This window comes from Ahaetulla prasina, chromosome 2 (genome assembly GCF_028640845.1).
Source record: "Ahaetulla prasina isolate Xishuangbanna chromosome 2, ASM2864084v1, whole genome shotgun sequence".
NCBI lineage: Eukaryota > Metazoa > Chordata > Lepidosauria > Squamata > Colubridae > Ahaetulla > Ahaetulla prasina.
The window spans coordinates 272,136,085-272,280,263 of NC_080540.1; the positions used below are offsets into that span (position 1 = coordinate 272,136,085).

Here is a 144,179-nt window from a genome sequence, read left to right on the forward strand (position 1 = left end):
CTCTTCTGAATGGTGTGTAAATGTAGTGTATCTCTACGTGTCTATTGAAGGCTGGTTTGGCTGATGATCTGAAATGAAATGTGAACAAAACTGAAACAAAATAAATTTTCTTGCTACAATCTCTTTTTTAGATTTGTGTCCTCTAGATGTGGGTGTGCCCTTGGCTTAGAAACAGTTGTGCAGAATTCCATTGTTGCACTTCGAATTTGTGTAAAAAAAGCCACATTTCAGTAATACAAAAACTACTTAGTTTTGTGAAAACATAAAAATGAAAAGTGGGGTTTATTTATTTTTATTTATTTATTATTTAAATTTTTATACCGCCCTTCTCCCGAAGGACTCAGGGCGGTTCACAGCCTGATAAAAAATACAAAATAATACAATATAAATACGATTAAAATATAATTAAAAAACTTATTAAATTGGCCACGATTAAAATTTAGAATAAAAACCCATTAAAAACCCATAAGTTTAAAAACTAACCCAGTCCAGCGCAGATGAATAGGTGAGTTTTAAGCTCGCGACGAAAGGTTCGGAGGTCCGGAAGTTGACGGGTTGAAGTTAATTCTGTCTCAGCACCCCAAAATGATCCAAAGTTATACCAATATTTTTAGAGATGAAAAGTTAAAGCCTCCTGGTGGCTTCCTCTTTCCATTCTTAAAATAGAACAAAAGGACCAAAAACCAAGATGTTCCTTCTTGCCCCTTCCTGGGATTTTGCTACATCATTGGATAATCTTCTGTGTCTAAGCTAAGTTTTAGCCTCTGGTTCCTTAGTCCTCTCCATTTTTGACATGGAAGCTGTAAAAAGGCTATGACTGCAGCAGAGTAAGCAGAGCTGAGCTGAACAGAAGAAATAGCCAAGCTGGCCAACATCTCTGCAACTGGAGCCACAAAACAGGTTCAAGATGGCTCCTTTTGGTCTTAGTTGGCATCATGGTGCCTCTGCATTTGTGCACTGCTCCAGAATGAGGATACCATCTCTGAACACATCTCCAATAGGAGCCACAAGGTAGAATTGCAGACATCAAAGTTGCAGAGCAGATCAAGGAACAGTCTCAGTGTCCATCTGGCAATGAGCCAAAACCCATCAGTACAAGATGACCTACAATAACTCTGTTATTCCGTATTCCTGTGTAGGTTGAGGAGCTGAAGCATTTTAAAGTCCAGAATAGCAAGATAACATTTGGATATGCTTCAGGCTGACTCCTCCTTAATTCATCGAACTTCAAGGAGGAGGAAGTATAGCAAAATCAGATTTGCAAGTTCCCATTATTATAGTCTTTCTGTGGAGTTTATGTTTCGGTCTCATCTGCCTAATGGGATTGACGCACCTAAATGCATCTGAAATATTGTTCCAACATTCTATTTATTAAAAAAGAAACTTAAACTTTGAGAGGGAACATTAGACAGAGTTCTTAACATATTTTCTTGGGATAATAACCTCTGGGCAACTCTGCCCAGAGTCTTTCTCAATCTTTGCCAATACTGGCTGGAAAATTCTGGCAATTGAAGTTCACACATCTTAAAATGGCTAAAATTGAGAAACACTGCTCTACAGCAATTCAGACTCACACTGACCTTGCAAATGTATCACTAACTTCATTCCTACGGTACTATCACTTCTCTTCTCTAAAGCTCTTCCTGCCAGAATAACCACTTGTATATATAATGTGAGCTTAATTCACATTTGGTAATAAGCCAGAGATTCTTTAAATGTAGTTTGCTGAAATAAGCACAACAGGTCATACTCATGGGAGGCGCCTTAATTGTGTTGTGCTCTCACATTTATTGGAGAAAACAGAAATCAGAAACTAGCACTCTTTCAACAGATTATACAGACCTATTTTCATTTATTAAGCTGTGTGGCATAGATTGAATTAATTAATTAGCTCCCAGTATGAGAGAAAAATATACCAAGGCAAAAAATGTAGCAGCTTTTAATGCACACATTTAGGAGATGCACATAGGCGGCTTTCCCATACAAACATGTAGCAAATAATGAGCATGTCACCAACTGTTCGGCAGCTGTGCATACGAAACAGATGTTGTGCCCACCATTGGCCACACAGACCTAAGAGCCGGGGGTTGTAACACTGTTAAAGGACGCTGGAATTGTAGCAACTAGCTATCTGAATGGATGAGGAAGATTTTATTGCCTCTGCTTTAAAAGGGGGGGTCTGAAGGCAAGAATTAGGTGCCCCTGCAGTTTTTACCTACTGTTCTTCAGTTAAACATTTAGCTTGCAAGTGATCTACTGTTCACTGGGCTATCCTGGGGCTGAAACATCAGTGTTCCTGCTTCTCCCACATCCCTTTATCTTTTCTCCAGTCCCTGCTTCCATGCTGAGCTTCTTCTGGTCCCCGCTGGTTTCAAAGATGTGAAAAGTAGCCAAGGCTTCCTTTCACATGAAGTCAGCCAACTTGCTGAGTGCTGAAATAGCTGCTAAGCAGAGGCATTCATTCAGTGGCCTAAGAATGGCCTCCTCGCCCCCCCCCCCCCGCCCTGCACAGCACATGGTGAGACACACAAGGGTGTCTGTTTGGAGTGTTTATATATGTGTGCGTGTGTTGGAGAGTGTTTATATATATTTCAATAGACACCTGTGTGTATGTGTTTATGAATACACACATGCCACACACACTCCTTTCTGGATTATTACAAGCTTTGCATTAACAGCTGGAAAAGATATTAAACAATAGCTTTTGCATGTTAATCTCAATGAAGCAGGGAAACGTGGGCTGTTATTTGTGTATCATATTATCCCCCTGATTTCACAGCTCCAATTGTCTGCATTTGAATCTCCCATCCACTTATGCAAGAACAGGATTACAAAGGAACATCGCTGTTGCATTCATAGTGGATGAAGTTTATTGTTTTAAATAGGATGACCTAGCTGCTGAGATTCCTACAGTGTAGGGGAAAAAAATATTTTTCAACATTAAAAGAAGCCTAAGCCAGGTAAGAAGAGGCAGAAAATATTACAGGTAAGTCCTCAATTTACAACAGTTCATTTAGTAACATTCAAATTTACAACTGCACTGAAAAAAGTGACTTATGTCCCTTTTTCAGTTACCTTTGCAGCATCCCCATGATCATGTGATCAAAATTCAGATGTTGGTCAACTGGTTCATATTTATGACCGTTGCTGTGTCCCAAGGTGGTGTGGTCCCCTTTTATGACCTTCTGACAAGCAAAGTCAATGGGGAAGCCAGAGTCGCTTTACAGTCGGGTTACTAACTTTTCAGCTGCAGCGATTCTCTTAAATACTGTGGCAAGAAAGTTCATAAAATGGGCCAAAACTCAACAAACGTCTCACATAACAGAATTTTTGAGCTCAGTTATGGTCATAAATTGAGGACTACCTGTGCTCAGTTCCTCATGGTATAAAAGATCTTGAGTCTATATCATATTATAGAATTGCTCACGAGAATGTCCACTCTCATTAATTTCAATGTCCTTGGGGATATTATTTAATATATTCCATATAATAATAAATTGTTCAAGAACATGACAGTCTAAAGCAGGGGTCTCCAACCTTGGCAACTTTAAGCCTGGAGGACTTCAACTCCCAGAATGGGAGTTGAAGTCTGCCAGGCTTAAAGTTGCCAAGGTTGGAGACCCCTGGTCTAAAGAACTTTCTTCACTGTTTAAAAGCCAGATTATCTAGATTCCACAAGTCTGTTGTGGTCACACAACAGCATGGCTGTACATGTGACCTCAGAATGCTGCAACCATCGTAAAGATATTCCAATTGGTAGGCACCCAAATCTTGATCAAGGGACTGTAGGGGTACTGCAACAATTGTTCCCTAATCTGACACTCTGGATGTGTTGGTTCAGCTTTTAGATTCTGATCTGAGTAGCCATTCCAACATTTCTAATAGGCACCAGCTAGAAGAGAGAGAGCTACCTCTTTGTAGATTTGATTGGTAAGAGATCATTTTTTTTTACCTGTGGAAGAACTAGATTTTAAATCAGTAAAAACAAAGCTATTCCTGTGCTGCTGTTGAGCAGAAGAAAAGACTCAAAATACAAAAACACAACTTGGTTTGATTAGAACTCATTTTTGAATTCAACATACTGCTGCGAAGATCTCCCATCAAATTTTTCACGTGAGATAGATATTTACTTTCTTATTTATTTTCAGGGTTCCGATATTGTCATGTATGAAAAATTTATCATGAACAGCAATTTGCTTGGGAAGCAGTTGAAAGAACTTGGTTGGGTTTCTTAAAAGATCACAAAATAGGGAAGAAAACTCAAGTATAACCCAAGGCCTGTTGAATTTACTAAGTATTTAATAAATAAAAGAAGGCCACACACTGAAGGAAAAACCCAATAAAAACCATGAATCTCAAACACTGAAATGATGTAGCATTCACGTCATTTCATCATGTTGCAAATTATTTGCACAAGGAAGAATATGGTATTTGGCTTTTTCTTATGTTCCCCCCCCATCACTAAAATTGTTACTATTTTCATGGGAAACATTCTAGCCTTTGAGCTTCCATTTATCTCTGAGGTCATGGTGAATTTGCACAATATGCTACCTTCTGATAAAGTTTAGCAAATTAATTGTCTAGGTCAGGGGTCCCCAACCTTGGCAACTTTAAGACTTGCTGACTTCAACTTGTGGAATTATTTAGCCAGTTGAAGTCCATAAGTCTTAAAGTTGCCAAGGTTGGGGACCCCTGGTCTAGATTCATTCAGTAACATACCAGTCAACAGTCTTTTAGCTCAGTGGGTATATGAGTACAGCCAGGTGGGGCAGAAGTGATTAACCCTTTAACCTGGGTTTTTAAAAAAAAACAACTTATAAAAATTGTAAAATGTAATGTAATATAATCTATCTTTTTTTCTTCAACTCTATAAAGAGAGTAATTCATGTAGTTTAACTTCCCACTAGGTGGCAACAATTAGCTTAGGCTTTCCAATTTACATTAAATTGAGTCCAGATTTACATCAGGATACAAAATACAAAATACAAAATGTTGCACTTTTTATCAATTTTGGTTAAATTCTTTACCTTACTGATAGACCCATGGATCATATAATGTAGACTTTCTCTTGGATGAAAGATATAAAGGTAAATTTCCACTTTATCTATCTTTAGGAAACTCAATTTTTTTTTGGTCCATAGAGTTAAGTCTGTGATAAATATCCTAAACTTGTTATATAATCTGATTCACATTATACTTCTAAGTTAATGGGTGGTTTCTTAGTTTTTCTCCCTTTAATTGACCGTAATGGCTTAGACCATGGGTATCAAACTCGCATCATCACAACGGCATCACGTGACTTTTGGGACTTCTTCCCCCTTCGCTAAACTGGGCGTGGGCGTGGCCAGCATGTAATGCATCCGGTCTGTGGGCCGCGAGTTTGACAGCCCTGGCTTAGACAGTAAGTAACTTAGGTCACCTATAGTAGCAGATGTCTTTGTTCATCTCTCTTCTAGTTCTGAAATGTTAGTAATTTGAAGAAACAATTGACCCACCTATTTAGCTGCTGCAAGAAGATTGCATAGACTACAAACAATGGCAAAGTAGTAACAATGTTGCATTGGAATATCTGCAAGTTGTACCATTTGCCTGCAAGCAAGAGTTGGTGGCACTATAAAATAGACAAAGTAATAAAAAAATGAAAAAGCTAAATAGCCTCTGCGATTCAATTTAGAAACTGAACAGATAAGCACCTAACAACCCAAACTCATCAACCGTTGATCAGAAAGATGTTGCTGTTTCTGTAGGCAGCAGAGAAAGAATTGGGAGAAAAATCCCAAAACCCAAAGACTTGCAAATAAAAGAATGACTGTAGCAAAAGAAACAAAGTTAATACCAATATTAATAGGTGTCTTAGGTACAATCCCAAAACAATTGGAGCACGACTTGAACATCATCGACATTGACAAAATCACCCATAAGTCAATTACAAAAGGCAGCTTTATGTGGAACCGCTTGTATCCTGCAACAATACTTTTAATACCATCAAACAACATCTGCCTAGCCCACATCCTGTGGAAGAACTTGAAAGGTGGATTAAAATGCTACTTCCATTATAAAAAACGGGCTGGCTGTGCAGCCAACCATAAAAAATAATTTAAAAAACTATACTGGGTTAATGAGCGACCCAGAATAATCTATGAACCATTAGCTGAATTTGTCATCTTGCTTCCAAAACAAGTACAATAGTTCCAAAATATGCATAACTTTGCATAACATTCACACACCTGATGGTCATCTTTATTCTCCAAATGCTTCTGGATACTCCCTTGAAAGAGTTACTGGACACTCTGAGAAAATGAAAGGCTAATTGCCAGTGTCCAACCACAGGAAAGGCTCTGGGAGAGTAGTCTGGGAAGAGCTGAGATTAAATAAAATAATAATAAAATAATTAAAGATAAAATAATTCTAACGCATTGACAGTTCTAGAGTTTATTTGCATAGCTCTATCACTCTATACACCATACTGGTTTTAGCAGAGATTCTGATGAGTAGTTTGAAAACACAATGTTTCAGATCATTTTTAACCATTCAAAGTTTTTCATGATCAAAAGAAGTAAAGAGAGGTTTCCTCTACTATCTAGACACGATGTCCTATTTAGATGTAGAGGTTTAGCATGAACCACTGTAACAATGAAGTGCTTCTATTTTTAGAAACTTCTAATTTATTGCATACTGAAGAAACTCCCCTATATTTTTCTTAATGCTATAGTTCTGTGATTCAGTTTAAATATAACCAGGAAAGCCTTCTACTTAGCAACTACGAAACAAGCTGTTGAAGAGTTCTCTCCAGAGCAAATTGTATCATACAATTAAGCACTCAGCAGGGAAAGCCTACATTAGATGACTTAAAACTTTTTTAAGAAAAAAGACTGTGTTGTAAAACGCAAACTCAATAGTTTGCCTGCTATTGTTCATATTTTAAGGTTTTAGCTTTTTGTTTTTTTAATTTTCTATAGTTTGATGGTTTGCTTCACTGTGTTCTGTCACTTATAACCTGGTCATCTCATATTTGGAGTATTGCAATGCACTCTACATGGGGCTACCCTTGAAGAGTATTCAGAAGCTACAGTTAGGGGGTCCTTGGGTGGCCGTGTAACACGGCTGTTGCAGGAGCCGCATTGCAGAATCCTTGATCTTTGTCAGTTATTAGCTCTGCTTTCTCAGAGACATCTTTAGTTTGCCATACCTCTTCTGGAAGCCTCACAACTGTGGCAGCACTTATGATCCTACTTCAGCTTTCCTTTGCTTTACAGATCTGTGAGAGTCGTAAATACAAGGACTAGTTGCAAAGTCATTTTATTACTGTCATAACTGAACAGTCACTAAGTGAGGCAGTTGCTAAACGAGGTCTACCTATATTCAATAGAAATGAATTAGTGCAGATTAACGAAGATATAGCACCTTTGTTATATCAATCACCCTCATATGAATAAAAATCTGGCTGATACTTTATTTAGATATGCATATATTATTCATTACTTATGATTAAAGATATCAAAGGTTGAAAAAGATTCAAAAGTCTAAATATACAATGGAAAAGGTATGCTGCAAAATGATGAGAATACATATCCCTTTTGCAGTGAAATACTTGCTCCCATACTGGAAACTGTTTTTGATTAAAATTATCCAATTTTTTTCTAAAAAAGCTACCAAGAGATAATTGGACTAAAAGATATAAATAAATGGTCACGACCATGAATATATGACATACCAGTAATTGAAATTTTTAACAAACTCAAGTTTATTGATCAAGGAATTACATCTATAATACTTTTTGAATATGAAGTTATTCTTGAAAACTCCAACAAAACACTTTAAAAACATCAGTTGCTTGACTTGTACTATGGATTCATCTCAAAGTTTCAACCATTAACTTCCCCCAATATAGACTTACATTTCATGCAAGTAAAAACTAATGTATACAGAATAAAGTCCCTGGATATTTACAAAAGTTCAATACTGTATCAAAAGCTTAAAAAAAGAATTAAAAAAGAATTGCATATGAAGAACTATCCCAAGATGAAAATACAGTAAATAAAAATAGTAAAGCAAATTATTAGTTTCTGAAGTTAAAATATTGCAGCTTTATCAATCTGCTTAGCTTTGAAAACAGGCACTTTTTTTATCATTGTGGCTGGTTTCCACTTACCAGAAACATTAAATGGAAGCAGCTGTTGTAATTAATGTAACTCACAAAAAAATAAAGCATGACAGCACCAGCCTACTAATTCTACTCTAATTTTCTAGCACATGGGAATTGAGCTTCCACAGATAAATCAAAAGAAACAGTAATGCCCGTTTCCTAGTAAACTAATTCTTAAATTTACAATTGCAATGTAATCCTAAACATGTTTAATCTGAATGTATTCTGGTGTATTTCATGGTTCTTACTTCCTAATGTTTGGACTGGAATCTCCAAATGATAGGCATGGAAAAAAAACTTTTGTCAAATTAGAAATTGGAAATGAAAAATGTTTACTACCACTGAAGATACAGTTCAAACTATGATAATAAAATTACTTTGAATTAAATTGTTTTTTTCCTAATTTATCTACTATTGAATTTAAATATGAGTGCATCGAAATATATTTAAGGATGAAACTGAAGAGATGCAGGAAAGATAAAGAAAAAAATTCAGAGACCTAAAAATACTCTTTGATATGATAGAATTCTTATTTTGTGGTCCACTATTCCTTTAGTCCCACAGTGGCTCATAATAATTAATTGCACCATTTACAGTGTTGCACATCCCAGTCAAATTTTCAGGTTCCATGTTTTGTCACCCAATTAATTCATAAAAGGTGCTTTTCATTAATATAAATAAATATTTTTATACCCACAAATCTTTCTCATTCACAATCCAGATTTGCAATAATTTACTATGAGATCTATTACAAAATAAAAACCTTCTTGACCTCATATTCTTCCCACCAAATATGACATCTCATCTAGTGAAGTGTTAAACTCTTTTTCATATATCTAAATAAAAGGGTTCAGGTATATTACTTATTATGGAATACCAAAAACATATGCACATATACTCAAGTCCAGCTGACTTGCCACATTGAACTAAGATATGTTTTTTCAGTGTCCTTTGAATTCAGATAATAATAAAAAAAATATTAAAAAAAAACCTGTTTCAAAATGTAAAGTGTTCCATGAGAGAAGCACTGTCCTAACCATCAATGTTAGGAAAATGATTATACAGATAACTTTGTGATTTATTAAATCAATGAAGTTATAACAGAAGCAGTTTCAAACGTAGAATCCTCTGGTTGGGCAGCAGAAAGGCGCTAGAAGAGTCCATAGGTAGAGAAGGACACACACCCAGCAAGAAGCCATTTTAATCCAGAAAATGGACCAGGTTCCAACGAAGAATTTTTCAATTGCGGCATTTTCGTAACTACGATGAAAGGGAGTGGAGGTTACCGAACGTGCTGTCACACAAATCAATTCTAGAAGGATGATGCACTGATCCAATTCTTGGAGGACTTATTTCAAAGAAACTGTACTGATCTTCCCTGGAACCTGTTTCCTCACTCTTAACTACCATGTTTCCCCCAAAATAAGACCCTGTCTTATTTTTTTTTGAAACCCTAAATAAGCGCTTGGCCTTATTTTCGGGGAGGTATTATTTTGGGGCACATCGAGCAAGACGGGGTTTCTCTTGCCATCTTACCTGATTTCCAGCTCTGTCTCCCTAACCCTAACCAAAAGAAATGGCAGGGATCGGCTGCGCATGCACTTAAATATTTTTGGGGAGGGCTTATTTTTGGGGAAACGGCAAGAAATGAGTGTATATTAAAACACATTCAGTACTACTTTCTCCAAGATAACACCTGCATAGGATTCTGCTTTCAACTAATTTGTGCAGGCCAGACACCATGAATTTAATTTTTATTACATGTCTTGTAAATCTGTGATAAGAAATGTGATTTTAATAAACCATTTCAGATTACAGTTCTGTAAATGCCAGCTATCATTCATTACTGTTAATTTGCAGTGCAACAATTAAATCTAAAACATTTACTTTTGAAACGTCTATTGGTTTTATCCTCTTTCCAGAAACAGAAAGATGGATTTGTGCATTTAAAGTATCTAATTACATCATCTCAGTAATCTTTATATAACTGGTCAGAATTATTTGCCTGATTTTACAAGGAATGAGGTTTATGCTGCAGGAATAATGCTGCAGGAATTTTCTAAAACCACCAAATAGTTTGTGTGAAAGGTGAGATTTAATTCAGAAGCTTCTGTTACCCTAAGCATCACCTGGCAGAAGACTACCGTGTTTCCCCAAAAATAAGACCTGGTCTTATTTTCTTTTGACTGCTAGGGCTTGTTTTGGGGGGATGTCTTAATTCTCCCTTCCATTATCTTCAGGGCAGCTCCGTGTCCTAGAGAAGCCGAAAATGGCATTTTGGCTCCAGTCTCTGCTACCACAAAATGCATTGCTGGCGCTCACTGGGCATGCTCGAAGCCATTGAGCAGACGTGATTGGAGCCATAGCTGCAGCTTCTTCCTGCTTTACCTTTGCCCTCAGTTGGGAGTGGAGTGGTTCATGGCAAAATAGTGGGTTAATTCGCTTTTGAGGTATTCCTAAAGCCTCAGCAGGAGGGGTCGCTTGGGTAGTAGGCTGTAGGTCTTTGTGAGGTTCGTTGCACCAGTTGCGGCAGGATGCCATGAGGCTTGTTGTGCCGTTGCATGCACAAGCAGCTGCACCTGCGCCACTAACGTAATGGCACTGCTGCTGCTTGCACGCACAACGCCACAAAAAGTCTTTGGTGTCCTGCTGCAAGTGCTGCACTGGTGCAACAAGCCTAGCAAAGACCCATTTTTGGCAGAGTTTGGAGAGAGAAACAAGCCAGGGTCTCTGCTGGGTCTCTGCTTTCCTTGAGTGCAGCCGATAGTTCACAAAAGGTGAAATGCCAAGCTTGACCTGTATCAACACCTCATGTATTAACCTAACTTTCTCAGCCTACTACCCAAACGACCCTCACCTCCCACCATTTCGCCACGAACCACCCCGCTCCGACTGAGGGAAAAGCTAAAGCAGGAAGAAGTGGCTGTTCGTGTGTCCTGTCATGAGTCACAGCTGGACAGTGGCGTGACAGGTGTCGGGGCATGGAACGCCTGGCTGTGGCAGTCCTAAGGTAAATGGGTGTGGGGCGCGTGGGGCAGCTCCACCTGACACCCCTGCCCTGGTTTGATTTTTACACCTGGGCCTCACCCCACCTCGTACAACCAGATGGTGGACAGGCCTTAACTAGGGCTTGTTTTCAGGATAAATTGTATTTTTGGGGAAACATGGTAGGTTTCATGAGGGACAACCTTCTTCCAAGAACATCTGCCTACTCACGGGATCCCAGAACATGCTTCTTTCACATTTTGTCATCTTGTGGGACCTACAGTGATCTCCCTCCCCCCAACTTTTCTCACCTTTCGGAAACTGTCATGGCCTGAGACTTATCTCAGGCATTAAGGGCCCAGTGGAGTGGAAATCCCCTTGTGGTTTTGTTATGTGCACAGTTGCCATTTTATATTTGGTGTTTTGTATATTAATCCAGTCAGGAGAGTAATTTCATTTCTACCCCATTGGGTTCCATACAGTCCTCCCAAATTCTTCTCCAGGGGGCTAGACTGCCTTGGAGCCAGTATGAAGGAGCTGACTGGAGAAAGAGGACCAGAGGGGTTCCCACAACATAACATCAAACTGTACATTTTTTTCGAGGGACTTACTGGAACCAATGGGTAACAGTCATCATCACGTAAAGGGACGCCAGGAAGAATACAAAGTGGAAATAAGCATAGCTGTATACTGTTCCTTTCTTTTCATCATAAATTACTCTCTGACCGCTTTTTTTCCCAATTTGCTCTTCAACTTCAGCTGGGTAAAACAAACATAAAGAGAAATATAATATACTTAGATCTAAATCAGTAACATATACTCAGAATAAAGTTAACAATGCAAAATGACCCAGTGCTGAGTTTGAAACAGCTATTTTAAGCCTGGAATGGCCCTGCGACAGCGGTTTTAACCTCAAAACACTTCTGAAAAAATTTTTGATACAGCCATTTTGCATTTGAACAGAATTGTTTCAATTCTGAAACATTTTGCACACCCATACTATACACACTTACCTGAGAAAAATCCCTGGGATTACTTTTCAGTTAACCTAGCTAGGATTGCTTTGACTGAAACTCAACTAAAAAGATTGGTGGTGGTAGTGGTGGGAACCTGTTCTTAAAATGGTATGCTAAAACTAAACATATTTAATTAGTCCCCTCATCAAGAGCTTAAGACTCCTGACCTTGAGCAACTGATAGTAGGGTCAAGAATTCTGACTGGAAGAGAACAAAGGAAGCTCTCTGAAGTGGCTCTTCTTCTGTTTGATATGTGCTTTCACATTCATTTCTCCCTGGCCTTGATATCCTTCTCACTTGTGGAAGGACAAAAGAACACAAACTTTATTACTGAACTACAATCCTTCTCATTGTTGAGAATTTTCTTCTTGATTTAATGGAAATCTGTTATAATTAATTTCAGAAGAAAATATATTCCACTGACACATGGGATGAAAATGCTATTTTCCATCCACAGATATGTTCTTTTTAAAGTTGTGTCTGTAATCAACATGCTTGTGGTTATAACATATATTTCAAGTTTTATGCTTCTTGTGTGGTTATATGGTTTTTCTCTGCACACAGAAGCAAATCTAAAAAAGAAAAACTGTAGTGCTTTAAGATGACAAAAATAACTTTTCAAAGGAATCTTTTTAATGCACATGTAGCTCAAGTTTTAAGAGATTCTATATGCATCTGAAGATTCTGAAAATGCTGCCATATCTCCAACAGGCTCTCTCCCACTTCAAATATGTGATAAAACTAACATCCCATGTAGCCTTTAAATCCCAATTCCTTCTGGTGGAGGCAAATAACTGGTAGCTGAAAACTCCAAACTAATTAAAAAAATAAATCAGAGTACTTCTGTTAGTAATCATAATTTATTAACTGCAGCTTTAAAAAGAATCTATGTCTGTGTCTGTGGGAGCAGTTTAGAACATGATGCAACATTTTAATGAAGTTGATAGCACTTATAAAATCTACAAACCAATCAAATTCAAAGGTAATCAGAATTAGAAATGTAGCATGACAGTTTTCATGTTTATTTATTTATATCTTGAGCGGATGTGGTGGCGCAGAAGCTTAATGACACTGGAACTGCCAGCCAGAAATGGCCTGCACTCCAGCAGTTCAAGACCAGCTCCATGAGATGGGTTGAGTTCCTGCCGCTTGCTCCCTGGTTCTTGCCCACCAAGCAGTTCAAAAGCATGAAATCTTGCAAGTACATAAATGGATATAACTTCAGTGGGAAAAACCTAGCTGTGTTCATGTGTGCAAAGAGAGCGAGCTGGTGCTGGACCTGGCTGGATGTGAGACAATAGTACACGATGAAGGGGAGCCCGGCAGAGCCAGCAACCCAAGCACGACTAGTCAGCTGGTGTAAGCTAGTTTGCCCCCTGTGGTGCAACCAGGATAAGCACACAAATGTTGAACAGAATGAACTAGCAATTTAGGCTGTCAGGACTGCATTGTGCTTAGTGTTTGTAGATTGCTGTATGCCATACGTTAAATAAATAAATAAATAAATATTTCTTTTCCACCTTTATTATTTTTACAAATAACTCAAGACAGCCAACATATCCAACACACTTTCTGAGGTGAGTTGAGCTGAGAGTGAGTGAATGGCCCAAAGTCACCCGCTAAGGCGGGACTTTAACACATGGTCTTCCGCTTTCTCTGTTTTAAACAATACAAATCTGCACAAAAGAAAAAAATGGCAATTCTTACCATCTCCATCAGGAGTACAGCAGAAACAGCAGCGAGCTATCTATAACAGAGACACAAAACCAAAAGGTTTTTTCCAGTAATTCAGAAACAAATAAGTCAAAACTGATACTCCTCAAAATATTTCAATGAAACATTAGTAAAAGGACAACACTGGATTAAATTCACTGTACAGTGAACTTAAAACCAATCAAATTATTTTGTAGTCTTTCTGAAGTACTTTCATTTTTGTTCAAAGGACCATGGTGCCATGATTTTTATACTGGCAACTTTTTTCTTTCGTCAATAGCTTACATTAAAAAGAAAAAGCTTGAAATATATGCTTGCAAAGAATGGATTTTGCTCTTTTAGTTTTTTTCTTTGAAATCAGAGATTGTTTTTTATAATAGCAACATATAGGTACTCCTTGCTCAATGACGGTAATTGAGATTGGAATTTCCATTGCTAATCAATGTGGTCATAAAGCGAGACACCACATGATTGCACCAGTCTCTGTTGCTATCTCACAGGAATGGAACTTGTGACTTCCTACTGGCTTTCAACAAAGTCAGTGGTGAAGCCAGCAAGAAGTTGTAAGTCCCTGTCACAAGCTTTTCCTGTGGTGGCTAGCAAGGAGGCTGGTAGGCAGTGGAGTGCTATGGAGTGTGGCCGAGGAAGTGCTGTGATGCATGACTGCAGCGTGAATGCAGCATTCCTTCCCCGATTCAGGCTGTAGAGCAGGAGTGAAATGCTGCCGATTCAGACCAGATCACCCGATCCGGTAGTGATGGCGGCGGATGGTTCGGAGAACCTGTAGAAAAAATCCCTGCCCCCCCGCCCCAGCTGAGCTGCGTGATCATCAGGGTTTTTTTTACTTTTAAAAGCATTTTTTTCTTCCGCTGAAAAAATGCTTTTAAAAGTAAAACAAAACAAAACACCTCTGATGATCACATGGCTCAGCTGGGATCGTCAGAACCCTTTAAAAGCTTTTTTCCCTCTGGCGATCCCAGCTGAGTTGCCTGATCATCACAGGCTTTTTAAAAGCATTTTTTTACAACCTCTTTGGCCAAAGAGGTTGTAGAAAAAATGCTTTTAAAAGTAAAAAAAAAAGCTGGCCACGCCCACCCAGTCACATTACTCCACCATCACCAAGCCATGCCCACAGAACCTGTAGTAACAAATTTTATTTTATTTCAGCCCTGCTGTAGAGCATGTGTGTGGCAAGGCTGAGGGGTGCACAGCCCCGTGGTGTGCGACTGCAGTGGAGCTGTGTGCATATGGTGCAAGTGTGGCAGGGCTAGGGGTGCACGGTTTGAGTGTAGGTGGGCTGGGTGTGTGTGTGCATGTCATGTGTGAGGGCAGCTAGTCCAGTTGCCTAGCTCATCCAGTTGCCCAGGGACTCCTTGGGAGAGAAAGTGGCGGGAGCAGGAGCAACTTACAATCTTTCCTGCCAGTTTCCCCACTGACTTTGTGGGAAGCCAGCAGGCAAATAATGATGTATCCACGGGATACTGCAACTGTTGTAAGTGCAAGCCAGTTGCCAAGTGCCTGAATCATGATCACTTGACTACAGGGACACTGTGACTGGCGCAGTCCTTGAAATTGTTAAGTCTCACTCACTTAGTGCTGTTATAACTTTGAATGGTTGTTGAACAAGTGATCGCTCAGCAAGGACTATCGGAAGTTAGCTATGTAATTTTGTAATATATATATATATATATATATATATATATATATATATATATATATATATATATATATATATATATATATATATATATATATATATATCTTATAAAGAAAAATTTAAAGATTTTAAAGAAAAGTTTATTTTTTTAAAAAAAATCTGTATAAAATATTTATTAAAGCCAAGGAAAATGCCTCAGTTTTGACAAATGATTATTACAGCACGAAAGTACATTCTGTAAATGCACATGTTTAATTTTGGCAGTCTCTAATTATGTTCTTCCAAATAAGTATGAAAACCAAAATAGCAATGTAAAAAGTTATGTTCTATTCTGCTCTCGGAAATCCTTGCAAGATGCAGTTAGCAACGTTGCCATGCATATAAAGAGTCCTTCACAATGTGACTAACAGTCAAGTTCAGATACAAGAAAGGTTCTCTATTTAAAAGAAGCAGCTGGAGAATTATGTTTACATTTCTAATCAGGAGACAAAAGAGCTTCTGTCACAGGGAAGAATGAGACCTACAATTAGTTGCCTGCTGCTAGTCTTCTCTTTATGTTTCCCTACAATAGTTCTTGTAGTGCTCTTTAAGAGCAAATGATCTAAAAATAATGCTATTATGGTACACTTTAGTACTACATTTCTGAGCTCTCCCGTGCAGCTCAAACTACTGTCCCAGACAGCATCCATCTGGGCTGGCTCTTGCTTAGTACAAGAACACTGCTTTCTGGTAGCACTGTCTGAAGTGGCAAACATTGTGATACCACATGTCGCAACTTTGACATTGCTGCTCGTCCAAACGAGATGGAAAGGATAACAATGACAGCAATATTATGGAAAGCATTAAAATAGGTTAATACCCAATGTCCCAGACAAGATATTGAGACTTTTTTTGAAATATGTCTTCAAATGCTAACAGTTCAGTAGCACCTGCAAAAAGTACCAACTGGTGGGATACTAACATAAAAACAGGTTTAAGATTTTCTGTTAACTCAAACAAGTTGGCAGCAACAGATACTGAAAACTGAATTGTGTTTGCATTTGATTATGTTTATACAAGCCAGACCAAGATACAGATAGTTGGTACGATAGTTGACTTGCCCAGAAAATATAAAGCAGGACAGGTTATGATATCAAGACTTTGAATATTGTGGCTTAACCTCCTTGAAATTATTTATTTCTTCATTTATTTCTTCTTTCTCTATATGTAATTCCATATAACACAGAACGGACTATGAACCACTAATACAATCAGTATCTAAATACACCCGAATATAAAATATATTTTCCATCTCTCTGTATTCTGTTGTTTTTTTCTTCTACGCAAATAGCCTTCATCTACGATATTTAGAAACCTCCTCAGCAAAAACTCTCTGGTTTTCGTAATATGTGAAACTATGTTAAATTTCAAGGTGAACTTCAATAGACAGTAAGATAGTAAATGAACAAAACATTTAAAAAGTATGATGATAAAACCTGAAAATATGCAACTCTGTGTGATAATTGGTTACATTGTTCTAATCTCTGAATCCAAATATTTCCCCTGAAGGAAAACTACACAATAACCTTATCTAACAGTTATTTGCTACCGTACATCAAAGTAGGGATCACTTTTAGAATAACTAACCATGAAATGTAGCCAAACTATATGTTTACATTTGTAGACTTGCTCTAATATGGAAGCTTCACTATGCAGATTTTTGTTTCACCAGGGGAGAGGAAGAAGGCATCATGCCAATAAGGCAACAAGACTTAAGAAAAAGGACCATCTTATCAGAAAAGGCCTTTTACAGTTACCGTACTTTTGGAGTATAAGACGCACCCCCCCTAAAAGTGGGTGAAAATTGCGGTGTGTCTTATACACCGAATGTTGCTGAAGCCCCACCCACCCACCGGCTCCCACCCTTTGGCAATTTGGCCTTTGTGTGTCATGTTTTCGGCTGCCGCACGCCCTGTTTTACACCCGTTCCAGGCTGCGGGGATCGCCACAGGACATTGCCGCCGATCACCGCCTCCGCACATCACATTTTTGGCCTCTGTGTGTAGCGTTTTCTGCCTCCCCATGCCCCGTTTTTGGCCTCCGTATGTTGCATTTTCGGCCAGTTCCAGGTGGTGGGGATCGGCGGCAGCAGCAATCCCCGCCGCCTGGAACCAGCCAAAAATGCAATGCACGGAGGCCAAAAACAGGACAAGTGGAGGCAGAAAACATGATGTGCAGAGGCGGCAATCAGCGGCAATGTCCTGTGGTGATCCCCGCAGCCTGGAACTAAAATGGAGCATGCAAAGGTCAAAAATGCGATGCACAGAGGCCAAAAACGCGATGCGTGGAGGTGGCAATGGGCTCTGGTGATCCCTGTAGCCTAGAACAGCTGATTGGCAGTATTCCGGGAGGCCAATCCGCCAATCAGCTGTTCGTGCTAAATCAGGCTACAATAACCTGCTGAAACTTACCAGGCTGTTTGCTGTTTGCTGCAAGGACACTAGCTAGATGAATACTGATGGATGCTGGTAGGCAGAGGCAGAATTTTTTTTCTTGTTTTCCTCCCCAAAAACTAATACACTTCTTATACTCTGAAAAATATGGTAATCTCTCAGCCTACCTTGTTTGTTGAAGCTTCTATATTAAAGTGCCAATTCAATAGCCTTCAATTTTGGAATGAAATAAGAATCTGTTCTGATTTGACCTGGTTACCTTTTAAAAGCTAATCAGAAAATAGAGAAAAGGTTAAAGGGAAAGGGAGGAATGACTACTGTAGGTGTAGATGTCTCACCAAGAAGCCATCTGTTTTTAGCTAAAAGCAGGGGTGTCCAATCTTGGCATCTTTAAGACTTGCGGACTTCAAATTTCAGAATTCCCCAATCAGCCATACTTTCTTCTGGCTGGGGAATTCTGGGAGCTTAAGTCCACAAGTCTTAAAGTTGCCAAGGTTGGACACCCCTGGGCTTGAGCAACAGGTTGTATGACAATAAAGACTCACTTCAGTTTCAGGAGTTACATATATCCCTCTGAGTGCTTCAGAGCTTGCTCGTGTTGTTGAGGTCAAACTAGAGAAAAAAAACAGAAAGGAAAGATGGGTCTGTAGTAATACTGTATACTGATGTACAAGGGATATTTTCTTTTCACAACAACATATAAAAGTTTCAACAAGATGCCAATTCCTTTGGGATTAAATTTAACATAGAAACCTTGAAATTCAAAGAGTTTTGATTTATGTAAGCTGCCTCTTTCGTGGAAAGCAATAGAAATCTGATAAAAATGGTCTATTCTAGCATTTTTCTCCCTTCTGTTCAATAACATTTGGTTCTTGGAAGACTGCATAAGGCATGCATTTATGCTGTGGTGTCCTGGGCTCATGTGATTACCATTTGTGACCATCCTAGCAGATTTCCAACACAAAAAGTCAATAGGGGAAGCTAGATTCACTTAAGAACCACACAATACACTTAACAACTAGAGAGATTTGCTTAACAACCATGGCAAGAAAGGCAGTAGCAATGGGCACCATTCACTTAACAATTGCCTTGCTTAGCAATGAAATTTTGAGTCCAATTTTGCTTGTAAGTTGAAGTGTACCTGTACTTTGTATGCTAAACGTATTCCTTGACCTATGACCATTTAATGATGGTTCGAACTTACAACAGTCTAAGAAAAAGTTACAACCCATCCTTGAAATTATAACAGTCGTATTACCCTGTGGTCACGTGACCACAATTCAGGCTCTTGGCAATCAGCTCATATTTACAAAAATTGCTGTGAATTTCCGGCAGCTTCCAGCAAGAAAAGACAATTGGAGAAACTGGATTTGCTTAATAACTGAGTGATTCATTTAACAGCCTCAATAAAAATGGTCATAAAATCAGATCTGGTCATATGAAGATTTTTAAAGACTGCATTGCTTAGCGACTTTTGGTTCCAATTGTGGTCCCAAGTCAATGACTACCTGTAGTTTTTCAATTAAGCCATTTCTCAATTCCTTAAATCAGGGGTCTGCAAGCTTGGCTCTTTTAAGACTTGTGGACTTCAACTGCCAGAGTTTCTCAGCCAGCTTTGCTCTGGGAGTTGAAGTCCACAAGTCTTAGAAGAGCCAAGTTTGCAGACCCCTGCCTTAAATAAAAGTGTTATATATTTTTTAATTTGATAGGTAAGAAGCTATTGCAGAAAGCTGTCAAATAGTTGCTCCCCTCTGAGAAGTAAACAGGTACCTGTCTTATTTGCATAAAACTATTACAGCTGACTTACCAGGAATATAAAATGCAACAGAATAAAATTGTAGTTCCCAGCCCAGTCACCAAATTTTCATCTGTTTGCAGCCCTTGGCCAAAGTCAGGCACACATATTGTTTTATTATTTTGATTCTCATCTAGGACTTGAAAGAGAGCCTACAATTAGCACAATTAATATTATATTTCCTGTATCCAATTATCTACATATGCTTTAGCTTGGACCATGGCATGTTCCCTTCTTTCAAATTTTCTCAAATTTCCTGCATCTCTTAATTTGTGGAAAATCTTCTAAGTCCGTGCAGCCGACTTCTGAACTGTATGAGGGCTGCTGGAGGAAGCAGAATTGATTCCCTCCTTTGATTCTAAAAATAGAAACTATTCCATTTAAAAACAAACAAATTACTTTTAAGCGTGGAAAATATTGTGATTTAAACATCTTAAGAGATAAACTTACAAGATAAAGTTGCTGCAATTCCTTTCTCTTTAACCAGATGTATTAATTGATACACAGTAGTACCTCTTACGCAATACATTTTTGGTGGTGTTATTAGGAGTTTCCAGTCTGGTGATTTCAAGGTAGGTTGGATTTTCAGAATTGCCAATTAGCACAGGCAACGTAATTTGGAAAGTACAACGTTGAGAGAAGGGTAATTTTACATAGATGATCGGTGCACATGTATATGTTGATTTTTAATTCAAGGTAACTTACTGATTTCTGGAGGTTTGCTTGAAAGAGATGAGAAAGTGAGGTACATGACATAGCAGCTGATAATGCCTGACTGCAACAAACCAGAATGAGGCTGACCTGAAATTTTAAAACAGGGATACATCTGTAGACTTTTCTTTGGTAAAAAGGTTCACATTGTAAATAATGTTTTGTTGAGCTCCTGGACCTTTAATCTTAAATTCAGGGCTCCCCTTCATGGGCAGAAGGAGGAGAAACAGGAACCATAGATCCAACCCTAGTCACAGAACAAAATGTACGAGGATTAGATCTCTGTGAAAGTGATGACAAACCCTTCAAATTACTTCTCCCTGCTATTCTGCCAGTCCATCAAAAGAGGTACAAATAATTCAGTTCAATTCTATTTTTTCCCAGATTATGATTTCTGATCAACTAAAGCAGGGGTCTCCAACCTTGGCAACTTTAAGACTTGTGGACTTGAACTCCCAGAATTCCTCAGCCAATTCTGGGAGTTGAAGTCCACAAGTCTTAAAGTTGCCAAGGTTGGAGACCCCTGAACTAAAGGATTGAATATGGCTAGGAAATGGCCTCCAATTCCAAGCAACCAAGTCCACAGTGACAGTAAAAGAAAGCTTGCTTACGGTTTTGGACACAAGGTGAAATGGCTACCACTGAAATAAGCAAGCACAAGCCGCCATTGATGCCAAGCAGGATCTTGTTAAATGTACAGCCATCAGCACGGGTATAAAAGACAGCCATCACAACTAGAGCTCCAACAGCCACGGAATACAATACGAGAGTCACAAGAGCTAAGGAGCCGTACCAAAGTTGATTGTGCTTTGTGCCAGATGTCCTGTTTTGGAAAGAAAAGCATTTACGCGTTAAACTTGAAGAAAAGCAAACAATTTAGAAGCCCCCAAAGGAAATTAGTTCATTAGGCCTTTGTGAAGTGGATTAAGAATTAACTCTTTATGCAGAAAGATATTGTTCTTTAGACGCGGGTGTTAAATTTACAGGGTATTTACTGCAGATAACTACATTCTATTAGTTTATACTGTGTCAATATTATTGAATAATATTTAACTTATTTCACTGTCCAAGAGCATGGTCCCATGCATCTTACTGATCATCCTAAAGTTAGGTTTCTCTTAAACTTTGCTGGAGAGATAGGAAGTAAACTTGGAGACAGACAGGTAACTTCCCAGCTCAGCTTAAAAGATGTGTATTTATAAAAAGGTGTTATTTATTTATTTATTTATTTATTTTATTAAATTTTTATACCGCCCTTCTCCCGAAGGACTCAGGGCGGTGTACAGCCAAAGTAAAAACAAAGATATATACAGTTTAAAACAACAATTAAAAAGAGCAAATTTTAAAGGCCGATTATTAAAATTTAAATTAAAAAGTTAAAAATATTAAAACCCCAATTAAAATACATCACTAATTATGCCAGTCCGCTTTAATGAATAAATATGTTTTGAGCTCACGACGGAAGGTCCAAGATCGGGCACTTGACGCAGACCGGGGAAGTTCATTCCAGGCGTCACTGCCCCACAGAGAAGGCCCTACTCCTGGGGCCGCCAGCCGACACTGTTTGGCGGACGGCACCTGAGGAGACCCTCTCTGTGCGAGCGCACGGGTCGGTGGGAGGCAAAAGGTAACAGCAGGCGGTCTCGTAAGTACCGGGTCCTAAGCCATGGAGCGCTTTAAAGATAGTTACCAAAATCTTGAAGCGCACCGAAGACCACAGGAAGCCAGTGCAAGCTACGGAGCAGCGATGTCACGTGGGAGCCACGAGCAGCTCCGTTACTACTCGCAGCCGCATTCTGGACTAACTGCAGCCTCCGGGTGCACCTCAAGGGCAGCCCCATGTAGAGAGCATTGCAATAATCCAGCCTAGACGTAACCAGAGCGTGAGTGACCGTGCATAAGGCATCCCGATCAAGGAAGGGCGCAACTGGCGAACCAGGCGAACCTGGTAAAGGCCCTCCTGGCGACGGCCGCCAGGTGTTCATCAAAGACAGCCGTCCGTCCAGGAGGACACCCAAGTTGCGAACCGCCTCCTTTGGGGCCACTAACTGCTTCAACAGTCAGCTGCGGATGCAGCTGACTGTACCGGGATGCCGGCATCCACAGCCACTCCGTCTTGGAGGATTGAGCTTGAGTCTGTTTCTCCCCATCCAGACCCGTACAGCTTCCAGGCACCGGGACAGCACTTGACCGCTTCGTTGGGGTGGTCCGGGTGGAAAAGTACAGCTGAGTATCATCAGCGTACAGATGGTAACTCACCCGAAACCACTGATGACCTCACCCAGCGGCTTCATATAGATGTTGAACAGGGTGGGCGAGAGAATCGACCCTGAGGCACCCACAAGTGAGGCGCCTCGGGGCGACCTCTGCCCCTGTCAACACCGTCTGCGACCGGTCAGAGAGATAGGAGGAGAACCACCGATAAGCGGTGCCCCCACTCCCAATCCCTCCAACCGGCGCAGCAGGATACCATGGTCGATGGTATCGAAAGCCGCTGAGAGATCTAATAGGACCAAGGCAGAGGAGCAACCTCTGTCCCTGGCCCTCCAGAGGTCATCCACCAACGCGACCAAAGCCGTCTCCGTGCTATAACCGGGTCGGAAGCCGGACTGGAACGGGTCCAGATAGACAGTTTCCTCCAGGTGCCGGGGGGGCTGCCATGCAACCACACTCTCAACAACCTTCGCCACAAAGCGAAGGTTGGAGACTGGACGATAATTACTCAAAATAGCTGGGTCCAGGGAAGGCTTCTTGAGGAGAGGTCTCACCACCGCCTCCTTCAAGGCGGCGGGGAAAACCCCTTCCATCAAAGAAGCATTTATAATCCCCTGGAGCCAGCCTCGTGTCACTTCCTGAGCAGCCAGCACTAACCAGGAAGGCACGGGTCCAGTAAACATGTAGTTGCATGTAACCTCCCAGCAACCTGTCCATGTCCTCGGGAGCCACAGAATCAAACTCATCCCAGATAACCTCAACAAGGCGCGTCTCTGTCGTCCCGGCTGTATCATCGCAATCTTGGTCCAAACTATCCCGAAGCTGAACGATTTTATCGTATAGATAACCGTTAAACTCCTCAGCTCGTCCCTGCAAGGGGTCATCCCGTCCCTCTTGATGGAGGAGGGAACGGGTCACCCAAACAGGGCGGCCGGGCGGTTATCTGCCGATGCAATGAGGGTGGAAGCGTGAGGCGCGCCTCCCTCATTGCCACTAGGTAGGTCCTAGTAAAGGACCTCACTAGTGTCCGATCAGCCTCGGAACAGCTAGACCTCCAAACACTCTCTAGGCGTCTTCTCCGGCGTGTCATCTCTCTCAGCTCCCCCGGAAACCCAGGAGGCAATTGAGATCTCGCCGGGTCAGAGGCCGCAAAGGCGCGACACGGTCCAAAGCCCCAGCCGCAGCCCGTTCCCAGGCCGCAACCAGTTCTTCAGTCGTGCCGTGGGTAAGATCCTCAGGAAGCGGCCCAAGCTCCGTCAGGAACCTCTCCGGGTCCATCAGGCGCCTGGGACGGAACCAACGCATTGGCTCCGTCTCCCTGCGGTGGTGAGCGGCGGTCTGAAAGTCTAGGCGAAGAAGAAAATGATCTGACCATGACACCGGTTCTTTCACTAAATCTCCTAAATCCAGATCATTTACCCACTGACCAGAGATAAAAATCAAGTCTAGCGCGCCTCCCCCAATGTGTGTAGGGCCATCAGTTACTTGAATCAGGTCCAAGGCCGTCATGGAGGCCTGGAACTCCTGAACCACCGTCGACGACAAGCCGGCAGATGGCAGGTTGAAATCCCCCAAGACCAGTAGTCTGGGGATCTCCACCGCCACGCCAGCAAGCACCTCTAGCAGTTCAGGTAGGGCTGTAGTCACGCAGCAAGGAGCCAGGTACGTGATCAACAGCCCCATCTGATTCCGGTGGCCCCACTTCACAAGGAGGGATTCACAGCCAGCTATCTGAGGAACAGTGGACTCCCTCGGCTCCAGACTTTCTTTAATCACAACCGCCACCCCCCCACCCCTACCTTGGGTCCTCGGCTGATGGAATGCACGGAAACCCGGAGGGCACAGTTCGACCAGGGGTACACCCCCTTCTGTGCCCAACCAGGTCTCCGTAATGCCCATAAGGTCCGCGGACTCCCTCTGAATAAGATCACAAATCAGGGGAGCCTTGTTAACCACGGACCGGGCATTGCAAAGCATCAGCCTAAGACCCAAGCTCTGAGGGTCTTGACCATCCGGGGAACGAGTGAGGACTGGGGGGCCGGAGCACGTGATCGCTTTTAAACATCGAACACGTGCTCCCAAAGAGCGATACGGCCCCCTGCCTCCGCCATATCTGCCCCTCCCACTCACCGTACAGATGGAATAATGTTCTCCGCTCTGTACAATCCCCTCCCGCCCCGTCTTCGGACCAAGTGAAATAGTGTCGTGAGCCCGCGTTGGGACTGGACATACCCTCCCCGACGGGTCACTCCCCCTACCCGTCAATCCCCTCCCCCCCTTTAAAAGCCCCTTATTAAAAAACCTATTAAAAAACCCCCAGAGATTCTTCTTCGAGGCATGCCACCTCTCTGGGTCCCAAGACCCTTCATTAAGGTAGGCCCTCGATAGAACAGAGGGCCACTCCTGCGAGGCGGGGGAACCTCGCAGCCGTAAGAGCTCAAGCGCCGAGTAACTCATAATAGGATCAAGTAACAACGGAAAAAAAGGGTATCCCGAGCCAGCAGTTCCCTACAAGTGTAGTAAAACCGACCCCCTGTCCATATAAGATGTAAAACGGGGATCAAACTATCCAAGTCCGCTGATGGAATTAGCGGACGGTACACCACTGTCAGGCGAACACCATGAGGAACGACCATGTTTAAAGTTAACTACGTCAGACAGTTGACAGTCATGTCTGCAATGCCGCTGATGACAGAAATAGCGGCCATTATCGTTAACTTAAAATCAGCCATAAAACTAGGCCTTTAAAGCCTAGGATGGTAAAAGGCCGTCAAAGTCGTTCACAGTCAGATGATAGTCCCGCTGATGTCCTTCGCGGTGAGGTGAACGCCGAGCTAAAAACCGTCAAGCCGCCAAGCCCTGCCGATGTCAGGGCCAATGTCTAAGGCGGTGTCCAGGTTCAAGACAGAGCCGATGTCCAGGCTCATGACCAGGTCGATGGTATTAGGACTTAAATCTAGCGGAAAAATTCCAGCCGCCGATGGTACTTGCGGCAGAATGACAATCTGGCAATCCGGCAATCCGGGAGGCCGACAGGCCGGAGACCAACAGGCCGGCAGGCCCAAGACAGCAGGGCCGGCAAGGCCGGCTGTCCATCTCCGGGGAGCGCCAAACCGCACCCCCCGAAAGTGAGCGCCACCGTCCCTTTCCCGCAAGCCAGCAAGCCCACAGGCCCGCAAGTCAGCAGTCCGGCCAGCCAGCAGATCGAAAAGCCAGCTGGCCGCCAAATCTTCAGGGGGCGCCATTCCGCACCCCCCAAGATGGCTACCGCCGTCCGCTGCCCAGTCATACCTCCCGAATCGTCCACGCCGAAAACCGACAGGCCGGCAGGCCGGCAGGCCAGCGGGGCCGGCAAGGCTGGCCGTCCACCACCGGGGGGCGCCGGACCGCACCCCCCCGAAGCGAGCGCCGCCGTCCATCCCCCCGCGAGCCGGCAAGCCCACGGGCCCGCAGATCGACAGACCGGCCAGCCAGCAGATTGAAAAGCCAGCTGGCCGCCGGAGCTTCAGATCTTCAGGGAGCGCCGTTCCGCACCCCCCAAGATGGCCGCCGCCGTCCGTCCGCTGCTCAGTCATGCCTCCTTATATCTTCAAATATTTAAAGTGAGGTACGTGGGATACGTACACAAGATTAACTTGTGATCAATAGGCTAAAAAAAGACACAGTTTTGTTTTATGCAAATTAAAATGATTGATTTAAGACAATCTAAAGTTTACTTTAGGATATATTTGGAAAGACTAAAGATATTACTTCTAAATTTAGATTGCAATAACAAGATCTAAGAACCCTGAAAAAAACTGGATAAGAAAGGTAGAACAATTCAGTAATTGTTAAACCCCATGAAGATTTAGATTTTATCTTTAAATTTAGATTTAAACTCTCTTATGAATGTCACACATTTTTAATAACTGAAACTAAGAGAACCAGCTGAGGGAATGTTGTAGCAGGCTTGTTTAGCCAAGTGAAAAGTACGACAGACAATAAATAGGAAGTAAGGTATATAAAAAGCTACAAACAGAGGAAGCTGGATGGTTAAAAACAAAGAAACAATTGAAGAGGAAAAACTGAATGAGAATGCCTGCTGTAAAACTTTAACACAGATCAACTGTGATTCTGATTTTTTAAAAAATTTAAAAATAGTATTCAGCTAAACAGACACTTCCTTTTAGATGCAGGCATGAAAGAAACCTACCAGTTTTTATTCCATTTGTGTGCAAATTCTACAAGGAGGATGAGCTGAATGATGATGAAGAGGAAGCCTCCTGTAGCACCAACATAACGCCATGCTGCAGAAAACATAAAAATTGCTCAAAAAATGTTTCATAAAATCATGCTCCTTTCTAGCAATTACTTCCATATATTATGGACCTCAATTATTACTTGATATTGAGAAAACATAGGCTATGAATACTAATTATTGTATTTTTAACACAGGTTCCTATTATATAATGCATGAATATTAAAAACAAAAACTGCCTAGTAACATTATATATATATATATATATATATATATATATATATATATATATATATATATATATATATATATATATATATATGCATATGCATATGCATACACACACACACACTTGCACAAACATACATGCACGCGCATGCATGCACACACACACACACATATGAATAGCAAGTTAAATTATTTTGCAAAACTGCAGGAAAATTTAAAAAATCTACTTCAGGCATTTTATACTCAAAACAAAGGGTTAAAAATGCATGAATCCTAAAAAGTCCTTATATAAATACATTACAAATTACAGGATGGGATTAAAATTTAAAGTTTTCCAACATATACACACATAGGCATTGCCATCCAAACAATAGAAATAAAGGATCTATTGTTTTATGAAACTGTCAAATAATCCTGAATATATTTCCATCTTCATAATGAAGTTCATTGTCAACTCTCACAGTTTATTCACAGTGGAAAACACAGAAATGGACAATCTGTAATAGCCTTCTTTTGGCCTCTAAAGTATGTTGTGTTTTGGCCACATTGGCAGAGAATTATTGGAGGTTGCCTTCAATACATTTGGTCAGACCCAAGTAATAGAAAGCTGCTGTACAATTAAAGCAGCTCCTGTTTACAGATAAAATTTGCATGAGCTTTTGGCAATGCACATTATGTCACACTTGAAAAGAATTCAAGATGTGCCAGTACGATTACTGAAGCAACTGAATGCAGGGAGTGGTTGGACTGATGGCTGCATTTAGATAGAGGACATTATGACCTATAATTTTAGATAAGAGAAAGAAAGCTTTCTGTAGTGAGTATTCATAATGAAGGCTGATATTTTTTGCTATGCTAGTATCAGGGGCTTGCTCCTCATACGCTGGGCAATGAATTGAATAGGTAAAGAAATGAACTGAAAGTTAATTCAGTGTTCAAAGAGCTACAAGTCTCAGATTTGAAAAAAGCTGCTCTTTTTGAATTAAATGTCGTAGTACCAGGATAATATCTTGCAACTTCTGTCAGTTATTCAACTTAAAAGTAGAAATGGTTTGAAAAAAGGTTTCTGATCATAAATATCACGTTAAATGGATTAATTAAAAACACTGTTAAAGGTACTATTTGTGAACTGGGTGGCTGTACAAACTTGATAAATAAATACAATTCAAAAATCAAGATTGTGCTGCACATGTCCTAAAGCAGGGGTCTCCAACTTTGGTCCCTTTAACTCTGGGAGTTGAAGTCCACAAGTCTTAAAGGGACCAAGGCTGGAGACCCCTGTCCTAGAGCGCTCTTCTTTTTCTCCTCCAGAGTTTGGACTGCCATCTACAACCATTTGTGACTAGCAAATTGCCTTGATTAATTCGAACTGCTATCTGATATTAGTACAGAGAAAGATTCTTTTAAGTAACAAAATGGAAGCTCTGCAAGAAATCTCATTTTGCATGGTAAATGTCATCAAACTGAAGACTAATTAAACTGCAGGAAAGTTTAAGTGCAGTGGCTGCTGGCCTACCCCATTAGAAAAGCAAATGCAGTTTGCTTCAACCGTTAACACCAGGAACTACGGTAATTGAAAGTTTAATTTCCACAAGCTATATAGTTCAGCTGCACAATGAGGATATTTTATTTGAGGAACATCTAAACTTTAAAATACTCTTTCCCAGACTGAGAAGCTATTGTGACTGCAGCTTCCTTGCTAAGGTAGGGCTTCCACTTCTGGAAAGGGGTAGGAATTTAAGCTAAGGAAGATCAACTTCCCCTTCAACAGATTCTTAACCTTATCTTCCTTCTGCACTGCAGTGTCTTCCTTTCAGCCTCTCCCCCACTTCCCATGTCCTTCCCAATGCAAACAAGAAGCTGTCTTTTAATTCCTTGTACAGTTGGTCTTTTATGGTACGGCCCCATTTGAATTGTGCAAGATTTGTTACTGAAAAACAACTTGAAAAAAGCGATGTCCTATTGTAGAAAAGTTATTTTAAACTAAGAATGGCTTAAATAGGTAAGACAAAATTATGAAATTAAAAAAAAAGTTTTACATTGGCTTTGTTTTTTAAATGTGTATACTGCATTGTTAATTGTAGCACCTAGCATTTTCTGCTATTTTCTTGGGTGTTTGGCCCAATATATAAGTATGAGGCTATATTTTTGTAGCTGGAATTATCTATGTTCGCCAGATTTATATTTTCCTATTTAACGAAGAAGCATTATCATCTGAACCATTATCTAAAGGAAGAAGAGGATTAACTTACTATGTGCTCTAAGATGTTAACAATGTTTCTACATAGCTATTTTTCATAGTCTAAACTAGGGGTCTGCAAACTTGGCTCTTTTAAGACTTGTGGACTTCAACTCGCAGAGTTCCTCAGCCAGAAAAGCCTATGCGGTGCTTGGGAATGGAGCGATTTGCTCCGTTTCAAAACTTCCCCTCTGCAAGCAAAAAAAGTTTCGTCTCTCTCTGCATGAAAAATGCGCAGCAGAGCCAGGCGGAGGCAGAGGTGATCCCAATGCGCCGCCCACTCCATCCCACCGTCTCTCAACTTGCCTGTTGCTGGACCGAACAGGCACCTGCATGGGGCATTGGGATCACCTGCCTCCCAATCTCCCTGCCGCCGCTACCACCACACAAGCCTCCCATGAGCCTCCTGTGAGTCAGGCAGCAGTGCAGCACGTCCGGATTGCCTGTCTTATTTTCAGGGAAACATGGTACAATCCTATTGCCCCTTTGCTATGTCTTTGTCTCAAGTACAGATGCCCACTTCTATTCATTTTTCCAGAAAGAAACTGGACTGGTGTAAAAATGCACCATATGGCTATTTCTCTCAACAGCTACAATGGTTGTGAAAGACAGAATTTTTAACGAATGTAGCATACCTGTATATCCTGTTAAAAATTTATTAGAAAGCATACCCTTTGGGTAAGCTGTAGCTCACTTTTATCAGCTGCATATAGCAGCTAGACTGACATAGAATTTCAGTTAGGATAAAGTGGAAGGGGAGGAGAAAAAGGGGAAAGCAGGATGGCTATGACTAAACAAATTATTTGTGAGTTAGATTACAAGTACCTTATCAATTAACAATTGTAATGGGTTAATTTTATGATGGTTGAAGTCTGTGAATGAAGTAATCTCTTGCTCCATGGTGCTATTAAAGATTCTGTTTTTCCAAAACTGTCACTTTTACAAGTGCCAAATAACCCTTCCCGCTCTTTTCCTACAATGTTATCACCTATAAAATGATACCTGTATCATTTGTCGATTGTGGAGAAAAACATAAAACAGTTCTTTTTTAAAACATGTACCTTTAAGAAAGGTATCTTGATCTGGAATGAAAAAAGCTCCTGAGCACATTGCTGCCAATATGAGAAGTTTAATAAACCAAAATCTGGAAAAGAAAAGAAAAAATAGACAGGAAAAAGAAAAGAAATAGAATTACTTGCTGTACTTTAAAATCTGACCAAAGAAAAAAATGTGGAAAATATATATCAGTAGAACAAATAAAGAAGCATTAAACTAGGACATTACATTGGTGAGGAAATACAACTGTTTAGCATTGAGTACCCTGCCAAAACTTCAATGAAAAAATTCATTTAGCTTACCCATTGTGAATGTAGGCACGACAGCTTTTGCTATTGTTGATTTTAATTGTGAGTAAAAAGAAGATGAAAAAGAAACACGCCGTTCCAAAACATACTCGATAAACCGCAGAATAGCCCACCAGCTTCTCACAGGAGTCACCTGCTTGAATATGTTGACATACTGTTTCATAAAAATAAATCTGAAATGAACAATAAAGTACTGTAGATAAGATGCATTTAACTGTGTATGATGACAACTATACTAAGCAGTTTGGAGATAACTGTGTTACTTTCAAATCTACCAAGCCATCATTTATTTTACTTATATACAAAATTTGGAAACCATGCTGTTTCTTCATTTGCATTTCCTAGCAATTTATTTCTGATTCATACAACATGCTTTTTATCAACAATTGTGTAGTTAGTACAACAACGTTGGAAACTATGAAGGTAAAACATGTCTTTTGGGTATAAGTTGCCAACCTCTGCTATGCAGGTGGATCCTTGTTTAACAGCCACTCCTTCAGTGACTGTTTGGATTTACAACGGTGCTGAAAGGGTGCTACTTATAACTGGTTCTCAAAGTTCTGGCTGTTGCAGTGCCACCTCCCACAGTCATGTGATAATGATCTGGGTGCTTGGCAACTGTCCCAGACTTCTGAGCATAGCAGCAAATCATTGGTCATGTGATTGCAATTTGCCATCTTCTCCACCATTTTTCCCACAAGCAAAGTCAATGAGGAATCCATCAGGTCACAATCACATGATGTTATCATTTAACAATCCACATTTAATCCACATTTAATGACAGTAAAGCAGGGACTGGCAGGAATGCCTTTGCTAAGTGGCATAGTTATATGATGGTGCGTTTTGCAACTGCATTGCTTAGCAACAGAAATTCCAGTCCTAATTACCATTGTTAAATAAGGAGTACTTGCAAAGTATTATTTCTTGATGTTCTTTGAATGATTAGAAGGCCTTTAAAAGATTGTGGAAGTAAAATAGAAGAAAAGTGGGACAATTCTAGTCCTCTCCTCACTTGCTTAAATATTTGCATTTGAGGCCACACTTTATTCCGCAGAAAAAGATCAACAAGTCACCCATTTTGGCCTCAAGCTCACCACACTAATTTGAAACTACACTCAGAAAACACCTTAAAAGCACATTTCCACGTTCTTGGTTATATCCTAGGGCTGTGCATGTGAAAATTTGTACCCACCCTTTCACAAATGGAAGAGTTTATAAATAGAGGCACTGATATAGAAATATGCAGACATACATTCACACACACCCATTTACAGTTGAATAAAAACGTCTCTATATCCTCATAGGCAGGGAGTTCTGAAAGTAGCAACTGAGCTGAACATTAACATAGCTGGGTATTTTTCCTTCCCTTTCTTTTTTTGGCAATAAACAGAGAGAACCCTTCCAAGCTCAAAACATTTTTCCATGTTTAAATTCTGTTTGCAGAAAAACCTGAGAGGGTTTAGAGAAAAATAACCCAGAACATAAATTTAACTTAAACTAAGTGTAAAGTAAGAAAATGTAGAAGGTGTTATAGCCAGTTAACGATAGAATGAAATGTAATGTTGTAAATTAGAAATACTTTAAGTACTTTTTTTTATATAGGACAGCGGATCCAAACTTTGACTACACCTCCTCCCTCAATGTACAAGTTCTGGGAGCAGAGAGCCAGCACAGTAAATTGTAATGGTTAATGTGTCAGACAAGGGTAAGAGAACACACTCAGTCATGAGGCTCAGTGAGTGAGTTTAGACCACTGTTTCTGAAATTTAACAATCTGAAAATGCGTTGACTTCAACTCCCAGGATTCCTCAGTCGGCAAGCTTTATTAAAAAGAAAAACAAAATCATGGGTACTTTCATTCACAATTTTCAAAATTACGTGTGTCTGCTAACAGCCCAAATGATTTCATGGTAAAGTATTAATTAAGGTAATTACGACATTAAAGAACACATGAAAAAAAAATTAGGGGATGAAATGAACATTTAAAAAAGACTGGATGGAAAGGCAAAATCTAAGATGCGTTTCCACTTATCTGAGCCAACGTTAGCAATTTATGGATTTGAGAAAGTACACGGATCCAAGCTGTTTTAATGATGTCTGGAAACATTTTTTCAGCATGAAAAATCAGGAACATAACTAACGCTTTATTAATCTTTTTCAGACAGGAATACCAAGTTTAATTGATCAAGAATAAAATTCTCAGTTCTCTCATGAGAAGATCTGTCCAGGACAAGGGTGAAGACTGAAACCTATTTTCGCTTATTCTATGCTCCCCTCCCTCTCTCCCTCACACACGTTCACCTTTCTTTGCTTAATCTCTCTGCCCTATGAGCTGCCAGGAAGCCTTGCCAGAGATCTTTTCAAAATCCTGGCTACATACAGCCTCTAATGCTGCAAAACTGTACTTCTCAGCACTAAACTGAGAAAATATACTAACTATAAAAATATATTATTATCAAATGTCCTCCCCTCCCAATGCTTGATATGCAGCATGGGAAGACACCAGAAAACCAAACATTCAAAATCAATACAGTAATTTTTTTTTTAAAAAAAGGGCAAGCACTAGTAAACTATGCTATTCATCATGAGAAATCATAGTACACTGCTTCACCAGCAACATTTATGGACTGTTTGCACAATCTGGTCAACTTGGCTCATAATTCTTTACAGAAAAAATACTGCAGCAATTTGAGTAGATACTGGCTGTAGGAAAACTTATCCATTGGTTCTAGAATAGATGCATCATATTTAGTGACAAAGTCCATAGAAACGATTGAATATTCAGTTTCAGTAGCTAAAGAGGAATCCTCCTGCAGGAACCTGGTGGAGGATTGAGGGAGATTGGGAGGTGGGTGCTGCAGCATTTGTGGTCAGTTGTAAAGGTGAAGGGGGGGGAGGGAAGGGAGGAATTATAGTGGCTATAAACTTTGGAACTAGGACATAAATAGCTTGGGGGTTATCTGCCATAATGTTGAACCAATTGCTAAAGAACTATTTGTAAAGTTGTTTGTTTTTTTTTACATTTATATCCCGCCCTTCTCCGAAGACTCAGGGTGGCTTACATTGTGTAAGGCAATAGTCTCATCCTATTTGTATATTTATATACAAAGTCAACTTATTGCCCCCCACAACAATCTGGGTCCTCATTTTACCTACCTTATAAAGGATGGAAGGCTGAGTCAACCTTGGGCCTGGTGGGACTCGAGCCTGCAGTAATTGCAAGCAGCTGTGTTTAATAACAGGCTGTCTAAAGTAAGGACTACCTGTATTGATTTTATTTTAATTGTTGATTGGGAGCTGATTGGGAATTTGATACAAGATGAACAGCTATACAAATGCTTTAAATAAATAAATCAATAACGCTTGACTCAAAGGAGACTACTTCAAAAAATAATCAGGGAGCAGAAACTAAATTACCGTATTTTTCAGAGTATAAGACACACCTTTTTCCCCCCTAAAAGGGGATGAAAATTTGGGTGCATCTTATACATAGAATGTAGCCCCACCCACCCTCTGGCCCCCATCCTTTGGCCTCTGCCTCCCAGCAATTTACCTCCTTGCAGCAAGCAGCAAGAAGAAACAGCCCGTTTCAGCTTCAGCACAGCCTAATTAGCACAAGTTGATTGTCGGTTGGATCGGCCTCCTGACGCTCAGCTGTTTCAGGGTGCAGGGCTTCCCATTGCCTATTGCTGCGTGGGCCTCTGCTACTTGCTGCAAAGAGGTAAATTGCTGGGAGCAGATTTGTTTTTCTTGTGCTAATCAAGCTATGCTGCAAATGAAAATGAAAGTAAAGCAGGCTATTTGCTGCAATGAAGCAAAATGCTGGGAGGCAGAGACAGATTTCTTTTTCTTGTTTTCCTATAAAAAAAAAAAGAGGTAGGTGCTTCTTATAGTCCAGAGCGTCTTATACTCCGAAAAGTACGGTACTACAATTTTAGAGGAATGGAAAACAGACAAGAATTCCAAGAAAGGATTCATTTGCATCCTCTCATTCAAAGCAGTCAAGCACTCAAATTTCAGAGAGCAATAATTTTTTTGTCTTTGAGAAAACAGTTATCCATTGTATGGATCTTCCTACTTCTCAACTTTCAAAGTGAAACGCAGGATGAAACATTTGGCACTGTTGAACCACGCACAGTTTGGGGTCTTTCAAAATGTCTGAAACAGTTTATTATAATTGCATATGAATATATGTTCTCTCTCTCTCACACACACATATGTAAAATTGTTGTAATGCTAAAGTATGACATAAATCATGAGAACAGTTCAGTGTTCATCATTATGCCTTCCAAAATTTTACAAAACTCAAGTCTAATATGAAATGGTTCATTCTGTAAGTTCCCTTCAAATTTCAAAAAATATCTTCTTTTCATTCAAAAACTTATTCCAGCACCTCCCTTTTTCCTCCTTGGATCCCCAGGAATTAAATGCTTTTACTTACATGTTCTTTCATTTGTTTTGCTACAGTTTCTGACATCATGATGCAAGAGATGAGAGCCACCAAGATGAAGTACAAGGCATACATAAAGCGGGTGCTAGTCGATTGTTTTATCTTTGGGCAACAACTGCAGCAAAGGGAACATGCAGCAGTACCACAGCAACAGGCCAACTACAGGAATGAAAAAAAGGAAAAACATCAATTTGACATGGCAAAATAACAAGCAAAATCTGTTCCACCTCCCATTCCATGCATTTGTAACTTTCCTTTTCTCTTTTCTCAAAAATCTTTAATAAAAATATCCTTAGAATTAAAAAATGTCATGTTTGGATATCTCTTTTGATAAAAGAAAATCCTAAATTAACGTTTTTTTTAAGAAAAGCAATAGAATGTCTTCAGAAGGGCAAACAGTGATATTTGCCTCATTTGCCAAGGACAACTAGAAAGAGCAAACTGTGATATTTATATATGGGCTCATAATACCATCCAAACGGTTACATTTTATTAAAATATAGTATGGTTCTATATCAGGCTGAGATAGAATTACAAACTTGAATTCTTTTTTTTTTTGTTGACCAATCTTGGGCTACATAAAGTTTGTTTCTGGAATTACAGACCATATTCTTGAGACACTGAAAAGAGAGCAGAGAAGAGCAACAAAGATGATTAGGCAGCTAGAGGCTAAAACAGGATTCTCCAACCTTGGCAACTTTAAGCCTAGAGGACTTCAATTCCCAGAATTCCCCATTTGCTTTGCTGGCTGGGGAATTCTGGGAGTTAAAGTCCACAAGTCTTAAAGTTGGCAAGGTTGGAGACCCCTGGGCTAAAACATATGAAGAACGGTTGCAGGAATTGGGTATGTCTAGTCTAATGAAAAGAAAGACTAGAGGTGATATAATAGCAGTGTTCCAATATCTGAAGGGCTGACACAAAGAAGAGAGGATCAACCTATTCTCCAACGCACCTGAAGGCAAGGCAAGAAACAATGGATGGAAATCTAAGCAAGGAGAGAAGCAACCTAGAACTAAGGAGAAATTTTCAAATGGTGATAACAATTAACCAGTGGAATGGCTTGCCTTCAGAAGTTGTGGGTGCTCCATCACTGAAGGCTTATAATAAGAAATTGGATAGCCATTTGTCTGGAATGGTAGGGTCTCCTGCTTGGGCAGAGGGTTTGACTACAAGGCCTTCCAACTCTGTTATTCTCTGTTCTATTTTGGATGGTAAGTCAGATCTGGCCCATAGGCTACAAATTGCCAACTCCTGCTTTAATAAATTCTCACTTCCAGCACACTGCTAGTCAACACAGTAATGTAAATTACAGCCTTAGTAAGGGTCCCTCTTTTGAGACTCTTGCCCTTCCCACTACGCAGCTATAGACTGTGCTATCCCTTATTTAATCTAAGCACTATTTCTAAGGACCAAATGGATTACATCCCAAGGTTCTGAACGACCTGGCAGACGTGATCTCAGAACTACTGAACAAAATCTTTCGAAGCCCCTGAGGGACCAAAGGACTGTAAGAGCTGATGTTGTTCCACTCTACAAAAAGGAGAAAAAGTAGATCTGGGCAACTACAGATCAATCACCCTGAAATCAATATCTAGGAAAATTCTGGAAAATATAATCAAGCACACATTTGTGAATACCTAGAAATGAACAACACAATTACTAGAAGTCAGATCATGCCAGACAAACCTTATTGCCTTCTTTGACAAAGTGACTAAATAACTGGAAACGGGACATAGTTTATTTAGACTTCAGCAAAGTATCTGACAAAGTAGATTACAGCCTACTTCTTGGTATGATAGTACAATGTGGGATAGACAATGCCACCAACAGATAGATTTGCAACTGGCTGACCAAGTGCACTCAGCATGTAGTCCTCAATGGAAATACATCTACATAGACTGAAGCATGAAGTGGGGTACTTCAAGGTCTGCCTTAGGTCCAGTACTCTTTTGGGGGTGCAGGAGGCGGCAAGTGTGGGACTGGATGTCCCGTCGCTGCCCCACCCTGTTCTTCACGTTGGCCAAGCAGCCCAACACGTCCCAACCCACCCCAATGGCAACAGCTGCTTTCCTTCCCCGCTGTTGTGACCCAGGTTCCTGGACCCGGACTCCTGGACTCGGATGATTCAGAAAGTGAGGGAGAAGACCTGGCCAGCCCTGCTTCTCTTGAGCCCTTTCCCTCCCTGGCACCCACTCAAAGGGAGGAGGAGGGGCCGGCAAAGCCTGATTCCCTGGAGCCTTCTTCTGATTTGGCAATGCCCCAAGAAGAGTTTTGGAGTGATGCAAGACTGCGCAGGCGTGACCGGCGTGCGCAGCAGCGGAAGAGTTGGGACAAAGCCAAATCATAATTGTCATGCAGTGACATCTGCAGAGACTATAAATAGGAGGCGGGACTTCCTGGTTTTTTGTCTTGGACAAAGCAATGAATTGGCGCGGGCTAACTGTCTCAATGGAGGGAAGAATATATTCGTGAGTAATTCTGGCCTTATCTATAATTTCCTCGTTATCTCCAGAAACTTGGCAGGCCCGTGGGTAGACGTGGCCAGGACATGTATCTATGTAAATAAAAGGAGAAAAGAAGGCCTCTGACTGACTCTTTGCTGGGAGTATTGGGGGGAGGGAAACAGAACACCCGCCGTCTCTTTATCGAGAGGGATGGCAGGTGGGGCAGGGAGAAGCGAGATGTGTGGAGCGATATGTGGCTCCCCTTGCCATCTCTTCTCCCCCCTTCACCGGGCATGACAGGGCTCCTGCCCCTCCCTTAGCCATCCGTCCCCTTTAGGGATGCAATTTGGGGGTGGCAGGTAGGGCGGGTGAGAAGCGGGATGCAGGTCTAACTTTTCAAGCTCTGTCGCTTTCCTCGCCATTGTGTCCAGGGAAACACGCTGTAAAACAAAACCTTCTCGCAAATTCAATCAAACTTCTCAAACTTGTGAAAAGGTTTTCTTTTACAGTGTGTTCCCATGGACACAGTGGCAAGGAAAGTGACGGAGCTTAAAAGGTAAGATGCATGTCTCACGTCCCACCCCACCCCAATGGCAATAGCTGCTTCCCTTCCCTGCCATCTCTTTATTGAGAGGGGTGGCAGGTGGGGCAGGGAAGAAGCAAGACGTGTGGAGCGAGATGTGGCTCCCCTTGCCATCTCTTCTCCCCCCCACACTTGCCGGGCATGGCAGGACTCCTGCTTCTTGCTTAGCCATCCGCCCCCTATAGGGATGCAATTTGGAGGTGGCAGGTGGGGCGGGTGAGAAGCAGGACACAGGTCTAACCTTTCAAGCTCCGGCGCTTTCCTCGCCATTGTGTCCAGGGAAACACGTTGTAAAAGAAAACCTTCTCGCGAGTTCAAACTTCTTGAACTTGTGAAAAAGTTTTCTTTTACAGTTGTGGTACCTAGCTCACAATAGCAACTGTGAGAGGGATCTAGTAGACCATAGTTTAGGTATGAGCCAGCAGTGTGCTGCATCTGCCAAAAAAGCTAATGCAGTCCTAGGTTGGATCAACAGAGGAATAGCATCCAGATACAAGAAATGATAATACCACTTTATACTGCACTAGTGAGGCCACACCTAGAATATTGCATAGTTTATTTGCGGTGATATAAGAAAGATGCTGAGACCCTGGAAAGCATTTAGAGAAGAGTAACAATGATAATAAGAGGTCTGGAGGCTAAATCATATGATCAATGATTGAGACTATTAGGTATGCCTAATTTAATGGAGAGAAGGACTAGGGGTGATAGGATACCAATCTTCCAGTATTTAGGGGCTGCCACAAAGAGGGGTGGCTCAAGGGGAATGCGGTGGCTCAGGGGCTAGGACGTTGAGCTTGTCGATCGAAAGGTCGGCAGCTCGGTGGTTTGAATCCCTAGTGCTGCTGTGTAACGGGGTGAGCTCCCGTTACTTGTCCCAGCTTCCCCCAACCTAGCAGTTTCGAAAGCACGTAAAAATGCAAGTAGAAAAAATAGGGACTACCTTTGGTGGGAAGGTAACAGTGTTCCGTGCGCCTTTGGCGTTGAGTCATGCCGGCAACATGACCACGGAGACATCTTCAGACAGCGCTGGTTCTTCGGCTTTGAAACTGAGATGAGCACCGCCCCCTAGAGTCGGCAACGACTAGCACTTATGTGCGAGGGTAATCTTTACCTTTACCTTTACCTTTACAAAAAGGGGGTCAGGTCGACCTATTTTACAAAGAGGGCAGGACAAGAAGTAACAGATAGAAGATCATTAAAGAGAGATCCAACCTAGAACTAAGGAGAAATTTCCTGACAATGAAAACAATTAATCAGTGGAATGGCTTGCCTCTAAAAGTTGTGGGCGCTCTATCACTGGAGGTTTTCAAGAAGAGATTTGACAGCCATTTGTCTAGAATGGAATAGAATATCCTGCTTGAACATGGAGTTGGACTAAAAGACCTCCAAGGTCCCTTCCAACCCTATTAATCTATGTTCTATCTTTTTCACCCTGTCCCCCAAGGTCTTTCCCACATATCTCCTGGACTAAGTTATGCTTTGCTTATCCCCTTACCAACTTTTGCAGCTTCTCAGCCTTTCTGTACAAGAGGACAGAAATCCACCTAGTGTGCTATTCATAGGAAAAACTGGCAGTAGTCAAGAAAGAAAAAGAAAATACATTCCTGAGCTGGGATAGTAGTAATTTTCACCTGCCTACGAACAAATAGGAAGTGAAGGATGATTGTTTTAATAACTTCTAGAAAAATCATAATTTGTTATGGTGCAAAAGTTCTTCTAATGTAAATAAAATTATTTCCTCAGTGCTCCTTGCATGAAACTCTCTGCCCTTTATACACTTCTGCCACCTCCCACCACATCATAGAAAAGCAAAACAGTTGAATAGTTTAAGCCTATTAATTCCATCCCCCATCTGATAATGCTATAGGCTAAGGCCTTGTTTGTGTAAATGCTGTTTTGTATTTATGACTCAGATAACTCCACCAAGGTTTTGACTGATCAAACAAAAATCAGGAAGTTTGTGTCCTTTGTGCTAAATGTCTAAAACCAAGCAACAATTGACTAATTACTTTCTTGAATATTTTTTATTCACTGCAGTATACAGTATTATGTTTTTGATAGGTAAACATGAAAAATATTACTCTTGAATTGTTCATGCAAATGATTTCATCTCTCACTTGGCACCCCGTAGTGATAAAATCCTAGGCAAGATGAACTGCAGTGATCATACTAAGTGGAGAAACACTACATAATCTATACTAGGGGTCTCCAATCTTGGTCCCTTTAAGACTTGTGGATTTCAACTGCTTTTCTGGCTGAGTGACTCTGGGAGTTGAAGTCCACAAGTCTTAAAGGGACCAAGGTTGGAGACCCCTAATCTATACAATGGCATAGGAGAGGCAAATTGGATATTAAAATACAGCTTAAGAAGAAAGTCACACCCTACAATCTCTTTTTTTTTTTCTTGAATGCCTACAGAAACTGGGATTCTGCTCCAGGGTTACTTAACCAGTTTTTCAAGAGCAGGCTATTGCCAAGTTTTGATGAAACTGAATAAATTCCTGTCTGCTGAAGGATTTGAACCTTGATTTGCTAAACCAAGTTTGCTGCTAGTAATCTGTAGTGATTCGACCTCTTTTTTTCCCCCTTAATAAAGTTGAATCTTTCAGGCTGCTGCAATATCTAAATATTAAATAGACATTTCTTTTACGAAACGTCATTTTCAGAAAACAAAACTCACAAACGGGAGCCACGCCTGCTAAAGTAAGCATGACTTAATCTACATGCAAACTTGCCTTTGATAGGTACAAAGGCCTCCCACATGTAAGGCTCTCACACTCATACAGATGCGTGTACACACTAATATATATCAATGTTGACTAGGAGAAGCAGAAATTTTTTTAAAATATTTTCTCTCAAGAAAAAGAAACTAAATGATAACAGCAAGCATGCAACGATTTAAGTCTTTTTTCTTTGTAGTAGAATGAACAGATATGGTTTGTTTTCTGTTTCCCCATCTCACATTTTCTGTGAAGAATAAAAACAGTTTTTCACACCATTGTTAACCAAAACAATACAGTACCTTGTAGCCTTTCTGTATCCCAAATGCATCTGCTAATTTAGTGTTCAGTGAAAGCGTATGGAATCTTGCCTATACAGAACAGGTAGTCCTCAATTTATAACACTTTATTTAGTGACCGTTCAAAGTTACAATGGCACTGAAAAAAGTGACTTATGACCATTTTTCACAGCATCCCCGTGGTCATGTGATTTACATTCAGATGATTCACAACTGCCTCATATTTATGACAATGCAATGTTCCAGGGTCATGTGATTACCTTTTGCAACCTACTCACATGCAAAGTCAATTGGAAAGCTAGATTCACTTAACCACCGTGTTACTAGTTTAACAACTGCAGTGATCATACTAAGTGGAGAAACACTACATAATCTATACTAGGGGTCTCCAATCTTGGTCCCTTTAAGACTTGTGGACTTCAACTGCTTTTCTGGCTGAGTGACTCTGGGAGTTGAAGTCCACAAGTCTTAAAGGGACCAAGGTTAGAGACCCCTAATCTATACAATGGCATAGGAGAGGCAAATTGGATATTAAAATACAGCTTAAGAAGAAAGTCACACCCTACAATCTCTTTTTTTTTCTTGAATGCCTACAGAAACTGGGATTCTGCTCCAGGGTTACTTAACCAGTTTTTCAAGAGCAGGCTATTGCCAAGTTTTGATGAAACTGAATAAATTCCTGTCTGCTGAAGGATCTGAACCTTGATTTGCTAAACCAAGTTTGCTGCTAGTAATCTGTAGTGATTCGACCTCTTTTTTTTTTTCCTTAATAAAGTTGAATCTTTCAGGCTGCTGCAATATCTAAATATTAAATAGACATTTCTTTTACAAAACGTCATTTTCAGAAAACAAAACTCACAAACGGGAGCCACGCCTGCTAAAGTAAGCATGACTTAATCTACATGCAAACTTGCCTTTGATAGGTACAAAGGCCTCCCACATGTAAGGCTCTCACACTCATACAGATGTGTGTACACACTAATATATATATCAATGTTGACTAGGAGAAGCAGAAAAAATTTAAAATATTTTCTCTCAAGAAAAAGAAACTAAATGATAACAGCAAGCATGCAACGATTTAAGTCTTTTTTCTTTGTAGTAGAATGAACAGATATGGTTTGTTTTCTGTTTCCCCATCTCACATTTTCTGTGAAGAATAAAAACAGTTTTTCACACCATTGTTAACCAAAACAATACAGTACCTTGTAGCCTTTCTGTATCCCAAATGCATCTGCTAATTTAGTGTTCAGTGAAAGCGTATGGAATCTTGCCTATACAGAACAGGTAGTCCTCAATTTATAACACTTTATTTAGTGACCGTTCAAAGTTACAATGGCACTGAAAAAAGTGACTTATGACCATTTTTCACAGCATCCCCGTGGTCATGTGATTTACATTCAGATGATTCACAACTGCCTCATATTTATGACAATGCAATGTTCCAGGGTCATGTGATTACCTTTTTGCAACCTACTCACATGCAAAGTCAATTGGAAAGCTAGATTCACTTAACCACCGTGTTACTAGTTTAACAACTGCAGTGACTCTCTTAACAATTGCGGAAAGAACAGTCGTAAAATGGGGCAAAACTCACTTAACAAATTTGTCGTTTAGCAACAAATTTTCAGCTCAACTGTGGTCATAAGTCGAGGACTACCTGTATTGTATTGTATCTGCTCATGAAGAAAGAAAGGAAGGACACTCTGCTCAAGGTTGGCCAGAGGATTTCAAAAAGAAAAACCTGCAAAATAAAGCAATATTTCTCACCGCTACAATATCAGAAGAAGGGGAGAACAGACTGCTCTCTTCTCTCATAATAGAAACTCGGTTTACTGCTTTCAAATATTCTATTTATTCACCAGTTGAGCCAGGATATTTATCCACATTTTAATTAAGGTAAATTTAAGCAAGACCCTTATGCAGCAAAAGACACTCCTTTCTGGGCTCCATTTCTAACTGCATACATTATTTTCTAATGAATACTAACTTGTCCAGTTGTTTTTCAAAGAAACACTAAGGCGAAGGCAAGGTAAGGTATGCGCTGCTCTAGAAGCATTTGCTTATGCTGTTGTTTTAGCAGAACCCACCCTTTCGGACTGTGACTTTCAATATATAAAAATTACAAAAATAAATGAGACATCAAAAAATGGAAATACTATAGTACAGTGATGGCTAACCTTTTCCGGACTGAGTGCCCAAAGCTCATGCACGAATGCGCGCCTGAACCCCTCAAATGCAATGCGCCCCCCCGTGCATGCATGTGTCCCCTTCCCCCCATGCACACGCCCCCTGCATGCGCGGCAGAGATCCAAAAACCAGGTGGCTGTCAGGAGGCGTACACCCATGCGCGATGGAGCTGAACTAGGGCGAGGGCTCAAGTGCCCACAGAGAGGGCGCAATGTGCCACACATGCCATAGGTTCGCTATCACGACTATAGTAGATAGGAAAAAATTAATAGAGTAATAAAATAAACAACTGAAGATATCTGTCATTCTTTAAGAGGGCATTATGGTTGTATTCCTTTATAAAAACAGAGTTAAAAATCACACTTTTTGTTAATATCAGAAATAAAAAAAAACACTGAACTCCATGGAGAGGAATGTACGTATAAGTGTCTAACAATATCAGGTTTCAGATTAAAATAAAACAAAATCAAAAGCTAGTTTAGGTTTACATATGAAGCATAACTATTTAAAAATGATCCAATAATGAATTCAGAAACATTTAAATTGTTTTCCTTGCTAGGTTTCTTCTTTAAACATAAGCATGTATGTTAACTCAAAATTAAATCCCACTAATTCAGTTATGTAAGATTGGTATACTATTATGAAAATCCACTAAATGAGCCCACACACAGTGCTAAACTATGATATGCCCAACAGCCTAAGAATTAAGCAAATCAATAAAACATGCTTCAGTTACTAAACAAATTAAGTATGTGGTGAATGCTTATTGCACAGATCACAATTGAATGACTGTGACAACAGAATAATTAACAAACCATGCTTTATAAAATCTGGTAATCATGTAATATGCTAAAGAAAAAAATATGGTGCAATGTATTGTACATAGCTAAACAGAATAGTGAATGTTGGTATGCTACCTTCTGAAAAGTACACTTAATTGAATTGAAATGTGTCATATTTGTTACTTCACATTTAAGGTAATTTTGTCAGAATTTCATGTTGTAAATGAGACATTGATGTATTTTTTCCATGAGGTTTGTACTGGAGTGAAACATGACTTGTTGGGATGAGTCATATCTAATGTAGTCCAATCACTGTGGAGCATAACATAGTGGTTTTTATTTCTGAACAATCCTGTATTAAAAATAAAACTTCAATATATTTTGGCCATTGATATCAGGAGCAACTGATAGGATGTGTAATTATTATTCAATATGTCAAATTTCTGTTCCTATTTAATATGGTTGTTCTACATTATTTTTGTTGGCAGTCTATTTGAGTACTATGCATCTCACTCCACAAACATTTTGCTTAGAATGTTATATATTTCAGAGACGTAAACTAATTTCTGAAGGGGCCAATATATGAAAAGGTATCCTTAATACAAGTAGCAGAAATAAATTAGTTATCCAACGGACATTAAGTTACACCCTATACCAGTGATGGCTAACCTTTTTGCCATCGTGTGCCAAAAGCGGGGAAGCATGGGGGAAGCATGGGGGCAGCATGGGGGCTGTCATGCGCGCGCGTGCCCACACCCATAATTCAATGCTCCCTATGCCCCCAAGCATGCACACGTGACCTTCCCGTGCCCCCCCCGCTTTTGGCACGTGTCGGCAAAAAGGTTACCGGTGGGCCCAGTAGGCCCATTTCTTGCCCTCCCCAGGCTCCAGAGGCTTTCGTGGAGCCTGGGGAGGGTAAAAACGGCCTCCCCCACCCACCCAGAGGCCCTCCAGAGGCTGCAAACAGCCCATTTCCCAACTTCCGGTGGGCCCGGAAGGCCCGTTTTTTGCTTTCCCCAGGCTCCAAAGGCCTTCTTGGAGCCTGGGGAGGGCGAAAACGGCTGGAGGTCGGGAATGGTCCATTTCCTGACTTCCGTGGGCCCAGAAGACCTGAAAATCAGCTGGCAGGCATGTGCATGTGTGCTGGAGCTGAGCTAGGGCAACGCTCGTGTGCCCACAGATATGGCTCCGCATGCCACCTGTGGCACGTGTGCCATAGGTTCGCATCACGGCCCTATACAATCTCCACAGTCAAATTTTTGAACCAAACTAATAAAATGCTTTCACTGGATTTCCTGTCACAGTCACTATCAGTAAAATATAGGTATCTTGGTAAAATTGATTACTTTTTCCTATTTTAGAAAGGAAACAATCAATTTGTTTTGCCTACTTTCAGATTGCATGTGCAACAAAGTCTTTTCTTTTTTTTGTAAATGAAATTCTCTAAAAATATTTGCAGGATTGTTGCAGGGGAAAAAACTGGAGGAGGGTGCTATATATAACACCTATAACTCCCTGGGGGGAAAGGTGGAATTAGAGTCAGTACTTTTATCAATCAAATAAATGAGTTGTGGTCCAGAAAGTTCAAGGACTCTTTTTGTCATCCATTAAAATGTAATTATCTTCTGGGAATGTCTATGTTAACTGCTTTTATGGCAGAGGTAGGAAAAAGTTTCAGGCTGCATGTTGACCCAAATTCCTTTTCTGTGAACTTCCTGATTGTAATTCCTAATAAACAGAATCACTATTCTGAGACTAACTATACAACAAATATAAAGTAAATCCTAATACAGATGTATGAAAAGAAAATCAGCATGCTATAATGGTTAAGGCACCAGGCTAGAAACAGGGAGACCATGATCACATTCTAGTCCCACCATAGGTACAAAGCCAGCTGGGTGACTTTGAATACGTTTGCCCTCTCTTAGCCCTAGAAAGGTAAAGGTAAACCATTTACAAAACTCTTGCCAAGGAAACTGCAGGGATTAGGCTGAGCTGTTGCCACGAGTCAACTCTGAATTGAAGGTGCGAGTTAGAAGTAAAAACATACACAAAGGTTCATATACAAACGTGGACATGCACATACACCAATTCAGTAGGGTGTGAAAATTAAAAATGTGAATTATGTATCTTTGCATGTTTATGTATCAATCTATGTGTATGCTTCTATCTAACTCACATCCATGAAAGAATGGAGAATTCTGCCCTTAGTCTTTAGCTTGAAACCTGTTTAGTGTAGTCTAAAAAATGCAGTAAGTACAATAAAAATATGGAAATTGAGTTAGATATTTAGAACTGGTATATATTTTATTCAGTATTATAAATTGTTTCCCACCCCCCTACAGATGCCTTATTATTCTTAGATTCAAGATGTTAAGAGGCATAATTTTTTTGGATACTGTTGGGTACTTTTAAGTGTGATAGAACTAGGACAAGTAGACACCAATCTATTAGTTTTTCATAGTGACTTCCTGGAGTCCAAGGCAGGCCTGGGGAGCTCTAGAGTCTGTAAAACCACAATTTCCAGCCTTCATCACCCTTGGCTAAGTAATTGAGGCTGCTGAAAGGCCAAAGATTCCCTACTCCTAGCCCACATAGTTGCACATTATAAATTAGTTAATCTGTCAAAACCTGCCAAACCAAAATTAATTTATGATTGAGAATTAGCTTAAATTTACAAGCTTTTGACTAAAGGGCTACTTGGAGGAGATTCTCATTCACAACAGGTGATCAGGCAATAGGTATATTTCTGCCTAAATACAGGACTCTGCTTTTCTCATTGGCAATTCCCCCAGATTTGGTATCATTTGCAAATTTGTTGAGTTCCCATTCCATCTAGTTCCCATTCCATCCCATTCCATCGAATAGGCAGTACCTGGTTCAACAGTAGATCTCTAGGATCTAGATGTCCTAGTGGAAAACCACTAAGTATGAGTCCGCAGTGTGCTATAGCTGCGTAAAAAGCCAATGCAGCCCTGAATTAACAGAGGGATAGCCTCAAGATCACAAGAAGAGATAATACATCACAGCTATCTTCCAATACTTGTGGGACTGTCACTGGGAGCAGGATTCAACTTATTCTCCAAAGCACCTGGTGGCAGGGCAAGAAGTAATGGATGAAAGCTTATCAAAGAGTGATCCAATCTAGAATTAAAGAGAAAATTCCTGACAGTAAGAACAATTAATCAATGGAACAGCTTGCCTCAAGTTCTAGGTGTCCATTGCTGGAGGTCTAAAAAAAAGATTGGACAGCCATTTGTCTGGGATGCAATAAGGTCTTGGGTAGGGTAGGGAATTGGACTAAAAGACCTCCAAGGTGCCTTCCAGGCTTAAGATTCTCATATAAGAATGCTGTTATGGTTATGATTACAAGGACCAGTTGTAAGTCACTTTTTTCTTTTTTCTAGATCACCCAAAATTGGCTAGGTATTGCCACCAAGATAGGCAATTTATTCATTTGTAGGATCAATTTAAAAAAAGAAGAAAGAAAAACAATATACTGTATACAAACTTTTAAACAACAGTTTATACTATCCAGAATCCACTTTTTTTGTCAAACAGCAGCAAACGCTAAAATATTTAACTACAATTTACTCAGATAGGAGGACTACATATTTTGAGTACTAACATCTGTCTAAACTTTTAGTTGGCTTACTTCTTAATACTACAGATTGGCATTCTGCCTTTAAACCATCCTTCTTCGATCTAGTATTTCTCCAATGTAGCCAATTCTCATGATGTCCTGAAATTCTAAAACTTGAGTGCCAGTACATTTGGAATGCTTAACTTGGGGGAAATTTTTTGTTTTGGTCAAGATTGAAGAAAAGTATGCAATAGTTAATTTAAGGGTCTAAGCAATGCTAAGAACTACAGAACATCATAGAAAACCACAAAAAAATTGGAGAGGAGAATAAATTTTGTTTGCTGTTGCTAAGAATATTTCTTAAAAATTATATGGCATGTACACATGCTCAGAACTAAAAAAAAAACCCTGAACTATTTCTCTTCATGAAATATAAACGTATAATAAAATTTCCTTACTAAAACTCACCACAGAAATTTTCCTCTGTTAAGTTCCCACTAAAAAATACAAGTCCTTAATTTTATCAGAAAGTGTTAATTTGAATTTCATACTAATTAAATAGGACCTCAAAGCTAACAAACGTATAGTTTACTTTTTTAAAAATATGTAAATCAAGATGTAATATAAATAAAAGTATAGTCACACAGACAATCTTGTACATACATTAAATTTATATGCAATGAATCCTGAAAAAAATGAGAAGTTTTCCACTGCAGCTGCTTTATTTAAGACAGAGGTCAACTTCTAGTCTCTTGAGACGCTCTATAGAAAAGCCACATGTAAATTCCTGTTTCCTGTGAAATGTAAGCAAAAACAAATCACTGCTGTTCAAGTAAGAGGGAAGTTATTTCTCTTTCCAAGGAGAAAAAAATATTTCTTTCTTAATCTAGGATTTCAGTTCACTCCAACTGAAGGGCAGATAGGTAATCTCTGTCACTGAAAATAACACCTAAAACCACATTATGGTTTGTCTGGTCTAGCACAATGGCTGAATCCAATACTGGCTTATTCATGAATGTTTGGTAAACAAATCAAGCTTAGTTCAGTGTGTTAGCCAAAAAGATGAGCTAGCTTTAAATTGTTCTCTGTCATCATATGGTAGAAAAATAACGTATTTGTTATTTTTGTCAGCAAGTGGCAGTATGAGAGTCACAAAACAGTTGTCAGCTTCACTAAATACAGCTCACAATCCAATTAGTATGAAATAACTGACTGAAAATGAAAAGAAAGAGTTGAACCTGGGTAGTGCCTGAATGGGAGACCACTAGGAAATTGTGGCTCTATAGCAAGGATGTCAAACTGGCGGCCCACGGGCTGGATGCATCACGTGCAGGCTATACCCACCCCAGCTCCATGAAGGGAAAAAAGTGACAAAATAATACGTGACGGCAATGTGACGTCGTGAGTTTGACATCTGTGCTCTATAGGCTAGACTGGCAACCATTTTATACTACCGCCATAAAACCTATATGTGTGTTTTTATGTGCCATTTCTCCATGAAGTCACCAAGAGGGATGCTTGCTTTACCAGTCTATCTATCCTGAGTACTAACAAAAAATGGCTGTCATGACAGAGAAGTTTGATCAAAAGCTTTATCTTACAAAACATGCAGTCACTCTAATTTTACACAGTTTCTGCTTTTTGTTAGCTTTTCATTCTGATGTAAATGGTTTCAAAGATGTCCAAAAAGTATTTCTATAGAATGTAAGAAAATGTGTTGATTGGGGGACTTCCAGGGGAAGAAATGACAGATAAAGATGGATCTGAAATACAGAACTGACAACCATAGCAGAATGGACTGGCTCTTCCTGTTCAGACAAGGACAGATTTGAGATCACCCACAAGTGCACCAAATAGTTGCTCCTCATAAGATTGCAAAACAGTAGACTCGGGCGACTTAGAACTTTGGGAGACGTGGGAATAGCTTTGAAAGGGTGCTAAATTTGCATGCTTTCTTTTCTAATTACTTTATAAAATCACTATCACTTTTAGTAACCATTAATTGCTTGTTAGATGCTTTTCAGCCATTAGGATAAGTTTGACAGCACCAGGTGAGTTCCTTTAATATTCAATGAAATAAAGTTTTAACTATAAGAAGTTTTTTAAAATATTTTTTTCTGAAAAAACAGCAATATCAAAATGTCTATGGGGATTCTCAATCATCCAGGTCACGGTTGACCCAAAGGTGTTTTTCCAAAAGACAATTGAACTTTCTTGTTTTGTTTTTTTAATTTGAAAACCTTTCGCTTCTCATTAAAAAAACCAACCAACCAACCAATCCCCAAAAGTCCAGTTGCTTTTTAGAAAAGCATCTTTGGAAGAAATATCAAAAGGATTAAAACTTCAATTTTAGGAAGCTACAAACAGACTATGAATCCAGATAAATTTGAAATAAGATTTTGGAATTAATTACAAAGAATACTTCCCATGGGAAAATTCTTTTGTCCTCAGTTTTTTAAAGAAACATAATATTTTAAAAACTGGACACTAGGGGGAACTAAATATTACAATTAAAGGAGAACACAAACTGCAAAAAATTGTAATGACTTACAATTACAGAATCAACCAAAATTGGAGAAATTTGATATTTTTCAGTAATGGACTCAAACATTAATTTTAATACCGTAGTATCAACAGAGACATCTACTCCTATGTGGAAACTGTCCAAATATATTACAGAAGAGGAACAAGTTTTACTTGACAAGATTGAGACTGAATTGAAACTGGATTTACAAATTACAGGCTACAAGAATGCAGTGGAAAAAGATGTTAACTGATAAAAAGAAACTGGCTGACTTAATAATTAAAAGGGATATATAAACAGTAAACCAAGAGAGTGAGATGGATAATTTTGGATTTATGAAAAAGCCTTGTTAAAGCTTAGAAGAATCTCATGAGAAGGGACAAAGAAAAAATGAAAAGATCTTAAATTTTACAACATCATTTGAATGGATTAAAGATTAAGATTATTAGAAGTAAAAGGAAGGAATATAAAATTGGGTTATTTGACCAAGTTTAAAATATTATTTCTGATTACTCTTAAGGACTTTTGCCGACACCAGGACTGAAAAGACAATATTTATGGACTGGAATATAGATAAAAGACGGGAGAGGAAGAAGAGATCATTTGTGGTATTTTAAGAGGAGGTGATAAGTTAATAAAATTGTTTATAGTTGTGATGAAAATGAGAAACAACTTCTTTATATATCCCTTTTTCTTCACTATATTCTTATTTTTTTCTATTTTTCCTTTATATTTTCTGCACCTTTTATTTCTATTTTTAAAGTTCGTATTAGTTTTTACTGATGTAATCATAATCTTTAATAAAATTACTGTACTACCAAAAAAAATGTGTTCATTAGATTTAAGACTTCAGTAGACACTTGCTGGATATGAAATAATGCATATGGCAAGATTGCCAACTGGACACCAAATTATATATAAGCTGTTACCATATGTGGTCACCAGTTGAAAGTTAAGATGCTATCAAATTTCAACCATTCTTTCATATATTAACATATTTCACATGCACAGTTAGAGAACACAAACACTTCTTTATGGTATGGAAATAGGAAGAATTGGATCTAGAATTTAGAATCCTGACTGCAGGCAGAATGGAAAATTATATAGGGGGAAGGGGTCAACTTCCTCCATCTTACGTACTTATGGGACCGCCTGCTGTTACCTTTTGCCTCCCACCGACCTGTACGCTCTCACAGAGAGGGCCTTCTCAGGGTGCCATCCGCCAAACAATGTCGGCTGGCGGCCCCCAGAGGTAGGGCCTTCTCTGTGGGAGCTCCTACGCTCTGGAACGAGCTTCCCCCTGGGTTACGTCAAGTGCCTGATCTTCGGACCTTTCGCCGTGAGCTGAAAACACACCTATTTATTCAAGCGGGACTGGCTTAAAATTTTAGTGTGTTTATTTATATTTTAAAGTTTTAAATGTTTTAAATTCGGCCACCTTATAATATGCTTGTTTTAATTTCTTTTAATGTTTATATTGTGACTTTTACATGGCTGTACACCGCCCTGAGTCCTTCGGGAGAAGGGCGGTATAAAAATTGAATAAAACAAAATAAAATAAATAATCTCCAGGACAAGTCCATGTTAATTACAGCATAGGAAACACAAAACATAAATAATACAAACACAAAGAAGTAGGTGCATCCTTTTTTCCTAGAGATTTGCTGTTCCTGATTGAAAATTGTCAGTTTTCTTGTTCAATTCTTATTCGGAAGAGGGTGTAAATTTTTAACAGTACATAGGGAAGTTTGGAGGCAGCACATTTATACATAATTTCCTTCATCAAGCTATTATAGTAACCTAGTTCACATGTTGCACTAATACTGTTAGTCATGCTTTATTTAAAGCAACTATGCCTTTATTCAATAAATCACAGTCCAGCCGAACATTGTAAACTCCACCCCACAGAAAAAAGTTACTTTTCTTAGGATAAGCAAATATAATACAGACATAAAAGTTACAAAAAACGCATACTACTGAATTGAGACAAATTCCAAGCAACTTAAATTGGGATTGGGTTGCATGATGACAACTGTGGACATGACTATAACTAAATAATACAATAACTATTGTTTTATCAAAACACAGATACTAGCAGGTCTTCTTTAGTGAGTCTTCTTCATTGTTTTGCTAAATTCCTTTGACAGCCCCGCCGAAAGCAGGTCATATATACTTTACAAACGATATATAGCAAATTGACCCAGAGAAAAACAAAGCAATATCTCAATCCGAGTCTGCAATCACCAGCTTGGCCCTGATTTCCGGTTTAACAACCAAGAGCAAGGCTGTGAAAACTGCAAGCGATCCCCGACGCCCATTCAACCGACAGGGAAAGCAATTTGCAGCTGGGAAATCAGAGGAAGCGGTCAATTGGATCCTTAGTTCGAGCCCAGAGAGCTCCTAAATGGCTGGAGAATCTGGTGAGGAGCCAGGCTTCCGCCGGAGAAGCGCACCCGCCAGCGCATCTCCTGCCCATCGCGAAGGCGCGGGGCGAACGGCATTGTCCGGCGAAAAGAAGCGCTGGCGCAGCCCCCAAGGACACCGCCTGCCACGAAGCCAGGGTGGAGCTGTTGAGGAAGGCTCCCTGACCCGGGACAGAAACCCGGCGGGCTGCGTTAGCGCGCGCCTTACCTGGCCGGCGCAGCAGCGCGCAGACATGGTCGTCGCCGCGCAACGCTCTCCCCGCACCTGCCCGCGCTCTTCAGGCGCCTGGTGGCCTCTCCCGGCGAGTCGGCGGCGGCGGGTAGCTGCTGGGGTCCCCTCCGGCTCAGAGAACGCCGAGCGCAGCCTGCTGCGGCGTGGCCCCGGCGCCCAGCTGTCCAGAGACTGACCCACCTCTCGGGTGCAACCCTCAGGGCGGAGAGACAAGCTAGCTCCAGCCCAGCCCAAACAGTGCGATTAGGCTTCCGCTGTCGTCAGTTTGCCTCTAAGGAGCTGGATGGCTTTCCGGTGCGGGGGCCGCGTTAGAAGAGTAGGAGAGGGGAGAGGATCGGGTAAACCCAGCGGCAGGCCACCTGTCCGCGTTCACACGCCCAGGGACTCTGGTGGGGCTCGGAGGTGAAGCGCAGGCGCGATGCCAGGCGGCTTGGGCTTTCCCGAGAGAGAAGGGGGGAGAGGGAGGAGTTGGAGACGGACGGCCGCGCTTGTTTACGAGGAGGCAGGGAAGCGTCTGCCGCGGGTAGCGCTCTGCGGAGGGGCTACCCGCGGGGTGGTCAGGGCAGCCGACGTTTTCAGGGAGAAAAATGCCTAGTGGGCTCCGCTAGTAAGGCGACTCGCTTCACCCCTTGCGTTTTATTTTGCGTCTGAAAGCGCCTTTCTGCTGGATGAGGCTGGAGCTTGCTTCTCGCGCTCCATTTTTTTATTATTATTGTTTTGGCAAGGACAAGAATCAAGCTGCTCAGTCGTTTGAGTATTGTAGGTGCTGCTACCCCATCTTTTTATTGAGCCTGTTTCTTTGCAGTTGCTTTGTACATACGTTTTATAATTGTTTATTTTTTCATGTGTTGTGTATTCTACTCAAGACCTGTTTTTACGATGTAATAAGCATGTCACTATTTTTTTCAACCCGTTAACCAAGAGGTAAGCTCCTCGAAATGCATTGAGACTCGGATACAATGCAGTCTTGCTTTTATCAATTTCTTTTCCCTGACCAGTATTTGTTGGTGCAAATCTGTTGGTTCTCATCTTAATGAATCAATTAAAAAAAATGACATCATATCAAGGTGGATGTGAAAATGTCAGTCTAGTTTTATAAAAATGTCACAGGGCCTCTGTGGCTCAGACTGCTAATGCAGTCTGTTATTAACAGCAGCTGCTTGCAATTACTGCAGGTTCTAGTCCCACCAGGCCCAAGGTTGACTCAGCCTTCCATCCTTTATAAGGTAGGTAAAATGAGGACCCAGATTGTCGGGGGCAATAAGTTGACTTTGTATATAGAATAGAATTTTTATTGGCCAAGTGTGATTGGACACACAAGGAATTTGTCTTGGTGCATATGCTCTCAGTGTACATAAAAGAAAAAATACGTTCATCAAGGTACAACATTTACAACACAATTGATGGTCAATATATCAATATAAATCATAAGTCATAAATATAAATATATAAATATACAAATAGGATGAAGACTATTGCTAACATAGTGTAAGCTGCCCTGAGTCTTCGGAGAAAGGCGGGATATAAATGCAAATAAAAAAATGTGAAGTATAAAGATACAAAGGGAATTCTGAGCATTATGAGGCACTGAGTTGAAGAACTGACATTCTTATATTCCTGGATCTCAGCATCTTTCAGAATCTTTTGACTAGAGCAGTGATGGCTAAGCTTTTTCCCATCGTGTGCCAAAAGCGGGGTGGTGGTGGTCACGTGCGCATGTGCCCATATCCATAATGCAATCCCCCTGCGCCCCACGCCCTCACACATGCGGGAGTGACCACCCCGCACTCTCCCTGCTTTTGGCAAGTGATGGCAAAAAGGTTACCAGTAAGACCAGAGGCCCAATTTTTTGCCTTCCCCAGGCTCCAGTGGCTTTCTTGGAGCCTGGGGAGGACAAAAATGGCCTTCCCCATCACCTGGAGGCCAAAAATGGTCCATTTCCCGACTTCTGGTGGGCCTGGAAGGCCTGAAAATGAGCTGGCTGGTGCATGCATGTGCACTGGAGCTGAGCTAGGGCAACACTCGGGTGCCCACAGATATGGCTCCGCGTGCCACCTGTGGCACGCGTGCCGTAGGTTCGCCATCAAGGGACCAGAGTCTAGAGCAGGAGTGTTAAACTCTATTTCATTGAGGGCCGCATCAGGGTCGTGTTTGGCCAGGGGAAGTGTAGCCAGCTTGATGTCACTCATGTTGGGGGCGTCTGTGGAGGCCTAAAGGTTCTGCCAACGAAAACTGGCTCCTGAGCTCCATTTTCAGCCGCAACAGCCTCCTGCAACCCTCTGCCAACAAAAACTGAGCTCCGGAGGGCCAACTGCAGCCCTCACAAGCTCTGTTTTTGCTTGCAGAGGACTGGTCCTTCGCTGTTTCCAGGGTGGCCCCGCGAGCCAGATCCGACCCAGAGGCCTTGAGTTTGACACCTCTGTTCTAGAGCAATGTTTTTCAACTTTTGCAATTCTGGGAGTTGAAGTCCACAAAGTTCTGGGAATTTGGAGTTTACAGATGTTAAGATTGAGAAACACTGCATAGAACATCCTCCTGGTGAGATTAGGCTTTAGGTGCAATAAGTACTTTTCAGTGTTACTGGTTCTTCCTGTTGGGATTCAGAATATGGACTCATCCTATTTGACACCTCAGTTGTTGGCCATTGTTGCTCTGTTTTCCTATATGCTGTTTAAAAATTACATGAAATTGGGGAATATAATCATTCAGAACTTTGGAGAGGGGGCCAGGGGCACACTGAAGACAGGGTAACTCTATGGTTTGTTACTCTAAAGCAGTGTTTTTCAAACTTGGCAACTTTGAAGAATTCTCCGAGAATTCCCCAACGAACCCTGTTGCCAAATTTGAAAAACACTGCTCTAAAGAGTTAACTATAAAAGCATATTACAGACCTAAGAAATGTAGCAGAAACAGTGGTGGGCTGCTGCTGGTTCGGGCGAACCAGTAGTTCTGACCAGCTGGCCCCACCCACCTGCCCCCACCCTATCCTGTCCTATATTTCCTTTTTTCTGAGACGGCTGATTTCTGTCCCTCCGCTGGTCTATTACCGGGGCTGCCTTAGAAGGTAAGCAGCTGAGCTTCAAATTGCTGTATTTTGAAAGCTACGTGCAAGTGCGTTAGGCAAGTGCGAAGCGTGCACTCACAGAACCAGTTGTTAAACCGGTTGCAGCCGGCACCACTGAGCAGAAGCATTTGAAAGCCCCACTTAGAGGAAAAACTAATGTTCAGCTCAGACTAGACAGCAGGTAAGAAAATAGATGAATGCAGTGGGAAATATTAGAATTTTATATTATTAGAATGGGTTAAAAGTAAATGCAGGGATGTTAAGGAGTAATACAGATAGTCCTCCACTTAAAATCACAATTAAGCCCCAGATTTCTGTTGCTAAGCGAGACAAATGAGTTCTGACCCTTTTTATGACCTTTCTTGCCACAGTTAAGAAAATTATTGCAGTTGTTTAGTATCACAGTTGTTAAGTGAATCTGGCTTCCCGATTGACATTGCTTGTCAGAAGGTTGTAGAAGGTGATCAGAGGTTATGTCCCAACTTTTCACATTCCTGAATTTGGGATTGCTATTCAGTCACTCATGTCTTATTTCTCACCTTCACTACTGCATTGTACCTGAGACAGCCCTTGCAAACTATTCAGAAGCTGTAGTTAGTCCACCTAAGTATCCTCGTGTAACATCACTAATGGCTTCTGGATATTTGTGGAACCATCTATCTCCAGTTTCCATGCTTCTCCCCCCCCCAACCTGACACATGGAATAACCTCTTTCCCTCCCCCCCATTGCAAATTCCTGAATCTGCTGGCCATTAAGAATGCTTTGAAGACTCAGTGACCAAAAATGATATATGCACCTATTGTAACTATACGTTTTTGTTCTTTGTTTTGAATGGGAAGCATAAAATTATGAAATAAATAAGTCCACAGTTTTTTCCATGGACATTCCATTAATCTCTTTGATTTAGTTCATGTTATTCATTGTTATGTCTTTATTTCAATCCATTTTTTAAATTCTACATACTTTTTAATTCAACATCTGCTCAACATCATGTCTTCAAAGTATTTGGGTTTCTGCTTGGTAATCTGGTTTCTCAAGGAGCAAGCAGCTTTATGCTATATACTGAAGCATATTGTTAGAACAAAATATTTTAGCCTTGTCTCTGCCTAACAGGGATATTTGGAAAAAAAGAGTTTCATTTCTAATCTTTGCATTTGCAATTTATAATTTTCCAGTTCATTCAGCTGATTGTGCATGTATTTATACTTAAAACATTTTTACTCAGCACATCATTTTTTTGTATTTTTATTTTTTTTAAAAAAGGTAACAAAATACATGGTTATTATGTATTGAAATACTACATACATATTACATACATTTACAAACATAGCTTTCTCCTATTTTTAATTGACTTCTCCCAGTTCTCACATTTGGTCTTTTCAGATATCATAGCAGCAGAAATGTTCAAGATCCTCATTTCCCATAGTTGTCAAAAAACCAGTTTTTTGGGTAACCCTGGGTGGAAAAAATACACATCTCATATTTTTGCATATCAGTTTAGCAAATTACTATGTCTTGATCCTTCTCAAAAATTTATTATAGCTATGTATTGTTGGAAATATATAAAGTACAGGTTTTACTATCTATTCCTAATCTGAATGTGGAAACTGTGGGGATGAGGAATTTCTCTTCTGAACTTTAAATAAAAAAGACTATATTCAATAAATGCAAATACTCTCTTGCTTTATATTGGTATCCTCATGAAGTCTAATACAGGTTGTTTCCAAGCGACAAAATTCTTTGCTGTTTGAACAATTCCAGTAAATATTTTCTAGTTTTAAGACTGTAATCTCTGGATTTTTTTCAATTTGTGAAACATAACTCATCAAAACTGAATCTTATTCAAGCAGAGCATGGCTACATTTCTTTTACAAATAAAACTAAGTCTCTTAGAAGGCTTTTCTGCTAAAAAGCAGTCTAGAAATGTTTAAATAAAAACATTTTAAATAATGGTAACACTAATTGAACTCTTTAAACCAGGAATGGCAAACCCACTTTCCTGCTCCCTTACTTTGGATAAAATGCAATATATGTTTATTTTAAACATTAGAATGATAATATGCTTTTGTGCATATTTATATGTGTGCATGAAAAGTAAATATGACTATGTGATCAAAGCTCTGTCCTTATTTATAGAATATACAGCATACATAAAAATAGATGGTTTTGACCACATGGTTGCAGCTGCATCTCTATGTGGCTGCCCATGGATATGGTAGTTATGGTATCTGACAAGTTTAAGTTCAGACATGGAGACCCAGTGCCTGACTTTGGGTCAGTCACCCCTCTTAGCCCAACCCACAGGGCTGTTATAGAAATAAAATTAAATAAGATTCCATATGAAAATCATATATTTCTGAGAGAAAAAGCAGGATATGAATTAGATTAATTAACACAAAATCTAAGAAACAATTGATCATAATTTTACCTTGATCTTTTCCATCCACCCTTTTTCTTTTTAAATTAGAAACAGGATTTTGTTGCTCTTTCAAAGCTTCTGCAGGGCAGTTGGGTCTTGGCAATTGACTTCCAGGTGTCGGTGCTGGTCGATTACTAAAATACTCATGTTTCAGTGCCTGAAATGCAGAAGGACAGAATAAGCTGCATCTTTCAAGCAACAGTTCTCTCTATACAAGCTGTATTTAACATGTTTGGTTGTATGAACTTTAATTAAAAGCTTTTGCATGAGCCGGAAAGAAATATAATGGTAATAAGAGAGAATATTGCCACAGTTCTATATATTCCATTTAGAATTAGAAATGGTACAGGAGTTGAAAATGGTGTCACTGTAAAGGTAAAAAGAAGACAATAAGATGTCCAATGTTAGTATTAGCAAGCTGCCAACATGTGCTGCAGTCAGACTTGGAAAGTCTGGACTTGTTTGGGACCAGCTAGGAACAAAGATTTATCATACTAATTTTGTGCCCTCCAGATACACTGGATATCAGGTCTTTAATCTCCAGATAACTTGTTAATATTGTGTTGATACATTCATTTTGATAAAATATAGGGATGAACAGATAGAACATATCAAAGCCTGATCATTCAGGAATCTAGAAATAGGCAGGTAAGCTAATTAATTATAAATAAGTTAGGTTAAGTTAGGTGCCAAAACATAGAACAACAGAATTGGAAGGGAACTTGGAGGTCTTCTAGTCCAACCCCTGCTCAAGAGACAACCCTCTCTCTATAGAGACAGACCTAGATAGACAGATATATAGGTTCATAGGAGATATAGATACCCCTGCTTGAGCAGGAGACCCTATATGCTATGCAATAAAACAGAAGCTCCTTTGAGTGCTATTCTTTATACATCCAGCAGCTCTTAAAGAATGAGGAAGTGAACAGATTTGCGTACAATTGTATTCCTTACCCCCAAACAAAAACATCCAAAGACGGCTGAAAAAGTTAAGGGGGTATAGGATGCTGAATGACTGTAAGGATGGAGTATGGAGTACCTTTAATAAAGTACAACCACAACTGAGCCCAAAATTTCTGCTGCTAAGCCAGCCAGTTGTTAAGTGAATTTTGCCTCATTTTATGACCTTTCTTGTCACAGTTGTTAAGTGAATCACAGCAGTTGTTAAGTTAGTGACACAGCTGTTAAGTAAACCTGGCTTCCCCATTGACTTTTCTGGTCAGAAGATCGCAAAAGATCCCAGGACACCGCAACCATCATAAATATGAGTCAGTTGCCAAGCATCTGAATTTTGATCATGGGCATGCTGCAACAGTTGTAAATGTGAAAAACTGTCAGGTCCCTTTTTCAGTGCCTATGTAACTTTGATCAGTCACTAAATGAATGGTTGTAAGTCGAGAACTACCTATAGAGAAGGCTTGCACATTCAGTGGTGTTTGCAGGGACTGATAAAAGTAGAGTCAAAGTGCAGGTCCCTTTTCTAAGGGTGGTGATACAGCATGTAGGCCCAAAAAGGCAGAGTTTGTTATGTAGTGCCATAGCACTGCTTTTATCATTTTCATAAAAGCAGCAAGATCCTCATACAAAAAAATATTTTGTATGAAATCAATGCAATACAAAACACTTAATCATAAAATAATAGTCTATACCCAATTAATAGACAAGTCTGTTGCAACTATATACCTCATGTTTTCTGGTGGGACCTATAGGACTGAAATACATTTCTAGGTATCTATGCCAGGAAAAACTTTTAGTGTGACCTGAGAAAAAAATGAAGACCACAAGAACAGCTGCAGCACACAAATAGACGTTCCCAGTCTTTAAAATAATAATAAAGGCAGCTCTATCTGGAAACATTTGTTCATATGGAGTTCTCAAGAAAGGGTTTAGGAAAAAGGTCTGAAACATTTTGCTAGTGTTGATTAATAAACACACCAAACCAAGATTTTAAAACACATGCTTTTAATTACAAATACAATATGGGAATAAATTCAGAGGTACTTGCATCTTCTTATAATAAATTCTGTTGCAAGCACTCTAGCTACTTGTGGGGCCTCAGAGAAAGGGAAGTTATTGGTTCAGTGCCCATTCTTCTTCTTTGCAGTCTGAGCCAAGGGAGAAATTGCTTTGCCACTAAGTGCTGAGAGATCAGGCATGCTTCTCCTTTCCACTAGCAAGACACAAACCTTTCTCTCTTCTCCATTGCTTAAGCTGCTTTACCTGACTGATTTCTTGAGTTGGTGGCCCTAGATTTTGGCCGAAGAAGTCCTGCCTTGCAATTTGCTTTAGCTGTATTCAGCCACTAGCCTGATTCACTTACCCTTTTAACTTTATCTTGAGAACTGGTTGTCGGAAAGCAAACTGAAAGTTATTAACTCACTGATAATATCAGAAACAAACTCATTGCCAAGAAGATGGCCTGAAAAGGGCAATAGGCATGGAAAATGTGAGATTATAGTTTTATTTTTTTTTACAACAAAATAGAGCAGTTTTGTCAACTATTTTTTTTTAGTACACTAGCAGTAATTTATAGGGTAAGTTAAAAATACCTGACTAGCTGTGAGCCTAGTACAAGGATCAAAGCGAAATAAGCCTTGCAGCAATTCCAGCAAATCATCACCGGCGGCACTGAAGATGTGCTGAAATTGCATTCCAGGGAAACTTTTAAAAGTAACATAATCTGGAAGATTTGTCATACCCTGTTGGAAGAAAATGAAACAAGTATAAGAAAAGGTTAGTTACTACGGAATGATAGCCCCACTTCTATAAATACAATTTAATTCTTCAGCCAATCAACTTACAGGCCATTGCTCCTCTGTTGGCGTACCAAGGGTTTCAAAAATCTTGGTGAGCTGATCCAGATCAGAATCTCCTGGCAAAAATGGAACCTATAGTAAGATGAACACACTGGGATTCAAAACGTTTAATGATTTGGCTTTACAAGTCTCATGGTTTCTGAGCAATAAATTCAAGTCATGGCAATAAATTCTCTACATTGCGAGACTCTGGTTTTTTATAATGACTGGAGAATAATTTAATTTCATACAGATGAGAGGGAGGAGGAGGAGGATGGGGAGAAACCCTGGAATGACTGAAGTGATGGAAGAACGAAGAAAAGGCCTCTCCAAGCAATCTGTTCACTGCCTCATCAAGAGGGACATGAGAAAGAGATTCGCAAAAGTAAAGATAGAGTGTCCCACTCCAATGTGGCTCAGACTCCGCCCATTATTAGTATCAGTTGAAGGAAAGCAACCTTAAACATGTGAAAATTCTTAGGTTTTATGACATACCAAAGATGGTTGCAGAGTATATTCCCCACCGCCACCCAGTGGTGAAATCTGAAATGGTTTACTACTGGTTCGCTGGCTGTGCATGTGTGCTGTGTGCGCGCATGCACAGTGCACGCCATGTACCAAATGCAGGGTGCGCATGCACGCACTGCACGCCAAAATGAGACATGTGGTAAGTAAAACAGCGCACAGGGTGTGTGTGTGATCAGCTGTGGTGTGTGATCTTTTTTTTTTCTTTTAAAAATATTACAACCTATTTGGCCGAATAGGTTATAAAAAAATTGCTTTTAAAAGTAAAAAAAAAAGGCTCTGATGATTGCACAGCTCAGCTGTGATTGTCAGAGCTTCTTTTTTTACCTTTTAAAAGCATTTTTTTAAAAGAAGGGCAAGCAGGGAAGCGGGCGACTGGGCATTGGGTGGGCATGGACGGGGTGGTGGTGGCAGGGATTTTTGCTACCGGTTCTCCGAACCACTGCCATCACTACCAGATTGGCTGATCCGGTCCGAACCAGGAGCATTTCACCCCTGCCCCCACCCCACTCCCTCCCCAAATGTGACTGACCCTTACCTTCAAAGCAGCTCTATTTTAATGGGCTGCTGGACTCTGGAATAATTTGCGGGGTTCATCTGGCTCTGGGTTTTGTTTTTTCCCCACTATGATGGGTATGACAATTGATTTTCTGTTTTAGTAATGAGGATGCTCTGCCCTGCTTAGTACTCTATATCAGGGGTGTCAAACTCATGTTGTCACGGCACTGTTTGACAGCCCTGCTCTATACAGTCACTTAGGTTGGGGTAATGTATAAATATAGCTAAATAAATAAGATACTTGTATTTGTTACAGCAGAAGGAATAACCTTCAGGAACAGCCTCTATGAAGACAATGGTTAGATAAAAGAAACCTGAATCGGACAGAACTGTAACCTAAGAAAAGCTCTCAGTCAAGGCTCTCCCTAGTTCTCTCTTACTTGTTAACACCGACAGATTGAATGATGGTGCAAGAAGTGAAATTTAACCTGTCAATCACTTTCAGTCAAGCCCTGTCCCACACTTACCCTTAGAAGCAATTCAGCCAAGATGCAGCCTACTGCCCACATGTCCACACCCACCCCATACATTCTAGCTCCAAACAATAGTTCGGGTGCTCGATACCACCTGTAAAATAGGTAACAATCAGATTACATTGTCTTTCTTCACTGAAGAGACTTATGTAAAACTTAAGGTACAAACTTGTCAATTGTTTTTTTCAAAGTACAAGTTTAAAACAATATAAAGAAGAAATGCAGATAAGAAATCACATATAAACAATGAAATATGGGTAGATAGTCAACAAATCTCTTTAAAAATCATGTATGAGTAATATATTCTAGTACATCTTTAAAAGCTTACCATGGTATGAGATATTTTATATCCTTTTCACAATCAAGCTATGTGGGGAGAGAGAAACTACACATTTGTTCACTTTGCCTTTAAGGATGAAAATATTTATTTAAGTATAGACCTTTCCTACAGATTAATACCTTAAAATTAACTTGAAAAAATATTTTAAAAAGTTGAAGAAAAAGTAATGAACAATACCATTAATACCAAATCTTCAAAAGCAATTTCTAAGAAGCCTAATGGTTTTAATTCAGCTTAAATTCACCATTAGGCTGAATGAGTCCTAACTGTAATTACAGATATTAACAATAGGGTCAATTTTGAAGTAACACATGCACTGAAAGTTCTTAGAAGAATTAAAGTTATTGGTGAGTAATAGTTGTATGGAAACGATACATAATCAGCTCTCACTTTCAGGTAGCCGAGTAGGAATGCAGCAATTGGTATATTTCCTTTTGTCAATTTTCTACTTACTCATATTTCTTCCATTTTCTTCCATGTTCATTTCCCCCACAAGATCCAAAAATGATCTTTCCCACACTCAAAACCACTCACCACCCTTGTATTCTTCATTAATTCTCTCAATCCTTCAACACAATCACATTAATCATATTTTTAGATTTGTACTTCCTTTGCCAAGTGTATATGAATACATTTATGTTTAACCACATATTCAAAACAGAAAGGGTGTTTTCTAACTAATTCTCACCATCTGCTCTTCCAATTCATTTTTGGGTCACCTCATAGACCAATAGTTTTTTTTTCATATTTTCCTATTGTGGTCCTCCCATTTGTTCCTTATAATTTAACAAAATAATTTCTTCCTCATTTGTATTCATTTAAAATGTTGCATGATTTTATCCAAAATTCATTTTTTATCATTATTAAGTGGAATATGTCACTGTAATAATGTAACAACAACAATCTATGGTTTCCTACTTTCATACACACAACATATTAGGTTACTCCAATTCATACTTCTAGAGATATATTTTAGTCTTTCATTCATAATTAAATCCATATTATTTTCCTACATGTAATTAACTGCATTCTCCAAGTTTAGCCAACCTTTGTTAAATCTGTCATCTTTCTCTTACTTGTACTGACACACAATGCACCTATTCTTCCTTTCAGTTATTAATGCATGCCTTGTATTATTTATTTTTCTTACAGTTCAAGACACAATCTTCCATATGCCATGGGCATAATTAGATGGGCTTATAAATATTGGCTATTCAACATGGCTTTGGTCCCTGAAGACTTTTCCACAGTAAGACAGAGATGGTGTAATCTAGTTATCAGCCACAATTGTACCCATGCCACATAGTGTAGTTTCTAAGTGTTGGGAGAAGTCATTTTGGGTGCATTTTACCAGGGACATCACAAGAACAATCAAATACAAAGTTTATTCCTAGCATGCTCACATTATTTTCTGTAAGCCAGGATCTTTATTGCAGAGACTATTTTGCAAACCAACATACTACTGTTCATTTCTTACGAAGTATAGTCATGTGAAAAAGTAATTACATTCCATGTAAAGGTGAAATAACTGAACAGAACAGAACAACCTATGAAAAATGGACTTTTAAACATTTTTTAATTTTATAAAAAGATCATAATCTCTGTTTAAAACTAATCCGGCAGGAATCTAAACCTTCCAATTCAGTATCATTATATATAATGAGAAGGAGTGGAAATAATGATTAAAATGTTAATGAATCCCAGGATCTGAAAATATATTTCATATTATACTACATAGTATATGACTTATGTAATTTACTTTATTTATATTCAGCTAATGTGGAATTTAGTGTTTTTACTTTAATATTACACTAAGTAAGTACTAGAAACATCTTCAGTGTCTGTTCATCTGAAATGCTTTACTTACATAGGACCTTTTCCTTATCCCCAAAGTAAGAGAATTCCCCCCAATAACTATGATACAGTCCGTCCTTCTCTAAGGTATGACTAGACAAGCAAACAAAGTGATTATAAGAATAGCTTATTTGTGTGCATCAATGTTTTCTTTCTTACCTTGTGACTACTTGATGTGTATAAACTCTGTTTGGACTTCCAAAAGATTTTGCCAAACCAAAATCAGCTAGTTTTAAAACTCCATTTTCATCCAGCAACAAATTATTTGGCTTAAGATCCTTAAAAAGAGAGATTGAGCAAAATGATAGGAGTATGTAATATTCAAATGAAAATACTTTCTTTTTAGAAAAGGAGTAACTTTTACACTTATAAAAGGAATAAATTAAAATATCAAAACATGTACTGAGAAATAGGTTTGCAGGAAGCAGATTACGCACATATATGATTGAACAACCAAACAGAAAAAATAATACTTAAACTTTTGTGCTTATTTCTGTCCCTGAGGCTATGTGAAGTCCATAATGTATTAGAAACAAATAAAAATTTAAGACAAATATTTTTACCCTAATGATCAGTTTGTCATCTGTTTTGTCTCTTTATCTTGGCAACATAATATGTTTTTCCACCATTGAAGGCATTCTGAGCAAGTTATTAAAACATACCATAAATCCAAATGATATATTATTTGAAAGTATTGGCTTTGTGAGAGGTATTATACTTTCAGAAAGATCACCATTGTCTATTAGGACAAAAATAGCAACATGACTGCAAATTATTTAGACAAATAAATGAAATTTTATTTAGATATTAACACTTCAGATTTAATTAAAGCCAAGACAAGGAATTTACAAAGAGCTCCATCATTCTAGTCCCACAATTCTTGTTTAAACAAGATCACTGTTGGCTGGAAGTCTGTTCATTTTGTTTCTACGTTTACTTACCCTATGAAGAATCCAGTGTTCGTGTAAATATTCTAATCCCTGAAGTGTCATCAGCATATATGCTTTGATGTGGGAAGGTGTCAATACAAGACTAGTGTCCTTTATTATAACCTGTAAATCAATATATTTTTATCAACTGCAACCACTTAATAACTAAGTTTACACACGTCTGTATTCAAATACAGAACCGACCATTTAGATGGTACAAAATTTCATGGGAATAGTAGTGAGGAACAACAAACATGGAGGATTCCAGAATAACGAATACTTTTCACCGCAGATTTACAGAAGATTAATTCGTCAATGATATTAGGAATGCAGCTTTACAAAGTGACAAGGTTACTTTCCGCTAAAGATTATGTGTTTTTGTGAAATCTCTATGGTGCTCCCACAAGATACTAAGCTATAACCTCTAGCTTAGTGTCTCCTGACCTCCAATGGCTGGAGTCATACTTTACATTAAACCATAATGTGACTTGCTTGGTTTTGACTTAAGTAAATGGTATGAACTGAGTCACAAAGTTCAGAATTATTAAATCATAGGACATCAGTTTATCTTAACTTAGTCTCACCAATTTCCACGGCTCTCTGCCAAGCATGATCTAGCTGACCCACAGTTTCTATTTAACAAAAAGTTATCTGAGACACATCTCATTAGAATATTTTAGGTCTAATTTAAATGAATACCTCCTTAAGCAATTTACTCTTTGATAAAAGCACTATCATCTTCAGTCCTCTGTTTCATGAACTTGTTCCTTTTTTGGACTATATCAAATAGGTTGCTTGCAGTATGACTCAATTATTTTACTTGTCTTCAGAATAATGCCATGTATAGTATCATGTTTCCTATATAACTTAGAGGATGAAAACCTCTATTCCTCTAATCGAAGAAAATGGAATTAGAGACAGAATGTTAATTATTTCAGTTACACATTCTTAGATTTAAAAGCAATAAGATACCCCAAAAGGGTTCAAGGACAAGTTAAAGTTGAAGGAAGTACTAAATGATACCGGAGAAGTCTTATGAGAGATATTTTCAGACATGAAACAATTCCTTAGGTTTATTTAATAATCAAGTGACACATTCTACTTTTCTATTCTTTTTCCTAGTTTTTCATGCAACTTTGTGACTTCTTCCCATGAGCTTTGATTACACATAGTGATTATGATTATTGACTATGTATAAAGAATGACTGAAACTCTCCTCTACAGGAAAAGTGAAACCAGTAGAAAATGATTGGTTTAAGCAGTCTTACCTCTAGATCAGTTTCCATAAAATCAAACACTAGACTGATGTTTGATTTGTGTCCAAATGCATCAAGAAGCTGGAACAAAAAGACATTTAGATGTTTGTTCTTGTTTCATAAAAGGAAATGGGTCCAGGTTTAAAGAAATTCTGAGAAAAATAACCTGGGGTGTCTTCTTCCTGCTTGGTCAATTCACAAGCAATGTTAGTTAGCTGGGATGCATGCCAAGCTATCAGGTGATTGCTCTAGATACTCTTACCTTTCCACAGTGCCCCAAAGTGATACTGGATCCAGCTACCTGCTGTGTCCAGGAGTGCTAAGCTGGACATTTTTTAAACTGAGGAAACACACATCTTTTCCTCACCAACTGACAACTTCTTAAATATATGAAGTATTGTGATGACTCTGCCATATGTAGGGAATATTAACAGTAGAATATTAATCTGAAAGGGTGTTTGATTCTTAAAGAGAATTATCTCCTTGTTTTAGAAATATATACTATGATTTTATTAATCCTTGTTAATGTTTTCTATAACCTACCTTGTTACTATGTATATATTCTGAAAGGCAGGATAAACTGACATAAATAATACACAAACCAGAAACAGTATTTCTGACTTCTTGGTATGCTGGCTCAATTTAGATATAATAGAAAGGAATGTTAAATTATACTGCTAGCATTCAATAAATAAAACATAGTTAATGTTTCTGCTCCATCTTCGCAGCTGTTTGCTCTTATCTTTGGCATTTTGAATATGTTATAATTTTCTAAATCACATATAGCAGAAACAATAATATGATGAAAAGCTCCACTCATTCTATCTCAAGCCAAAAAGTTAGCAGTAATAAACCAATGTAAGAAGTCTAGTTTATATATTATAGCAGCAAAGTTGAGCTGCTTTTCATTAACCTGCTTAACTTACAAACTTTAATAAACTGTATAACAGAACCATAGTAGTGAGATAATGTTAGGCAATAAAACCCTGGGTCACAGGAGTGATTTCTGTTGATCTAAAAACTAAGCACATTTACAATTGCAAAAGGTCCTGCTTATCTGACTAAAATAACTAAGACGAAAGATTAAAACCACATTCCTGCAGTCAGGTTTCATTGCGAAGCTATAAACTAAGTTCTGGATTGTACTCAGGACTGTCTTTAATTTTTAGATTCTGGAGCAGAGAGAGAGGCAAGAGAGAGAGATATTACAGTAATCATTATGCAACAAGTAGTATCTTAAAGAGTTTAGTGTTCCCTAAATAATAAGCTTTATTCTTTGAATACTCCAAACGACTTTCCATTTAATTTTGATAATTACTGTTGCATATTGTTACTAGTTATGTACCGGTGATTGCTCTACATGTATACATTTATTCATACTGTAACATGGGGTATATGTAGAGATTTAAGCTTGCAAAGTTCTTTTTGTCTGAAAGATATGTCTTTCAGTGTCTTGAGTTCCCTTGGAAAACTATTCAATATAGCATAATAGTTAACAAAAGCTTTCTCAGCAAGTAACTGAACTCCAAAAATTCAGCTCATGGGTTCATAATTAATAGCACTTAGCAATAGCAATAGCATTAAGACTTATATACCGCCTCACAGTGCTTTATAGCACTCTCCGGGCGTTTACAATTTCAGCATATTGCCTCCAACAATCTGAGTCCTTAATATTTGAAACCAAGGGGTTCACTGCTATTAGAAGATTACATTCTTTTATTGCAGTATATATGGTTTCTTCCCACTTTAACATACCGTATATACTCGAGTATAAGCCGAGTTTTTCAGCACGTTTTTTGTGCTGAAAAACGTCCCCTCGGCTTATACTCGAGTATATACGGCTTATACTCGAGGTTTTTTTTCTTCTTCTTTTTTTCACATTATACCGGATGGTGCAAACTTGGCGGGCTTTTGCATTAGCGCGGGGAAGCCCTGCCGGTGCAGTGAGAGGGCGGGGCGGGGGAGCCGCCAGCCTTCTCGGCTGAGGGAGGGAGGCTTTCCCTGACCGGTAGCTGCCTCATTTCCCTCCCTCGGCTTATACTCGAGTTCCCAGTTTACCCCAGTTTTTTGGGGTAAAATTGGGGACCTCGGCTTATACTCGGATCGGCTTATATTCGAGTATATACGGTAATCAAGATTTACCTGAAACTGAACCATGCCATTTGCCTCTTTCATATTATCCTAACATACATGGAGTACATGGATGAACAGAAAAGTGCCATAGGTAAACAGCTTATACAAGAATGTAATGAATTAGGCCTAATACACAAATGGATTTTCTAAGTAATTTTTTTCCTATCAACTTTAGAAGATTGATTTTTCTGGGAAGTCTCAGAGAAATAACAATTTCTAGCCAATTATATTGACAGCAAGGTAACAACATAACTAATATTTTTTATATAATATTTCATACTTACTCCAATAATATTTGGATGGCTAAGCTCTTGCAGCAGTTTTATTTCTCGAAGTGCTGTTCTATTTATACCTTATTTGAAAGAACATAAAATTAAAAAACTTTGAGATACCTTAGGTGTTTCAAAGACTGCATTAATAAGGAGGGCTCAATGCTGATACTTCTGTCTTGATGATTTATGTACACATTTGTAATAGTATAATGCCCATATAATTCAACTCTAAAAATCCTGAATCTATTTGAAGTGATCAGCCCGCTTAGAAGGACCAGATTCCTGTTCTGGACCTTTCTTCTAGATCTTAGAAGAAAACTTCCCCAAGTAAGAGTTGTATAGCAATTGCTTTATGTTTCTGATTTAATCAGTAGAATTTCCAATTAAAAAGAAAGCAAGTTTCAGAGAGATTCCTACAATTTCCTATCTTTGTATTCAATGGTGAATTACAGAAACTAGTAGTATCTTAAAGCAATTTCATGATGAACAGATTAAGCATGGCATGAACTTTCCTCATAAAATTTACACAAACACACCATTCTTGAATATTTCCATTTACCGTATTTTTCGCACTATAAGATGCACCTGACCCTAAGACACACCTAGGGTTAGAGGAGGAAAACAAGAAAAAAATATCAGGCAGAGCCTTGAGAGGACCACAGATAGGTGTCCCCTTGTGTGCCAGCTCTGCCTATTGACTCCTGCACTGCGGAAAAGAGACAGAAGAGGAGGGCAATGACAAAGGCAGAAGAGGCGGGGTTCAGCACTGTAAAAGGACTCTGCCGCCACAGCCCAGCTACTATTCACCAAAGGACTGGCACCGGTCCACTGTTGGGGACCCGAGGTAATACACTTCATGGTTTGTGATGCAATATTTGCTCCATAAGACGCACAAACATGGTTTTTTTGGGGGGGGGAAGTGTGTCTTATGGAGTGAAAAATACGGTATATCCAAGATTCACTCAAATATATTACAGAAAAAAGGGTAGAATTATATTCCACATTCTTTGTAGCCTGAGTCATGAGGGAAAAACTGTTTCCAGAAAAAGCTAGATCCCTATACATTTTCCCATGTGATGCCACATTTCCTCCAAAATTCATTGTTTCTATAGTAGGTTGTGATAGGGACAAAGGGGACTAGAAAGATAAGAGCTTATTTTCTACGGGGTAGAAAATTAGGTGCCCATATCTATACTGATACACTTTAGAATTTTAAATTTCCTAAGCATCATTAATCAGAGTATAGTAATTACATGTGCCTATGTTATCTATATCCACAATATCACTTCACTGGCTCTCTAATAATTGCAAACTCAACAGCATGCAAAGAGTCTGCTTCAGATATCAGCTACCCTCAATATGCAGTAAATATTTAAGTTCAAAGGCCATGTTGTTCATTCCACCTGATTGTGAATCAGGTGAACAACTTAAGTAATTTTGTTGATCATGTCATCTGAGGTCCACGTTTAGTAAGTAAGAACTTATTGTTTACAAATTCATTGTAGTTCAGTATGTGAATGCTTTGTGTATTACTGAGACCTAGATGGGCAAAGGCAACAAAGTCATGCAGTCAGAGATTACTCACTCCTAGGTTTTGAGTATCTCATCTGTTTGATGTGGTCTGAAGGCCAGTGTTAAAATCTGCTGTTTTGGGTGTTGGGTTACTTCAATTTCCATTGAAATCTTAGAGGTGTTAAAAATACGTTTGGGAGCTCATAGCCTCTGTGGCAACTGTGGGCTTGTCCCATGTGATTTGTCACAACATATAAGCAGTTGGGCTTGTTTTGTCTGAGTAGATATTATGATCTGGATACGGAAGGAAATTAAATCTGCCCTTTGTTGTGATCAGATTCCTTCCTTGTCCAGATGATTATGGCAGCTACTAAAAACCCTGCAGAGCAAACAGACTTTTTTTGGATAATCTGCTCTAGTTGCCTTATGAATTCAAAACATTTCTGGTAAGCACTTGGGTTTGTTTCTCAATTCATATATCCCAGGAAAAACTGTTGATGATTCTTCACTTTCATGTAGTGAGGCGGTTAGAAGGTTGCAAATGTTTTTTTTTTCTGTCAGTGTTGCTGCATTTTGGAATTGTCTCCCCTATTAAAATTAGAGAGAAAGAACACTGGCAAAAAGTGAAATCTATAACTTTTGTTGGGAGATAACTAAAAGCTGTACAAATTTGTGACTCGACTAATACTCTGTTCAGAAAAAATGCATTGTTTGTTTATGTGTGTTTGTTAAAAAATAAAAAAACTTTTATAAGAAAAAAAGAAAAAAAGAAATTAAATAAGCCGTATATTGTTGGCTTTCAAGAAGCAATTAAAAACAGAGGCTCTCTTAGAATTTTGTGATAGGAGTTGACACCAACAATTTTAAATTTATGTTGGGATTGGTTTATTGTTTTCTTTTCTCTGCTTTATTGGGGATGTTGTATGATATTGCTTTGATATATATTGTGAACTGTAGAATGTCTTTCCAATAAATAAACTGGGATTTCCTCCTAATCACCGTTCCTTATTTCATCTTTCAGAAACTACCTAACAAAGAAATTTTTACTTATTAGGTATTTCAGATACTTACCATCTTTAGCTTCTGATCTGTGTCCGAGTTTTATCTAGAACACAGAATATTCCTTTTTAACATATGCAGGTCAGAAATTGCAACAGTTGAGTAACAGCTTTAACAAATAGCTATGCATATAAATAAATATACATGTTTATTTATACATATGCATAAAACTATACATACTAATTATTAAATATTTTATTATTTCAAATATTTCAAACAGTTTAGTGCTTACAAATGTTTTGCAGAATGTACATAGTTGTGCCAAACCTAATCAGATGTCACAGTAAACCAAGAATCCTGTTTAGTAAGGCATGATGTAAAAAAGTTGTAGACCTATATATGGAGTTTGTTCCACTTCACAAATACCATCAACAATCAAGAAAGTCTTTACATGGTTTACATTACATATAGTGAAAGTTGTGATTCATATGCCAAATTTAAATTCAGGGATCCAATGGTTTTAGTTAATAATGTTTATCTACTGCCCCTATGGCCCAAATCTTCATTTAAAAATTTAAAAATTATTTTTAAAACTACTTTGAAGACTTAAATTTCCCTACTGCATATGTATTAATTGGAGGAGACTTTAATGCCAGAATGGGATCCAGTGATAAGACACTATATATATTATATATACTATCTATCATCAATGTACCAGTAAGGAGACCTCATTGCTGCAACATCAATTCAAAGAAAATATATCAATCTATATTGGCTACTGTCTAGTTTAGGGGTATCAAACTCAAGACCTGGGGGGCCAGGTCTGGCTCATGGGGTGCTTAGATCTGGCCCGCGGGGCCACCCTAGAAACAGCAAAGGACCAGCCTGCGGTGCCTCTGCCAGTGAAAACAGAGCTCGGTAGGGCCGCACACCGCCCTGCTAGGCTGTTTTGGCTGTGATGGCCTCCTGCTGCCCTCTGTTTTTGCTGGCAGAGGGTGACAGGAGGCTGTTGCGGCTGAAAATGGAGCTCGGGAGCCCGTTTCGCTGGCAGAGCACTTGGGCCACCACAGATGACCCTGACACAAGTGACGTCAAGCTGGCCACGCTCACCCTGGCCCTGGAGGTTAAACAAACTCTGATAAGCCCTCAATGAAATCAAGTTTGACACCCCTGGTCTAGCTCATTAAACATACTGTCTGAATTTTGATATCATAAAAGGGGCAATATTGAATGACTGTGCAGCAGAGTATATTAACTGGGAAACAGGAATGAGCACTACAGAGTATGCCACAGTCTCAAATAATATGATTGCTTTATTAATTTCATTCCTCATGAGAATGGGCAAGTTAAAAAAAAATAACAGATCAATGTCCTAAATTAATGTAGCCTTGACTTCTTACAGCTGATTTTCTTGCTGCAAATGCAGATGCAAAAGTATCATACCTACAGCCATGTAATATATTAAGAACTGCTGATGGTTTGAAGACTGCATTTTAGGAAAACAAACTTTCTTCCAATGGTGGGTTGCTACCGGTTCACCCCGGATTGGGTGAACTGGTAGCGGCAGGAGGCTCCGCCCACCCGGCCGAACACTTCTGACCATGTGCAGAAGCTTCTGTGCATGGGCAGAAGCATTGCATGCTTGCCCACACGCCCACGAGCAAACCAGTAGTGATGGGTTTTGAAACCCACCCCTGCTTTCTTCGTTATTGTATTTATAGAAAATTTAAGATAAAACATAAAATTATTTGAGAAAACTTTTGGTTTTCTTTTCAGGTACCGTATTTTTCGCTCCATAAGACGCTCCTGACCATAAGACACACCAAGGTTTAGAGGAGGAAAACAATATATATATATAGCTATATATATATATAGGCAAGCTATATATATATATAGCTTGCCTCCCCCATGTCTGCTGCCTCCGTTGTGGAACATTAGAGCTTCACCTCTGAGCAGCTGATTGACGGTTGGATCAGTCTCCTGGAATACTGCCAATCAGCTGTTCCAGGTGGTGGAGATTGCTGCCACTGTTTGCTGCTGCTGCCTGTTGCCTATATTCGCTCCATAAAACGAACAGACATTTCCACCCACTTTTGGGAGGGAAAAAATGTGTCTTATGGAGCAAAAATTATAGTAAATAATGAACTAATGGTGTAGCCTAGAACACACTAAATGCTTTTTTTAATCTGAAAATTACAGTAGAAAACCAATAGTAGTAGTAAAGTAATTTCAGGGAAGACTGCCTGCTATTAACAATGATTTCTCTCAATTTTTTGGTAAGCTCTCAAGAAATGCTACAGTTCTTCAGAAACAATTTAAAAACCACAGACCTAAAGTTCATTCTACTTTATACACATTTGCTGTAATATTACAAACACCAAGAAGTGAAAGAACTGGCTTAGTTAAAATACCATGCCAAGCTATGGTTAAGAAAACTTCATGTAGAAGCAAGCCAACATTTTTAGATATGCTTTCTCGAACTCCATATTTTCATGAAGCTCTAAGCCATAATGTGTAGATTCATCTGTCCTCCCTCCATCCATGACCATGAGGCATATAATGACTCATTATCAACTGATAAACATGAGGCCTAAATTAATACTGTTTATGATGTCAACATGATAACCTACAATATACGAAGTACATTTGAAAGTCAGGATGTGTGTTGAAAAGCAACTTCAGAATATAGTTAAAGGTTCAGGTCTAAAGTCATTGCTGCATTTTTAATTTTTAATTATTTTAACAAAGGATGATCTGAAAAAGTATAAAATAGAGCCAAAATAAGACTTACTTTTTTAATAGCAACAATTTGATTTGTGTTCTTGTCTCTTGCTTTATAAACAGTAGCAAACTAAAGAGAGAGAAAATATCCTGAATATTAAACAATTCAATTTTCCAAAGATAAAGCTACATCATTATCCAGTTTTATTTACTTGGAACATAAAGAGGGGAAACTGTTCTTTCAGATCCTAAAAATACAATTTCAAACACAATTTCAAATCCTCAGGATGGCCAAAAGCAGTACAGGTAGTCTGTACAGTAAGTATAAACTGTAGTTCAGGAATACCTGAAGAAAAATAGCAATATCACTTAGACTTATATACCACTCCACAGTGCTTTACAGCAGTGGTCCTCAACGTTTGTGGGTTGGCGGCCCAGGGGGGAGAGGGGAGCTGGACGATGCGAGAGGCGGGCTGGTGCACATGCTTACGCATGCACAGCTTAACTTGCGAAAAGTTGATCTGTGCATGTATGCGCACGAATGCTGGCTCACCACTTATACAGCCTGGTTGCGAATAGGCCATGATCTGGTAGTGTGCTGCAGCCTGGGGGTTGGGGACCGCTGCATTACACCACTTTCTAAGAGGTTTAGAACATCAGCATATTGCCCCCAACAATCTGGGTCATTTTCCTGACTTCAGCAGAATGGAAGCCTGAGTCAACTTTGAGCTGGTCAGGATTGTACTCCTGGCAGTGGGCAGAATTAGCCTGCAATACTACATTCTAACCGCTGCATCACTATGGCTCCTGAAGAACAGCTGGTTCTTCACTCCATGGCTAGGAAATATGTAATAAGATTATGCAAAATATTCAATGAAATGAAGCGGTATAAGCACCATATCTATCCTAGAACATGAAAACAAGGTCTTCTCCAGAAAGCTTGACATGTCAGTTTATGTGGTTTATGCACTGGCAACACTTTTACTGGCAGCAGCAGAGAAGCAACTGTGCATAAATCTTTGACCTATGATTACAATTGAGATCAGAATTTCTATTACTAAGCAAGGACATTAAATGAATCGTGCTCAATTTTATATTTTTTGTCAAAGTTGTTAAACCATTCACTGCAGTTAAGTGAATGACATATGGTCATTAAGTGAATTTGGCTTCCCCATTGATTGTGATTATAGGAAGCCTCCCCAGGAAGTTTGCAAATGGTGATCATGTAACTCCAGGATGCTGCAACTGTTGTAAATGCATGCAGGTTGCCAAAATGCTCAAATTTTGATCACATGGCCATAGGAATGCTGTGACAGTCATAGGTGCAAGGATCAGTTGCAAGCCATTTTGTTGCTAAACAAATGGTTGTAAGGCAAGGACTACCTATAACTACAGCAGAAACTTCAAGGCAAAGCTATTTTAAACATTAATCACTGTGAAGTACATACATGTGAGAGTTTAACATAACAAAGCATTCATCCAAAATAGAATAGAATAGAATAGAATAGAATTTATTGGCCAAGTGTGATTGGAGACACAAGGAATTTGTCTTGGTGCATATGCTCTCAGTGTACATAAAAAAGGTATGTTCCTCAAGAATCATAAGGTACAACACTTAATGATAGTCATAGGGTTCAAACAAGCAATCAAATCATATTAGGAAATAGTCAATATAAATTGTAAGGATACAAGCAACAAAGTTATAGCATACATAGGTGGAAGGAAACAGGTGATGGGAACAATGAGAAGATTAATAGTAGTGCAGACTTAGTAAATAGTTTGACAGTGTTGAGGGAATTATTTGTTTAGCAGAATGATGGTGTTTAGGAAAAAATGTTCTTGTGTCTAGTTGTTCTGGTGTGCAGTGCTCTATAGCATCGTTTTGAGGGTAGGAGTTGAAACAGTTTATGTCCAGGATGTGAGGACTCTGTAAATATTTTCACAGCCCTCTTTTTGACTCGTGCAGTATACAGGTCCTCAATGGAAGGCAGGTTGGTAGTAACTGTTTTTTCTGCAGTGCTAATTATCTCTGAAGTCTGTTGTCTGTCTTGTTGGGTTGCAGAACCAAACCAGACAGTTATAGAGGTGCAGATGACAGACTCATTAGTTCCTCTGTAGAACTCTATCAGCAGCTGCTTGGGCAGTCTGAGCTTTCTGAGTTGATGCAGAAAGAACATTCTTTGTTATGCTTTTTTGATGATGTTTTTGATGGTAGCTGTCCATTTTAGATCTTGCGATATGGTGGAACCTAGAAATTTGAAGGTCTCTACTGTTGATACTGTGTTGTCTAGTATAGTAAGAGGTGAAAGAATGGAAGGATTTCTCCTCAAGTCTACCAACATTTCTACAGTTTTGAATGTGTTCAGTTCCAGATTGTTCCGGTTGCACCACGAGGCTAGTTCTTCAACCTCCCGTCTGTATGCAGATTCATCATTGTCTCAAATGAGACCGATCACTGTTGTGTCATCTGCGAACCTTTAGTAGTTTAACAGATGGATCATTGCAGTCACTGGTATATACAGAGAAGAGAAGTGGGGAGAGCACACAGGCTTGAGGGACCCCTGTGCTAATTGTACAGGTATCTGAATGTGATTCTGCTTAGCTTCACCTGCTGCTTCCTGTTTGTTAGGAAGCGTATGAACTACTTACAAGTGTGTTCAGATACCTGTAGCTGGTTTAGCTTGGTTAGAAGAGTGTCTGGAATGATGGTATTGAATGCTGAATTAAAGTCTACAAAGTGGACCTTTGAGTAGGTCTTTGGAGATTCAAGATGTTGTAGGATGTAGTGCAGAGCCATATTAACAGCATCATCTGTTGATCTATTTGCTCGGTATGCAAATTGCAAGGGTCTAACAGTGGATCCGTGATGGTTTTCAAGTGGGATAGCACTAGCTTTTCAAAGATTTTTCAAAGGTTTCATAACTACAGATGTTAGAGCAACTGGTCTATAGTCATTAAGTTCCTTGATGGTGGGCTTGTTCGGCACTGGGATGATAGTAGAGCGTTTGAAGCAAGAAGGAACATAGCACATCTCTAGTGATTTATTGAAGATATGGGTGAAGATGGGGGCCAATTGGTCAGCACAGACTTTTAAGCAAGAAGGAGTTATCTTGTCTGGGCCTGTGGCTTTTACTGGCTTTTGTCTGTGAAATAGGTCTTGCACTTCCTTTTCTGTGATCACTAGGGGTTGTGAACCCAATGGGATGGGGTCAGTTGTAGGTTTGGCTGTTGTTGGTCTGTCTGAGATGGGGGTTGTGGAGATAGGTGGCTGTAGTTTCTTTCAAACTGTAGTAAAACACATTCAGGTTATCTGCCAGTTGTTGATTTCCTTCAGCCTGGGAAGGAGGTTTGCTGTAGCCGGTGATATTTTTGAGAGTTTTCCATATGTTTGCTGGTTCATTTGTTGAGAACTGATTCTTTAGCTTTTCAGAGTAGCTTCTTTTTGCTGCTCTGATCTCCCTTCTTAACATATTTCTGACCTGATTGTACAGCATTTTATCACCTTTTCTGTAGGCTTACTCTTTGGAACGATGTAGCTGCTTAAGTTTAGCTATGAACCAAGGTTTGTTGTTACTGTATATTCGCAAGTTCCTGGTCGGTATGCATAGGTCTTCACAGAAGTTGACATATGATATTACAGTTTCTGTGAGTTCATCCAGATCTGCAGAGGTATCTTCAAAAATATTTGAATCAGTGCAGTCAAAGCAAGCCTTTAGCTTTAACTTTGCCTCCTCAGTCCCAGTCTTTATAAGACTTTACAGTCCAAGATTTACAAGATTGTAAAACTCTAGTCAGAAGGGTTCCCTATATAGAAGCATTGCATTGTTATTTGCCCAATTAGCAAACATTCAAAAGGCTATGCTATAGAATTTAATTTCTTTTTGGGTGAAACATTAGGGATGTCCACAATATTTTGTCAAATTTAATCAGTCTGTAGCATCAGCTTCCCAAAAGAGAGTTATTGTCTTTTTATCTCTATCCCTTTGCAGAGCTATTTTCTTTTTGGCATTACTTTGTAATTGTTGTTTCTATAACCATTAATTGTTAAACTCAGTTGTATACAACTTTCTTAATCAGATGATTAGCAATCAGTCTAAATCAAGATAAACATACTGCATAACAATAATATTTTGTGACCATTTGTTTGGAAGAATAAAATATTTGAGTATAGGCTGAGATACCAACCACAGAATCACTGATTTTCAGACTAAGTCTGGTTCTCTGCCACTATTTTAACAGATTATTTTGCTGTTTACTTTCTAATTACTAAGCTACATTTCACAATGCTGTCTGAAACACGAATCTGAAGAAAGCAAATTTAGAGGCTGCATTTGCATTATTTTATGCTTATTGCCTGAGGTTTACTCAAATAAGTCAAGTTTCTGTATTAGGGATGAGGTGGTACTGCCGAAAACAGACAGTTACAGCTTACTGTGTTACACCAATATCTATGGATGGATATTTTCTCATAATTAAAGATCAGAGATCAATGTAAACTGATTCCAAATTAGAAATGTATAGAATTACATAGATTCTCAAGAAGCCAGAAGTGCCACAACTTACTTTCCTTGAAAAAAAAAAGTGGCCTAGAATAAAAGAAAATGCTGAGGGGAAAAAAAAAGTGTCTGATGAGGGGAGGGAAGATGCCTCTTCTGCAGGATCTGTGGCATAAAAAAGAGTTTGCACAAACATCCTGGAGAGGACTTGATGACAAAGGCAAAGGCATTTTTTGTATATTCGTTTGCCTCCTTTATATTAAAAATAATCAAAGCACTTCAGAAAAGCGAAGGGAGCCAGCAGTATATTGGCATGATGCACACTATTTACTGAGTTAACGCCAAATGTAACGACTCCTAATTCAGACAGCCATGCTTTCACCTCTTAGCTCAGGGTGTCCAAACTTGGCAACTTTAAGACCTGTGGACTTCAAAACTTTGCTTTGCTGGCTGAGGAATTCTGGGAATTGAAGTCCACAAGTCTTAAAGTTGTCAAGTTTGGACACCCCTGCCTTAGCTAGTCTACCTCGCAAGGTTGTCGGAAACAGAGAAAAGAAAGATCTTCCTAAATTCCCTTCTAGAAAAAAAGGCAAGATGTAGATTAGAATGATCTCGAGAAACAAAGAATATCTCCGGGCTATTTCCCTTCATATAAAAATAATTTTTATTACAGTCACAAAAACAGAATTACAGAGAGCACATTAAAAGGCAGATGAGGCCGCTATTCCTTACCTGGCCCTCACCCAGAAAGTCCAGTTTTTCATAGCGTTTGGCTCGCGCTCGCGCATCCATGACGACGCGGGACCAGGGAAGACTGGAAAAGCGATTTAAAACCCTCCGTAGCTGAAAACGATCTTTAAAACTCCGAAAACCCAAACTGCAATTCCCCTCCGACACTTCCGGCTTAGCACTCTATGCTTGCGCATGCGCCGCACTTTGACCAAAGACGCTTCTGCCGGCTGGGTAACGGCGTCTAACGCGAAGAGCGCAACAGCCAGTGCTGGGACTCCGCTGTCAAGGAAACGGGAGGCGCGAAAATTGGATAACGCGCATGAACAGCAGCAGCGGCAGCAGCATTCCCTTCCAAAACTTGGCATTGGAAGGAATGCGAACTTCCTACGAGTGAAAACATGATACAGAATTTCAGTTTTTAAATAACATGATTATCTGCCACATTTTGTCCTTAGATGCTTTGCATCTAGTTTGTAATACTTGCCTGCAGAAGTTGTAAATGCTCCAACACTGGAATTTTTAAAGAAAATGTTGGATAACCATTTGTCTGAAATGGTGTAGGGTTTCCTGCCTGGGCAGGGGGTTGGACTAGAAGACCTCCAAGGTCCCTTCCAACTCTGTTGTTGTTATTATTATTATTGTTTTAATCACGATCATGGTACATTGAACATTTTGAGGTGGGATGGAGAGAGAAGCAGCACTTTATAAATTTCTTAAATAGTGTTCTGCTTATGCTAATAAGGTGACTCGAAGAGTTCAGTTAAGTGGCTAGCTATGTGGAATTGGGGAAATATCCCAGAGGATTAAATCTGCATTTGCTAATTGGTATGAATATACACTGCTCTAAAAATCATACTTCAGCAAATCATGTCGGAGAAGACAACTACGACCAATTTATCTGATCCCTGTCATGTCTGCTATTCAGATACTGGTAGTATCTGTTGGTGAGATCCTAAATTCCACACCCATACTTTTGATGGTTATATCCGTATTTTTTATTCAGAGAGGAAGAGCTGGTACTGATCTGGACTTCCAGCTAAAATTTACACACAGAGCCAGAGTGTATTAAAATCTTGCCAGATCAAAATCATTCAATTAGTCAGAAATATTTATGTTTGTAGACAGTAAATTGTTTTTGTGAAACATTTGAAAGTTGATTTGCTTTCTTTTCCTTCAATTTGACGTCCAATTTGCTGCAATGTTTGACTGGCCAAGTCTTGAATAAAACACTACTGTAAAACAGATCTAATGGTGATCTTTCTGAGATGAAATAGCATAATGGTCAGACATCCTCTTAGTTCTTTTCCAGTTGTGGGGCTAGTTATTGAACCCTAGCAATATAATACAGGTAGCCCTCAACTTGTCATTCATATAACAATGATTCAACGTTATGACAGCACTGAGAAAAGTTACAACCGATCCTTGAAGTTACAACTGGTACATCAACTCCAATGGTCACGTGTTCATGATCTGAATCATTGGAAAACTGGCTTGCCTTTATATTTGCAGCATCCTGTGGTCATGTGATCTGTTTGCAATCCTTCCAGCCAGAAGCACTCAGTGGGGAAAGCTGTATTTACTTAATGATACTGGTGATTTACTTAATGACTAGGGCCATAAAAGTCATAAAATCGGGTGCAGTCACATAATGCTTGACTTAATGACTGTGCAGCTTAATGACAAACTTTCTGATTCCAATTGTCGTTGTAAGTTGAGCACCTTTAGCAGATGCAGCTAGGTGTTTTTCACTAGGCACGTCTTGTACTTCCAGTAAGGAATATCCACATTCCCTGGCAATATTCATTGTACATACAACTTTTGCCATTTCAAATATAGTGAAGTTGCTTTGAATTCATTTTTTTGTAAATTTGCTTGTATGTTTGGGATTATTATCTGGCTGCATGTCTTACTTCAGCTGATGGCCAAATGGCTTGGTAGTCTCCTGCAGAATTCTGATACAGATATACATATCAGATGATGGCAAGTCTAGGTCACTCCCAAACCGTGACATTGTGCTTAAGAGATAGAATGTTTTTGTTGTGAAATGCACCGTTTAATTTCTTTCACATACAATAATGTCCATGAAAAATTCTACTTTTGACTCATGTCATTCATTGAGCATTCCTCCAGAAGTGCTTTAGAAATGTTCTGCATTTTTTCTATATTGACAGGCATTTTTATAAGAATGACATTTTTACAGAGATCTTCAGAAATTTGAGTGAAGCATTGCATACTTTTAAAACCTAGGTGATGAGAATCTGTCTAATGAAAGTAATACTTGTCAGATTGGCATGTTGCAGGGCCTGATTGTTAAATTGAATTCTAGAACAAACTGCCCTTTGTTCTCCCTTTAACAATTCCATACATTAAAAAAGGAATTAGTGCCATTTTTTTTCATTATCAGCATATTATATGTTGGGTAACTTTATGAAATGAAATAAATACCAAATATTAATTATTTACTTAAATTCCTTTTATATTTCACTAGGAACGTTTAGTGTTTGCAAAAATTCAGAAATTCTAAGAGAACAAATACGTTTTTCACAGAATGGTAAGTACTGGAAAAAATAACGAAAGCACACAAAGTATGTTTCAGTAAAGGCAGGCAACACTGAAATGTACATTCTATTAAGGAGGTGCATTCAAGACTGCAGATCCATATTGTGGTTTTTATTAGCCAACTCTCCAGAGGGGTTTGCTATATTTGTATTATTTGTATACCCATCTATAATTTGCAATTATAATTTATTTGGGTTCTGTGCAAATGCTAACTTAGAACAAATCTTAAAATACATATGAAGAATATATCAAACAATAGTAGAAATGTAAACAGTACATTCGGTATCATACACAAAAGTATTTTTATAACAATAAAATGTGAATGGCTTAATGGACCTTTACCTACTGATTTAGTAAAACCTTGCATACACATTTGCATTGTAAATTTGAATCCTTTTCCTACTTGAACAGATGAAAATTTTTTCAAATAACATGTCTCTACTGATTGATTGTATAGTTCCTCTTTCCTGTCATAAAAACATATATGTGATAGCAAGTACATGTTAAAAATGAAATCAAGTGATCACAAGATCTATGAATATATTCATTTGCAGTTTCGGTGCTGCTCTCTAGAAATAAATTTTGTATGTGCTTCATATAATTCACTGATGTGTATTATCATGTATTAAGTATTAAATATTATAAATTATACTTCATATCATTCTTGATTTATATATTAGTAGTGTACAAATCAGTGCTAGCCACATCAATCAGCAAAAGTTTTTCCAGCTCCCTGATTCAGTGACTCAAACAACCCAATTATGGGGATGTTTTGATGTGCAAGTGATAACTTCCCTGCAAGAAACAAAATTTTGATGGAGCAAAGTAAACGTACACAAGAGATTCGTATACACTGCAATTCATGGAAATTTCTAGGGCTCATCTGAGAACATTGGTATTAGCTCTGATTGGTAAGTAAATATTACAAATATTTAATTTCTTATTACAATGTAGTCACTAGGTTTAAAGATAGACATATGAAAATGAATTCCTGTCTATTCTGAACCAAATTTAACAATTGTTTATGCTGAGGTAGTAATAGCACTCAGAAAGGGAAGAGCTGGATTATTTCTTTTTCTGAAGAAATATTGTGCATATCTGTAGATTATTGTAGATTGTACAATGAGTCCACTGACAAAATTTGTCAAATTTTTATATGGCTAACTTAAGTTTAATTCTCAGAGTTCTTTGGAAGAACATGCTACTTACTAGAAGGAACTAATCCTGTGTTGTTCAAACTCGGAAAACAACATGCTTATCTTCAGGCTACTATTGTCATTTTAATAGTAGCCATTTTTAATTATTAGTGTATCAATAGCAACTATAAGAGATAATGAGACTATGCTGAATAGAATAAAAAATAAATTTCATCAGGCAATTAAACTGGATGCTTCTGGTTATTGAAACAGAATTCTCTTTGAATGAGACATAACCACTTTCTAAAGTGATTACCTTTTAGTCTCTCACAAAAGCACTTTGGAAAAAAAAACCTTTCCTTTGACCTTCTTTAATATCCAGAGAGAGAGAAAGTGAAGAAGGACTTTATTGTAAGTACAACGGTTTGTTATTCAGCAGTTACAAACTGCACAATGCTCCACCTTATTCAGGACCTCCACGCTGTAAAATAAAATATTATCTTTTAGCAGAAACAAAAATCAATTCTTGCAACATTGCTGATTAGAATGATATTCATCATGCACTCATTTACTGCCTTTCCTATAGGAACTTAAGTTGATATATGTAATGCCCCCTCCTCCTATTTGATACCACAACAGCAATCTTGTGAGGTGGGCTGAACTAAAAGAGAACTGGCACAAAGTCAGCCAACGAACTGTAGCTGAGTGGACTAAAATCTGATTTCCTCACTCCTACTCCAATATCTTAACTATTTGTTTCTATTGCTTTCATACATACTAGTGACAGACATTCTCTCTTTCACTCCCACGTGTTTGTTTCGGCTTCTTCACTCAACAAGCTGTTCCATTTGACTCAGGCACAAGCCAGACGACATCTGAGTGCCAACTGTAAAAAACCCTTTCCCAAATGCTGCCATCTTAGTTAAATCTTAGGAGAGAAATTAAATATGCAATTGAGTGGTTTGGGAACAACAAAAATGTAAAATTAAATAATGATAAAACACAGTAGGGCACAGTACTTGAGGATTAGAAAATGGAATTAGAAATTAATTTCTAAACGGAATTAGAAGTGTCCTGAAATCAAGAAATTTCAGAAGATTTCTAATTAATTAAAAAATAACATAATAATTTCAAGCTACTGCAATGTTGCACAAATAATTACCCACGTTTTTGAAATGCTGATCTTGCAATATTTTTTCTACACTTATTTCTTTTAGTTTTCTTACTAACTACTTTGATTGTCTGAAATAACATAAATATAGATTAGTTGTTCAGTAAAGGAAGGAGGGGAGAGCAATTGAGAAATCTGTTTCAGCAATATAATTGTTTCATTTATCACAATTCATACCCTGAGGCAAGGCCTGGTGTTCTGAATGTTTTAAAACAAGGCTAACCAATCATATTGCTTATCACAAGCTGATACAGGTATCCAGTTCCAGATATTTCAGACTCAGGCTGCTTCAGTCAGATATTCCAGCCTCCCACCAGCTCCAGATAATATGCCAAGCTATATTGGAGAGTACCAGGTTGTCTAAATTAGTTGTGTCAATATAAAGATGATATGTTTTAAAGCTACTGAACACTTTTCTCTTGCTTATTTTTCTAGGGGATCTTTGGAAGAAATTCCCACCTAGAAGCATTCTTGAAAAGATGGGACTGAGAAAATTTTCCTCTGTGACATACATTTATACTATGAGATTCCTGATCATACGGTATCAACAACAAACTCTTGGTAAAACTATTCAGAATTTGGAAGAACATGCTACTTACTAGAAGGAACTAATCCTGTGTTGTTCAAACTCGGAAAACAACATGCTTATCTTCAGGCTATTATTGTCATTTTAATAGTAGCCATTTTTAATTATTAGTGTATCAATAGCAACTATAAGAGATAATGAGACTATGCTGAATAGAATAAAAAATAAATTTCATCAGGCAATTAAACTGGATGCTTCTGGTTATTGAAACAGAATTCTCTTTGAATGAGACATAACCACTTTCTAAAGTGATTACCTTTTAGTCTCTCACAAAAGCACTTTGGAAAAAAAAACCTTTCCTTTGACCTTCTTTAATATCCAGAGAGAGAGAAAGTGAAGAAGGACTTTATTGTAAGTACAACGGTTTGTTATTCAGCAGTTACAAACTGCACAATGCTCCACCTTATTCAGGACCTCCACGCTGTAAAATAAAATATTATCTTTTAGCAGAAACAAAAATCAATTCTTGCAACATTGCTGATTAGAATGATATTCATCATGCACTCATTTACTGCCTTTCCTATAGGAACTTAAGTTGATATACGTAATGCCCCCTCCTCCTATTTGATACCACAACAGCAATCTTGTGAGGTGGGCTGAACTAAAAGAGAACTGGCACAAAGTCAGCCAACAAACTGTAGCTGAGTGGACTAAAATCTGATTTCCTCACTCCTACTCCAATATCTTAACTATTTGTTTCTATTGCTTTCATACATACTAGTGACAGACATTCTCTCTTTCACTCCCACGTGTTTGTTTCGGCTTCTTCACTCAACAAGCTGTTCCATTTGACTCAGGCACAAGCCAGACGACATCTGAGTGCCAACTGTAAAAAACCCTTTCCCAAATGCTGCCATCTTAGTTAAATCTTAGGAGAGAAATTAAATATGCAATTAAGTGGTTTGGGAACAACAAAAATGTAAAATTAAATAATGATAAAATACAGTAGGGCACAGTACTTGAGGATTAGAAAATGGAATTAGAAATTAATTTCTAAACGGAATTAGAAGTGTCCTGAAATCAAGAAATTTCAGAAGATTTCTAATTAATTAAAAAATAACATAATAATTTCAAGCTACTGCAATGTTGCACAAATAATTACCCACGTTTTTGAAATGCTGATCTTGCAATATTTTTTCTACACTTATTTCTTTTAGTTTTCTTACTAACTACTTTGATTGTCTGAAATAACATAAATATAGATTAGTTGTTCAGTAAAGGAAGGAGGGGAGAGCAATTGAGAAATCTGTTTCAGCAATATAATTGTTTCATTTATCACAATTCATACCCTGAGGCAAGGCCTGGTGTTCTGAATGTTTTAAAACAAGGCTAACCAATCATATTGCTTATCACAAGCTGATACAGGTATCCAGTTCCAGATATTTCAGACTCAGGCTGCTTCAGTCAGATATTCCAGCCTCCCACCAGCTCCAGATAATATGCCAAGCTATATTGGAGAGTACCAGGTTGTCTAAATTAGTTGTGTCAAAATAAAGATGATATGTTTTAAAGCTACTGAACACTTTTCTCTTGCTTATTTTTCTAGGGGATCTTTGGAAGAAATTCCCACCTAGAAGCATTCTTGAAAAGATGGGACTGAGAAAATTTTCCTCTGTGACATACATTTATACTATGAGATTCCTGATCATACGGTATCAACAACAAACTCTTGGTAAAACTATTCAGAATTTGGAAAGAACAATCACCAATAGGTGAATGATACAAAATAATGAAAAGGATGGATCCTGATCTTGATAAGTAGAACTGTCTTAACAGAGGGGTATTCAACTTGTACTTTATGGAATTACACTCATGCTGGAAAAAGATTTTTAAATTGGGATTCTCCTGGATTTATGTTGTTGGATTTCTTAACAGCATTTAATGCAATTGATGCCGCTTTATTTAGAAAAAATGAACCCTCTCCATAGTAGCTGATAGGATTAGGGTTTCATGCAATTCTATTTGCAGCCATTTGAACTTGGTTGATAACTGAGATAGCACAGAATTTCCCATAAGCTAGTTAGACAAACAACTAATGAAGATACAAGTGAAATAAGTGGTTGTATAACTTCAATCAATCAATTTATTTAGTACTTTTCATGGAATATTCACTTTTGGCAGGGATTTTAGATTACTCCCCAAAGTTTAATTACAAAGTATTTTTCCACTGAATTTATTTGGTTCTTCATCTGTGGTTTCAGTTTGGCTGATAAGCTATTGGAAAAGTTATAATTTTTAGTTGTTTTAACCATATTATGGTGTTGAAAAGATGGATTCATACTTCCAAGGATTTTGTTTTGCAATAGGCAGTCCATTCCTAGTTTAAATCATGCTCTTAATATTTTTTGGTAGAATCTAGCGATTATTCCAGCTGAAATTCAAGCTAATCATTAAAAATCTGTAATGTGGAATAAAACCAATACAATGCTAAACATTAGTATGACTAAAGCCTAGTTCCAACCTTCTGATTGTATTGCTTCTGTAGCACACATACACACTCTCAAAGAACTGGTTTCTCATCACAAAAAGCAAACCACACATAATCTAATTTTTTATTTAATCATTTGATTTTTTTAAAAAATGAGGTTTTGAAAATAATACTAATATTTTACTTTTTTTTTTTAAAAAAAAAGAGAACTTACTTGAATGTATTCCATCTCTTCAACTGACATAGGTTTCCTCCTGTATTTCTGAGGTAAAGTTCTTATTAACTCTGCTGTGTCAGGTATACCTTGTATTCTACCAGTAAATAAAGTATTTTGAGAAGATGGTGCTTTGTTTTCTGAAGAAAATTGTGAAGCTATTCCATGAAGCGGAGGCACTCTTGACTGTAGTGGAGATTCCTGGACTGGAACAGTAAGAGAGAAAACTGTATTAGGAAAAATACTCTAGGTATCCTACGTCATGACTAACCATGTTGGTCTATTGCAGCAAAACACTGCAGCTACCTTAAAGACTCTATAAAGTTTCCTGATCTGGCCTACCTCAAAGGGCTGACAATGTCAATCTGGTCCTGATCATTGGCCATGCAGGGTGGATATGATGAGAGGGTTGTAATCTAGCACATATGGAGAGTCAAGGATTAAGGAAGTTTGGCGTAAATACATCATGTAAACCACTGAAGTTAAGTGGTTAATTCAAAAAAGAATTAACTGAGACTGAGACTCTAATTAAAGCTTAGAAGTACCCAGAATAAACAATTACATTTGAGCACCACAGTGAATACAGTCAACATCTTAGTGATGTGAAAAAATATTTTATTTATATATCAATTTAAAATTTTTTTTCCCATTTTTATTATTTTTACAAATAATTCAGGCAGCGAACATATCCCACATCTTCTTCCTCCTATTTCTCCATAACAGCAACCCTGTGAGGTGAGTTGGGCTGAGAGAGTAACTGATCCAAGATCACCCAGCTGGCTTTCATAGCTAAGGCGGGACTTGAACTAGCCCTGTGCTTTCTAGCCCTGTGCCTTAACTATTAGATCAAACTGCCCATCCCCCTCACAGAGCAACACTGTTATAAACAATGAATTGCAATTCAAATGTCTTGAGCATAAATTATGGTGAGAAATGGCTCCATGTGTACTTAGTAAAGACATACTTACTATTAGGTTTTGGAGTACTTTTTCTGTCTGGAAACTTAATCAGTGGTGTATGTGGTTTGACTACCTAAAGAAATGAGAAAAAGAAGTCAATATATACATTTCTATATGTGTGCAGTTCTGCCAAGAAAGGATAAAATTTATGTCTCTTTTTAGACTGAAAGCCAAGTTGAAGTAGCCAAGTTGAGAGCCAAAGATGCTGGATTAGAAACCAGAAGATTATGAATTCTAGTCCTTTCTTAGGCATGAAAAGCAGCTCTTTCAGCACAACCCTCCTCACACCAAAGGTTTGAGGAAAAAAGGTGACAGCATTATGTACATTGCCTTGATTGTAGAAAATAGACAATATATAAATATAATGATGATGATGTTTCAGTGGAGATTAAGTGGAAGCTCATAATATCAACTGAACCAGGAAACCAGAATTTAATAATTTAGGGATGGAATTAATGTATCTCCTTTTACAAAACTGCTCTGCTTTTTCAATTTTAAAAACTTGAACTCATTCCAGCGCTAAAACTATCTTATTAATTCTAGGCATACTATTTATTAATTTGCACTCAGATGACATCCAAAGAAAAATACAACCATAGTTGTTACATTTCTTTTATTGTTTTTGAGGAATTATAGTAAAATTCCATTCCAAATTCAAATGTAGATTTGTACAGTTTGTCCAAAGGTTTATTTTATTCTTAGTATTGCAGAGAAAAAAGGGAAGACTAGGTTCATACATACATAAACAAGGAATGATCAAGGAATATATTATCTTTTTTCCTTAAGGAAAATTTGGCAATTATTTATAGCATTTTTATTCTGCCACTCAAGTCAAAAAGGATCTCTGAACATATTATATTTTGATATAAAACAAGAAAATCCCTGCTCGTCTCTCCTTAGTACAATTTGGTGGAAAATTTGTTACTAATACAAGGACACTTATGTGCCAGCTTTACCCTTTTTCCTTTTTCAGATTTTTTTTTCATATAAAACCTAAAACATTCTGAGTTTTGAGTTTTACAGAACCCTGGCTGATCTGAAATGGTTCAGTAGAACTCGTGGAATGTGAAAGTTTGTTCCAGATTCAAAAAACATTTTCCCCATTTTATATGCACCAACTTCAACAAAAATATTTTAATTTTTGATCCAAGTTATCTTGTATTTACAGAGTCAAAGCATAAACATCCAGTTGTATCAACATTAGAGTTACAAAAACAAGTACCGTAATTGTTAAATTGTTGTAAAGCTGAGAGGTAAATCTAACAATTGAGCAGGTGGCAGGGAAAAAATGAATGGAAAAAAGCATATGAGAAAGGGGGGAAGGAAAGATACACACAACAGATAAAACCTATCACAGGGTCTGAATATTAGTTCATGACTACATTTCTAAATTTAAAAAAAATCAGCTCCCACAATAGAAGTGAGGATCATCCATAGAAATTGAAGAAGAATCATAGGGCATTTAAATTGCTGGCATTAATCTTCTGCTTAGTGCAGAAAATCCAAATCAAAATCATCCCAGACAGATGTCTATCAAGACTCTGCTTGAATACATCCGATGGTTAACTCCATCATATTCAAAATAGCCAATAAAGGAAGCATGTTTAGTAGGCAAAGAATGGGAGAACTAGATGCAACAAAAAGGAGATACAATATCCCAGCCAATGCATTTTATATGTTTAAGTAACCCCAAAGAGAGCTTGCTGCACCTCAGCTTTCAGTAAGTCCAGCCAACAAGACCAGTAGGAAGAGATGCTTAAAACTAGTTTACCAACAACTATAGGATCACACACAATCTACCTCCCAATACCTCTGAATGCTTGACTTCATAACAGCAATGGGTAGTTCTGGATAGATGTGTACATGGTGGTTCTAGATTTTTGCAAAGCTGTTCAAATAACAAACCATGCAATTCAATGATAAAAGGGCCCCTCTACCTTTTTTTTTTAATGTCAGACAAAAGTTTGAGTGGATATTTATATTATTTATATTTATAATATTTGTATCAAAACTGATACTGTGATGCAACAGCATAAAATCCTGATTCACATTTAGCCTCGTCTCCAATTTGGAAAACATGATTTTAAGAATAGGTACTTTGCCAACAGTCTTGGCAAGCTTTTTATGGAATAAATCTCCAAGTGCCGCCCTTTAAAACAATGTCTGCAAGGCCTCTTCGTTTGGGCTTCTCAGCAGCCCAAGCCCAATCGCAAGCTGGTGTACCTCTACTTGGAGAGGTCCGGGAGTTGCACTCCAACAAAGCGGATAACACGCGCGGAGAAATCTGGTCTACCGATTTACTGGGGAGAGGAAAGTCACGGTTTTAACCTGTAAAGACCGCTAAGGAAAGTCTTCAGAGCGTTCGCCGTTTTCCCATGAAAACTGCCGGAGAAGTCTCTGAGGTTGGCCGGCCAAGACTGAGTTAAAGATACCCGGGGAGGTCGAATCCAGTTTCCAGGACTGGCGTTCCTTCTCCTTCCCACTCAAGGACACCAGCACTGGTTAGTGCAGCTCAGGACCAAGGATTCGGTCCCCAATCTGCGGCCCCCCGCAACCTGCAGGCCCCAGAAACTTGCATAGAAGCGCAGCTGCAGACAGTTCCCAGGCGCACCCAAAGCTTTCAAGATACTCGATTTGAAAGACTTACCTGAATGACCCTACTGGCGGCCGCCATCTTGCTGCCCATGATGATACCCCACCCGGTCAAAGGAAAGAGCGCGCCAGCACAAAGCGTTGTGGGAGCTGTAAGGCGGGGTCTAGCTAAGCCCCGCCCTCCATGGCTTAGAACTTAACGGAACGTCTGTGATGTATACAGAACGTGGCGCGGAGTTTTTCATGCAAATATCGAATGAGGGATTGGCGGATAGTCAATGTTTTATTTTAACTAGCTTTATTTATCCAACTTCTGTAGCCGCCCATCTTAATCAATGACTCTGGGCCGCTTACAATTTAAAAATACTTGTTTAATTTCACTAAAATAGCTGGTTGCCCTACCCAAACTTAATTAATGATTAGTTCTCCCTTGTTTAAAACTGATTTATCCAGGCTTTACATAGTTGCCATGTAGCAAATAACTGTTTCCATTTGTTTGCTTAGCACCTTTTCATATTTACACAAAGGTAGCATGGCAACTACAGGCTGACTTTTTAAGAATATCTGCACATACATATATTTGCATGACCTGTTTTGGCCTATAGCAGAATATCCAGTCAGATTGAGTTATTGGCAAGTCATTTCAAAGCATTGACCTTTTCTCATCTATTGGTGATACTTATCTATCTTCTCTGTGACCTTCAAAGGGGAAAAAAGATTTGTGTAAGTTCTAGTTACATTAACTAGAAAATACTAGTTTCATGTCAGATCACTAGAGTACACAAAGTATTTTTTTAATTGCCAGCACAGCTTCAGTACTAAAACGCATTGATTGATTCCATTAATATTTCATTATAATAAAATTGTGAAATCCCCATACTATTTTTGGCTTTCAAAAATATTGTTCAACTAAAGTACCTATATTTATTAAATTGTATATTGTATTTAAATTCACACCCCCATCACTAGACAATTAATTTGACAATTAACCATCCTACCCTTTCTAAAACAAAACTAGCAAAGTCAGTCTCTCTCTGAAAGCAGGCTACACAGTATTTTACAAATTCTTATGTTTCACTAGCCTGTTTGTATTTGAAACTTCTCAATAGGGCTTTTCTAGTAATAAAAAAAATCAAACCTTTTGTTTTGTAGGACAGCTTTTATTGTCTTAAAATATTCCCCCCCCTAGCGTACTCAGCTTCAACCATTTAAGAAATTTCTGGGCCTCATACAATTTTTGCCACCGCCTCTGGACATAACCAGTTTGGTATCTTTCTCAAACTGTTGCCCTAGAAGTGCAAATGATAACATGAACTTTAGTTATAACAGCACTGTATTGTGTATTGTTCATCTTTTTGTCCTTGATGTTTTCCTAATAGGTTATTTTAAAAGATTATCATTCAGATTATCTAAGTACAGCGCACATACCGGCATTGAGATAATAGCATCAATGGGAATTTTATATATCTAATGTTGTTTAAGAGAGCAAGATCCTACTGCCATTTTATATGGATCCTTGAGTGTCAAAATATTTATTTCTGTCTGGGAACATTAACAAAAGACAACCTAATAATACAGAACAATTACAGTGTAACATTTCTGCAAAAAATTATCAACATTTAGGAGATGGCCTCCTATTTAGATATGGTTTTACTATATTATCTATTCATGAGCTATGAAAAACTATAGCAGATATAAAGAAATAGAATATTACAAATATCTTACAAGAATGGCCTAGGGAGAAAATATTGTTCAATAATATTTGACAATGTCAACTATGAATATTTGAAAGCCTGATAATTTGTTAAAAGTCCACTGAAATTAGATGTAAAGAATTGTAATAAGAATGTAGCAAAAAAAAAGTTGCATCATACATATGCATACATAACATGAAGACAAAGCACAGGCTAAATTGTGATTGAGAGAACAAAGTGGCTACCTTTGTAAATATCTGCTTTTGCCAGAAGGCCTATTGCTCTGTTATTATTGGAATCAACAATTGGAAATTTATGCAAAATTAAGAGAAGGAGATGTGAATTATTTTACAGCTAAATGACTCTCCTATAATAGCTTCTTGGATACATTTACAATGACTAACAAAATTTCCTTTTTGTTGCAATATCAATCGTACTTCAGTGGAATATATTCTTGTACAGATACCTAACTCTTAGAATATGACTAGTATAGTGCAAAAACCTGATAGATTACTCTTTTATCTCTGAATTTGGAAATCACAGAAAGAAAATAGAGTCATTCTTGATGTTTCAGATGCCAGTCACATTTTTCTCCAGTTGTAGAACAATTGTCTTCAATGCTGCATCCTTTGCCCAATTGACTCCACTTCCAGTAATAAGGTTCTGCAATAAATTTTATTTAAATATAAAATCAACTAATTAATTATATAAATATAAATGAATAAATAAGGATTTTTTGTCCTCAATTATATTGTTTTAATATGCAAATAAATACAAGTTCCACTACAAAATAATCAATTATTGCTAGGTTGTATAATTTGTAAATTATATTATGCTTCTACTGGGAAGCATAATATAAGGAAGGGTTTTCAAATGTTTATCTACACAAGATTTGTTTATTCTTAGAATATGAATATTTAATAAATTCCATTTATATAGGCAGTTCTTGATTTATGACTGCAATTGGGACTCAATTTTACCATCATTTTTACCATTCAGTGAATTATGTAGTCAGATGCAGTCATAAATCTGAATCCAGCCTCCAGAAAGGGTATTTTTGCTGGAAACCTGCAAAAACAATGCAAATTGTGGTCGTTTGACCATGGGACACTACAACCAGTCATAAATATGAGTCATTTATGTGAGCACTACCTGTAATTTGAATAAAAAAGGGATAAAAATGTATTGCATATAGAGCTTTGTTCTACATTATACTAACTTGTGCAATTTATACCTGTAGCTATAATAGTAATTATGGTGGTAATAATTTCTATTAATAAACATTGAAACACTCGATGGTCCATGTTTAAGGACAACTCAAACCTACAAGAGAAGTGGTAGTTACAATTGGTCTTTATATTTATGTTGTTCACAGCATCCCTGCAGTCAGGATTGAGATCCAGGTGCCTGGCACACATTTTCTACATCATAGCACCTCACAGTCACAATTGCCATTTGTGACTTTTGCTGGCTTCCCAGCAAAGTCAATAGGGAAGCTGGCAGAAAGTCACAAATGGTGACAGTACGACATCTTCACTTAATGACCAGTCAAGATCCACTTAACAACAACTTTTTTCGACTTCCGGTTGGCCCCACCTTTCTCGCTGGATGCCTAATTTAAGGCACTCCGCACTGGATATCGTAAAAGCCGGTGAAAACAGCGAAAAACAGCTGTTCCCGGCTTCAATTTCTCCCTCTGGTTGAAAGAGAGAGAAAGAGCAGGGGGGAGAGTGGTAGTGTTGTGACCCAGGTTCCTGGACCCAGACTCCTGGACTCGGATGATTCAGAAAATGAGGGAGAAGACCTGGCAAGCCCTGCTTCTCTTGAGCCCTCTCCCTCCCTGGCACCCACTCAAAGGGAGGGGCCGGCAAGGCCTGATTCTCCCGGGCCTTCTTCTGATTTGGCAACGCCCCAAGAACAGTTTTGGAGGGATGCAAGATTACGAAGGCTTGATCGGCGTGCGCAGCAGCGGAAGAGTTGGGACAAAGCCAAGTCATAATTGTCATGCAGTGACATCTGCAGAGACTATAAATAGGAGGCGGGACTTCCTGGTTTTTTGTCTTGGACAAAGCAATGAATTTGGCGCGAGCTAATTCATGGAGGGAAGAATATATTCGTGAGTAATTCTGGCCTTATCTATAATTTCCTCGTTATCTCCAGAAACTTGGCAGGCCCGTGGGTAGACGTGGCCAGGACATGTATCTATGTAAATAAAAGGAAAAAAGGAAGGCCTCTGACGGACTCTTTGCTGGGAGTATTGGGGAAGGAAACAGAACATTTTGTCCAAGCCCTGACTAAAACATCTTCCACCAAAGATGGATCAGCAGCAGGTACAGCAGCAGTTAGAGCAGCTACACGCGGCTAATCAACAGCTCCAGCAGCAAGTGGCTCACTTGGCAGGCCAACTTGCTGCCAGGAATGTGCCTGCAGCCCCCCATCCTCCCACCTCCTCCTCGTCGCAAGTGCCCGATAACCGTGCGGATAAGTTTTCTGGGCAGCCTGAGATGTTCCCGACCTTCTTGGGACAGTGCCAGCTCTACATGGCTATGAGGCCAGAGGATTTCCCAGGCGACCGGGCTAAGGTGGCCTTCGTGATTAACCTTCTTTCCGGCTCGGCTGCTCGATGGGCCACGCCCTCTTGCTCCAGGACAGCCCCTGCTGGCGGACCAACAGCGTTTTGGCAGCACCTCGCACCATGTATGAGGACCCGTTCGAATGCTGGCGGCAACCAGGCGCCTTAAGGAACTCCGTCAAGGAAACGCCCCTGCAGGAGTACATCGCAATTTCGTCTTTTGTGCCAGGACTCTGACTGGAATGATGCAGCGCTGGTGGGCGCGTTCAGGAGGGACTCTCAGAGGAATTGCAAGACGAGCTGGCCCGCGTGGAGGCGCGGACCCTCGACAACTTGGTGCCCTTTGTCTCCGCCTCGATGCCCGTCTGCAGCGGCGACCGTCCCGTCGCACCCGGGACCCTCCGTCGACATCTGCACCCCACTTCCTGCACCACCAGCACCCAGGGTCGCCCACGTTTTGTAACCGCTGCGGAAGAGCCCATGGAGTTGGGGCGGCCAGACCTCGCCTAACAGCCCAGGAGGCGGAACCGGGCGCCAAGGGGATTGTGCCTGTACTGTGGGGAGCCCGGCCACTTCGCCGCTTCTTGCCCCAGAAAGCGAAGTGGGGCACGCCCGCCGGTCCCCGAATCACAGCGTGACCAATCGGGAAGCGGGCAGGCCCGACCTCGGGAAACCCTAGGTCGGGCACGCATTAAGCCCCCACTGGACGTTGCGGAAGTAGACTCTGGGCCCCCTCGGCATCTGATTCTGGACACACGGATATGGTTGGGGAACCAGTCGGACGGGCTCCAGGCGCATGCGCTGGTGGACTCGGGGGCCACAACAAACTTTATGGACCAGGCCTTTGTGACCCAGTTTGCGGTCCCGTGGTTCCGGTGGACCCTCCGATGCGGGTAGAGACAATTGATGGACGAGAACTGGTGTCCGGCCCCATTAAATTCGCCACCCAGCCTTTGCGCCTGGCTATTGGGGACCATGAGGAGGCGATCCAGTTTTATGTCACGGCGGACCTTCATTTTCCCTTGGTCCTTGGGTTGGCCTGGCCGGACCCACGATCCTCAGGTGGCCTGGTCGCGAACGCCATCTCTTTCCCGAGTCTGCAGTGCGTCGATCACATCCGCCACACCTGTGCCGGCCAGAACGTCCCCACCGCTGCCATCACCTTGCCTCCTGAGCTGACGGACTTCGCCGACGTGTTCAGCGAGAAGGAGGCGGACCGACTACCCCCGCATCGGCCCTACGATTGCCCCGTGGACCTTCTGCCCAACGCACCACTGCCTGTGGGACGCCTGTATTCCATGTCGGAGCCCGAGTTGGCCGCCCTCAGGGACTTCCTGGACAAAAACCTGGCCCGAGGGTTCATCCGGCCTTCAAAGTCCCCTCTCTCGGCCCCGGTCCTCTTTGTGAAGAAGAAGACAGGGGACTTGCGCCTATGCTGTGATTACCGCCGGCTAAACGCCATTACGGTGCGGAATCGCTACCCCCTGCCGCTCATCCCGGAGCTACTGGAAAGGTTGCGGGAGGCCACGATCTTCACCAAGCTCGATCTCCGGGGGGCCTACAACCTGGTGCGGATACGAGAAGGAGACGAATGGAAGACGGCATTCGGCACCCGATACGGACACTACGAATACACTGTCATGCCATTTGGGTTGACCAATGCTCCCGCCGTTTTTCAGCACTTCATGAACGACGTGTTCCGAGACATGTTGGATCGGTTCGTGGTTATCTACCTCGACGACATCCTGATTTACTCCCGGTCCAGGGAAAGCCACCTTCGACACGTCAGTCTGGTTCTGCAACGCTTGCGGGAGCAACAACTCAATGCGTCTTCTTCCGGACTTCCATAGAATTCCTCGGGCATATCATCTCGCCCGAGGGCATAGCCATGGACCCATGTAAAGTAGAAGCTTTGTGTAGCTGGGAAGCCCCTCGTCGGGTGAAGGATGTTCAGCGCCTACTGGGCTTCGCCAACTACTACCGGACCTTCATCCCGGGCTTCGCCACACTGACAGCTCCACTTACCCAGCTCCTCAGGAAGAAGGTTGCATTCCGGTGGGGTCCCCCGCAGCAAGAAGCATTCACAGCCCTCAAGAAAGCCTTCGTCACGGAACCCGTCCTGAGGCATCCCGACCCGCTCCGGCCTTTTGTGGTGGAAACGGACGCGTCAATGTGGCTCTGGGGCGGTGCTGCTACAGGCTCCGGCGAATGGTGGCACACTTTTCCCTCGCTTACTACTCCGGAAACTCAACCCTTCCGAGCGCAACTACACTATCTGGGAAAAGAGTTGCTGGCTATCAAGGCTGCATTCGAGGCTTGGCGACACCATCTGGAGGGCCCGACATCAGGTGGAGGTCGAGCGGACCATCGGAATCTCGAGCACCTCACCACAGCTCGGAAGTTGAACCAGCGGCAGATCCGGTGGTCGTTGTTTTGCCGGTTCAACTTCCGCGTGACCTACATTCCCAGCGGTCACAACCGGAGGCGGATGCCCTGTCCAAGCCAGAGTACCTCTGCGCCAAGGACCCCCTTCCTCCACGGACAGTGCTGCGGCAGAAGCCTTGGCCGCAGCACGGAGCCAGTGGACTTGCGGGCCCAGGTGCGAGGCGCAGCGCCAGGACGCCTGGTCGCAGCAAAGGAGGCGGAGGTGGGCCCCGTCTCCTTGGACCTTGGAGGAGGACTTACTCAAGTTTGAGGCGATTATATGTGCCCACAGGACCACTCCGAGCCCTCGTCATGACCCAGTGCCACGACAACTTACCTGGAAAATGTTTTGAACCAATGTAGTCATCTGAATTTCCTTTTGTAAATTTTTACGAACTTTCTTCAACATTTCACCAACTTCCATATTTTCTAAATCCTCTTTTTGTTTTCTCTTCATATCATATATTTGTGCCAGTTTACATTCTCCAGTTCGCTTTAATTCTATTGTAGTATTGGACAGGGAGGAGGGAGAGTGAAGTTAGTAAAGTACTAATTTAAAACTATGAATTCAGGAACATGCCTTGCATTCACTGTATTTGTGGATTAAACTAATGAAGTTAACATTTGAAATTAAATTTGTGTTATTTCAAATTAATTTATCCTATTGATTTTTTTTATCACAATGAATTATAACGTACCTAGTCTGCTCTTCTTAACCTCATTCAATTTTTCTTCCAGTTCACGGGATTGCTGCAAAACCAAGTAATTTATATAAATATATGTATATATTAAAAGTATCCATACATCCAGGTTAATACAATTACAAAGATTTAACTTTTCAAATATGTTACACCATTAGTTTCAACGATTTTATAGACAATAGTCATTATCATTTTAATATAAAAGATACTCACCTGCTTTGATTTAAGTATTGCTGTACTAAGCATCATGATATGTTTAATGGTATCCCAGATAAACCTAATGAGAAAATGCAGAAAAATCAACAAGATCTACTAATATGTGAAACCAAATCACATGTTAGATAGATTTAAAACATCAGAGTATCTTGCTTAATTTTTTCTCAAGCTACAATATAATTCTTCTGTTCCCTGCTTCTTACAAAATGCTTTGACTGGCAACATTAAATGCAAGAGAAGAAACAGACAAAAGAGCTACAAATACATTTCAATATTGTCTTATAAAATAGAAAAACATTGGCCTTAACAGGTTTAGCTAACACATACTTCTCATTCATTATAGTATCTGTATTGAAATAGTGTACATTACTAATCTTCCTGTATGTTTCATTACCTTTCCCTATCCAACATACTGGGAAGCTCTCGAGATCATTAGTTGTAAAGACTCTCTTGGAACTCAATCAAATGCTTTCCAACATAATTGGATGAGTAAAGTCTTGTCCTCAAATGCCCAGGGTAGTAATTTTTTAATGTTGCATTTTGAAAGCCCTTTAAATGAAAATGTATTATAAGGTAAACTCAAATTATCATTAGCAAAATCCATTTGTAGTCTGAAGTAGTAATGTGCAATGGATTTGCATCCATGCTTGCTATTTTCATTCCACATATGGAATGTATTACAGTTCCTCATTTGAGATATATATGATGGGTCCCTTTTCCATATGGTTTGTTGAAGAAGATGCCAACAAAGAATGTAGCCACATCTTTATCTTTAAGTAAGGTCTGATAATGCAAAAATGCTTTCTTTCCAAAGTGGGGCTACTTTGGAAATGCAAAAATGTTTCCTAAAATGTTAGAAAGGATGGCAGAATCTCAGGTATGTGATCTAACTGGAAGTTGATGTGGAATTGATTACTTCATTATTCCAGGGATCCTATAGGACTGTTGTCTAGATTCGCGTAACCTCTAAAGTCAATGATCAAAACTACTTTTTTTGAAAGTGAAGAAGATGCCTGCTATACTCTTATCTATTGTGACTTAAAATATTTATGATTAAGAATTACAGTGCAAACATTTTGATCAATTTAATAATGCTCACTGCTAATAAAGTTTATTGATGATTCTGACAATGGTTTAGCTGTCACATCAGAATAACATCCATTTGTTCTAAAATTGTGTTCTAGATAATGATGATTGTAGTTGAGATATAATAATAATAATAATAATAATAATAATAATAATAATAATAATAATAATAATAATAATAATAATAATAATAATAATTTAATTTGTATACCGCCCTTCTCCTGAAGGACTCAGGGCGGTTCACAGCCAAGTAAAAAAGACAATCAATAAATACAATACAATAAAAGCAATAATAAAAAACTTATTAAATTTGGCCCATAATTAAAATAAAACCATAAAACCCCAATTAAAATACAAATAATAAAAATTTATGCCAGTCCAGCGCGGAAAAATAGATAGGTCTTCAGCTCGCGGCGAAAGGTCCGGAGATCAGGGAGTTGATGAAGTCCTGGGGGAAGTTCGTTCCAGAGAGAAGGAGCCCCCACAGAGAAGGTCCTGCCCCTGGGGGCCGCCAGCCGACATTGTTTGGCAGACAGCACCCTGAGGAGACCCTCTCTGTGGGAGCGCATGGTTTGGTGGGAGGCAAATGGTGGCAGAAGGCGATCCCGTAAATACCCCGGTCCTAAGCCATGGAGCGCTTTAAAGGTGGTAACCAACACCTTGAAGTGCACCCGGAAGACCACAGGTAGCCAGTGCAGCTTACGCAGGATAGGTGTTATATGGGAGCCACGAGTGGCTCCCTCTATCACCCGCACAGCCACATTCTGGACCAACTGAAGCCTCCGGGTACTCTTCAAGGGGAGCCCCATGTAGAGAGCATTGCAGTAGTCCAGGCGAGAAGTGACGAGAGCATGAGTGACCGTGCATAGAGCATCCCGGTCCAGGAAGGGGCGCAACTGGCGAACCAGGCGAACCTGGTAAAAAGCTCTCCTGGCGACGGTCGTCAAGTGATCTTCGAAAGACAACCGCCCATCCAGGAGAACGCCTAAGTTGCGCACCCTTTCCATCGGGGCCAATGACTCGCCCCCAATGGTCAGCCGCAACTGCAGCTGACTGTACCGGGGTGCCGGCATCCACAGCCACTCCGTCTTGGAGGGATTAAGCTTGAGCCTGTTCCTCCCCATCCAGACCCGTACGGCTTCTAGACACCAGGACAGCTTCGTTAGGATGGCCTGGGGTGGAAAAGTACAGCTGCGTATCATCAGCGTACAGTTGGTACCTCACCCCAAAACCACTGATGATCTCACCCAGCGGCTTCATATAGATGTTGAACAGGAGAGGCGAGAGAATCGACCCCTGCGGCACCCCACATATGAGGCGCCTCGGGGTCGATCTCTGCCTCCCTGCCAACACCATCTGCGTCCGGTCAGCTATATATATATGTAGCTATATAGCTACATCCTAGAGGAAAACGTCCTATTTGGACATTTTCAGTTAAAGTTCAGGCCTGAGAATAGATGGTCATAAGCTTTAGTGAACTATTAACCACATAAACAGTATTTGTATGGCTGGCCAAGCGAAGATTCTTCTCAAGTATACTGTAGATGTTTTAAAAATGCATTCCCTTCATGATTTCAATGCTTACTTTGAATCATCATCTTCATTTTTCAGTTTGGTTCTAAGGGCATCAGTTATTTGGATCCTATAAAACAAAGAGTAAAGTAGGTAGAAGAACTCCGGAACTTAAAATATATTATCCACTTAACTTTCATTAGCCTCTGCTAACATGGGAGTGTAAAAACTACCATTGAAGAGATATTTGCCTTTATGCATCATTGATCAATTTGGCCATTGCGCGTGTGATCCACCCACTTCCCACCTATAATTAGCTTGTCGTTTTTACTTCACACATGTTAATTGATGGAGGCTTAGCCTCTGTTGCTTCCTCCCCTATCGCGCACTCCTTGGGCTGCCCATCTTCAGGGCATGATGCTGAGCTGTCAGATATTGCTTTAATGGCATTCTCTCCGGCTCCTTCCTATACACCACTGTTCCTCCACCTCACAGGGACATTTAATATATCAACCAAATTCTTTGTTGTTTTGCCCGTGATCTTGTGACCGGCCTGGCTTGTTCTTCATTACCCATGTCTATTATGGCTTGAAGCTGCTCTGCCGGGCTCCTCGGCATTTGGCCCAGGCTGGCTATGCCTCCATAGGACAAATCTACATGCCCAAAGGGGGGGGGGGTGCCATCAATCTCTACTCCCCGATCAAAATCGATCTCTGCTCATCCTGCAGGATCTTACCCGATGCCTCAATGCTTGGTAAGCCAGTAGCAGGTTGATGTGCCTATTGATGGAGTTATTGAAAACCAGGCTTCTTTAGATGCATCGTGGGCAACAACTTCAGCCTCTTGAAAATTGAACATGTGATTGTGCTCCTTCGTATGTGTCACCAAGCATTAAGGCACCGGGATAGATCCTGCAGGATGAGCAGACTCCTACTGACAGTTGCAAATGGTGAATACTTGATTGTGTGGTGCTGCAACTGGTCATAAGTGTGAGCTGGTTGCCAAGTGCCCAGATTATGATTACAAGTATTGCAGGGGTGCTGGTCTGGTTGGAACTTTGAGGACTAGTCATAACTACCATTCATTCAGCACCGTCATAGCTTTGAACAGTAACTGAATATATTAATTTAGATATTGTTTTACTTTAAAAACTATGATTTCTTGGTAGAATTATATTTTTAATTGGCTTTATTGGACACATCTTGTAGATATTATCTACAATAATATCTACAATATTAGATATTGGCAATATCTAATATTTATAGGCAATAAATAAAACAAAGCAATAGGGTCTTTACCTTTGTAATGCTAAAGTTTTGTTTTGATATGATAGCCTCATCTCTTCCAAATCTCTTTCCAATTCTTCTATGGAACTAAAAATAACAGGGAAAAGAAGTTTAATAATTTTTCTTTTTAACAGAATTTATATCACAACAGAATAGGAAAAGGAGGATGTAAGCTTATGATTTGTCATGGGCATACTGAAAACTGAAGCATAAACATCTTTTGATTCCTTAAACTATGAAAATAGGATAGGATTCAGCAATATAACTAGTGAACAGATTTAAGGCATTAATGCAAGAAGTAGCTTGATGCTTCTCATGACCAGAAAAGGCATATACGATACATCAGTCATAGTAGTTACTTGAAGGACACCCACCCCCACATATTTAGTATGTATTACTCTGAGATACATTTTCTAAGAAAGAAATTCAGTCAGGTAAATGTGACATGTTTTCAAGTAATACACAATATATTAAATATTAAAATCTTTAAAATACAAGTTTCTTAAAAATAAAGAAAAGTTAGATCAATTCTAATTTTCAAATAGAATATTATCATACTGTATATAACAAATTTTGAAAACATACCCCTCTAATATTTTTTCATTTCTATCTTGATCCGGAATCTTTTCTGCAGCTGCTGAACAAAAAAGATATATTTATAAAAGATAGCTGAATAACCCTCCCATCTCGAAACACAAATACGACATAGAAAACTCCTATATAACAGAGAAAAGACAGTCAAAAGACTTGACATTTTAATTTTGCTGTAAACTTTAACCTAATTTTTAAATATTTACTCACATTCTAAAATAACAAACTTTTGAATTTTTAATGATCCACTTACCTGAATTGATTATTGTATTATATTCCATAAGATGCTGACTTATTTGTTCCTTGATTCTAAAATAATGAAAAAACACAGTCACAAGAAAATTAGAAAAAGAAAATGTAATTGTAGCAGTCACTGCAAGACTAAATTGGATTACTGTTTACTGAAGATTTTAAATTCACAAACTCAGCTTATGTACATTTACATATTTCAATTTGAACAAATTATAAAACCACTGCAATATGAGCACGATTTTTCCATTTACACCACTGTTCACAGTTTTCCCTGTTGTAACTTTTTGCTGTTGTGGCAACCTACTTTGCAGGCCGTCAGCTTTTAGAGATCTCAGGAGCAACTTTTATTAAAGACATGTGAGCATTGCCTAACTGAAACAACACTAGAAACATTTTGATATATTAAAACTTATCTTCCTAGGGTCAAAACACTTGCTTTGGATAGAAACAATAGGGAAAAAAATTATATTTTTTCTATATAAAAATATAGATCTCCATATATACAACTTTAGGTTCGCCATTGCTGGATTTCCCTGGCTGTCAAGGGATTTGTTAAGTGCGATACTACTCTTTTGGAGTTTCCGATCAGGACTGCAAAACTCCGGATCACCATTAGATAGAAACCAAGAGCTAAGAGCGTTTCTAAAGGGTCCTCTGAAATTTTGCTGCCGTTTGAATGGCCTCCTGACGGAAGAAGATCTCGAAGGGCTGGCTGTAAAGCCAACAACAACTGACCGATTGAGCTGGAAGAAGCTTCTTGGATGAGAAGTGAAACATCTTCAAAGAAAAACTTTCAGTAGCCTTTTATGCAGTTTACCTATAATCCACCATTATATTCTACAGAAGAGTGTAATGGCTCCTCCAATTCAAGATTGCAACATTTTATGGATTAGTCAATGATTAAAGCCAGACACAAAGATGGAATTATGTCCATGTGGTGTACATTATCTGTATACATTGCTTGTAATGTTGAACACTTTACTCATGACATATTTTAAAAGCCAGTTTGCTGAAAATATTCCCTGTTGATATATCTGTCAGGAAAAGTGATGAACAGATAAAATTCAGGAAATATTATATTAGAATATACTATTCTAATATACTGGCCCCAGGAAATATAATATTAGAAAGATCTGTCACAATAGGAAAACACATTTATCAACTTTTTTTTTCTTTACTTCTGTAATAGAAATTTAGGTGGCTATAGATAGAAGGTGAAATGCCAGTGCAGTTTTTATTCACTGACAAACCTATTTCTCTCAGCAGAACCAGATTGACTGAAAGGTAATTCTCCCTCCCTTTGTAAACTCTTTCCCCCATATACTTTCAAAACATGTTCTAGATTTGGGTACACCTTCAGAATCAGATTTTGTAAGCGAGGGGAAAAGGGATGAAAAAGTTCATTTTCATGTCTAGAAGCCTGTTCATATGAGATTCAGTTTCACCTTAATCGCTTGGGGACTGGCCTGATTCCTTTTGTTTTATAGACTGTAAGAATTACACAACATGGTATCGTGAAGATGTAGTTTTGCTATGGTGTATTATTGGTTTATTTACTTACCATAATTTCAACTTTAATCGAAATTAGATTACATGTCATATATTTCAAGTTATCCATAAAACCTTATAATGCAAACAAGATACTAAGCAAGGGAATATTTTGGAACTTTCGTATATCCATTTTAAAAGTGCAATTGTCCCAAAAGTGCTTTTTTTTGTTTTTGTTTGAGGCAACTGGACTTTGGGAGGCCCCCCCAAAAAAGCACCTTTAGGACAACCATGACCTAGATCAGGGGTTTCCAACCTTGGCAACTTTAAGCCTGGCGGACTTCAACTCCCAGAATCCCCCAGCCAACAAAGCTGGCTGGGGAATTCTGGGAGTTGAAGTCCGCCAGGCTTAAAGTTACCAAGGTTGGAGAAACCTGATCTAGATGACTGAGAATCTCCATATAGACTGACCGATAGAGCTTGAGCAAGTTCGGCATCTTCTCTTTCTCTTCGTTGAAGAGCAAACGGGCTCCTTCCTCCATCACTTCTTCCATGGGCTTACCGAAAGCCCCCACCGGCGCTGTCTTGCCTCCTATCTCCGGGCAGCCCGCTACTTCCATCCCGGCGACGCCGCCCAAATTCTCTTTTTTCTCACCGATTTACCCGAGCGCCCTACCGCGGCGGGCAGCTTTCAAAATAGCCCGCCGACCGACTCCGTGTTACGTGAGAGGAATATCGTCAGATCGACGATGGATTGCTCTGGTCTGCTCTCGGTCGGAAGGGAAAGAACGGCGCTCTTTACTCAGGCCTCGTGAGAAAAAAAAACTCGGACAAAAAATGTTGTCGCCCAGCCCAGCGGAGCCTGGGAATAGCTTAAGGAAAGCCTTCCATTGGCTGGGGACGCCCAAACTGGGGTTGGAGGTGGGTGGGGTGAAAATGGAGTAGAGCAGGGGCCTCCAACTTTGGCATCTTTAAGCCTGGCGGACTTCAACTCCCAGAACTCGCCAGCAAAGCAAAGCTGGCTGGGGAATTCTGGGAGTTGAAGTTCTCCAGGCTTAAAGATGCCAAGGTTGGAGGCCCCTGGAGTAGAGTGTTGGAGGCGGCATTTCTGTCTATGGAGCGTCATTTGCTTTTCTGGGATTCCCCAAAGGAAAGCGGGGCAGAGACCCAAGAGAGAGCAGGAATAAGTTAAAACTAGGGAAAAATTCTTTAGGCAGAGCTGCAATCCTAAACCTTTCCCTTGAAGAGAATTGATATCGCTTTAATAAGAAGCACGGCGGCTCACGTGCTTAGGACCGACGGGGTTGACAAGCAAGGCAGCCAGCCAACCCGCCCGCGATCGAGAGCTCCGGAGTGTTGCCTTGGGTCGGGGTGAGAGCTCCGATGGTTCTCTCGAAGCTCTTTTGGGGTTTAGCAATTCGAAAATGTTGCCCCAGAGATACCTTTATTTCCCTCAAGAGGCAACTGGAGTTTCTTAGTTTTGTCTTTTGAAGACATTTCGCTTCTCATCCAAGAAGCTTCATGTCTTCAAGGAAAAACCAGAAAGCCCAGTTGCCTCTTGATGGGGAAAAAAGGCACCTTTGGGACAACCATTACTTGGACGACTGAAAATCTCCACAGACATTCGAGCGAGTAGATAGGTACCGCTTCGGTGGACACAGCAGTTCGGCGGTTCGAATCCCTAGTACAGGTCTCCTGCGGGAGCCGGGGGTTGGACTAGATGATCTCCAGGGTCCCTTCCAACTCTGTTACTATTAACATTAATGGAGACATGAAAGGAGCTCTCTTAACTCGGCTTCATCCGGGCAACGGCTGATCCTTTCAACCTGGAAAAGCTTTGGTGCTTCAGACAGGATTGCCATGCCATCGCATTTGGTAACACTTCCGAATTAGATGGTTTAGGGGTGATTTCTTAATATTAAACCCATCTGTACAGAAAGTGATGTTGTATTTGGGGAGGCTGTTGAATTTTCAGATCTAGACCAAAGCCCTTTACTATATTGGAGACATTAAAATTAAATATAATTATTTTGTTAAGAAATAATGACAAAAAGTTAAAACAATGTCATTATTTTGTTAAGAAATTCCTTTTCAAGAAATATCTATATTTTCACCTGATTTAATATTCTACAAATGCATCAACATTTTAATTTTTGACATGGTAAATATAAATAAGTATAACTCTCACAGAAAACTATTTTGGGGTCTTGTGTAATTTTTCAAGGTGGGAGAGTAAATAGTTTTAACACAACTCTAGAGTAATTGCTGTGTGGAGATTAACAGTTTCCAGAGATTTGTAATACACATAACACCACTATGTGTACTATTATTATTTACTAATGAAATAATTGGTTCCCAGTCAAGTGACTGTTTTGTAGACAACCAGCTGCAAATTTGTTATCACTGTGGAAACTCCATACCACCAGTTGGTGGGCATTCTGAGGATCATCTCAGTGAAACAGTGCCATCTTGAAGGGCCAAAATGTGCCTTCACTGTTGTGTATCTCCTCAATGGACCAGCTGCCAAATGAAGCAAGCTGGTCCTGCTTGTACTGATGTCACCTAACTGGACAACTAGACAGCCAACTCAGCACAAGCTTGGCTTTTCTCCCAGGAATTGGGACCAGATTTAGTGGAACCCTAAGACTTGTGAATTTATGCCTAAAGATTGTGAGACACCTTGGCTTTCGCATTACAGTACTTGCTCTTTGTGTCTGTATTCATGTGTTTTTTATTGTTTTTATTGTAAGTCACCAAGAGTTATGTGCTTAATATGGTGGCTACAGAAATTTAATAAATAAGCCAACTATTCAAGAGACTTTAAAATTATGGTTTGGAAAGCATCAGTTTCGGTCTGAAGGAGATGCTAAAGGGTCCGACAGCTTAAATAGACAAACCTGCTCTCCATATTACCCTACGGATATTCTAGGTTGTTTTTTTTTTAAAATGCAAGCAAGGCTAATAACTTTACTTTGATAATTGCATGATTGGGTTGCTCTTCTGGAAAACAAAAGCAAGGTCAAGCTACAATTTGAATGTTCAGAAAACCATTGTGAAAAATAGGAGCCTGGGAGATATGCCTAATGAAAACAGGTAGGAATGCATCAAATGGAGAACTAGGCCTAATGTGATCAGAAAACTTAAAACCAAGCATTGTTGGAACTTGGCCTGGTGTAATGTAATGAATAGAAGAGGTTCAAGTCTACTTTCAGCCATAGAACTTCTCCTTAGCCCAGCTACTTCACAGATTTGTGGGAAATAAAAAGGAATGTTACATTGTGTTCTTGAACAAAAAGCAGGATATTAAATAAAATCAATTCTACTTAAATAGAATAGAATAGAATAGAATAGAATTTTATTGGCCAAGTGTGATTGGACACACAAGGAATTTGTCTTGGTGCATATGCTCTCAGTGTACATAAAAGAAAAGATACGTTCATCAAGGTACAACATTTACAACACAATTGATGGTCAATATATCAATATAAATCATAAGGATTGCCAGCAACAAGTTATAGTCATACAGTCATAAGTGGAAAGAGATTGGTGATGGGAACTATGAAACGATTAATAGTAGTGCAGATTCAGTAAATAGTCTGACAGTGTTGATGGAATTATTTGTTTAGCAGAGTGATGGCCTTCGGGAAAAAACTGTTCTTGTGTCTAGTTGTTCTGGTGTGCAGTGCTCTATAGCGTCGTTTTGAGGGTAGGAGTTGAAACAGTTTATGTCCAGGATGCGAGGGATCTGCAAATATTTTCACGGCCCTCTTCTTGATTCGTGCAGTATACAGGTCCTCAATGGAAGGCAGGTTGGTAGCAATTATTTTTTCTGCAGTTCTAATTATCCTCTGAAATCTGTGTTTTTCTTGTTGGGTTGCAGAACCGAACCAGACAGTTATAGAGGTGCAAATGACAGACTCAATAATTCCTCTGTAACTTTAACTTAACTTGCCTAAATCTGGTTTATTTGGATCATAGTTTAGCATACTTAAACATAATTGAAAGCAAAAGCCTACATAGTTTTGATACGTATATATTTAATATTCTACATTCCATTATATTGACTGTTTATGAATGAATGAGTACCACTGGCAACATACAATGATGGAAATAAAAGCTGTGGAAAAGTTCATTTGCAGATGTGATTAATCAGAAATAAAAATGTCCATTTTAGGATGTGAAAGCTCTGATAGCCTAGAATAAAACCCTTCAAATATCCTGACTAGATATAGTTTATTAAATAACAGAAAATATTTTCCAGGTTTTGGAAAATATTTTTTCTTACACTTAAAAATGTTGTATATTAAGTTTCTTCATATTAAAAATCAGTTTCCTTATAAAACCATGCTATAAATAAACAAAATATAGCTTATAGTAAGTATGATACATCAATTACTGATTTTGAGTTACAAAAACTATTTTTACTAGTTCTGATAATTTGTTATGTCATAATTTGTCAACAAATTAATTTATTCTGAGTTAATTTTGCCTATAGTTTCATATGACAATATTTCTTGATGTTGGTGTATCTAAGCACAGAATATTATATCATCCATTTTATCTATTCACTAAAACAAGTAATTAGGAATGGCCATTGTAATTTTTATTACTTCAGAATACAGATAATGAAAAATCCCTCTTGAGAAAATAAACAAGAGAATTTTTTCCTGTTTGCTGGTCTTCATTCAACAGATTATATAGGCATGAATTTCCAATATCCTAGTTTTATTTTAGGCTTAATATCTGACAAAACAAATGTTAAGTAGACCATGACAACAGTTGAAGTAAAAGTAAGGAAGTTTATTAAAAACTTTAAGAGAATATATTATATATACACACACAATAGTGACACATGGTGTCAGCTTTGTCCAAACAGTTAAATTATATTTATTTCAACAGTGGTTTAGCCAGATCCTGTATGACTGCAGAATTTAATGCCGGAAGGGTGCTAATCTTGGCATGCTTGCTGCTGGCGTATTTATTTTTGATAGTCTAGGGAGAAAGATGTGATTCATTATGAAATACTTTGTTTTAGAGCAAAATTTCATTAACATTTTTACTGAATTTTTAAGGCATTTATCAAACAGATGTTGAATATAACAATCATATGAGCTACATAATCAGCATTTCTTAAATATTTGATAGATAAAACTGTATTGCTATATTATACAAAAATGTCCTAGGAATCAGAAATTGAAAATCCTGAAAAATGTATTATGAGTAATTACAAAATGACTAGCATAGTAACTTGCTTAGGTACAAAATGGCTGCCAGAAGAAAGAGAACCTATTATACTCCTTGTCCAGAAGAAGGGAAAAAAGACAGCCCACTACTTAAGATTGTTTTCCCACTAGGGAGCTGTTTTGGGGTGGTCCATGTTTGAAAGAAGATATATGTGTGCTAATGTGTGGTTCCATCAGGCAGAAGTGATTTGGGAGCTGGGGATAGAAGTGGGGGAGGGAAAGGCAAGAACATTAGCAGCAGGAAAGGAGGAGGACAGATGCAAGTACAATGTGGGCACACACAATGGGACTTGCCAAGTTGGATTCTTTGGCAGTGATGGCTATCTATGGTGGTCAAAGGAAGAGAAAATGTGCCAGAAAACTGGGAGGCTGAGAAATAGCTACTCAGGAAGCCACTGAAGGAGTAATATATACCACTCTTGCTCTACTCATTCTATTTGGATGTTATTTTGTCCAAAACACAGAACAACCAAAGCACTCTGGGATTTTGTTCTAAAGACCCATTGTTCCTCTGAAGCCTGGTGGTTTGTTCGTTCCAGGTTTGGGGGGAAAATATTTTCTGCACGCTTCCGCTCTTCCCATCATACCTTTGTTTATTTTTATTTTTTTATTTTTATTTGCATTTATATCCTGCCCTTCTCCGAAGACTCAGGACGGCTTACACTATGTTAGCAGTAGTCTTCATCCTATTTGTATATTTATATATAAAGTCAACTTATTGCCCCCAACAATCTGGGTCCTCATTTTACCTACCTTATAAAGGATGGAAGGCTGAGTCAACCTGTTTTCTGTTCAGATGGGGTACTTTCAAATAATGAAATATTTATTTTTTCAGAATGCCTTTGAAGCTATTTGGGCCTTAGATTCTTACAAATAAAGATATTCTGACAGGGACACTTGAGAGTTGTCTACAGGTAAATCAGTGTTCATAGCATTATACTACATTTTCTTACCTTATAGAGTCGCAGTAGTTGCTATAAATTATAAAGTGACTATTACTTTGATTAGGCAACTTACTTTGATAAAAGCTTTCTTAACAGAGGATAGTGGAATTAAGCAGAGATGGCAGGTTCCCCTTCTTACCCCTCAGGCAAAGGTTAGGCAGCCATATAGTGAGCTTTGATTTGGATTAACACCGAGCTAGCGACCCGAGGCATTTTCCAGCCCCCTGGGGACTATTTAATTCACAGCCCTTCCTAGGATTTATTCAATGAAAATTGAGATTTGTGCTTTTTAAGTAAGGGTCAGTACAAGTAAGCAAGTGGATATATTTACCATGTGCTTTATAAGGCCCCGGTTTACCAACATCACATTCTTTGCCATATGCTGCATCACAGGAATAAGAGTGTCTTCAGTATAATACATGTAGTGTTGAAGAATTGGCGTCTAAAGGCAAGAGGTAAATTTATAAATTAAAGATTTGAAAGATCTTCTGGTTTTCCAAAGAGCTGCCCTTCCATGAACCTTTTTTGAGAGCCTTCTATTAATAGCAAACTGAAAATTTTAGGTATCTTCAGGACCAAATAATGGTTTGCTTACAGATCTGAATTAGATTTATAGCAGAGAAAAAGTGAACTGTACCTTTCCAATTCAATTCCTACATCATGCTAATCTGCTTCAGTAACACCTGAACAACAGACATAACTTCAAGCATTAGCTGGGAACAGCAGCTTGGTCGTTAAGTGAGACTGCTTATGATCTTATTTCAGATTTCCTTTGTTTTACAGATCTACAAAGGTCATAAATGCAAGGATTGATCACTAAGTTACTTTCTTATCATCATAACTGTGAAGGTCGCTAAAACAGTCAGTTGCTAAATAAGGACTATCTGAATCTTTTCCTTTAAGTTAGGGTTCTGTGACTTACCCACTCTCCTTCTGCCAGAACTTTAGTAGACAAACAAAAAGCTGCAGCCGCAATCTGGGACGGAGGATAATGTACCATTTCATAATCTACCAGTGCAAGTTCCATCAGGTATTTTGCTAATGAATGCTGGTTTATATTTGCCTAAAATATATCAGAATAAATATGTTATCTTCATTGTCCTACAAATCTCATTAAGAAATAAGTCTTTTATAACACATTGCATAAGATTAAAGCATCAAGTTATTTTCTCTAATTGCATATATGTAAAGAGAAACAAACAAAAAATCTTTTTAAGTACCTTTCACTGGAAAACAGCAGCTGTCACTATATACCATTGTTTTAACTCTGCTTTTACAATTAGAATTCTACATATATCAAAATGAGAACATTAATAAAAAATAGGCAATAAGAAAGAACATATTGTCCAGTTTCAATATTTAAAAGAGCATTACCTCTCCAATTTTTGATGCCCTCCTTAGGAAATGCAGCGGAAGTGGACGACCAAGGTTAAAATCCAATGATCTTAAGATTTTCATTTCCATTTGCCTGATTTGTAGGTTGGTATAAGTATGATCTGTCACATAGGCAAAGTCACCAATTTCTGGTGGAAACATTTCTTCGTATTTGCTAGCAATGAACATGGCTGTTACACCAACCAGTTGTAGCAACCTTTTGGCTATTTTGTTGTTCTGTAAGAGAGTTTTCCCATCAGTTAATTTTTAAAAACATTCTGAAATATTGAAAAATGATGCTTATGCTGCCCCATTATGGTATTCATTGATCAGACCACTCATTGTCATTGGATAAATACATGTAGGCTAATTGCAGAACAAGTTTAAGAGTTTATGTACAGGGAGTCATCAACTTACAATCATTCACTTAGTGACCATTCAAAGTTGCTATAGCATTGAAAATGTCTAAGGCTGACAGGTCCTTGCTCTTATGACCATCACAGCATCCCAAGTCATATCATCAAAATTCAGATGCTTAGCAAGTGGCATTTATGATGGTTGCAATATGCTGGGGTTCATGTGATCACCATTTGACCCCTTTCCAGCTGGCTTCTGAGAAGCAAAGTCAATGGAGGAAGCCAGATTTGCTTAAAAATGCAACTCACCTAACTGCAGTGTTATCAAGTGCAAAGAATCAGGACCATACATTAAGGTGGCAGTTCAGAAGATGTTTTACTCAAGTCTATACACAAGGATGTAGACAACTAAATAGAACACTAAACTGGTGCAAGTTAAGAATCAACAGAATTCAAGGAATTGGATTAGACTGTGGGAATGTAACAACTCTAGGCTGATGATTCATTTAATCCCTCCCAGCTCTGCCTACTTCGATTAAGTGTTTCACTTAATAAAATTTCACTTAATAAAAGTAATAGTTTTTTTTGTAAAATTAGGTAGGATTGAAATAACCTTCTTCCTTAGCAATATAAATTCTGGTCCCAATTGTGGTTGTAAGTTGAGGACCACCTGTATCCATTGGTCAGGCTATTCATTCTCATTAGCTAGACGCATGTTGATTGCAGAGCAATTTTAGAGTGTGTATTGTTTAGTTCCTGGTAATAGCAATGAAAGGAAAATACTGCGGGTGAGCCAAGCTACTACTCAAGAGGTTTATACAATGGAAATATCTAAATTAACATTCATATCTTGATTTCAAAGAATCCATATTACTTAAGCAAGCTAAAATTCAGTGGAGAGTTCTCATTATTCTGTTTGTTCAGATTTGGAATGAGCTCTTTGACCAGTTTTCTTTACCTGAAGAAACCGATCTATTATGGCAACCGTCATGTACATAGTCTCTTGTAACAGTTTGAATTTCATCTGAACTTGCACAAGCCAGTCAATTAGGATTGCCCGCATATTTCCAGTAATTTCCTGACCTGCTAAGTAGTTTGCTTTCACAGATTGCTGACCCTGTAAGGAACAGAAACATGCAGGATGTTAAATTATGTATTTCCACCTCTATAATTATGTCATCATTGTCCAGCTTGATTAGATATATCTCCCAATATGAAGATCTCCCTTTAGATTGTGGAGAAAGTTCTTAGCTTCTTTCCCTAGTTAAATCACCTGAATTTTAGAACAAACTACCATCTTGTGCTCACAAACATATAATTTACTGTGATTAATATTAGCTTAATAGCTTGATGCCTAACTACATGTAAACATAGGTACTTGTAGTTTATTCAAACTACAGGTAAACCAAGATTTAAAAAATTAACCCGTTTAGATGTTTAGTGATACTTCAAAAATTGTGCTAGAGATATAACTAATTATCAACAGCAAGCATTTGTAATAAAATACCTTACAAAGTAGTTTTAATTTAATGGCCATATGTCAGGCCTGATTAGTTCTCTAAACCAACCTCAAGAACTTTCAAGTAGTTGTAGATGTCCTTCACATATTCACTGCAAAGGTTTGGATCAGAGACATCATCTGTATCTACATCTTTCACTTCAAGCAGTACATCCGAGAAAGCCTGGCATAATATGTCCTCTGCTGGAGCACAGCCAGATGTTTCCATGGGGCTTGGGGATAGAGACTCCAACTATAAGGAAATATATTATCCTTAGTACTTAATCCAGAATGTTGGAAAAAAATATGTAGCATATTTTTGCTTAATTCAGAGAATTCTTCTTTGGACCCACAGTTGTTGTGCCAGGAAAAGGTTATATCATTTGTCCCTAAGGATGCATTTATTAGTGTTTCATAGACTGAAGTTGCAGCTATTTCCTATGGATGCTTCACCTATGTACTTCCAGATGTGTGACTATAGATATAATTAAATGCATTAATTGGTTCAATGATGTTGCTTATGGACATGCAAATATAAAACCTCTGCTCATTATCCATGCTTTATTGATAGTATTAAACCTTACTTTATAACAAGGAAGGATCTAAAGTACAGTTTTAAATCAGAAGTAAATGAAAGGCAAATCTTTCAAGAAATTGAAGGTTAGAGATGCTAAAATTGGCTCTGCCCTATTTGTGCAATGGATTAAAAATTTAATATTGTTGGAGAGAATGCAGCAGTTCTGACTAGATGTATTATACAAAATGCCTCTTTGCAAGGTATATTGTATAATGTCAATGTACGTCACTCATCTCGCTATCCAAAGTGGCACTTGATTATGAGCAAATCAATTGACTTCTTGATTGTAGGTTAAGATGTACTTTACATTTTTGTATTCCATCTCAACTAGCATCAAGTGACTTAACAATGTAAGATAAAGTAAAATCTTCCACAAAATCACCATAGAAATAAGTCCAGAATAAAATTCATATTAATAAAAGATTGTTAGGTAGTTAGGAATACCATCCTAAACCAGAATCAAGCCTAGAATCTTAGCCAAAAGATGTTTTGCCAATCATAGCTAGATCAGGGCTAACATATTTCTTCACTGCCATCTAGAGGTCTTTTGAAATTTTGCAACCTATATATAAAACCTAAACAAGTTTGAAATTGAAACCTATTAAAAGTAAATAAAAATTCTAAAACTCAGCCTACAAGTAACAACTACAGATTTACAAATCTAAATGAAGTCTTTGCTCCTAATTACCCATGATTCTTAAACACTTTACAAACTAATACCTTAACAGGTTGTAGTATTGGCTTTTCTTCTTTTACAGGTTCAATTGGTTTTTCAGTAGGTTTTGTGATTTTCCGAGTAGTCACTTTGTCCACGGCTGTAGGCTTTAACATTTCCTAAGTGGGGAAAGTGGTGTGGGAAGAAAAAACAGAAGACAGGAATAAGCAGGACTATGACTTTACAACAGAGATGAGCACTGTCCCCTAGAGTTGGGAACGACTAGCACATATGTGCGAGGGGAACCTTTAACTTTTTACCTTTGTGGCTTTAGTAACTCCTACTGTTTTATTGGATAAAAACATGCAAAGAAATGATTACCTTTTTCACTATGTCTTTACACTGTGGCTCACAAGCTTTGTTGCCGATGTCTCCCAAAGCAGTCCTAGGCCTCAAAGCTGGCTTGTTAGCAGCAACCCCTCGCTTAGTGAGGGCCATTGCAGGTTTTGTTTTGTTCTCAGCATTGACTTTTGTATTCTACAAAAACAATAATTTAAGTGACAGAACATTCAGAAATATGTACACAGCATTACGATGAACTGGGAAGGGAAACTACATATTATTTTCAAGTAGTTGTGGAGGGGGGGAACCTCAGTTATACTTTAGGAGTAGGATTCAATTATATACGTTTAACAAGGCAAGATGACGCTTTTTCCACCCACAAGGGGCTACCTCGACTTCCCCGGTCAATTATAGGGTTAAAAATACGAGAACCTCAGAAAGAGAGAGGAACAAGGTATATTTGTCACACCGCCATGTTACTTGCTCCATTACCGCACCTTCATCATTGACAAAACTAGCACAACTGATCTTTGAAGTAGACTTATTTACAAGTAAACCCCACAAAGCTCAAAAGGTATCCCCCGTTAAGTTAGGTAGAATTTCAGCATAAATGGCCGCCAGGCTCCCACAGATCCTAACGTGCAATACCGGCTTAAAGATACCCCCCAATCAATTTCCTCCATACCCGGGTGACCCGCAAAGCCATGGCCTAGGCTGGATTCCTAGATCCTCACGACCCGTCTGCTCCGAATCGCTCCCTTGCTTGCCCAGGACCAAAAGACAGCGGATTACTGCTACTGCACGAGTCCGATATCCTCTTTGCCTGCCGCTGCAAGTTTAAAACTCGCACCAGGCTGCGCTCATTGGCTGCTTTTCAGTTTCCGCCTCTTTCTATTGGCTGCCCAGCGTTCTATTCTAAATGCGTTACTACGACTACGGAAGGCTGATTCCTCCATGAGTTCGAAAAAGGAGGCGTGGTTAAGAAAGGATTGGCAGGTTGGCTCACCTGTCCTTGAGTTTAGTGCTCAGCTGGGAAAGAAAATGTTATTACTAGGAGGGTGGGATAATTGTGGGTGGGGATTGCGATTGGTGATCGCTTTGAAAACTTAAATTACGTTTAAGCATATGCTAACTAAGAAATTTTTTGGAAAAGATCAGTTGTTCCTCTAATTTACAAATAATAGATCACAGCCTACAAAAATAAGTGGGTTTCTTTTGAAAATTATTAAAACCCCAGGTCTGTTTTATTTACGATCATCGTATGTGTCAGTTTGAAATTTGGTGTATCTCAGTAAACCAGTACAATGAAGTGCATCATCGTAAGTACAGCTGATACCTCTTTTCCCAATTCCCGACTATGTTCCCATAAATGCAAACGTGCATCAATGTCAGTCAATCAATACCTATGGTATCTCTATGATTGCACGTTTCTGCTGAAGCAACTGCATCTTTGCTGGTCATAGAGATATTAAAATGTAGATGAAAGAGGGAAAGATGGCTTATCCCGATTTCTTATTAATGGATAATTATTATTTTCACATAGAGGTTACTTATATAGAAAAGCCAGGAATTTTACTGTCTCAGCAATGGTGCATGTTAAGGTGAGAGATAAGTTATTGGGCCAGAGTTAAAGGCTTCACTTGAAACACTATATTTAGTAACAAAGTTGGAAGGGACCTTGGAGGTCATCTAGTCCAACCCCCTGCTCACACAGGAGACCTATACTAGGGATTTGAACCGCCGAACTGGCAACCTTTCTGAGCATCTTAAGTCTCTTCTACTTGAATGGTGAAAGAATTAACTTGGTGGCGAACAGTAATACTTACACACCAAAATATATAGAAGGCCTCAACACTGTCAAACTATTTACTAAATCTGCACTATTAATCATCTCATTGTTCCCATCACTCATCTCCTTTCACTTATGACTGTATGACTATCTTTGTTGCTTGTGTCCTTATGATTTATATTGATATATTGATCATCAATTGTGTTGTAAATGTTGTACCTTGATGAACGTATCTTTTCTTTTATGTACACTGAGAGCATATGCACCAAGACAAATTCCTTGTGTGTCCAATCACACTTGGCCAATAAAATTCTATTCTATTCTATTCTATTGTTGCTTGTATCCTTATGATTTATATTGTTTCCTGGTTGCTTATTTGTACCCTATGACTATCATTAAGTGTTGTACCTTATGATTCTTGATGAACGTATCTTTTCTTTTATATACACTGAGAGCATATGCACCAAGACAAATTCCTTGTGTGTCCACTCAGATTTGGCCAATAAAAAAAAATATTCTCTTCTATTCTTGGGTTTTATTGATCAATAGCATCTTGATATCACTTTATTATTATATATGTACTTTTATGTGATTGAAAAGAAATTGTCCTAAAATCTAATGGTTGTAAAGTCTCTAAATAATAAACAGCACAATCCCAGAAATGCCTCCTCAGAAGTAAACTTCACGCTGGCTTACTCCCAGGTGAAGATAGGATTCAAAATTTAGGACCCTTAAAAGCCTTCAGTAGTCAATAGGCTGCCATATTGTCAATGTATGACACCTGTTGATTTCATGTCATTAAAATGCTGCTGCTTTTATGGCACTATTGAAGCAGTTACTTATGTTTCCAATAAGCAATGGTTATGTTGGCTGATGGGGGAACACCAGACTGTGTAAGGTTGTCATAAAACCTCTATGGGTCTTGTATAGCCGTGGCCAACAGATAAAGAAAATTGTGACTGAGGAAAAATGTCTTCACACAATTTAAATAATAAAACTGTTGAAGGACATTGTACTCATACAAACCTGTTTGAGTAGAAACAAGTAATGATCATTTTGAGGTTTTTATCCTGCTGGTCAAAATATTTCTTCAGATTGAGCTTGATTTCTAGTAACTATATAGAAGTATTCATATAGTTTGATTAATAGCAACATGAAAATGCATTGCTAGTGCTTGCTTCCAAGACCCTTCTTTCCAGCTTAATCAACAACCCTTGGATTTCTTCTCATTCAGGTCCAACTGTGCTATGGCTGTGGTGGTGGTGAATTGGATTTGTTAGATGGTGCCATCTGCTGTAATGGCTTGGGTTATATTTACTCAGTTTGCTTATCAAAATATTGAACTCTGGACAAACTATTTACATTTGTCACATCCATTAAATCATGTATTCTGCATTTTAACACAGAATGAAACTTAAAAGTGCTGGATTGTGCCAAATACCTTTATCTTCTTTTGGCATTCAAATGTTGACAACACAAGATTCAACACAGACATAATGTTGTCTACATACTTGTTCAACCTTCATAGCTCTTGAATGGTGGGGAAGACAAACTGCATCATATTAAGCAGAAATGTAATTCATTATCATAAGGGTATAATAGCATAATTAAGGACAATTTTTTTTTTGATATAGACAACTGCCTCCATTATTTGAAATACTGAAAGGGTCAATGATATTTAAGGGAAATTAATCTTTTAATGATCTCATTCTTGTTACATCTGAAATGAAGAAACATCCTTCCCAGTTTCCAACCTCACCATCACCTATTCTGCTTGTTTCAATATGTGTTGCCATAACAAGTATTGAACTTGTCTAAATATTCTATGCCATTTTAGAGGAACTTTATAGCTCCTTAAAATTCTATAGAAAATTGCACTCGCAGTGTCATTTTCTGTATACTATAATCAGGGACAAATGAGTCAAGGCAGAAAACTCAATTGTCACTGAACTTTTCTAGTTTTAAGCCTGTAATTTATGCAATAATTTCACTAGATACTTATAAAAATTATAAAGTATTTATTTTACACAGTGATTCAAACTAAGGAACACAGAAGTGCAAAAACAAAAAAAATATTTTTTTCCTCCCTGATTTGTGGTTACCAGGGATTTTTCCTTCTAAAAAAATTAATTCACCTGACAATATTTCTATAGCAGAATCTACTTTCCTTCATTTAAAAAAGCCGTCCTTAGAAAATAGGATTGTATACAGAAATGGAATTAATATAAAAATGTACATTTTTATTTAATGTTTTTAAAAATATTTGCACTCAAATGTGTAAGTACACATACAGCAGCAAAACTTCAAAGTAACTTTGAAGACAATTTTTTTATGGAGTCTGCTAATGTCCTTTTCAAAGCTTATAAAAACCATTTTAGGTTGCAATGGAAGAGAATTGTTCATTATTCCTTTTTGGGGAAAGTGTACAATACATTTGTGCTCATCCACATTCATATACCAAAATCAGTTTAATGAGACACCAAATACAATATTTTACATTGCCATTATTTCCACATATACAGCATATGTCCTAGGTGTCCCACATTTTTATAAACCTCTTGATCTGGTTTTAAAGGTATATAACAGTTTGTCTAAAAATTCTGTACATTTATGTGCAAATTCTCTTGATGAAATAATGAAGGTAGTGAAATCAACAGATGTGAACTCCAAATTACATGATGTAAGTACCATCCTTGTAGTACTTCATGGATTCCATTTGTTTTGTCATTGCAAGGACATCATGGAACCCTGTACTGAGGCCAGACATATGCTGAAAATAAGCTTCTTTTTCCACCTGGATAGTCAAATTGTTAACACCAGAATCTTTGAGAACAGCTGATACCTAAACAGAAAATGAACAGTAAAACACAAACATTAAATTTTTAGCAAAACTCGCTCTGAAGATCTAAGGAAGATAACTCTTCTTAGACAAGAAATATTACTCTGTCACCTAGGTTGTAAAACTTCTACATGTGAAAAACTTATTTTCTTTAAAAGCTTCTTTCTGGGCAGCAGAGGAATGACTTGTTCTCTCAGCAAGTCTAACTGGGATTCTACTTTTTTCTATTGTCACAATATGCACAAAATCTACGGTGAAAGCACTGATCAATCTCAGCATCATTTTTTTTAAGGAGGAAGAAAGGAAAAGAAAAATAAATGCATTAAGCAATTTACATATATGTTATTTTTTTTTAACGTAAAAAATGGATAAAGTGTCCCACAGTTCCATCCCTGCCTCATCTTATCATTGCTACACCTGTTGGAAACTTCTGGAGGCTTGGAAATAACTTTGAAAATGAATAATCCCCAGACCAAGATTGCCTTCAACAACGCACACAGAGGGAAGCTACATGCAAGACATGTTAAAATTAACTGCCGGTTTAAACATTCTACTAATTGAAGACAATGAACAACTTTCAAAAGATGTTATCACAAAGGTGATTTTACCATTTGGTTGTACTACTGGCGACTGACATTTCACTAATCTAGAGAAAGTCATAAGTGTGAGAACTGCAGATTCATGGAGAACGAACATATTAAGCTACCTGCTGTATTATTCTCTGTTCCATTACTTCTGACATTACTTGTACATGTATTGTGCCTGCCACCACATTAGCAGAGTGACACCAGAAGTGAGGATCTCTGTAGGAGATGACACCATCTATGTTCTGGATCTGTTAAAAAACACAGGATAACAAGTAAGAAGTATTCTGTAATACTGTTCAATATTATGCTTCTCCAAAAAATTCATTTGTATGAAATTATAGGCATTGTTACTTCTAACCTTTTCTAAAGCCAAGTGCAGATCTTTTTCATGTTCTGGAGGCAGTCTCAACAATAGTACTTGGCAAGCATCTTTTATTAGAGGGATAACACTGAGAAAAATCAGCGTAGCAATAAATAGAGAACAAAGTGGATCGGCTATCAACCATCCAAACTGTTGAATGAGAATTGTTGATATGATAACACCAACACTGCCAAGGGTATCTGCCAAGACATGTAGAAACACTCCTGGAGTGGGGAAGGAAACACAGCTCATTAATACACTTAACAGTTAAGTGACATAAACAGTAGAGATAAGTACTCCTATCAAATACTCTAATTGATCCATATCAGATTTTAAAACCTGATATCCTAAAATACTTTTATGATCTATATTTATTACATTTGTATGCCACTCAACTCCCAATAACTATGGGCAGATCACAAGTAAAAAAAGAAATAAAAATAAATAAAAAATAGCAAAGATAACAAGAACTGGATAAGACTGAGAAAAAACAAACAACAAATATACACAATCCAAGGGAGTTTGCCAAAGGCCTTTATCTTATATGTCATTAAAAACCTCCCTTTTACGACCCTATAATCCCTTAATTCGCAGTAGAGTCAAGGAGACTAATAGAGCTGAGTGTTTACTGGCTGGATGCCCTTCCTGATGGATGCCTTTCCTTATAATAAGATATCTTATATATCATTCTATGATAAATAAAAACTGAAGTCATTGTTGTGACCCAGGCCCAAGTAGGTAGTAATAAACTTAGTCTGTGGAAAAACAAACTTTATTTGAACAGCTGGGAATTACTTCATTCCCAGAGTTGTTCAACTCAAAGTAAAACAAATGCCTCCCAACACAAATTCTCAGTTATCTCACAAACCTTAGTCCAATTAGGCAAACTGCCAAAGGCCCTTCCTGGCAAATGTCCAGAAGCCAAAAAAACAAAGACGTATATGAAGCAGAAGACGAAGCAGAAGACGCAGCTACAACGTTGTTTTCCGGCAAAGCTCAAATGCCAGTGCTGGTCTGTTTTAAGCCTTATGGGAGGGGCCAATCATCTCTTGGCCCTACTCCTGAGTTGTCCTCTCTGCTTGAGCTGCTCTTGCCTTCTGGCAGCTCTTGTCATGTGTGCATTAGGAATAGGCTCCTCCTGTTCCTCTGCCTCACTACTATCAGTCTCTGGAGCCTCTGGAGTCCACACCTGCCTTCCTGATGGCCTTGGTCTCACCTCAGCCTCATCACTGTCCGTTGCCAGCTCTGTAGGCTGCTGATGGACCACAACAGTCATAAAAAATCGGTTGCTTTCTACTTACCCCTCATATTGGTATTCATGCTGCCTCCTAACGATCCATGCCCGTGCCCATGATTATGAGTGTGCCCGTGGTCATTGTGGGAATGGCCATGGCCATGACCATGGCTGTGATGGGAATGACTGTGCTCATGTGCATGGCATCCTCCTCGAGAAGGCCCATGAGAATGGGCATGGCTAAAGGCACAGATACCAACAAGGTTTACTATCAGTCCTCCAACTGAAACAGGCTGCAGGAAGGAGAACAAAGAATTTTTTAATACTTTATTTAATGCTATTAACTATGCCTAAGAAAACAATGGACCCAGCCCAAAGCAACTTCCCTTGTTGTCCTCATCCTATAGATTGCAGAATTCTTAATGAAATATATTGCAATATAAATACTGGTAATATGTTTTGTGTTCAGAGAATCAGGGTGCTGATAAAACTTAGTTCTCCGTTACGTAATTCTCGGGAATAAAGATTCTCTCATGCGATAATGCAAAACAATGGCCACCTAATCAAAATGCCTCAAGTAGTGTTAAAGTGGGTTAAAAACATCATTAAAACAAACTATAAGAAATATAGGACTAAATACAAAAATAACAACACATTGAAGAATATGAAAAAAAAAATTCAAGAAGTTCGCAAATAGCCCCAAACCTGACACAGAAGCCTAATGTTGGCACTGGTTGTATGTCATTAAACAACATTCCCTGCCTTCTGTAAATGTGGATGAAGCTAAATCAGAAGTAGTTTAAATTTCAGGCCATAAGAGAAATGTAGATTAGATTCCATTTACTACTGTATCATTGTGGCATCTGCCAACTTGCTTATGTCCCAAGTTTTAGTAAAAAGGAGAAGATGGAATTTAGCAAACTGTGAAACAGTTGCTAATTTTTATTATACAGACTCCTTTAACCAGGGGAAACCTGAATAGATGTCACAATATATAGTTCAGCCTGGACAGAAAAGATTGGGTTGAATCAAGTTACATATTGCATGGATGTATTTTTGTTTAAGCATGGCAACCATTGCATACATGGAATGAAGAATAATAGATTATTCTACTATTGTACATTATTTAAAAGAGGCTGATTATTAATAGTCTCTTTGTCTTGAGAGAAGGCAATAGGTTAGATTAGGTGGGTCATGGACACATAAACAGACATGTATTCTTTCCTTTACTCTTCACATAATTCTCCCCAACTTTCATTTTGAGAATGCACAATTCTGAGTCCTCTGACTGAGGCAATGCCCACACACTAGGTTTTGTTTTTATCTCCATGAGGAGAAAAGGGTAAATGCTGCATTTTCTTCGCCATTACCAACAGAATAATACTGTCCATTTTTTGCTATGAAGAAAGATAAAATTATGACATTTATGCCCATTTACAGACACTTCAGTGTTATTGCCATATAAAGGTAGTAAAATGTCAATTGCTCTGGCACATAAAGGCTTTCTGAGTTGCCAGTCTCAGTTCTACACACTTCCCGCTACTTTTTCTTTAAAGGAAAAGCACCATTTAAAAAAATATTGAGGTTGAAAATTTTGAGGCCAGCTAAGTGTGCTTTATTTTCATTGTCATGGGAAACTTCTATGAATTTGACAGCATCAGAAATTCTTGGAAAAGTGAATCCTGTTTATACTGAATTTTAAAAATGCTTTGGAGCACTATTTTTAAAGATTATATATAACAAAGTTCACAAACTTACAGTCAGCATATTTGTATCTATATCTGGAGGATCAACCAGTCTGGCTACGGACTCAGTGAAGACAAAGAAAGCTATTACCATGAGAAAAAGGCCGTTAATAAAACCTGAGAGAATTTCCACACGGCCAAACCTGCAATTGAGAAAACAAGGAATAAGACCATAGAGACAATATACTGAGATGTTCTGAATATGCTGAAATTTCAAACTATTCTGAGAAGCCAAGATTTCAGATAGTCCTTGTTTAACAGTGCTAATTGGGACTGGAAACTCCATCATTCTTTTTTAACAGATTATTTTATTCCTAAAGTTAAAATAATTCCCTCCCCCCAAATACAAACAGAAAAAAAAAAAAAGAACATTTAAAAATCTGCAGTAAAAAGAATAAGACAAAAACCAGATATACATAATTATCTTCCCTGGTTGACTGCTGTTAAATATACTGCAACAATATTAGCCAAATAAATAAATAAATAAATAAATTTGACTGGAAGACAGAACTAAACGTCTAAAAAAGGCTCAATCACCATCCTAACCCAAGGTTTTGGATAGGAACCAGGTAGTTAGTATTTTGTGGAAAATTAAGAGTTGGGAACAGTCTGCCTCTCCTCCTGGTTTGTAAACCATAGCTTTAAAAAAGTGTCAATACAATACACAAATTGTGAATATTCAAAAACAATATATCATTGTTTACTTTAGTGTAAACTGAGTCTTTTCATTATGTTTATTTGGCGTAAATTACCTATCTTTTAATCTCACAATTTTGTCTTTATACCCTTTAAGAAATCTTTATAACTTATTCAGTATACATACCCATAGGAGAATATACGGGTTGCTTTCCATCTAGTCATCAATGCTGCAAAGAGACCCATAACTAAAGCTGAACAGTCAAAAAGCATGTGAAATCCATCTGAAATTAATCCTAGACTATTGGTCCATACACCATAAAATAATTCTATAAATGTAAAAGCCTAAAAAAAATAAAAAAATAATTTTGTCTTTGAAAATGAAACACATTTTAGTGTTACACATCAAACTGATTAGAAAAATTCATACGTAATGGGAAAAATAAAAAACCCAAAGATATATATACTACTCTACAAAGTATAATCTGGAAGAAAATTATATTCTGAATAAGCATTTCAAATGTTTGCTTTTACAACAGAGAAAATTATACCTGAGAATGATTTCTGTTTCACAACTATTAAAACAAAGATGTAAGAAAGTTTCACTGCTTGTCTTTTGAGCCATGGTGAGACAGTGCTTAGAATCAGTATTGCAGGCTAACTCGGCACACAGCCAGATCCTGACCAGCTCAAGGTTGACTCAGCCTTCCATCTTTCTGAGATCAGTAAAATGAGGACTCAGATTGTTGGGAACAATATGCTGATATTTGTAAATTGCTCAGAAAGTGCTGTGAAGCACTATGGGACAGTATATAAGTCTAGCAATAGCAATAGCACTTAGACTTATATATATCTTCACAGTGCTTTTATAGCCCTCTCTAGAGGTGGTTTACAGATTCAGCATATTGCCCCCAATAATCTGGGTCCTCATTTTATCAACCTCGGAAGGATGGAAGGCTGAGTCAACCTTGAGTCGCTTAGAATCAAACTCCTGGAGTGAACATTGAGTTAGCATGCACTACTGCATTCTCACCACTGTGTCACTGCATCTGCAGTATCTGCAGTGCTATTGCTATAGTCTTTTGCCTTTTAGTAATTTATCTAGCTTTGATAAGAGTAAAACAATCCACTGATCCATTATTTCTTTTCAACGTGCAATTTTATGCCTGAACATTTAAAATGCACAGTGTAAGACAGGATCAAAAATGTTTTTAACAAGGCTTTTAACAATGGTTGGGCAATGTGGCCAAGGAAACAGCTAAGAGAACAAAATCACCCTATATCCAAGAGGAAACAGAAAGTAGGTTCTACTCCAAGTCAGTCAATTCTGCACACTGAGATATGCAGTTTTGGCAGTTGCAATTTTTGGATAAGCCAGAATATTCTGGACTTTGGAGTACAAATCTTAGATGAAGCTGATTAATATTATCTAGGAACATACAAACGTAATGGAAAGAAATTAAAAACTCTTACTTTCGGGTTTCCTTCTCCCACCCACTTTATATCCTATGAACAATGTCTCGTGCAATATCACCAAATGTGTTTGGATTTTCGTTTTAAAAGCAGCTGCCCTTCAGATTAGTTCATAAATCATTTATATAGTTCTGTAAAACACTGACATTAGATTTACTGCTGACTAAATGGATGACTTAGATCCTTAAGGATATATACATTTTTTGTGAAGTTAACATACAAAAATACAGAGAAATAAAATTAGTATCTGACTGCAGTCCTTATACACAAAACTGTTTTATCAAGTTATCTATGGAGAAACTGGGGTTTCCTTGAGAAGCTTCCATTAAGGTGCACTCTTTTGCCTAAAATTGTAAGGCTGGGCTATATGATCAGTGCAGGCTCTTCCAGAGAGGTTTACATTAAATGGAGGCTTCTGTTTTATTCTCAATGCCAAATAACAAAACAGTAATTTCACATATTTCTCCCCCCCCCTCTCTCTTTCAAACTCACACAGGGTTAACTATTTTAAAGATAAGCTTACCAGATTTAGGCATAGAAAATAAAAGATCTGCCTTGAGTCAGACTCCTCAAGAATTTGCTTCAGTGATTCTTTAATAAATCGAGGCAAGGACTGAGAGCTGTGTTGTAAAGCATCGCCCATAAAATTGTATAGTGGTATTCCTTCTGGCGAATAACCAATAAGAGTGCCTTTCTGCCCTTTCCGTGTTGGGGAGGAAAGAATATTGGCAGCTGAAAAAAAAAAGAAAAAGCCTATATAAAACACATGAAATACAAAGGCATTTTAAAAAGGTTTTTTTTCCCCAGAGACTCAGACTATTCAATATCAGTTCAGTTTTATATCATACTCGCCACTTAGTCACTTAATGCATAGGGTGATATTGTTTCTTTGTGCTTCAAGTTAAGCCCCTTGATGGTACTGAATTTATTTATTTAATCAATGTATGCGGCCAGCACCTCAACAAATGAGTCAGGGTGAGGAACAATATTAAAAAGATGAAACAAAAACATATACAAAAATTAAAATACACAGCAACTGAGAAAAACATAATTAGCAAGGCTTTGAGATGGGCCTGAGCACTAGATTTATTTATTTTTTAAATTAAACAATAACTAATCACTCATCTTCCATGAATTGACTAGCAAGAAACCTCCAATTAAAAAAAAAACTAATCTATTTCTGCTATTTAGTTAACCAAGGCAGGATTTTCAAAGGAGATAATTCATGCAATTTGATAGGTACTGATAAAAATGAAACAAGAAATTGCTTTCAAAGAAAATCTAGAAACTCCAAACCTAATAACCTTGTCTTCATATGGCAACAGAATAACCAATAGAAAATGCTTTTGTGCATGTGTACACAAGTTTAAGTTCAGAACAGTTAGTGTAACTTATTGATTTATTTTAAAATGAACAATGCAATTCTCTTGTGAACCAAATCTCTATAGTAGCAATAGAGATGATTTACAGCTAGAAATTTCAGCACAGTATTTGGGAAAAAAACACTGCAAAATGATATCATTTTGTGATATCAAGGTCTTTTATCAATGCATGCAAATATCTTAAACAATATTTCACTTTAAAAAAAAAACCAGTCATACTTACATAATATAAAGAAAATGGCACTGACTACCACTCCTCCAGATATAACATGCTCTGTAGTTTCCTGGTGTGCTGGTTTATTCATAGCACGAAGCTGGTTTGTTATTGGATGTGTCCAAAAATTACCAAAAATTAGAGCACTTATGAAAATGAGAAAGGATCCATAACGGGCACATTTTGATACTTCCATCTTGACAAAACACATAGATTCTACATAGAAGTCCAACATTATGACAAAAAAGATTACACTTAAAAAGGGCATGATGAGGGAAGGCCATGATTCTACTTTGCTCTGCAATCAAAATATGCAAATATATAAATACAGGCAGTAATATTTAAATATTCTTATACATTATTGAACAAATGTATTTTTCTTCACTTTTGAAACAAACAAAAATTAGTATTATCAACACATTTTATCATTTGAAAACAACACTGTGTACTCAGGATCAACAGTTCAGGAATAACTATCTACAGTATTATTAAGATAAATAAACATATACCGTAAGAAAATATCATGCAAGTTCAGATTAAAATCCTTGAGTACAACATTCATCATAAATCTCCAAGAACTTGCTCTAGCAATCACTACAGTACTGTGCACCACAGTAAATTCAGAATTTTAATTGATCAACTTTCCAATTAGAAAACCACTTTGGTGGTTAAGGTACCAGGCTAGAAACCAGGAGATAATGAATTCTAGTCCTGTTTTAGGCACAAAACCAGCTTGGTGACCTTAAGACAGTCACTCTTTCTCAGTCCTAGGAATTAGGAAACAGCAAACCACTTCCAAAAAACCTAGGCAAGAAAACTGCATGGGCTTGTCCAGGTAATTCTCAGAAGTCAAGAATGACTCAAAGATACCCCAACACACTTTCCAATTAGATTTATAAAGACTGTTAGATTTATAAAAATATTTAGGGAAAAGGTAGCAAAGTTCATAAAATTATAAAGACAATGTTCTTAAAGCTAGCAAGAAACTGGGTTAAATTGATGAGTTATTAAAAAAATGAAAGTGAAATTTGGAGTGTTGAAAATCAGCTGGAATTTTGATATCAGTTTCAGAAACAAAGTGGACTATAGTTGCATTTCTAACTTCTGTAATTGGCAAAGCATACGTAATAGAAGAGCCGTGGTGGTGCCTTGGTTAGAATGCAGTACTGCAGGCTACTTCTGCTGATTGCCAGCTGCCACAATTTGGCAATTCGATTCTGACCGGCTCTAGTTGACTCAGCCTTCCATCCTTCAGAGGTCAGTAAAATGAGGACCCAGATTGTGGGAAATATGCTGACACTGTAAACCGCTTAGAGAGGGCTGTAAAGCACTGTGAAGTGGTATATAAATCTAAGTGCTATTGTTATTGCTAGCATTAACCCATTCCTTCACAATTTCATCTAATAACTACTGTAGTATTCTCTGTGTCAAACTGTGACACACTCCAGGAATCTGCCTCTTCAAAACCTCTTTCCCTTACCCTGAACAGGATGTGTTATTTTGCTTTGACTGCCCCCTCATACCTTTATGATAAAGGTGGGATAGTCACACCAGGAGGTGCTTCTATTTTATCCATTTTGTTCCCTTTTTCTTTGAGAAATGATAGAAGTTCAAAAAGCCACTTCTTCTAGAGAACATGTTTCAAAATGAAATTACAGATGTTTCAATCCCAGCATCCCCATTATTTTTGGAAAGGCATGGTGCAAACAAAACTGCCTCTCTGAGAGTCACGGCTTGAAGGTACTGACTGCATTAACAAAGATGACATAGATATAATGTTTTGACATCAGAATACTGCTTTGTCTTTAATAGTCAAGTGATGCTAATTACCTCTGTTGTCAGAGACAAAACAATTACCCAAGGACACAGAAGGAGAACTGAAACAAGATGTGATAATGATTGAAGGCGTTTGGCTCCACCAATATCGACTGAGAGTTTTCGGGAAGCTGTGTGAAATCCAACTTTACAACACAATGCTAATACAAGCAAGATTACTCCACCCTACCAAAAGAAAAAAAAAGAAAGAAAGAAAAACTTCAATTAACACTCTAAAAAACAAATGCTCAATATTCCTTTAAGTGTATCTCTATTAATAAACACCACAAACTTCACATTTTTCTCAGAAAGCAGAAGAAAGATGCATATAAAATTATTGGCAGCCCCAGAAATTTGTAAACAATTGATAAAATCAATGCCTGCAGCTGTACCTAGTGAGATTCAAGTTTCCAGTTTCCCAAATCCAAGTCCTCTGTTCCCTAACATACTGGTACTGCCATTATGATACAAATACATAATAAATTATTGCAAATTGAAGGCCATTAAATAAAAAATGATTTGTCAATGCTGTTGCAATACAACATAGCCTTTCTACTGTGAAGTAAGCTACCCCTAAGTGCAATGGGACTTTCCTCCAGGTAAAAGATGATTGAAACACCTCATTCATCTACAAAGATACTTACATTTAAGGACTGTGCATATCCAAAAAATTTGAAATAATTCATCAGAAACTATTAATAGTACTTTTAAAAAATGTTTGCTAACAGTAACCAATTAAAATAATCAAGTTATTAACTTTTCAACAGTTTATTCAGCATTTACCTTATGATCTGCAACTCCTAAGAAAGTGATGACTGTATAAAGCATATGGGTTAGAGCACTGTCATGATGTCCTTCAGCTAAAGAATTTGAAGTTCAGGAAAATTCTGCAGCAGGACCTTATCCCTGTCTCATTCAAGAATACATAACAACATTCTGATTTCTACTAACTACTTCCTTAAAGAAATTAAATGAAAGATAATCCCTATAGTGAAAACATGAGTTTCATCTGATTTTTGAAGGATAAGCTAAGCAATACTCAATCACAAACTATTGCCTTAAAGGTGAAAAACAAAGGAACAAGTAAGAGGACTTAACAATCTCGGCAAATATTTTGGAATTATTTTGTTCATGGTATAATTTTCTCAGGGCTTTTCTTTCCTTTTTGGATTTTTGTAAATGTTTATATTATTTTGTTAACCGTTTATAACTATTTCTTTACATTAATTGGTTGATAGCTCTTTAAAAAAACCCGATCATAGAACACACACATTGGAAATATGATTAGAATGCATATGCTAAAATATACAGTAAATAACCATTTTCAATCTAATGGAAAAGTTTTCAAAGTAAGTTATAACATTGAAATTTTATGGAATAGTCTTCCACTATCAATTCCATCTTGTTCCTTATTTTTTATTCTTACCAAAGGTAATGTTCCGTAGCCTCAAACAGAATGGATTCCTATCAAGAACCTAATCTGCAGACATGCCAAAAATCTGGCTTTATGTTCTTAAGGGGGCAGAACCGTAGTGATTATTTATGGGATTAATTTAGGAATTCTTCAATGTGAATAAATTATCATTTAGATTCTAAGTTTAAATTCCTTGTCAACAGAGTTTACTGTTTACTGTTACTGACTGGACTTAACATTTTTGAGAGGCTGAGGTTCATAAAGTAATAAGGTAGCATACGACAAGTGGGCACCACTATTTGCAGGATTATTTTTTTTAAAAAAAAACTGATTTTGATAGTCCTTGAGGATTAACTCAAGGATTGAGTTATGACAAGGATTTCAATTGGGATTGAAAGTTCCATCAACAAGTGCTCTGGTTATAAGAGGGATGTCATGTGGCCACATCGTTTAGCAACAGCAATCCCTGTTGTTGTTATTAACCAAATCTCAATAGTCACTAAGGACCCACCCTGATCCAAGCAAATCTTGGCTTGGTCCCTTTTGAAGCACCCTCGCAGTCCTAAATACAGGTAGGTTACCAAGCATCCAAATTTTGATCATGAGACTGCAGGTATGGCCATAATTTTGGGGACCAGAGATAACTACCATTTGTTCAGCAATGCCATAACTTTCAACAGTTGCTGAATAAATGGTCATTATGTGAGGACTACTTCTATACTTATTTCTCTACTGTTTACAGCTGTTACCTGTCATAAGATGTTGGAAAATTGTGCTTTCAGCAACCAAGGTGAGAGAGAGTTATGATCACGGTAACAGCTGGTTTCACAAGCTGCATGGAGTCCTCTGACCTAATGCTTAATTGGTGTTATGATGCATATCTACTGTGGATTTTCCTACAAATCTCAGTAGCTTTCTGGACTGACAACAGCATTCTTCTGACCAACCTGCATGAACACCCTCAGGAGGAACTGTGATGATTAATTTCCAGTCATTTTTGGCAATCAGAAGGCAATACTGAGATATTACTGCCTTGACCACAAACATTGGCCAAGGGATATTGTAGAAAATAAAGTATCCTCATGCTTTTAACTTTGTACAAAACCATTAAGTTAAATTGTCTATTCGGCAACATCAGTACCATGCTGAATCTTTACTTTGTATATTCCTCACTCTCCACCCCCCTCACCCTCCACCCCTCTCACCCTCCCAAGTTTAAAAAACTATCTCGTGCTTTAAAGCAGGGGTGTCAAACTCAATTTCATTGAGGGCTGCATCAGGGTTGTATTTGATCTCGGGGTGTGTGTGTGTGTTTGAGGTGTCAGGGGGTGTGGCCAGGGGTGTGTGGCCAGCTTGACATAACTCATGTTGGGGGCACCCATTTTCAGCAGCGATGGCCTGCAGCCCTCTGCCAGTGAAAATGGAGCTCCAGAGGGTTGCACGCGGCCCTCCTGGCCTCCATTTTCACTGGCAGAGGCAGCACGGGCTGGTCCTTTGCTGTTTCCAGGGCGGCCCTGCGGGCCAGATCTAAACACCCCACGAGCCGGATGCAGCCCACGGGCCTTGAGTTTGACATCCCTGCTTTAAAGCTTCAAATGATCTGGTTCAGGGATAGGGATTATAGCAGAGAATTAAAAAGAGCAGGCCTTTTTCGCTTGGGGTGCCAGTTTTTTATACTTTCTCACTAGGGGTAAATCCTGATTATAGTTAAATATCAGTTTTTCATAAGAGCTAAAGATATTACAGTAAAGTTATTTTACTTTCTGTTGTTTGGAAACATCAGCAGCTTAGCAGTATTTTTCACAGTTTATTCTGCTTGCACTTTAAAACAAAAATGCTATATTCCTTGCAGAGCATAATGGTACATAGGCAATAAACAATAAGCATTGTTATATATAGGCAAAGCAAAAAAACCCCAAAACCTTAGATCTTTTCATTATCACATTAATTTACAGGAGTGAAAAAGGTACAACTATAGTTTCCTTTCTCATTATTTTCAAGAAAGAAGAAAATTAAGGATACTAGATACTTTTTAAAATAAAAACCAACATGCCTCAGCATACAAAAGTAAGCTATTACATAACCACTAATAATACTGTTACGTATTAGCAAGTTTATTTCAGAAATAGTAATTGAATTGGGCACAATTTCTAACAGAATAAAGTACTTCATTTTTTGCAACATGTTAACAGTCTCGTTGAAATTAAGCAGTTAGTAAAAAAATTTCTCTCTGTTATAAAATCAGAAAGGATACGGTGCTCTGCAATTTTAGCCATGAGATCATCATTATCAAAAAGCAGCAGGCAGATCACAGCAATTATAAAAAATGCCACACCTCTCGTCTGGGGAAAAAAATGGAGAAGCTGGTTATAAAAGGAGACAAATACTCTGAATAACTTGTGGCAACGAAAAAACAGGTAATATGAAAACATTTATTATATAAAGTTTTTTGTAAAACAAATGATACCTTTGCTGGCCCTCCTTTGGAACTTGTGAACAGGACACTGAGTAATGAAATGACAACAATATCACTATGTTCAAAAATCAACACAGTTCTGCAAAAGAAGAACATAGCCAAAGTAACCAAATTTTGTAAGACACTAATTCGAAAACCTGAGGCTCACTCAAACAGTATTCTGGAATCATTTCTAGCAACTTAATCAGAACAGTTGTTGCAGTCAGTACCTTCTCATCTGTCTATATTTGGAAGTGGGGGATACAGTAAGTCTTCTGCTAAGTTTTGCAAGGCACAACAGAAATAAAAAATTTGCCTTTCTCTGGTTCAATGATGAGCTACATATTAAGAATTTCATCTATCTTTTCTCAATATTACTCTTAAGCAAGAGTAAGAGTACTCTTACTCTTACTCTTGCACAGAATAAGTACAAGTCCTACCCTTGGAGAAACTCCTTCTCCATCACTAAATGGATCAATTTCTGCAGAGAGGGGTATAGGATTGCACTGAAGGGATGGGTCTGGCCTAACATAACTTGAATTCTAGACCTAATATACCGGTTTCAAACTGGTGTTAAGAAAAAAGGTTAAAGCTTCTCCAAGAGTTATAATGCAGGTTTTAATTCACAGTCCAGGAAATCGATGCTATAACCATGGACATTTATGGTATCTTAGTCTGTTTTAAGATACTGTATCGTAACCTTTTAGTTTAGCTTTTTACTATTACTGTGACTGGGTTCAAATACTACTAATTTGAGCTGGCTGAGATGGAAGATTTGTTTTAATACTTCTGTAAGATTGGAGAAGGCTAACCTAAATAAACTTGATTTTTACATCACATTTTTCATGGATAAACACATAACTTATTTACCTTAGTGGTCCACACAGAGTGAGGCCAAAAAACCACAAGAATGATATTATACAACCAACAACGGCATGTTTAATTATTTTGATCCACTGGAAGAAAAGAAAAATGCATGAGGATTCTTAGTCAATTCTGAATCCAAATCATTCTCTTAAAAAGCACACACAATGTTTTGTTAGATTATTATTATGAAATACACAATTCAATAATTCATATTTAAACATTCTTAGTACAATTGCAGAAATATAGAACTTTGGAGGCCATTTGATACCCACTAAACTAATTTAATTCCTTATCTCACAACAAAATAATTTCATTACCAAAATGCTACACCCCCAATTATAGATTGAACTAATTAATATATAGCAAAGGAACTCAGGATACTTGTTGCTAAATTTTCTCACAAAATTTAGCATAAAACGTCCTCCTAGAAGGACCCCAATATTTTAGCTTTCAGGAAGGCTTTAAAAAGCTGGCTCTTCCCCCAAGCATTGGGAAAGGGTAAGGTTAGAGCTGGGGAATTGTATCTGGAGATGTCCTGCTTTTACTGTTTGTTGTTGTTATTGTTGTTTTGGTTTTATTTTTGTTGTGAGCCACCCAAAGTTGTGGCACATAAGATACTTTAAACAAATGCATGAAATTAAATGACACTTCTTTCCTGCAAAAGCTGTTACGTGAATAACTGCAGTTGTTAAATGAGTAACATGGCTGTTAAGTGAATCTGGCTTCCCCATTGATTTTGCTTGATCACATGACCTCCAGACGCTGTAAACATCATAAATATAAGTCAGTTGCCAAGTGTCTGAATTTTGATTATGTGAGCATGGAGATGCTGTTATGGTTGTAAGTGTGAAAAATAGTCATGCCGCTTTTTTCAGTGCCGTTGTAACTTTGAACTATTATTAAATGAACTGTTGTAAGTCGAGGACTACCTGCAATAGCAGCTAATATATAAATTCTTGAACTGACAATTGAGCTTTGGTTACTTTAGAGAATGGCATTTGGTCTTGGATTGTAAATATAACAAAGTATAAATAATGTAGAGAACTAAGATTTTGTTTTCAATGTATTTCAATAGGCAACCTGATTGTATAAATTCTTAACTTTAATAAACTATTGCAGAGACAGAAATATGTAACAGAAACAATGTTTTTAAGCTTTCCAAAATGCATTTTCCAATGCAAAACATGAAAATTATCTTGAATCTTTCATATGATTTAATACACTTTTGGGGAAGTTTCTGCAATACTACAATTGATTTCCAACTCAAATAAGAATTCTGTCATTCTAATTCCATATGCTATGTTCTGATCTATACATATACACAGCTTGTCTAGACACTTTAACAATTCCTTTAAATGAGTTCATATAAACATGATCTCTGTAATCAGAGTTCTACAGACCTGATGCTTAGTTACTGGTTTTCCAGAAGAAAATGGTTTTTGAATCAAAATTGTAAAAAATGCAGATCTGTACAAATACAAAATTCTGTTAGTCAATGACTGAATTTAGAAAAAAATAATAATGCTGCATTATATTTATATATCCTGTAAATTTGGCTATGGCATTTTAAAGCATTCCTTTCAAAGAATAAGACAAATCCATCGTTTCTAATCTGGAACCCAACAAATCTTATTTCATGTAGGAATTAATATGGATTTATAGAAAGCTACAGAAAATTTCTGCATTGTTTATGTATTTATTTCTACATACTATTTAAAAGATATGTAAAAATAAACTTATAAATACATATGCAACATTTTTACTAGCCAATTAACGAAAAGCAATTTGCATACTTTTGACAATGGTCTCAACTTTAAATTGATGCTAATTATATTAGCAAACTACTGTTGCTGATTTTTTTGTGACAAAATAAAATTTATTTAATTGCAGACAATGACCTGACAGACTCCAACTGTGATTAGAGATGGCTATGAAAAAGAATTAAAATGAGGGATATGCTTGGTAACAGGGGACCATAAATTTCAACAGTCCTATGATCTCAACAAGTCTATGATGATGACCACCTCCCCCAGGAAAAATGTTTAGATACAAATGTCCCAAAGATGCTTTTTCAAGAGGCAACTGGATTTTCTTGTTTTTCTTTGAAGATGTTTCGCTCAGTGGTGAAATCCTCTGTGGGTTGCCACTGGTTCGCTGCCTGCGCAATGTGCGCCAAATGCACACTGCGCATGGAAAAAGGAACCTTTTGAAGGTAAGTAGAACAGCAAGGGGGCCCCAAACAGCTGTGCTGCATGATTTAGATTCACTGCTAAATCAGGATTTCCTGCGTTCTAGCGACTATAAATCGAGTGGCACAGCTGATCGTTGGAAATACCACTTCGGACGAACTGGTAGCTTTTTTTTTACTATTGGTTCACCCAAACCAGTGCGAACCAGTAGCATTTCACCCCTAGTCTCCCTTCTCATCCAAGAAGCTGAAGAGCTTCTTGGGTGAGAAGCGAAACATCTTCAAAGAAAAACAAGAAAGTTCAGTTGCCTCTTGAAAAAGCATCTTTGGGACAGCTATAACTTGGATGACTGAGAATCTTCATAGGCATTTAGATACAAACAAATGATAATAATAAGTGCTGAAAAACAAAAACATAAATCAACTCACCCAAGTTTTACAATGAAGATAAATTGTACAAGGTGAACTACTTTCAAGAGATCATAGGATTCAAACAATCCTAGAGCCTTCAAAAATTTAGTTAAACATAGTAACACTATATATTTAGTCAGGCTGAAAAGAAGAAAAAAAAAGTTAAATGCTAATTTTTCAAGCAAGTCTATACAATTATGTAAATATATTTTAGATAAGTTAACTTTCAATGTATCAATTCTAGAATTAAAATTACCATAAGGCCATAAACATTTTTACTTCTAATGGAAAAATCAAAATTAAGACAATTTAAAAGATTTAATTACTTAACTTGAATATATTTTAATGGATAACTGCATGAAATGGTTTCTGATCTATAATGCCCAATGGCTAATCAAACACTTAAGGTGTAAAATACTAAGAGAACTAAATGCACCTGTCCTTATTTATACTCTGGAATTATATGAAGTAAGCATAATTGTACTATCCATGATGCATTTGTTCCTCAAAATACTATCCCATTATTAATTTCTCTGCTTTACTATAAGTTATTTAAAACAAAAGATGCATCATGGATTGATCCAGTGCAATACTCCTAATAGCAAACATTTATTATTAGCAAATAATATCCCACATATTTATTGTTTTATAGTCCAATACAACAATTTAATATGCATGCATAAGTTACATAAAACCAGGACACTCAAAACTGTAAGGAACTAGTTGACTTCTACAATGTAGGCTAAAGTGACAGATAAAAATGAGAAATTGATTCAGTCTCTATGATTCAGCATGTTCAAGTATGGTTTTAATATAGGAGATTGAAGCCTGACCAGGTTACCATCTAATAATACATTGACTTTAGACCAGAGGGGGAAAAAATTCTATGGGGATTTTGGGGAAAAAATCTGGGAAGAATCCAAGGATGGGGTGATTCCACTATAATAAAAATTAGTAAATTTTACCTGGTTATCTAAGTCATAGAGTATTTGCTAGGGTTTTATTGGTGTCTAGGATAAATATAGTTGGTTTTGACAAATAACAATATTTTAAAACTGAACTCTGAATCTAGCTCAGTGTAGGCTTTATTACACTAAAGAAGTTCAGTGTAAAAGAACTGTTGACTAGTGATGTAAGACTAAAGGAAATCGTGCATCTATATCTTTAACTGGGGAGCCAGTTTGGTGTAGTGATTAAGGCAGCAGGCTATAAAAAGGAAGCCTCTGGTCCACTATTAGGTTCAGTCATTTGGGAAGCTTTTCCTAGTTCCAACAGGAATAGAATAACAGAGTTGGAAGGGACATTAGAGGTCTTCTAGTCCAACCCTCTGTTTAGGCAGGAAACCCTACACCACTTCAGACAAATGATTTTCCAACATGTTCTTAAAACCTTCCAGTGTTGGAGCATTCACAACTTCTGGAGGCAAGCTGTACCACTGATTAATTGTTTTACTGTCAGGAAATTTCTCCTTAATTCTAGGTTGCTTCCCTCCTTGGTTAGTTTCCACCCATTGCTTCTTGTCCTGCCCAAGTGCTTTGGAGCAGGGGTCTCCAACCTTAGTAACTTTAAGGTTTGTGGACTTCAACTCCCAGAGTTCCTCAGCCAGCTTTGAACTCTGGGAGTTGAAGTCCACAAGCCTTAAAGTTACTAAGGTTGGAGTCCCCCGCTTTGGAGAATAGCTTGACTTTGGCGCAGCCCCTGAGATATTGGAACACTGCTATCATGTCTCCCCTAGCCCTTCTTTTCATTAAACTAGACATGCCCAGTTCCAGCAACCGTTCTTCATATGTTTTAGCCTCCAGTCTCCTAATCATCTTTGTTAGACGACCATGGTTAACCACTTTCGAAAATACCGCCTTAAAATTACATAGCCCCCTCTCTCTCACACACAACACACACGGACAATCTTTAATAGTTTTGCAGAGAAGAAATCTAACAGGTGTAGGATAACATAACGAAGCCACAGGTGGGAAAGAACAGGTGCCTGTTGTCCCTGACTGTGGCTTTCACCGCCAGGAATAAAGAACCTCTGATGAGGATACGGGGTGCATAAACTGCAAAAAGTCTAACGGGGCTTCTTCCACTTCTGTAGCAGAACAAGGATTCCGTCGCCGCGTCTTCCATAGAAAGACCTGGCCCAGAAAGCCTTTGCTCTACAGAGGAGAGGACGCCTCCACGTTAGCTCGGCTGCAGGCGACGTCTTGTCAAAATGACCATCAAAGAAATAAGAACCCTCCTCGCAGGCTCCGCCTGGACCCGCTCGCCCTCTCGGCTAAACGCTCCCTGGACGGTCAGTTACCGGGCGCTGGGCACATCCACAGGCCCCAGCCGCCCGCCTCTGGCCAGGGCCTCGCTGCTGCTCCCGCTGAACTTTTCTTCCATTGCCGGCTCTCACGCCCGGCCTCTTCAGCCGCCGCCGCCACCACCACCTCCGCCGCCGCGGGGCCTCCTCATCCTCCACGGACCGAGGGCCGGGTGAGCGAACAGTAGATGACAGCCCGCAGCAGGCCTCAGCCCGCCGCGGTACAGGAAGAGGCCGCTGAGCCAAAAGCCACGTCCTCAGCAGCCGCCGGAACTGCAGAGAAGCGGAAAGGGGAAAGTGGGGACCGGAAGAAAGGAGACACTCGCTGCTCAACTTCCCATCTCTTCCCCCGCTCCTGCCTGAATGGATTCGCCCATCAGGGCTTTAGGAAATGGCATGAGGCAGCGCCATCTATCGGCGTATGTCTGCATCGTTTTCTTCCTGGAATGATATAATGTTTATGCCCATTTTCTCTGGAGCGGATTCTCTTTGACCCGAGTCCTTCAGACACGGTCATGTCACATTGTTGTTCCTAGCCCGATTTATTTTGTTGGCTGTATGGTCTTAGATTCGGAGTGAAAATCTGTGGCCTTCAAATATTGATATACCAGATTCCCATAATCTGGAACTGCCTTGCCCAGTGGTTTATATAGAATAGAATAGAATAGAATAGAATAGAATAGAATAGAATAGAATAGAATTTTTTATTGGCCAGGTGTGATTAGACAAACAAGGAATTTGTCTTGGTGCATATGCTCTCAGTGTACATAAAAGAAAAGATACCTTCATCAAGGTACAACACTTACAATACTTAATGATAGTCATAGGCTACAATTAAGCAATCAGGATACAATCAATATCAGTATAAATCATAAGGATACAAGCAACAAAGTTACAGTCATAAGTGGAAGGAGATGGTGATGGGAACGATGAGAAGATTAATAGTGCAGATTTAGTAAATAGTTTGACAGTGTTGAGGAAATTATTTGTTTAGCAGAGTGATGGCATTTGGGAAAAAACAATTTTTGTTTGTGTCTAGTTGTTCTGGTGTGCAGTGCTCTATAGCATCGTTTTGAAGGTAGGAGTTGAAACAGTTCATGTCCAGGATGTGAGGGATCTGTAAATATTTTCACAGCCCTCTTTGACTTATGCAGTATACAGGTCCTCAATGGAAGGCAAGTTGGTAGCAATTATTTTTTCTGCAGTTCTAATTATCCTCTGAAGTCTGTGTCTGTCCTGTTGGGTTGCAGAACCAAACCAGACAGTTATAGAGGTACAGATGACAGAGTCAGTAATTCCTCTGTAGAACTGGATCAGCAGCTCCTTGGGCTGCTTTCTTTCTAACTAGGGAGTCTGTGCTTGAATCAGAAGCTCTCCAGTGGGAAAATACTTGTCCTGGTGTGGGCTGTGGCTTTTGCCCAGAATTCATTGGATTCACTTAGAATTCTCATATAAAATAAGGTACAAAGTTGTAGTCTAATAATAACTCAGGAGCAAGTTCCAAAGACTTGGTGGAACAACTACATTGGATTGCAATCTTAAAGTCTCCTATAAGAAGCTTTCTCAGAAATAAGCTCCATTCACGTTGAACCCAACAGGATTTATATTACTGGATCAAGTGTTCCGTTTATGATTGCAGGCCAAGAGTCTCCTCTTAACTTACCATGTGCCATGTGATTCCTGGCTCACCATACTAAGGAAGGAGTGTAATTTCATACCTTGCCATCCAGGCAATGGAGCTTCAATTTGTGACCCTAAATTCAATGTCAGCCTCTGATATCTTGGTCACGGTACTTACATCTGTCTGCTTGGCCCTTGTGTACTGTCTGGATTTTTTGCTGAAAAGCCCAGCCAAATTCTTGGGCAGAGTAATAAAGGTGAAAGGTGAGACTGGAGCTGACCATATCTGACCCCCCAATAAAGCAGCCAACTCACCCAACTTTTGGGTACATATAAGTCTCTGATTTCAATGCATCTTCTTCCATTTGAGTAAATCACAGCGAGCCAATTTGATTACATATGGGCAAAGTCTGTGTATCAGAACGTCCTGTTCCAATTCATTCAGATTGATTACCTCATAATGTATTTGTACTGACATGTCTTCAGAGGAGAGGGAAGACACCTAAGTCTAAGCAACGCTGTAACTCTGAGGTGTACAACCGGAGTGCCTAAAGCAACATAGAACCATCAAAAGTTTTGGATGCAGCTCCCAAATACGTCTGAATATTATTTTGAAATTGTATCCCTTAATTACACCTGCTTTCGGATACTATAAATGCCCTCTTATTTATGTTAAAGATAAACAATCTTTTCAGCAGAAGAGGTGCACTCAGCATGAATATGATAATGAAGTTGTCAGTGAATAATGAAGCATGAGTAATAAAGTTGAGATATAACTGTATTGAATAAGGCTGTAATTATGGACCTGATCCCTAGTTTGAAGGCTTGCAATGGTTTTTCAGCAATTAATGAAGCCTGAGCCTTGCAGAGGCTTAAAACTTTTCCAAAACTATTTAGGATGTTCAGGAGGATTTACATTACATTAAGGCTTTGCCTTAAATCAGTGTGGTGTACTAGTTATGTTGATGGACCCCGAAGAGGTTCAGATCCATCCTTAGTCCTGAAAGCTCACTTGATGACTTTGGCCCAGTCAATCTCTCTCAGACTCAATTTACCTCACAGTCATTCTTGTGGAGAAAACAGAAAGAGGAAACATTATATATACTGCTCTGAATTTTTGAATGATAGGCAGGTATAAATGTAATAAACATATAAATAATCTCTTGCACCAAGTCCACTCTGGGAGGGTTTGGGGGTTTCAAAGACAGTTTGCAGCCTAAAGGCTGCAGTTGACCACTTTTGGATCAAGAGCTCTACAATTAACAATAAATATTGTCTAAGATCTGATTCATATAAAGTTCTGAGCTGAAACCAAGCAAATTTCAAAATTGGGAAAAGCCATGTTAACAGAGTGGCACAATTATGTATATTGTGTGATTTTGGCTAAACAAATAGAATGGACATAGCTTGTGGTTTGTTAATCATAGCTTACACTTGATGCATGATTTGTGGCTTATTCAACTAAACATAGTTAAGCAAACCAATACTGGTAGGATATGTGAACTTGGCTAGTGAGATGTACAGTATATTAGAGTAGCAATGCATAGGACTAAGTAAAGAAAATATCTAGAATTGGAATTGGAAAGGACCATTTAGGTAACTGAATCCAATTTCCTGTCTCTGAAGGAATCCAGTCGGAAACATATTAGACATATTGTATTTGTTTCTAAATGTTAATTTTGCCTATAATTCTATATATACTTCTAGGAAATATTCATTGGGGAAAAATGTGTTATTCATTAACAAACATAGCATGAGCAATATATTCCAAGTGATAATCCCAGTTTATAGTGGCTCGTATTCTTTAAGCAAAGTTTATTTCTCAGATGAAAACCTCAAGCTTTGCTTTATCATCAGAGATCTAAAGTTATATTTGCTTACATTTACTTGACTGAGAGCAAATGGCTCCCGTATACCTAAAATACCTTGAGATTACTGTATACCCAAAATACTGCTTCAAAGGATCAAGAAGGGACTTGTGCTATTGTGTCTTAGAATGATTGGTATCAGGAGAACTGGGATGTGAAGATATTGGTTTTCCAATGATTCATTGCATAGATTCAAGCTCCTTTGGAATAGAGTATGCATTTCTGTTATTTGGTTTTCAATAGTAAAATCAAGGAGAATGTGTACTGACTGTGTGGAATTTGTCAGCTGTGCTCACTTTAAACTTATCCATGCAAATGCTGTACTTTTTACAAAAATCAAATAATCTCTTGTAAGCCAGAAGTCTTTCATTCATGAAACTCTAATATCTTTAGTTATGAGAAATGGATGGATTAAAGAGCTATCCGCTATCAGTAACCTGCAAATTTCAGTTTTAGAGTTTCATTCTGTGATAACAA

The 144,179-nt window shown here is 38.7% G+C and overlaps 5 protein-coding genes and 2 long non-coding RNA genes across 10 annotated transcripts; 2 read left to right on the plus strand and 5 right to left on the minus strand.

The window, feature by feature from the left end:
* Positions 1-7,720: 7,720 nt before the first annotated feature.
* SERINC5 (serine incorporator 5) lies at positions 7,721-53,235 on the minus strand. 2 transcript variants are annotated; one of them, XM_058169391.1, is made up of 13 exons: positions 52,944-53,235; positions 39,158-39,366; positions 35,179-35,346; positions 30,732-30,910; positions 30,435-30,517; positions 26,862-26,955; positions 21,067-21,278; positions 20,450-20,545; positions 19,757-19,883; positions 18,495-18,561; positions 13,855-13,894; positions 11,743-11,890; positions 7,721-9,406 (listed from the first exon to the last, which is right to left on the minus strand). In XM_058169391.1, exons 3-13 carry the CDS (start codon positions 35,260-35,262, stop codon positions 9,259-9,261), a joined length of 1,278 nt encoding a protein of 425 aa, XP_058025374.1. In that variant the 5' UTR covers positions 35,263-35,346; positions 39,158-39,366; positions 52,944-53,235; the 3' UTR covers positions 7,721-9,258. The 2 variants fall into 2 exon arrangements, with proteins under 2 accessions (XP_058025374.1, XP_058025373.1); XM_058169390.1 differs by lacking the exon at positions 39,158-39,366 and having other exon boundaries at positions 52,944-53,232.
* Positions 53,236-53,512: 277 nt separating this feature from the next.
* LOC131191353 (uncharacterized) lies at positions 53,513-83,420 on the plus strand. The gene is made up of 3 exons (XR_009153480.1): positions 53,513-53,891; positions 82,535-82,597; positions 83,286-83,420. It is a non-coding gene; the product is annotated as an uncharacterized LOC131191353 (long non-coding RNA).
* On the minus strand, positions 57,262-92,023 carry CDK7 (cyclin dependent kinase 7). Of its 3 annotated transcripts, XM_058169395.1 has the most exons (15): positions 91,747-91,841; positions 89,109-89,172; positions 88,483-88,556; positions 88,141-88,346; positions 74,889-74,948; positions 72,170-72,203; positions 69,599-69,666; positions 67,194-67,262; positions 65,938-66,048; positions 65,156-65,274; positions 62,797-62,896; positions 61,253-61,339; positions 61,001-61,150; positions 58,461-58,608; positions 57,262-57,487 (listed from the first exon to the last, which is right to left on the minus strand). In XM_058169395.1, the coding sequence occupies exons 4-15, from the start codon at positions 88,168-88,170 to the stop codon at positions 57,462-57,464; spliced, it is 1,002 nt and encodes a 333-aa protein (XP_058025378.1). In that variant the 5' UTR covers positions 88,171-88,346; positions 88,483-88,556; positions 89,109-89,172; positions 91,747-91,841; the 3' UTR covers positions 57,262-57,461. The 3 variants fall into 3 exon arrangements, with proteins under 3 accessions (XP_058025378.1, XP_058025376.1, XP_058025377.1); XM_058169393.1 differs by lacking the exon at positions 88,483-88,556 and having other exon boundaries at positions 91,747-92,023; XM_058169394.1 differs by lacking the exons at positions 88,141-88,346; positions 88,483-88,556; positions 89,109-89,172; positions 91,747-91,841 and adding an exon at positions 80,047-80,572.
* Positions 92,024-93,955: 1,932 nt separating this feature from the next.
* On the minus strand, positions 93,956-106,067 carry CENPH (centromere protein H). Its single transcript, XM_058168093.1, has 9 exons — positions 105,985-106,067; positions 104,027-104,082; positions 103,768-103,819; positions 103,195-103,269; positions 101,970-102,026; positions 99,296-99,359; positions 99,080-99,131; positions 98,719-98,882; positions 93,956-94,048 (listed from the first exon to the last, which is right to left on the minus strand). Exons 1-9 carry the CDS (start codon positions 106,065-106,067, stop codon positions 93,956-93,958), a joined length of 696 nt encoding a protein of 231 aa, XP_058024076.1.
* Positions 106,068-106,579: 512 nt separating this feature from the next.
* LOC131191355 (uncharacterized) lies at positions 106,580-112,617 on the plus strand. Its single transcript, XR_009153482.1, has 3 exons — positions 106,580-107,388; positions 111,592-111,670; positions 112,484-112,617. It is a non-coding gene; the product is annotated as an uncharacterized LOC131191355 (long non-coding RNA).
* On the minus strand, positions 109,154-117,345 carry CCNB1 (cyclin B1). Its single transcript, XM_058169396.1, has 9 exons — positions 117,188-117,345; positions 116,542-116,697; positions 116,226-116,339; positions 114,999-115,181; positions 114,389-114,547; positions 113,075-113,311; positions 112,623-112,763; positions 112,032-112,142; positions 109,154-110,505 (listed from the first exon to the last, which is right to left on the minus strand). The coding sequence occupies exons 1-9, from the start codon at positions 117,206-117,208 to the stop codon at positions 110,401-110,403; spliced, it is 1,227 nt and encodes a 408-aa protein (XP_058025379.1). The 5' UTR covers positions 117,209-117,345; the 3' UTR covers positions 109,154-110,400.
* Positions 117,346-120,505: 3,160 nt separating this feature from the next.
* SLC30A5 (solute carrier family 30 member 5) lies at positions 120,506-140,493 on the minus strand. The gene is made up of 16 exons (XM_058169387.1): positions 140,212-140,493; positions 137,931-138,053; positions 136,714-136,780; positions 135,317-135,402; positions 134,459-134,546; positions 134,246-134,333; positions 131,361-131,437; positions 130,593-130,763; positions 128,772-129,060; positions 127,690-127,898; positions 125,881-126,038; positions 125,071-125,200; positions 123,380-123,605; positions 122,076-122,302; positions 121,837-121,965; positions 120,506-121,133 (listed from the first exon to the last, which is right to left on the minus strand). The coding sequence occupies exons 1-16, from the start codon at positions 140,292-140,294 to the stop codon at positions 120,963-120,965; spliced, it is 2,322 nt and encodes a 773-aa protein (XP_058025370.1). The 5' UTR covers positions 140,295-140,493; the 3' UTR covers positions 120,506-120,962.
* Between the last annotated feature and the right edge of the window lie 3,686 nt (positions 140,494-144,179).

Bases quoted from the DNA above. Each gene is read 5' to 3' on its own strand.
- SERINC5 (XM_058169390.1), bottom strand. From the start codon at position 52,970: ATGTCTGCGCGCTGCTGCGCCGGCCAG. The intron at 19,884-20,449 runs GTAAGTTACCTT...CTCTCTTTCAAG, and splicing joins AAGCAAACCTCCAGAAATCA to TCCTAGATGAGAATCAAAAT. The intron at 9,407-11,742 runs GTAAGTCCCTCG...CTTTCATCGTAG, and splicing joins ACTGTTACCCATTGGTTCCA to TTACGAAAATGCCGCAATTG.
- CDK7 (XM_058169393.1), bottom strand. From the start codon at position 91,785: ATGGGCAGCAAGATGGCGGCCGCCAGTAGGGTCATTCAG. The intron at 61,340-62,796 runs GTAAGTGTGGGA...ATCTTACTATAG, and splicing joins TGGCTGAATTGCTTCTAAGG to GTTCCATTTTTGCCAGGAGA. The intron at 61,151-61,252 runs GTAAGTTGATTG...TTCTTCCAACAG, and splicing joins CAACAGAGGAGCAATGGCCT to GGTATGACAAATCTTCCAGA.
- CENPH (XM_058168093.1), bottom strand. From the start codon at position 106,067: ATGGAAGAAGTGATGGAGGAAGGAGCCCGTTTGCTCTTCAACGAAGAG. The intron at 102,027-103,194 runs GTAAAGACCCTA...TTTGTTTTATAG, and splicing joins AAAACTTTAGCATTACAAAG to GATCCAAATAACTGATGCCC. The intron at 94,049-98,718 runs GTAAGTTGTCGT...AATTTATTGCAG, and splicing joins TGGTTCAAAACATTTTCCAG to AACCTTATTACTGGAAGTGG.
- CCNB1 (XM_058169396.1), bottom strand. From the start codon at position 117,208: ATGGCTTTGCGGGTCACCCGG. The intron at 113,312-114,388 runs GTAAAGAAAACT...ACTCTCTTACAG, and splicing joins TAATAGATCGGTTTCTTCAG to AACAACAAAATAGCCAAAAG. The intron at 112,764-113,074 runs GTAATGCTCTTT...GATATATTTTAG, and splicing joins GGGCATCAAAAATTGGAGAG to GCAAATATAAACCAGCATTC.
- SLC30A5 (XM_058169387.1), bottom strand. From the start codon at position 140,294: ATGGAAGAAAAGTTCAGCGGGAGCAGCAGCGAGGCCCTGGCCAGAGGC. The intron at 134,334-134,458 runs GTATCATTTGTT...TTTTTTCCCCAG, and splicing joins CCAAAGGAGGGCCAGCAAAG to ACGAGAGGTGTGGCATTTTT. The intron at 129,061-130,592 runs GTAATTAGCATC...TTTTGATTGCAG, and splicing joins TTTTGTCTCTGACAACAGAG to AGCAAAGTAGAATCATGGCC.